The sequence below is a fragment of the Eutrigla gurnardus genome, assembly GCF_963514095.1.
Source record: "Eutrigla gurnardus genome assembly, chromosome: 17".
Taxonomy (NCBI): domain Eukaryota; kingdom Metazoa; phylum Chordata; class Actinopteri; order Perciformes; family Triglidae; genus Eutrigla; species Eutrigla gurnardus.
The window spans coordinates 20787464-20917110 of NC_139928.1; the positions used below are offsets into that span (position 1 = coordinate 20787464).

Below are 129647 nucleotides of genomic sequence, written 5' to 3' on the forward strand. Positions count from 1 at the left end.
CAGACTCCTTGCTGTGCCACCTGACTTGATCCAACTGCACCAATACACCATCCAAAGCGTCTCATCTGTTTAGGGTTTTTTCGGTGGGAATCACCGGGCCTGAAAAAAATTCTAGGGGAAACACTGCTGCTGTGCTATTTATTAATTTTTTATCATCTTTGAGGGAAATTCCTATTTATTCATGTATTTATGTGGGCAAATGGCTGTTTGTCCTCAATGCGTATTGCAGGACCATTTGCCACCAGGGGCGTCACCAAACAAGCCCTTTGATGCAGGATAAGACAATGACCCTTTGATCAAAGACAACATCCTGGGGACACATGGAGAGGGGGGGCTGCAGGACGTCAGACCTATATGTAGATTCAACTGCATTATAAGTGCCAACAGAAAGAGTGACTCTTCAGTCATTCCTGCGTCGCACTGGGGATGGCTCATGCTGCAGCATTAAAAGATCTTCAGATTCGGATATTATGTCTACTGGTATTTCATTGCCAACTCTCACCTGCACTAGACTAAACTGGTATTTCAGTTGCAACGACACATCATACATAATATGATAACCACAACAAAAGGAGAAATATTAAATATCTATTTCCACCTAGAATGTATGTAAGTGTAATTATAGAAACAGTTACTTAATTTTAATATATTACTTAAAAATAGATTTGATTAGGATTATTTTAAAATAACATTTTAATGCGTATTTGCAATATAGACCAGGACAAATGCTGAAAACCCTTGGCGTTTTCTAAATAACATTTGACAAATTATGTATAAACTGTTAAAAAAATATGGTAGTACATTCCAATAGAGGATTACATCTTATTCCCCCATTCAGATTCGGATATTATGTCTACTGGTATTTCATTGCCAACTCTCACCTGCACTAGACTAAACTGGTATTTCAGTTGCAACAACATATGGGGGCTCGTCCGGGATTGCTGGCTTCGAGGATTTCCTGAGACACACCGACAGGTCAACTGCGCAGCCGGACCCAAAGACTGGGTTCCGGAGCCCAAAGCTTCTTCCCAACAGAGGATCGTAACCGACCAAAGGGGTTAGAAAGGAGGGCGCCTGAATCGGTTGTGCTTCACGGAATCCTTGACACAGCAATCCAAAGTGAAAAGAACTTAAAAGGTGAGGACATAATATCTGATAATATTCAATAGTAGAGGCCTAATGGGTATAACTCGCGTACGGGCCGACGGGTCTATCACCGATGTCTGGGACACGCTGATCGAGTAAGGAAATAACTCGCATTTAAGGGCCGAAAGGGTCTATTATCGGCGTCTGCAGGCGCGTTAATCGAGTTAAGCTAACGAGAGGTTAGCGACCAATCTCAGGAGTACTGATCTGACTGGGGTCGGCACCAAGTCCAGACGGGCTGACCGGATTGGACGTAGGGGCCAATCACCCTTTCAATGAATATCTGGAAAATGATATCTCATTGAAAGGTCCCAACTGACTGAGCGCAGTTAAACTTTTATTCTATTTTATCCAGAATCTACTTAACGGCAGACGTGAACGCGTTAATAGAGCTAACGAGGCAGTAGCACCCGATCTCAAGAGTACTGATCTGACAATAGAGGTACCAGGGGTCGGCACCAAGTCCAGACGGGCTGACCAGATTGGACGTAGGGGCCAATCACCCTTTCAATGAATATCTGGAAAATTTATATTTCATTGAAAGGTCCCGACTGACTGAGCGCAGTTGAAAGTTTCTATTTTTTATTATTATTATTTTTTTTTTGTTTGTTTGTTTGCTTTGTTTGCTTTGTTTGTTGTTTTTTGTTTTTGTTTATTAGGATCCGGATCGGGCTACAGCTATTTTTACGGCTGTGGTCCACATTAGAAATTGTGTGTGGTATCACAGAATCTCTGGGTTCTTTCTGGTAAGACTTGTTGAAATGATTCATCATGGGTAAGACTCAAAGTAAACTATGGGGTCCAAAATTTTATATGAGGGGTGTGCAAAGACCATGTGTGACAAGCATGGAGACGGAACATGTGAGTATCTGGAGGTTTGGGAGCAGTATTGCACAGGGACATACAAAAGAATTAACATAGCGGGGGGTGGGGAACTAAAACCCAGTGTGCTAATTTTCCCACAGGCAGAGTACACCAGGACCTGGACTGTTTCTCTGGCGAAGCACGGCCTCCTCCTCCCTACACACCTCCTGAAGCTGCACCACAACAACTATTACCTGCGACAGCCGGACACGAGTCATCGGACCTGCTGCACCTTTGCCTGATCTGAACACTCCAGCTATGCCAAATATGTGAGCAAGAACTGAGGAGAAAGCTGACAAGAAGAAGGCAAAGCTGGAAAATAGACTGCAAATGGCTCAACTGCAGGCCTATGAACGGAAACTACAGCATCAGGGCAGAGGAAGACCAGGCAGACGGGGCAGGGCTCATGTATGGACATTTCAAAAACACCGCTCACCACGCCTGTCACCACTGTGGGAGTTCACTGGATTAAAGACTGTCCAGACCAAAGCAAAAAAAAAAAAACTCAGAAGAATGGCAATTCTGACCAGAGGACAGGAGTTATAGTAACAAATCCAGGAACAGCATGGAGAAGGACACATGGGAGAGGAGGTTGGTGACTAAGCAGAGAGACGGAACAGGGACTGGACATGGGTGAGCAAAACACACATACAACACACACCAGAGAAAATAGGCATTTTCAGGGTGTCACTTTTGACCCAACTCCTCCTTTTGTATGAATACACATGGGATTTGAAGTGTGATCATCCTCACTCTGTTGGTCAACAGCTAACAACCTTTGCAATGCAAATCGTAAAGGGGGGGGGAGGGTACACACAGATACATTGACAATTAACATTGCACTGAATGCATCACACTCACAGCTGATGAAGATTTTGAGACACAATGGCTTAGAGGATATGAGTCAGATTTGTTAACATGGTGATCATTTATTTTGGGGTAGCTCCAGTATTTGGATTGCTCATGGAGCATGGAGTTGTCGCATGTCCAGATTCACCTTGTTGCACACCTATCTTTCCAGTGAAAAGGCACCTCAAGAAAAACAACCGGCGGTCTTGCAATTTGTTTGGGATATGAGAGCAGAGAACAACGCGGTTTATGCCAGAGCTCCATTGGTTTCTGATCCACACACAGTTATGTCACAGGTCGTTTTTGGACACATACCAGAGCCGCGATGGGCTACTGAGACGGTCTTAAAACATCCTTGCAAGAGTAAAATTATGTAGTAGGTCGACAATTCACTTTGGTTTTCAGAAAGTGAACAGGCATGCCAGGCTGACACAGTGGCACTGCTAAAGTTTTTAGCAGCACAAGGCCACAAAGTCAGCCTCTCAAAATTGTAGTGGGTAAAACAGGAAGTAAACTTCCTAGGCCACATTATTTCCCATAAGGTTTTAAAAAACTAACTAACCGATAATCGGATCCAAGCCATCTTTAAAATGATGCTGAGATGGCACAGCCTCTGCAGAGCATGACACATGATCATGGACATCGACTGACAAACACACGGACTTGGACAACGTCGGACATGCCAGCTTTGTTTAGCTTGTACAAACCCTGACTGCCGCCCCGACCTTGGGCTGACCCGACTCAGAGCAACCTTTTGACACAGACTGTTGTAAAAAGAAAGAATGAATGTCATCGCTAAATCATTTTGTTCCTCAGGTAGTTGCATCCATTCTCCTGGAGTGGAGAATGAGCCACCTCACTCCAGCACAGATGATGCATTACCATAATGTTTTGCTCTCACTCCCTAATGTCACTATAACCTGATGCATTGTACTTAACCAGCAAGCCTTTTGTCTGCAGCAGTGGATGGTGAGCCACACGACTGCATGGTGGCAATTGTGGAAACCTGCTCACCACGACCCATTCAGATAACAATGTAAAATGTGAAAATGCCTAACCTTTCTTCCCAAATAACACCTTCTCTCTCCTCCAAAGGACAACCTGGGTTTGCAAAGATGTTTGTATCAGTGCCTGGCTAGAGATGGTAGAAACAGCTGACAGTTCCTAGTGTACACGGGACTTCTCTAACCACTCACAAACATTTTGTTCTAAAGTTTTCTTTTCCCAAAGTGCTTAGTGTGCCTCAGACCCATGTCGGGAGAAGACAAGGAATCCAGCCAACTTATGCTATGCTTGACTACTGCATTAACCTCTCCAACTCTCAAGTCTGTCCACACACAGGTCAGAGCAGCCCTACCAACCCTCTTGCAAGGACCACTACAGCCTGGAGACTGGGTGGTGATAAAAGACTGCAGGAGACGTCATTGGAGAAAACCACGCTGGACAGGACCATTTCTGATACTCCTGATAACCAACACGACTGTGAAGATAGCAGAGAGAGCCACGTGGATCCACGCCAGCCACTGCAGGAAGGAGCCACCACTCAAGGCAGAGATCCGGACGGGGGGAACAGACCCGTAACCCTACGAGGACGAGAAGAAGAAGACCCAGCAAAAAACCACAGGAGCGACTGCTGTGATGCCGACGGACAACAATGGCTGTGTGACCAATTTGGTCCGTGGGGAACAGTGGTGGTCCAGTTTTCCACCCGTCTTGATGGTGCTCTATACACTTCTGTGGACCGGCATTTGTGCTCCGACGTGCATAACAACACCGACGAAGCAGGAAAGATAGTTGAGCAGTATGTTCAGCTCTGCACCACGGCTTGGGATAAGAAGGAACACTCTTGAAGAGGAAGAAAACAGGATCCCGATCATTGAGCAATCGTATCACCTGACCGAAAGAAATAAAATTGTATAACACTTAATACAAATCCAGCAACTTATATAAGAAACGATATAGATTTCTGTAATCCCAATGTGATCCTTTTATGACAGTACCCATTGATTGTTGATTTAATTGTTTGATTTACAAATTAATCAAAAGGGGGGAATGTGAGGGAAATTCCTATTTATTCATGTATTTATGTGGGCAAATGGCTGTTTGTCCTCAATGCGTATTGCAGGACCATTTGCCACCAGGGGCGTCACCAAACAAGCCCTTTGATGCAGGATAAGACAATGACCCTTTGATCAAAGACAACATCCTGGGGACACATGGAACGGGGGCTGCAGGATGTCAGACCTATATGTAGATTCAACTGCATTATAAGTGCCAACAGAAAGAGTGACTCTTCAGTCATTCCTGCGTCGCACTGGGGATGGCTCATGCTGCAGCATTAAAAGATCTTCAGATTCGGATATTATGTCTACTGGTATTTCATTGCCAACTCTCACCTGCACTAGACTAAACTGGTATTTCAGTTGCAACGACACATCATACATAATATGATAACCACAACAAAAGGAGAAATATTAAATATCTATTTCCACCTAGAATGTATGTAAGTGTAATTATAGAAACAGTTACTTAATTTTAATATATTACTTAAAAATAGATTTGATTAGGATTATTTTAAAATAACATTTTAATGCGTATTTGCAATATAGACCAGGACAAATGCTGAAAACCCTTGGCGTTTTCTAAATAACATTTGACAAATTATGTATAAACTGTTAAAAAAATATGGTAGTACATTCCAATAGAGGATTACATCTTATTCCCCCATGAATTTTCCTTTTAAATTGTATCTTTTTATGAAAAATACTGGTTAAGCCAATTGACAAAACCAGTTACACCACCTGACCATGTTTTACAGAAGAAACTGGCACTACAAATCAAGCATGACAGTCAACAAGGTCAATTGAACTTGTGCTTTTTATTATTTTCAATGAAGAAATAACAACAACAATAAGAATTGGGTGTTTTCTTTAGGAAATTTCCATGTGAACTCATGTTCTATTATGAATTAATTTAGAAACAAACATCCAAAAATCATGTGAACTCATGTTCTTATGAGTTAATTTAAGAAACAAACATCTAAAAATCATGTGAACTCATGTTCTTTTAAGAATTAATTTAAGAAACAAACATCCAAAAATCATGTGAACGCTGAACTGAACTCTGAATCTGACTGCAATGAATTTGTGTTAAACATGTCAAAAGTTGTAGAATTGGGTGTTTATGGCTGTGTCTGTGTGGTTTGAAATGTTTTATGTCCTATTCCTGTCCAGTCTGTCAGTGTGACAGAACACCTGCATGTAAAGGCTGTGTGTGCATGGAATTGTTTCCAGTTGCCTGTTATGAGTTTTGAATGACGTGAGTTCATAGGTTCTGGCTCAGAGATTTGGTGCAGCACATCAGACTCATAATAGAATACGATGTCAGGTGGATGAGGCCAGGTGAAGACATTCTTCTCACCCAGTTGTTGCATGCAGCTCACTTCCACTTCTTCACCCACCACCTAGATGACCTGTCCCACGAAACATCAGCAAGCATTCTTTTCTGTTCTCTGTGGTCTCGCTGATACTTTCTCTACTTTTGCCTCAACTTCTCCTGCTTTGATTTGGAAAGCTCAGCTATTGGAGTATCTTTAGTCTTTCCCTCTCTTTTTCTCCTTTGATAACTAAATAGTAAAATAGAAAAATGAAAGCAATTATTCTAAATAACTACATTACTCTGACTTTCAGTAGACAGTATTTCACTGGAAAAGTCTGTATGTGAGTGTGTGAGTGTGTGTGTGTGTATGTCTCTGTCTGTCTGTGTCAGTATGTGTGTGTGTGTGTGTGTTTGTGTACAACCACCTTTCTTGCCTTTTGGCAAGGTAAATGGCCCTTGCTGCAGGATCTGCATTGACTCATGCTCTGTGATGAGCCACTTTTTCTTTGCTTGATAATGGCATCTATTGGGGGGAAAGAGGCTCTATTATATTACAATAACTATGAAACAATAGAAAGTTAATAAATGTAATTTTACAGATCTAAATTTTAATCTTTGACAAACATTTATCATATTGTTATCAAGTCTGTTTAAAGCTGCTGTTGATTTTCAACATTGTCACTGTTCACCCACTGCTGCTTCATTATGAAATTACATATATTATATACAGCTTAAAGTTGAAAGTGAATATGTATTAATTATGTATTTAAAGCTAAACATTTCAAAAATATTAAAGCCATGCAAAATAATAACTTTATCCTAACCTTCCATAGCTTTGATAATAAAGTTGTGGATAAATTGCCACTTTTTTCTAAGAAATATAACACTAACACTTAAAAATACTTCCACATAATAAGTTAGTTCACATGACATCTTTAATCAGCATCAAAAACTTCTGATATTTGACAAAATCAGCCTCTAACCAAAAGGAATGTAATAACGACTTTTCAATTCAAATTCAAATTTAACAGGCATTATGATGGACACCCATGTAATCACATGGCCTTGATGTGAAGATTTCAAACATTTTTTTAAATAAATACTTATTTTTACAGTTATAATGAATTATAAATGATTTCCTAGGGTTGACCCTAGGAAAACATGTATACATGTTTTTCACTGTATTAAGTATTAAAAAAATCACAATAAAAATAATTTCTCTATTGTTTAATTTTTGACTGTTTTCTTTTAATCTTTTTATACCATCACTGTTAGTTTGTCTTTATATTTCTGTTTTTGTGTAATGCCAACCAACACCCATTACCGGATATTTGCTGATGCATATACCGAGATAATAGCAAGTTACTAATGAGCAACGGCATTTTGAGTCTATGTCTCACCCGCAATATTTAATCTCAGTAAAAAGTTAATTTTGAAAAACATTTCATTACCTTAGTAGGCTATAAATAATTGTAATAGGCCTACATTTTTCAGTTCATTGACAAAATAATGTTTTTTTTTTAATGGTTGCCAGATTTGTGTTTACTGTATATAACATTTTTGAGAAAGAGACGGCAGGAGATACAAAGCCCTATTGTTATTCTAATGTTTGCAATTATTAACTCTAGTTGACACAAAATTCGCCACACATGTGCAGGCAAGTGTGCTCTACAAAAAAAGCCTCTTGGAGCACCAAAGTCCGCCTGAAAAAAATTTCCGCCATTTCGAATTTTGTGAAAAACACGTTTTTGCTAATTTCTCCTAACCCGTAGATCCGATTCTCACCAAAATTGCTGTGTCATCACTAGACTGAGCTCAATTGCTATAAAAGGATTGCGTTCAGAAGTTATGAGCCAATGAACATTAGAGGGGCGGGGCTCTAGAAATCAATACACATAAGTCCACAATATTTAACCCAATCGTCACGAAACTTGCAGGATATGTTGACATATCGCCCTGGAACATATCCTGAAAGTTTTATTAAAATTGACCACTCGGGGGCGCTACAGTAAATCAGCCATTTTTCACGTTTTTTCAATTGTAGGGTTCGTATTTTAACTAACTACACCGTTGATCCGATTCCTACCAAACTTTGTGAACCTGTTCTAAAGGTCTCGATGATTAAAAACCATCAAACGGTCTTACATAAGTCCTACAGGAGCGCAATTACGGCGCCCTAAGTATGGACGAATTTCATGCTTCGCCACAATACTATAAACTGTTATAACTTCAGTGTCCATCGTCCGATCTGGTTCAAACTTCTCACGTTTGATGAGAGTCCCACCCTGAACACGTCTGCACTGCAATATTGACTCACAATCAGAGCGCCACCTATTGGCGACATAAAATGTCATTTTTACACCCGCATAAGGTCCCAGTGTCGTGGAACTTTGCACCCCAGTCGAGCACGACGACTTCACTCGTCTGATACAATGATCAACACGACGATTCAGGCAAGAGAGGATTCAAGGCAAGGGACGACCGGCAATGTGGCGGTGGCCAGGGACCACCCGCCCCGTGGCGGTGGCCGGGGATGACCCGCGGCGTGGCGGTGGCCGACAGGCGCTAGCCGTGGCGGTGGCCGGGGACAACAGGCTCCAGCCGTGGCGGTGGCCGGGGACGACCCGCCCCGTGGCGGTGGCCAGGCCAGGCGGTCCGACACATCAGGCGGTCGTAGCACTAACCTAGTTACGTGCCGTGCAAGGGCCCGTTCATCACTGCTCGCAGTTTTAATTTTTCTTCTTCCGCAACTTGTGCTGCCTTTTTGGAGGCCTTAGGATTAAAATTAGCTAAAAAAAGCTTGTTAAAAAACCTGCAACATTTTCCGGCATTTTGAATTTTGTGAAAAACACGTTTTTGCTAATTTCTCCTAAACCGTACACCTGATTCTCACCAAAATTGCTGTGTATCATCACGAGACTGAGCCGATCAATCACTATCATGGGCATTGTAAAATATTGTTGTGTTCAGAAGTTATAAGCCAATGAACATCAGAGGGGCGGGGCTTTAGAAATCAATAAACATAACTCCACAATATTTAACCCAATCATCACGAAACTTGCAGGATATGTTGACATATCTCCCTAAAACATATCCTGAAGGTTTTATTAAAATTGACCACTCGGGGGCGCTACAGTAAATCAGCCATTTTGGGCAGTTTTAGGCCATTTTAGCCAATTATAGGGTTTGTATTTTAACGAACTCCTCCTACAGCGTTGATCCGATTCCTGCCAAACTCGCTGAGACTGTTCTACAGGCCTCAGTGATGCAAAATCATCGAAAGGTCTTACATAAGTCAAAGGGCATGGCCGGGACGGCGCCCTGAACATGGACGAATTTCATGCTTCGACCACAAAAATCTAAACTGTTATAACTTCAGAGCGCCACCTACTGGCGATAGAAAGTGTTAAAGGGGCCCTATTATGAAAAATCGACTTTTCCATGTTTTTCAAACCTAAAATGGGTCCCTGGGGTGTCAAAAAAATCCCCACAGTATCAGAAAAGACCACCATCTCCCTGTTTCACTTTCTCAGTTTGAAACAAATCCTCCTGATAAACGAACGGTTCGCTGTCCACTAAATGACGTCAGCAGCAAATTTTGCTGTGCCTTATATGGGTCATCTCGGCCCATTAGAATCGCTCCACCTGTGTGGTCCCGCCCACATAATCCCCATACCTGTTGGCCGTCAGTGTGATGTACATACAAACCAGTGAACCAAAATGCCAAAATCAACAGAAAGCGAGTTGGCAGTCCAACTGCTGATATTTACTGGCATCGTCAGAGCATCTACGATGGAAATGTGCGCACACGTGTCCGTAAATGTGTGTTTGTGTGTGCAACGCACTTCACCGACAGGAGCTTTGACAACATGGGTCGCTACAGCTCAGGATATACCTCTAACCTGAGGCCACAGTTTGGATCCATACCGACAGTCCGAGAGCCAACCACAGACACAGAAGCGTTAAGTTTCAAAATATTGTGTAATATGCCGTGTTACAGTTACCGTTGCTTTCTTAGCATTGGTGTGTTAGCATTGGCGTGTTGCGCTCAAGTTAGCATTGGCGTGTTGCGTTAAAAGCTTCCATTGTATTGATATTGAGGACTGTTAACGATACGTAGTACTGCGGGGGCTTTTCCAACGTGAAACACCTCAAACCGGTTAAATAACGCCTTGACATCAGTTTGCTTGGGAACGTTTTGTAGCTTGAATGCAGCAGCAAGAGCAGCTGATCTGTTTGTTTACACAGCGATGCATAGACGACATCAACAAACGTTTCTTTTTGCACTGCTAACGAAGGTATTTTACGAGCTATTGGAGCGTCACGACATCAGTTATAGTGAAATAGTTATGTGTTCCACATTTAAGATGTAGTTGTAAACTCTGACTGTCTGTCTGGCTGACTGTCTGCTTACAGAGCAGCAGCTCACATCAGCGTCCCACAGCAACCCACCACAGCTACTGTTGGCAGTTACCTGTCTAGGAGGACTACAGGCTCCTTACCCAAGTAAAGGTGTGTAGCTTGACATGTAGCCTACTTTAGATCAGGTTTAACAGCAACTACTAGTAGTCGTGCAGATGTGTATTTCTACTATGTTATATGATGGGTTTCATTCCTCCATATAACTCTGTTACAGCTACCCAGGCTACTGTGTCCTGCAAGGGCTTCGGTGTTGGCACAGCCATGGTTCCAGACCTGTTTGACATCCACTCCAATAAGGAGACCATCAAAGAGAGCTAGCCTGGACCCGGTAGAGGAGGAGGATACTTTGGAGGGCAGCTCTTCCTTGACTTCAGAAGAGCTTGATATGACCCTGCAGAGTCGGCCACAAATGTGCAGCCTCAACAGACAGTTTGCAAGTTACGAAAATATATTTTATTGCCATACTACCTGTTAATTTTTTTTTGTTTTGTATTGTATAATCAACCTGGAGGAAAAACATTTTAGGAATGCTTCAATAAACTGCTGCAGATTTATGATGTTACTATGACAGATGTTTCTGTTGTTTAGTCCAATCCACTGAGGGGATGCAAAAATAAAGGCCTATCTCTGTAAAACAGTTCAGAAACACTACAAACAAAGACAGAACTAACTAAGATTTCTGCCTAACAGTCCGTTTTTTCTCCCCACTGTCACACTGCAATGCTACCTCCTGGGTGATGTTGGGATTTTGAAAATGTATTGCCTCTGAAAATCATGAGCATGTTCTCGTCCTGCGCAATGTGTGAAGTGTCCTGAGATAACTGGGAACTTCAACTGCTGATTAATTTGACCATCAAGTCTTTACAGTAATTGTAAAATGTGTCATGGTTAATATTACTGAAGTAACGGTCAGGAAGACTACATAATATGTTGCATAGAGGGATTTATTTTTATAAAACACAATTGATAAACAAACAACAGACTGCTGTATTCCTCTTACGTGTAAAGCATTTCATGCGTTTTGGAGAGAGAACATTCAGACAGACAGTTCCAACCAGGATGTCCCACCATGCAAGCCTCTTCCTCCTCCAGCTGCTGCATCCGTCTTCTTACCTAGTGTGAATCATGATAATCGTCATGTTATGTGAATAATAATCTCAACAGACAACTTGGTGTAACAAAGTAACATTACCTGTGGTGTCTCCATGCAGCAGACATGTTCGGTGTCTGAAGGCCCACATGGTCACCTAGATGAATATAGTACAGAATTTGAGCATTTCAACAACAAATCTTGTTAATATGGTAACCTGACGGACTTTGCTGACAAGCTGAGGTGTAAACCTCATGTTTGAATTTTGTAACAGTAAGTTTAGCATGTAATGTTGAGATGGAGCACAATCACGTTTATAAAACACAGCACACAGCCTATAATTCAAAATTCAGCACATAATTCTGGAGGACGACATGATACTGACCAAATCCCGTTCCTTGTATATCTTTATGTGTAGAGGATCAGGTTTTTAATCCCGTTAATGTGATGTAAACAAACTGCCCGCATACAGGACGCTGTTTTCATCGGGTTTTCATCAGTTTAAATATAATGTTCCCCATTTGGAAAACATGCAACTGTGAACTGTCAACAACAAAGCACTACTAACGATATTAATTGTTGCTGAAATAGCTCACAGATACGTTACTTATAGAGCGAAGAATGCAGCATTAGCGTCATTGTGGCTAGCGCTAACTACGCTAACACACATCGAGTTACCGTCCAAAACGTTACACAGACAGGTTAACTAACCATCCAGAAACATCCTGCTGCATCCACGGCGTAGAACTTCAACAGGAGCTGGTCCTGGTTCTGGGTCGGAGTCCGGTTCGAAGCGGTACGGCTGGACAGCTGTTTGCTTGTAGCGTAGAACCATAACCATGGCAACAAGCTGGACGCGGACAGCACGGGGCGAAGAGACAAAACCACTTCCTCAGTAGGAGAGTCTGTCACTGCTATAGGGCTAAGTTTTATCAAAAGTTTAACTGTCCAATGTCACTGTTTAACCTTACAATGACGACGGTAAAGCAAGACATTGATTTTCTTTTAATTACAAATTGTATGCAAAAAAGGCACAATTAAATACAATGTACACATCAAAATGCTATTAGTCTTCATTTCAAAATGTTTAAGAGGAAGCCAGAATTGTACTTCTGTGAGCACAAAATGGCATTCTTTACCACATTTGCTTCAGTCTTGAGAACATCATGAACTCTTTAGCTCGACAAACATGAAACATTCAATATTGCAAAATGAAAAGGGACCTTATTTGAAACTACACAAGACCAAATCCGGAACTGATGGCCATCATCATTTCATGGTGAAAGATCGGGTAGGTCTGGTAGTGGCCGGGAAGCTTCCAATTTGTAGAAGCAGGTGAAAGCCTTCGGGTAGGTCCAGGTTGCAACGTCAACAAATAGTTTTTTTGCTGGCAGCTCCCAGCCAACCCAGAACCTCATGAGGTCACGCAGCACCTCTGGTGACGCTATGGAAGAGAACATTTAATGTACATGAAATTTGACCATATGCAACTTGCCAAAATATTACACCGTACATAGATTTACAACTCCACTTCCCCAAATTGTGCACTGATTATTTTCATCAGAACTGGCATCTCTTCAGCTGCATCTTCGCAAACTCAGGCGAGTCATAGGGGAGGGGTTCAGTTGAGAGCTGCTCCTGTAGGGGAACTATGAACACCATATTCTTCCCATTGTTGGAACTGGATTTAAGCAACCTCATGGAGTACCCCTCGGACTCGGTTGGAATGATGCTCAATTTACGAAGTCCGCTACCACCTATTTTGAAATGTAAAGATGAACAACACAAGTGTCCTTTAAAACCTTGTTAATATGCATACATTGATTTCAGGAAAACTTGAATATGTTGTTTACCACTTGGAGTGATATTAATGGTATTTCAAAGTAGGATGGCACCTAACACATCCCTGGGGCTTTGAGTGTGAAAAACATTTAATGCTATATTTTCCCCATCATTGGATATTGAGAACATTTTTACCTGTAGCCTTATAGAACATCCAGCCTCCTTTTAGGGTTTTAAGTCTGGGAAATTCCCCCTCAAGTAGAGCAACAATCTTTAAAACAAAGTGAAATAAGATTCACAATATAGAAAGTTATTACATGTTTAATCATTGAGCAATCTACAATGTTGTATATACGATTACCTCACTGTGTATGAAGTTGTCCGGTAAACTGAGCATCCTCTTTCCCAGGCCAGCATGCGCATGTTCTAGCTCTTCAGAGCCCTTTGGAGTGAACTGGCTGGGCCCCGAAAGGACGTATATATTAAAATCTGTCCTTTTAATCATGCAGGGGGCAGGAGCAGGAGAAGTGAATCTTTTTTTCCCCTCTTGGCTGCTCACCAAACATACTTGGAAATTGCCTGATGTGGAAAATAACAAAAACATTTGTGATGAAAACCAGTATAAATCTAACATTACTGGTCCATAATAAAAATGTATGGCTTCAGTTGATGGTTTTTTATGCCATGTTTTCAAATATCAGAAGCACAAACATCAACAGGACACAAAACATGAACTACTGAACTGTGAAATATAGAGATAGTAGATTAATGTCTTCACCTTCTCATGGCCTGCCTCACCCTATCATTATTGGTCACAGAATGGGCACTGTCTCCAGCCCTGACTGGTGTGCTCACTGCCCTGACTGGTGGTTGGTTTTCTATGTACGAGGAGGTAGAAGCAGCAGGCGCGGACAGCTCCCTTGCTAACAATTGCATAAAAGCCCGTGCTGCTACCTCGGCTTGAGGCGATAGATCCTGTCACACAGCCAAGTTATTTTCACTCATGTTTATTTCATATTAAGATGTAGTTGCGGAAGAACACAATAAGCATGAGGAAACTAAGACATAAGCAATGCTAGCTAGTGCTAGCTTATGGAGGTACAACAGGCTACAATAAGAAAGTTCCAAATAATTCTCAAACTAACTAACTTAGCAAGACGATTAATTGATGGTCCAAAAACATTTCACGACTGAAGACAAGAGGGTAACTAGCTTAATTAGTAAAGTTTCACTTACACTTGAATCGGGATTGCCATGACCAGACGCTATGTTGAGGCTGTTCTTTTTTCTTTTACCGAAAAGCAAAGCAAAATGCGCAGAGAAAAAGCTGTGCTCTGGTCATGGTCAGGTACCCCTCGTGGGAATGCAGTCATATGATTGGCTGAAAACGAGGGAGGCATCTGATTGGCTACAGAGAGTTCCTTGTTGAAAAAAAAGCATTTGTGAATCCAGCCACATCAGGAGAGTCTCAAAAATCCACAAATAAATGCAGACCAGTTCACGAATAAATGCAAACAAGTTCACAAATGAAAAGCATCTTGTAAATTAAAGTTAAACAGTTTGTATATAAATGTAACAACATTCAAATACATTTTTGATGAAAATTACAAATATTTTTTTAATTCATATATTTATAAATTTATGTTACATTTATTTAAAACGAAATGTATTTGTGAGAAGAGTCATTTATATATAAATCACAAAATATATTTGTGAAACCTTCTCTGTGTATTCATTATTAATGAGACTGAACTGACCCCATATGTCTGTGCCCCCTCCCGCTCAAATCATGTTACTGAACATTTGTATCAGTACCAGCAGTTTGTAAGAAATTGGTCAGTAATTGATATGTCATATTTTGTTTCTCAGAATTCACCAAATTGATGCATTAAAATGAAATTATTCAAAATGTTCTCCTGTGGGAAACACTACAAACCCATTTGTGATTGGGACAAAATACTTAAAGTTAGAGGCAATTAAGGACCAAAAGTCCTAAAAAGAACACTTGCACACGCTCAAATGTGTATTCTGTACAAGTTCAAGAACCATTCTTATGCATTTTCTGAGTCGGTCACCTTTATTTTAGGCACAAACTATTTGGGCTGGTAAACCTAACCTGGGTTTATATATATATATATATATATATATATATATATATACACACACAGGTAAAAGCCAGTAAATTAGAATATTTTGAAAAACTTGATTTATTTCAGTAATTGCATTCAAAAGGTGTAACTTGTACATTATATTTATTCATTGCACACAGACTGATGCATTCAAATGTTTATTTCATTTAATTTTGATGATTTGAAGTGGCAACAAATGAAAATCCAAAATTCCGTGTGTCACAAAATTAGAATATTGTGTTAGGGTTAAATTTTGAAGATACCTGGTGCCACAAACTAATCAGCTGATTAACTCAAAACACCTGCAAAGGGCTTTAAATGGTCTCTCAGTCCAGTCCTGAAGCCTACACAAACATGGGGAAGACTTCAGATTTGACAGCTGTCCAAAAGGCGACCATCGACACATTGCACAAGGAGGGAAAGACACAAAAGGTTATTGCTGAAGAGGCTGGCTGTTCTCAGAGCTCTGTGTCCAAACACATTAATGGAGAGGCAAAGGGAAGGGAAAACTGTGGTCAGAAAAAATGTACAAGCAATAGGGATCACCGCGCCCATTCAAAAATGTGGGGGAGGTTCACAAGGAGTGGACAGCTGCTGGAGTCAGTGCTTCAAGATCCACCACCAAGAGACGCTTGAAAGACATGGGTTTCAACTGCCGCATACCTCGTGTCAAGCCACTGTTGACCAAGAAACAGCGCGAAAAGCGTCTCACCTGGGCTAAGGAAAAAAAGAGCTGGACTGCTGCTGAGTGGTCCAAAGTCATGTTTTCTGACGAAAGCAAATTTTGCATTTCCTTTGGAAATCGAGGTCCCAGAGTCTGGAGGAGGACAGGAGAGGCACATGATCCACGTTGCCTGAAGTCTAGTGTAAAGTTTCCACCATCAGTGATGGTTTGGGGTGCCATGTCATCTGCTGGTGTCGGTCCACTCTGTTTCCTGAGATCCAGGGTCAACGCAGCCGTATACCAGCAAGTTTTAGAGCACTTCATGCTTCCTGCTGCTGACCTGCTCTATGGAGATGGAGATTTCAAGTTCCAACAGGACTTGGCGCCTGCACACAGCGCAAAATCTACCCGTGCCTGGTTTACGGACCATGGTATTTCTGTTCTAAATTGGCCAGCCAACTCCCCTGACCTTAGCCCCATAGAAAATCTGTGGGGTATTGTGAAAAGGAAGATGCAGAATGCCAGACCCAAAAACGCAGAAGAGTTGAAGGCCACTATCAGAGCAACCTGGGCTCTCATAACACCTGAGCAGTGCCAGAAACTCATCGACTCCATGCCACGCCGCATTAACGCAGTAATTGAGGCAAAAGGAGCTCCAACCAAGTATTGAGTATTGTACATGCTCATATTTTTCATTTTCATACTTTTCAGTTGGCCAACATTTCTAAAAATCCCTTTTTTGTATTAGCCTTAAGTAATATTCTAATTTTGTGACACACGGAATTTTGGATTTTCATTTGTTGCCACTTCAAATCATCAAAATTAAATGAAATAAACATTTGAATGCATCAGTCTGTGTGCAATGAATAAATATAATGTACAAGTTACACCTTTTGAATGCAATTACTGAAATAAATCAAGTTTTTCCAAATATTCTAATTTACTGGCTTTTACCTGTGTGTATATATATATATATATATATATATATATACACCTGCGGAAATCTCAACCCCCCCAATGTTCAAAGTTACGCCCTTGCCTCCTGTCACACGTTAACGCAACGTAGAACACTGCCATACCTAACGTATAAAAAGTAAGCACCAACCTGCTCTGTGTAACCGGACTTCAGGCAGGAAAACAGCGTCCAGTAGCTTCCGCTGTCGCTCGTTCTCCTCTTTAGAACGAGAAAGTTCCTCCTCGTATTCTGCTACCGTTCTTTCAAACAGCCAAAATATCTCTTCAACAGCCGCACTTAGTCGCTGCTCCACCAAAGCTCTCATCACTTGGACTTTACTCATTTTCCCGCGACGAGAGAGACGTTTTGACTCCACACAAACTCCATCTATCTGTTTCCAGCTAGCATGCTAAGCTAACTAGCTTAGCTTCGTAGGCTCCCGGGCGATGATTAAGAGTTAAAACATTCAGAATAAAAGGTGAAGAGTACAAAGTCCATCCAGACGGGTTTATCCAGACACACAGAGACTCTGATGGATCAGTACTGGTGAAGCTAACAGACACTTTCTCAACACCACGAAGGAACTCTTCTACTGAAACCAGGCGCCATTGTTGAAAAGAGAACATCCGGGTGCGCGGCGATTTCTTCTTCTTCGATTGTTCTTTTCTATGGTTTGGCAAACAACGTTGTGGTGCATCACCGCCACCAACGGAGGAAAACCTCCACACAGAAGAACCTGGACCCCCATGCAGCTGATGATTCCGATTACTATTCCCTAATTCTAATAATAAAGAAAATGATAAACAAGCTATCGATCCGATTCGTCCTATACGTCACTGAGACAGAAATTAATAACACCATATCTCATGGATTATTTCTCAACTTAACTTCCCTGAGACTCAGTGTCTATAGTATTTATCAGAAGCCTTCAAGGTTATACTTAAGATTGACTGCAGATGTCTTATAGATGAGATCAAATATATTTCCTGTATTTAACAATAGGGCGTGGAAAGAGACGACTCAAAGGATTATTTCTCTGGATTTATTTCTGTGTATCAGAAGAGGTGATGCACAGCAACATGATTTCCATAAGAAACGTAAACAAAACAACATTAAATATTTAAGTTGTGCTGTAATGATGGGGCAGACACAGACCTGGCATTCATCCACTTTATTTGTATCAATGCAGATGTACACTTACAATATATTGACAGGACCGTGTTCACAGAGATCAAAAAAGCATAAGTATGCATTTCTACCAGACAACAATTATGTGATCATATAATAGCACAAATACAAACATCAGAAGTAGAAAATATTTAAGAAATCAAACAAATCATCCAAAATATATCATGAAAACTAATAATTATAAAAATACATAGAAAAAGTAGGAATCAGTCAAAAATACTGGCCTAACATTTTAGGAATCCAGCCTGGTTTATGTGTATATTAACCACAATCATGAGCGTGGTGCTGCACGGTGGATTAGTTAATTGATGACTCTAAATTGCCCGTAGGTGTGAATGTGAGCATGAATGGTTGTTTGTCTCTACATGTTGGCCCTGCGATAGACTGGCGACCTTTGCCCAATGACAGCTGGGATCGGCTCCAGCCCCTCCGCGACAAGGTAGAAAATAACAGAGCGTGTTCTAGTCCTGCTCTGTGTTAAGTGTCCACAGATAACTTCTGTTGTAATATGACACAATGAATAAAATGTTATTGAGTGAAACCTGTCACTTCCATCTTGTTCTCCTGCAAATCTAGATAGCACAGTGCAAACTTCACTTCATTGCTTCATTTGTTAAAAAGCCAGCGGCCGGACTCTTTTGTAACTGAAAGGTTTTTTCTCCTGTATGAGTTCTCATGTGTGACTTCAGATGACCATTTACAGTGAAACGTTTACCACACACTGAGCAGCTGAAAGGTTTTTCTCCTGTATGAGTTCTCATGTGTGACTTCAGATGTCCATTTTCAATGAAACGTTTACCACACACTGAGCAGCTGAAAGGTTTTTCTCCTGTATGAGCTCTCATGTGAGTCTTCAGATTTCCATTCTTATTGAAACCTTTACCACACACTGAGCAGCTGAAAGGTTTTTCTCCTGTATGAGTTCTCATGTGTGGCTTCAGATGTCCATTTTCAATGAAACGTTTACCACACACTGAGCAGCTAAAAGGTTTTTCTCCTGTATGATTCATCATGTGTCTCTTTAGAGTTCCACGGATGCTGAATTGTTTCCGACACTGAGAGCAGTTAAATGAGGACTGAGGTTTCTCTTCATCGTGGTCTTCTTCACTCTTAACAGGGACAACAGTCAATGGGAACTTGATATCAACGTCCTCCAGGCCTCGATGCTTCTCTCCTTGCTGACTGGTCCAGAGTTCTTCCTGTTCTTCTTTAATGTGTAGGGGGTCTGGGTCCTCCTGGTCCAGACTGGAGCTCCAGTCCTGCTGCTCAAAGGGAACCTCTTCTTTAGTCACCAACAGCTGCTGGACGTCTGCAGGAAAACAATAAACACACATACAGAATATAGAGACGTTTCAAACAGCTGAACAATCAGTCACCAGTACACTGTTTTTTTTTCTGAAACCAAACAGGTAGACAGACAAACTGCAAAAATAAAATGCACCAGCAGTAATGCAGTCATCAGTAGCTTGAGATGAATACATCTGTTACAGTTTTTCATAATTGTTAATAACTTGAACCCTTCCAACCTTTCATCTAAACTGTAAACACAAAACCCAGTTTTCAAACTACATTCACAAAACCTCTGATTCTTCTGGATAAATCAAACCATCACATACTGACTGTAATTGTGTTTAACTTCTGCAGCCTGTGGTCAGCATAATGCATCAGAAGTAAACGTTTTGGTCCTATGCGTGTTGCATGTTACCTCCTGTCACACGTTAACGCAACTCATATTAGAACACTGCCATACCTAACGTATAAAAAGTAAGCACCAACCTGCTCTGTGTAACCGGACTTCAGGCAGGAAAACAGCGTCCAGTAGCTTCCGCTGTCGCTCGTTCTCCTCTTTAGAACGAGAAAGTTCCTCCTCGTATTCTGCTACCGTTCTTTCAAACAGCCCAAATATCTCTTCAGCAGCCGCACTTAGTCGCTGCTCCACCAAAGCTCTCGTCACTTGGACTTTACTCATTTTCTCGCGACGAGAGAGACGTTTTGACTCCACACAAACTCCGTCAAACTCTGTTTCCAGCTAGCATGCTAAGCCAACTAGCTTAGCTTCGTAGGCTCTCGGGAGATGATTCAGAGTTAAAACATTCAGAATAAAAGGTGAAGAGTACAAAGTCCATCCAGACAGGTTTATCCAGAGACACAGAGACTCTGATGGACCAGTACTGGTGAAGCTAACAGACACTTTCTCAACACCACGAAGGAACTCTTCTACTGAAACCAGGCGCCATTGTTGAAGATGGAACATCCGGGTACGCCGCGACTTCTTCTTCTTCTGTGGCGTTTAATGGCAGTCGGCATCCTTAATGTTGCATATACCGCCATCTGCTGGACTTTACTTCTTTCTTATTTCCTCTTTTGTTATATTCTTTTAATTAGACCAGATGAGATAAGAAATCTCATAATGATTCTTCTCCCTTCCTTAGATTTTCCACATTCTACTAGACCCTTGAAATTATTTCCCACTTTTCCAACCTTTCGCAACCCTGTCTTCATCATTTCCCTCTCTCTTTCATATCTAGGACAAGCTACAATTACATGCTCCACTGTCTCCCTCTCCCCACAGCTACACTGACCCGTTGGATGTTTTCCTATTATATTAAGTGTGTTATTCAGTTTACTGTGCCCTATTCTTATTCTGCTCATGATTACTTGTTTTGTTCTATTGTCTCCATAACATCCTACCTTGTAATTTATGTAAATGTCTCCCTTTTTCCTGACTCTTCCAATACTGATTCCATTGATTGATTATTTCCTTCCATATTAAACTTTTCCCCTCTGCTTTTGATGAAGCCACGATTTCTTCTTTGTTTGGTCTTTTTTATGGCGTTTGGCAAACAACGTTGTGGTGCATCACCGCCACCAACCGGAGGAAAAACTCCACACAGAAGAACCTGAACCCCCATGCAGTTGATTATTCTGATTACTATTCCCTAATTCTAATAATAAAGAAAAAAATATACAAGCCATCATTCCAATTAGTCCTATACGTCACTGAGACAGAAATGAATAACACCATATCTCATGGATTATTTCTCAATTTAACTTCCCTGAGACTCAGTGTCTATAGTATTTATCAAAAGCCTTTAAGCTTATAGTTAAGATATAGATATCTCATCAATGAGATCAAATATATTTCCTGTATTTAAAGGTAGGGCGTGGAAAGAGACGACTCAAAGGATTATTTCTCTGGATTTATTTCTGTGTATCAGAAGAGGTGATGCACAGCAAGATCATTTCCATAAGAAACGCAAATAAAAACATTAAAGAATAAGTTGTGCTGTAATGATGGGGCAGACACAGACCTGACATTCATCCACTTTATTTGTATCAATGCAGATGTACACTTACAATATATTGATAGGACCGTGTTCACCGAGATCCAAAAAGCATAAGTATGCATTTCTACCAGACAACAATTATGTGATCATATAATAGCACAAATACAAACATCAGAAGTAGAAAATATTTAAGAAATCAAACAAATCATCCAAAATAAATCATGAAAACTAATAATTATAAAAATACATATAAAAGTAGGAATCAGTAAAAAATACTGGCCTAACATTTTAGGAATCCAGCCTGGTTTATCTGTATATTACCCACAATCATGAGCGTGTTGCTGCACGGTGGTGTGGTGGGTAGCACTCTCGCCTCACAGCGAGAGCATCGCGGGTTTGACTCCCAGGTCTTCTGTGTGGAGTTTGCATGTTCTCTCCGTGCACGCGTGGGTTCTCTCCGGGTTCTCCCTGGGGATAGGTTAATTGATGACTCTTAATTGCCCAAAGGTGTGAATGTGAGCATGAATGGTTGTTTGTCTCTACATGTTGGCCCTGCGATAGACTGGCGTCCTTCGCCCAATGACAGCTGGGATCGGCTCCAGCCCCCCCGCAAGAAGGTAGAAAATGGATGGATGAGCGTGTTCTAGTCCTGCTCTGTGTTAAGTATCCACAGATAACTTCTGTTGTGTTATGACACAATGAATAAAATGTTATTGAGTGAAACGGTGTCTGTCCCCCGACCAACCAAATTAATTTGGTCAAACAGAAGAGAGATTTCACATGAAAACCTAATAAAAATGAGCACATCTGATGTAGTTATGTATTAGAGCTCTCTCATCTAAAGCAGTATTAGTCAATGACTTAATATCAGATAATCATATTGATTTATTCTGCCTGACTGAAACCTGGCTGTGTGAGGAAGACTGTTTACTTAAACGAAGCTAGTCCTCCCAGCCATATTAATACTCATATATCTCGAGGCAGCAGACGTGGAGGAGATTTGCTGCCATTTTTGATTCAAGCCTGTCAATCAATCCGAAACCAAAACTAAATTATAACTCATTTGAGAGTCTGATTCTCAGCCTTTCGCACCCAAACTGGAAAACAATGCAGCCAATTCTGTTTGTTATTGTGTATCGTGCTCCTGGTCCATACTCTGAATTCCTATCTGAATTCTCTGAGTTGCTATCAAATTTAGTCCTTAAATCAGATAAAGTTATTATTGTGGGGGATTTTAATGTCCATGTGGACGTTGTAAATGACTGCCTTAAGTGTAGCATTTACTTCCTTAATAGATTCTATTGGCTTCAGTCAGAGTGTACAGAAACCAACTCACTGTCATAGCCACACTCTCGACCTCGTCTTATCTTATGGCGTAGAAATCGAATACTTAATAATCTTTCCTCAAAATTCTTCTTTATCTGACCATTACTTGATAACCTTTGACTTATTGCTGCTGGACTTCGCTCCTCTAGGAAAAAGCTACTACTCTCGGTGTCTAGATAGAGCAGTAGCTAAGTTTAAGGAAGTAATTCCGCCAGTCTTGAGTTCACTTCCATGTCTTAATGAAACGGAGGACTTTTATGTTAATCTTAGTCCCTCCCAGATCGATGCTCTTATAGATGAATCTGGAAGCCTACTGCGAACGACTCTCGACTCTGTTGCTCCGCTAAAACAGAAAACTATAAAGCATAGGAAGTTAGCTCCCTGGTATAACTCCCACACTCGTGAATTAAAACAAAAATTGCGTAAACTTGAAACCATCTGGCGCTCCACCAAACTGGAAGAATCCCGCCTAGTTTGTCAGGACTGTCTTAAAACGTATAAGAAGGCTCTCCGTAATGCCAGAGCAGCCTACTACTCATCTTTAATAGAGGAAAATAAAAACAACCCTAGATTTATTTTCAGTACTGTAGCCAGGCTGACAAAGAGTCACAGCTCTACTGAGCCATGCATTCCCAGAGATCTTAGTAGAAACGACTTTATGAACTTTTTTAATGATAAAATTCTAGCAATCAGTGACAAAATTACTTGCATCTTGCCTTCAATTGGAACCGCGTTCCCCTCAAACTCAGGAGTTTAAGAACTAGCATTAAGACCTGATATATATTTAGACTGCTTTTCTCCAATCAACCTAAACCAACTAACGTCAATGATCTCTTCTTCTAAACCTTCAACCTGTCTCCTAGACCAGATACCAACCAGGCTACTGAAAGAAGTCTTACCCTTAGTTAGCCTGTCCCTATTAGATATGATCAATGTGGCTTTATTAACAGGCTATGTGCCACAGTCATTTAAAGTAGCTGTAATTAAACCTCTTCTTAAGAAGCCTACTCTAGATCCAGGGGTTTTATCAAACTACAGACCAATATCAAATCTTCCTTTTCTCTCTAAGATCCTTGAGAAAGTAGTCGCCAATCAGCTGTGTGACTTTCTCAACAATAACAGTCTACTTGAGGACTTCCAGTCAGGATTTAGAGTACATCATAGTACAGAGACAGCTCTGGTGAAAATTACAAATGACCTTCTTATTGCTTCTGACAAAGGACTGGTTTCTGTACTTGTTCTGCTAGATCTTAGTGCTGCATTTGACACCATTAACCATGAGATTCTAATATGTAAACTGGAAAAATGAATTGGCATCAAAGGAACCGCATTAAGCTGGTTTAAGTCCTATTTATCCAATCGATCTCAGTTTGTGCATGTCAATGAAAAATCCTCCAGGCACACTGAAGTTAAATACGGTGTTCCTCAAGGTTCTGTGCTCGGACCAATTCTTTTCAACCTATATGCTTCCTTAGGCAACATTATTAGAGGTAGGGTTGTCCCGATGACGTTTTTTTACTCCCGATCCGATCCCGATCGTTTGAGTATCTGCCGATCCCGATATTTCCCGATCCGATCACTTTTTTTTTTAAGAATAATAATAATAGAGCCGTTTCATGACTGAACATACTGTCGATGACTGTGTAGGACACAGCAGGATTCTGGGTCGGGCTTGGGCTTCACACTCGCGGTGTGAGCGGACCGGAGCGGAACTGGACCGGTATTTCGCTCCGCTCTCTGCAAAATCCGCTGCCCGCTCGTGACCACTTGCTCATTCAGCTACATCACCGTACTTTAATAATAAAAATGCCGCCGTGTGCTTCCACTACCCGCTCGCTCAGCTCCACTCGGGTGGCTGTAATTAAGCTGACGAACGGCGACGTTCTTGCATGTGATGTTGATACTTCACCTGCGCGGCTCGAACTCTGATCAACAGACACGGGACGAGCCGACTGTGCGCACGAGGGTGGCTGATAAAAGCCCACCAGACATCACTAGCGTTGTTTACACTGGAACTTTGACAGGCCACCGGAGACGAAATTCCCACCCTGCGTCAGGCGCAGAAAAACAGTCTCGGGTAATAAAAATATATAAATATGCGTCGGCTTTTCTGATCGGCACTTTGACCGATCGCCGATCAACCTTTTTAGGGTCCATATCGGCCGATAACGATCGGCGGCCGATCGATCGGAGCATCCCTAATTAGAGGACACTCTATAAACTTCCATTGTTATGCTGATGATGGTCAGTTATATCTATCGATCAAGCCTGAAGAAACCAATCAGCTAGTTAAACTCCATGTGTTGATGACATAAAATCCTGGATGACCTGTAATTTCCTGATGTTAAACTCCGATAAAACGGAAGTTATTGTACTTGGGCCTAAACCTCTCCGAAGCTCGCTGTCTAAAGATATAGCGACTATTGATGGGATTGCCATCGCCTCAAATGCTACTGTAAGAAACCTTGGAGTTATCTTTGATCAGGACCTGTCATATTAAACAAACCACGAGGACAGCCTACTTTCACCTGCGTAACATTACTAAAATTAGGCCAATGCTGTCTCAAAAAGATGCAGAAAAACTCGTCCATGCATTTGTTACCTCAAGGCTGGACTATTGTAATTCTTTATTATCAGGCTGCTCTAATAAATCTCTTAAATCTCTCCAGCTGGTCCAGAATGCTGCAGCTCGTGTTCTGACTAAAACCAGAAGAAGGGATCACATTTCTCCTGTATCAGCTTCTCTGCACTGGCTCCCAGTAAAATCCAGAATAGAATTTCAAATCCTTCTCCTCACTTACAAGGCTCTTAATGGACAGGCACCATCATATCTTAAAGAGCTCATTAAACCCTACTGTCCTCCTAGAGCACTACGCTCTCAGAATAAAGGGTTACTTGTAGTTCGTAAAGTCTCCAAAATTAGAACAGGGGCCAGAGCTTTCAGCCATCAAGCTCCTCTTCTGTGGAACCGTCTTCCGGTTCGTGAGGCAGACACTGTTCCCACATTTAAGAGTAGGCTTAAAACATTTCTCTTTGACACCGCTTATAGCTAGGGCTGGCTCAGGTTTGCCCTGGACTACTACTGTTGATACTATTGCTTCTGTTAATACCACCACTAATACCACCACTAAAGTTAATGCTACTACTACCATACTACCAACACCAAATGCAGTTGGAACCCAAGGGCCTGGGCTGCACGAGAGTTCTGCCTAAAAGCCTATTAAGGCAGTTTTTTCTCGCCACTGTCCCTGTAACACTTGCCCCTGGGTGTTGTTGGAACTTTAAAATTGTGTTGACTCTTGAAATTTTGAGCGTATTCTAGTCCTGCTCAATGTGTTAAGTGTCCTGAGATGACTTCTGTTGGGATTTGACACTATAAATAAAATTGAATTGAAATTGAATTGAATTGAAACGTGTCACTTTCATATTGTTCTCCTGCAAATCTACATACCACAGTGCACACTTCACTTCATTGCTCCATTTGTTAAACAGTCAGCGGCCGGACTTTTTTGTAACTGAAAGGTTTTTCTCCTGTATGAGTTCTCATGTGTTTCTTCAGATCTCCATTTTCAATGAAACATTTACCACACACTGAGCAGCTGAAAGGTTTTTCTCCTGTATGAGTCATCATGTGTCTCTTCAGATGTCCATTTAGAGTGAAACCTTTACCACACACTGAGCAGCTGAAAGGTTTTTCTCCTGTATGAGTTCTCATGTGTGTCTTTAAGTCATACATTTTAATAAAACCTTTACTACACACGGAACAGCTGAAAGGTTTTTCTCCTGTATGAGTTCTCATGTGTTTCTTCAGATCTCCATTTTCAATGAAACCTTTACCACACACTGAGCAGCTGAAAGGTTTTTCTCCTGTATGAGCTCTCATGTGTGTCTTCAAACGTCCATTTACAGTGAAACCTTTACCACACACTGAGCAGCTGAAAGGTTTTTCTCCTGTATGAGTTTTCATGTGTGTCTTCAGATTTCCATTCTCACTGAAACGTTTACCACACACTGAGCAGCTGAAAGGTTTTTCTCCTGTATGAGTTCTCATGTGTCTCTTTAGATTTCCACGGATGTTGAATTGTTTCCAACACTGAGAGCAGTTAAATGGTTTCTTACCAGTTCTACATCTAAAATCACTGTCAGGATCATTTTTCAAAGCCTTTAAAACTGACCGAGGTTCTCTGGTCTCCTGCCAATCAGCACTGTCATCAGTCTCAGGTTCAGAAGAGTATCCAGTCTTGTCATCAGTATCTGTTTGTAAATGTGAATCGGAGTTCCTGGCTGGTTCTGGTCCCCCACAGTCCTCTTCATCAGCTTCTGTTTCCATCTGTTCTGTTGAGCCTCTGGCTGCAGCTGAAACCAGCCCTGAGGACTGAGGTTTCTCTTCATCGTTGTCTTCATCTTCTTCACTCTTAACAGGGACAACAGTCAATTGGAACTTGATACCAACCTCCTCCAGGCCTCGATGCTTCTCTCCTTGCTGACTGGTCCAGAGTTCTTCCTGTTCTTCTTTAATGTGTGGGGGGGCTGGGTCCTCCTGGTCCAGACTGGAGCTCCAGTCCTGCTGCTCAAAGGGAACCACTTCTTTAGTCACCAATAACTGCTGGATGCCTGTAGGAAAACAATTAACACACATACAGAATATAGAGACGTTTCAAATAGGGCTGAACGATATATCTTTATCGTATCTATATCTAGATATGAACATTCAAGATATTAATATCGAAAAAGCGACGATATAAACGATATAGATTTCCCCCGCACTCGCCCTGCATGTACAGCTCTGGCAGTCACAATAAACTTCATTTTTACGATTGCCCTTGAATGCACCGCTATGGCCAGCCAACCACAAAACTTATTTCATGCTTGCTGTGGATCGACAGCTGAAGCCAACCAATGACGAACATACGAGGGCGGGACTTCCGCCGCGGGAGTGAGGGAGACGGAGACTGAGACACAACATACGCAGCGGGGAAATCAAAAGAAAGAAAAGTGAGACGAGTGTGGAAGATAATGCGGCCGGTGGCGGTGCCGAATCTGATTTGGTGCCAAAACATTAATCATCCTCCATTATTTGGAGGTATTTTGGATTTAATAACGATGATGTCAACCAGAGCGAGGTGTTGTGCAGGTCGTGTTTGGCGAAAATTGAGTGTATTGCAATGCGTTCAGTAGCGTTAAGGCGGGTCCACACCGGACCGAAAATCGGCGTCTTTGAGAGAGTCGGCGTCCGTGACATGAGTCTCCTTGGTGTGGTCGCTCGAATCGGCCCACGTCGGCGTTCATTTCAGCCGATTCAAATGTGTAATCCGCCATTCGAGTCGGTCATTCTTTTACCATTCTGATTGGTGGAGGCTAGCAGCTTGACTAGCGAATCAGTGAAGCCTGGAAGTGACGATGGTAAACATACCAGATAACCAGTGGAATCGAAGAAGGTGGTCTAGAGAGGACCGGCTACTTCCGGTTTTCGTGTTTTTTTGACCCACAATACAGATAAGCGCCGCCTGTTGTTTTGGAGACATTACATCTCGCGCAAGCGCGGAACGTATGGCGTCGGCTGTAATTCCGTAGGTGTGAACCGCCCATGTCGTTGTTCGAGTCGGCCATATTAAGTAGCCCGACTTCATTTACCGACGCGAGTCGGGCAGTTCTTCCGGTGTGTACACACCTTTACACCGTACGAGTCGGCGTCCACCAGACATAAAGACATTACAGACGCTATAACATACCACATTGCAAAAGACATGGTACCCGTGTAGACGGTCTTAAATGTTGGATTTTTTATTTATTGATTGGTGACTTTATGTTAATGTTGATGACTGGCAGTGAGGTATCATCAATAAAACTGCAGTTTCCACATCCTTTTGTATTATGAAGTTTTTATTTTTCTGAAAAATATTTGGTTTTCACCGAACCCGTAGTCATATCGTATCGATATCGAGATATCTGGCATGAATATCGAGATATAAAATTTTGTCCATATCGTTCAGCCTTAGCTTCAAACAGCTGAACAATCAGTCACCATTGGTGCAGTCGAATAGTCTTTTTTGCTTAGGAAGGTTCCTAACTGAAGAAGTGACCCGGAAGTAAACAAGTGACCGCCATGATAAGAGCCGTTCGAATTCTCTAAATGCAAAGGAAAGGAGCTCCAATGCTTTTTGTAGTCCATTATTGTAGTTTATCCAGCGCAGACGCACGTCAATCGCCGGTGCCGATCATCAGCTGTCAATCATCAGCGGCCGCGTTTTAATGACGTAGCCTAGTGAAAGTCCGGTCGGATTCTCTGAGCACCGCGGTCGACCATTCCTAAGTCCTTTTGCGTTCTCCTATCGCCTTTCCTTAACCCCGTGACGTTTTCCCCAGAGGTCAAGGAATAGGAGATAGGAATAGGAGTTAGGACCTTATTTTTTGACTATTCGACTGCACCCCAGTACACTGCTTTTTTTCTGAAACAAAACAGGCAGACAGACGACCTGCAAAAATACAATGCACCAGCAGTAATGCAGTCATCAGTAGCTTGAGATGAATACATTTGTTACAGTTTTTCATAATTGTTAATAACTTGAAACCTTCCAACCTTTCATCTAAACTGTAAACACAAAACCCAGTTTTCAAACTACATTCACAAAACCTCTGATTCTTCTGGATAAATCAAACCATCACATACTGACTGTAATTGTGTTTAACTTCTGCAGCCTGTGGTCAGCATAATGCATCAAAAGTACATCACAGAGAAACATGTGTTTTTGTAAGTGAGAATGTGTTTAGCTTCAATTAAAAACATGCGTTTAGGCCACCGACCTTTAGGTTCAGAGATTAGGATTTAGTCTTTCAGCAAATGTGAACAACTGTAATACGGATGCAGAAGTAAACGTTTTGGTCCTATGCGTGTTGCATGTTAACTCCTGTCACACGTTAACGCAACTCATATTAGAACACTGCCATACCTGATGTATAAAAAGTAAGCACCAACCTGCTCTGTGTAACCGGACTTCAGGCAGGAAAACAGCGTCCAGTAGCTTCCGCTGTCGCTCGTTCTCCTCTTTAGAACGAGAAAGTTCCTCCTCGTATTCTGCTACCGTTCTTTCAAACAGCCCAAATATCTCTTCAGCAGCCGCACTTAGTCGCTGCTCCACCAAAGCTCTCATCACTTGGACTTTACTCATTTTCCCACGACGAGAGAGACGTTTTTATTCCACACAAACTCCGTCAACATCTGTTTCCAGCTAGCATGCTAAGCTAACTAGCTAAGCTTCGTAGGCTCTCGGGAGATGATTCAGAGTTAAAACATTCAGAATAAAAGGTGAAGAGTACAAAGTCCATCCAGACAGGTTTATCCAGACATACAGAGACTCTGATGGATCAGTACTGGTGAAGCTAACAGACACTTTCTCAACACCACGAAGGAACTCTTCTACTGAAACCAGGCGCCATTGTTGAAGATGAAACATCCGGGTACGCCGCGACTTCTTCTTCTTCTTCTTCTTTGGCGTTTAATGATAGTCGGCATCCTTAATGTTGCATATACCGTCGGCATCCTTAATGTTGCATATACCGCCATCTGCTGGACTTTACTTCTTTCTTATTTCCTCTTTTGTTATATTCTTTTAATTAGACCAGATGAGATAAGAAATCTCATAATGATTCTTCTCCCTTCCTTAGATTTTCCACATTCTACTGGACCCTTGAAGTCATTTCCCACTTTTCCAACCTTTCGCAACCCTGTCTTCATCATTTCCCTCTCTCTTTCATATCTAGGACAAGCTACAATTACATGCTCCACTGTCTCCCTCTCCCCACAGCTACACTGACCCGTTGGATGTTTTCCTATTATATTAAGTGTGTTATTCAGTTTACTGTGCCCTATTCTTATTCTGCTTATGATTACGTGTTTTGTTCTATTGTCTCCATAACATCCTACCTCTCCTACTACTTCTTGTAATTTATGTAAATGTCTCCCTTTTTCCTGACTCTTCCAATACTGATTCCATTGATTGATTATTTCCTTCCATATTAAACTTTTCCCCTCTGCTTTTGATAAAGCCACGATTTCTTCTTCGTTTGGTCTTTTCTATGGCGGTTGGCAAACAATGTTGTGGTGCATAACCGCCACCAACCGGAGGAAAAACTCCACACAGAAGAACCTGAACCCCCATGCACCTGATGATTCTGATTACTATTCCCTAATTCTAATAATAAAGAAAATGATAAAAAAGCTATCCATCAAATTCGTCCTATTCATCACTGAGACAGAAATTAATAACACCATATCTCATGGATTATTTCTCAACTTAACTTCCCTGAGACTCGGTGTCTATAGTATTTATCAAAAGCCTTTAAACTTATAGTTAAGATATAGATATCTCATCAATGAGATCAAATATATTTCCTGTATTTAACGGTAGGGCGTGGATAGAGACGACTCAAAGGATTATTTCTCTGGATTTATTTCTGTGTATCAGAAGAGGTGATGCACAGCAAGATCATTTCCATAAGAAACGTAAATAAAAACATTAAAGAATAAGTTGTGCTGTAATGATGGGGCAGACACAGTCCTGGCATTCATCCACTTTATTTGTATCAATTCAGATGTACACTTACAATATATTGACAGGACCGTGTTCACAGAGATCCAAAAAGCATAAGTATGCATTTCTACCAGACAACAATTATGTGATCATATTATAGCACAAATACGAACATCAGAAGTCAAAAATATTTAAGAAATCAAATAAATCATCCAAAATACGTCATGAAAACTAAAAATTATAAAAATACATATAAAAAGTAGGAATCAGTCAAAAATACTGGCCTAACATTTTAGGAATCCAGCCTGGTTTATCTGTATATTACCCACAATCATGAGCGTGTTGCTGCACGGTGGTGTAGCACTCTCGCCTCACAGCGAGAGCATCGCGGGTTTGACTCCCAGGTCTTCTGTGTGGAGTTTGCATGTTCTCTCCGTGCACGCGTGGGTTTTCTCCGGGTTGTCCCTGGGGATAGGTTAATTGATGACTCTAAATTGCCCGTAGGTGTGAATGTTAGCATGAATGGTTGTTTGTCTCTACATGTTGGCCCTGCGATAGACTGGCGTCCTTCGCCCAATGACAGCTGAGATCGGCTCCAGCCCCCCCGCAAGAAGGTAGAAAATGACAGAGCGTGTTCTAGTCCTGCTCTGTGTTAAGTGTCCACATATAACTTCTGTTGTAATATGACACAATGAATAAAATGTTATTGAGTGAAACCTGTCACTTCCATACTGTTCTCCTGCAAATCTAGCTAGCACAGTGCAAACTTCACTTCATTGCTCCATTTGTTAAACAGTCAGTGGCAGGACTCTTTTGTAACTGAAAGGTTTTTCTCCTGTATGAGTTCTCATGTGTTTCTTCAGATCTCGATTTTCAATGAAACCTTTACCACACACTGAGCAGCTGAAAGGTTTTTCTCCTGTATGAATTCTCATGTGTTTCTTCAAATTGCCACTTTCACTGAAAGCTTTACCACACACTGAGCAGCTGAAAGGTTTTTCTCCTGTATGAGTTCTCATGTGTTTCTTCAGATCTCCATTTTCAATGAAACGTTTACCACACACTGAGCAGCTGAAAGGTTTGTCTCCTGTATGAGTTCTCATGTGTGTCTTCAGACGTCGATTTACAGTGAAACCTTTACCACACACTGAGCAGCTGAAAGGTTTTTCCCCCGTATGAGTCATCATGTGTCTCTTCAGATGTCCATTTACAGTGAAACCATTACCACACACTGAGCAGCTGAAAGGTTTTTCTCCTGTATGATTCATCATGTGTATCTTTAAATCGTACGTGCTATTGAAGCCTTTACCACACACTGAGCAGTCGAAAGGTTTTTCTCTTGTATGAGTTCTCATGTGTTTCTTCAGATCTCCATTTTCAATGAAACGTTTACCACACACTGAGCAGCTGAAAGGTTTTTCTCCTGTATGAGTTCTCATGTGTGTCTTCAGATGTCCATTTACAGTGAAAGCTTTACCACACACTGAGCAGCTGAAAGGTTTTTCTCCTGTATGAGTTCTCATGTGTTTCTTCAGATCTCCATTTTCAATGAAATGTTTACCACACACTGAGCAGCTGAAAGGTTTTTCTCCTGTATGCGTTCTCATGTGTCTCTTCAGAGTACCATTTTCAGTGAAACATTTACCACACAATGAGCAGCTGAAAGGTTTTTCTCCTGTATGAGTTCTCATGTGTTTCTTCAGATTTCCAAAGAAATTGAATTGTTTCCAACACTGAGAGCAGTTAAATGGTTTCTTACCAGTTCTACATCTAAAATCACTGTCGGGATCATTTTTCAAAGCCTTTAAAACTGACCGAGGTTCTCTGGTCTCCTGCCAATCAGCACTGTCATCAGGCTCAGGTTCAGAAGAGTCTCCAGTCGTGTCATCAGTATCTGTTTGTAAATGTGAATCGGAGTTCCTGGCTGGTTCTGGTCCCCCACAGTCCTCTTCATCAGCTTCTGTTTTCATCTGTTCAGGTGAGTCTCTGGCTACAGCTGAAACCAGCCCTGAGGACTGAGGTTTCTCTTCATCGTTGTCTTCTTCACTCTTGATATCAACCTCCTCCAGGCCTCGATGCTTCTCTCCTTGCTGACTGGTCAAGAGTTCTTCCTGTTCTTCTTTAATGTGTGGGGGGTCTGGGTCCTCCTGGTCCAGACTGGAGCTCCAGTCCTGCTGCTCAAATTGAACCTCTTCTTTAGTCACCAACAGCTGCTGGACGTCTGCAGGAAAACAATAAACACACATACAGAATATAGAGACGTTTCAAATAGGGCTGAACGATATATCGTTATCGTATCTATATCTAGATATGAACATTCAAGATATTAATATCGAAAAAGCAACGATATAAACGATATAGATTTCCCCCGCGCTCGCCCTGCATGTACAGCTCTGGCAGTCACAATAAACTTCATTTTTACGATTGCCCTTGAATGCATCGCTATGGCCAGCCAACCACAAACCTTATTTAATGCTTGCTGTGGATCGACAGCTGAAGCCAACCAATGACGAACATACGAGGGCGGGACTCCCGCCGCGGGAGTGAGGGAGCCGGAGACTGAGACACAACATATGCAGCGGGGAAATCAAAAGAAAGAAAATTGAGACGAGTGTGGAAGATAATGCGGCCGGTGGCGGTGCCGAATCTGATTTGGTGCCAAAACATAAATCATCCTCCATTATTTAAAGGTATTTTGGTTTAATAACGATGATGTCAACCAGAGCGAGGTGTTGTGCAGGTCGTGTTTGGCGAAAATTTAGTGTATTGCAACGTGTTCAGTAGCGTTACACCGTATGAGTCGGCATCCACCAGACATAAAGACATTACAGACGCTATAACATACCACATTGCAAAAGACATGGTACCCGTGTAGACGGTCTTAAATGTTTTTTTATTTATTGATTGGTGACTTTATGTTAATGTCGATGACTGGCAGTGAGTTATCAATAAAACTGCAGTTTCCACATCCTTTTGTATTATGATGTTTTTATTTTTCTGAAAAATATTTGGTTTTCACCGAACCCGTAGTCATATCGTATCGATATTAAGATATCTGGCATGAATATCGAGATATGAAATTTTGTCCATATCGTTCAGCCTTAGCTTCAAACAGCTGAACAATCAGTCACCAGTAACACTGTTTTTTTTCCTGAAACAAAACAGGCAGACAGACAACCTGCAAAAATACAATGCACCAGCAGTAATGCAGTCATCAGTATATATAAATCTTTATTATGGACTCAGATGGGTCATTCCGTGTCATTTCATCAAATTTCTGAAAATCTTCCCACCTGACCATCTCACAATGTCCTGAAAAAATTTGAGTACAAAGATACACTTGTTACTAGGAAAAATCCAAAATATTAAGTCTCTACTCTCAATAGTTTTCTCATGAAACATCATTGAATGAAGGGTAGTTTAGACGGTTTTTGGCATCATGCTCTGAAAAGCCATTTTTAAACAGCAATATCTGGAAAACTATCTCACCTGTGGCCTTCAAAATTTCTACAGTGTATATCTGTTACTGATAGCCTCCAGACATCGAATATCAGGGGTGTAGCTCAATGATAACCTAGTATGGTAGGTACTTAAAATGTGGCTTGTTGAAATAAAGTAGTACATTTGAAGAGTGTCTGAGCTCCCATTTTTGCAGATAAAAGACTTCTATCACTTCTGCCTCTATCTCTGGTGTTAGCTTAAACATTCTACAAAATATGGTTTCTCTCAGATGATTAGTTTCACAGATATTAAGGCTCAAAAATGGAAGTTAACACATCTTTGCCCAACTTCAGAGTCATATTCCAAAAAACTGACAACACGTATCAGGTCCAAACTTACTTTTTTTGAAAGATCATATTCTTGTTAAAATCATATTAAAAAATCAGGAGGGTGTTTTGCCTCAATTTGTCGCAGTGATTTTTTAAAATCCTGATATTGGTGGGGTTTTTGTGGCCGTTTTTGGTACTGCATGTCTTAATATCCTACAAGTAAACATCACAGCAGGGCATTTCAATTGTGTTTTTTTTTACCATTTACCAAAGACTTATATGTGACTAAATACTACTGATAAATTTTGCCTTATGAAAACATTAAATTGTAGCACAGTTGTAGTTATAGAGGCAATAAGTCCTTGGATGTGAGTTGAACATGCTGAAAGCAGCTTTTAATGTCTTAAACCATGAACAAATGAATTGAAGACTGTACATTTTGTCATACTTTAAGTATATAAATTACACAACCAAATCAAATAATAATCTTAATTTGAGCATAACGATTTTACATTACAGTAGAAAAGTCTCCAAAGTTTGATATTGAATAACAGTTTGTCTCTGTGCTCACTATGAGACAATATGTGAGTTGTGTGTATGATCAGAAATGGTGGATAGGAAGTATCAGAGATGTTTCAGATGAAGATGTACTGGTTCAGTTCATGCACCCACATGGCCCTGCCAAGAGTTTCTACTGGCCAAGAATAGAAGACATGTGCAATGTCCCACTGCAGCATAGAATTGCAAGGATAGACGTTCCCTCTACAGAAACTGGGTGCATGTATGCCATCAAAAAAGATGAGCACAATAGAGCAGAGATGTACATTAGACTATTTGTAAAGTCACTGCCAAATTAATGAATGTGACTAAGGAATTGGATCTAAAAGATGAAAAATGTGTGATCCCTCATAGTGAGCATAGAGACAAACTGTTATTCAATATCGCACTTTGGAGACTTTTGTACTGTAATGTAAAATATTTATGCCCAAATTAAGATTATTATTTGATTTGGTTGTGTAATGTATGTACTTAAAGTATGACAAAATGTACAGTCTTCATTATTTTGCTATGTTTGTTCATGGTTTAAGACCTTAAAAGCTGCTTTCACCATGTTTAACTCACATTCAAGGACGTATTGCCTCTGTAACTACAACTGTGATCCATTTTAATGTTTTCGTGAGGCAAAATTTATCAGTGGCATTTAGTCACATGTAAGTCTTTGGTAAATGATAAAAAGCACAATTGAATTGCCCTCCTGTGATGTTTACAAGTAGGCCGTTAGGACATGCAGTACCAAAACGAGCCACAAAAACCCCACCAATATCAGGATTTCTAAAAAATCACTGCGACAAATTGAGGCAAAACACCCTCCCGATTTTTTAATATGATTTTAACAAGAATATGATCTTTAAAAAAAAGTAAGTTTGGACCTGATACGTGTTGTCAGTTTTTTGGAATATGACTCTGAAGTTGGGCAAAGATGTGTTTACTTCCATTTTTGAGCCTTAATATCTGTGAAACTAATCATCTGAGAGAACCCATATTTTGTAGAATGTTTAAGCTAACACCAGAGATCAAGGCAGAAGTGATAGAAGTCTTTTATCTGTAAAAATGGGAGCTCAGTCATCCTTCAAATGTACTACTTTATTTCAACAAGCCCCTTTTTAAGTACCTACCATACTAGGTTATCATTGAGCTACACCCCTGATATTCCATGTCTGGAGGCGTTTAGTAACAGATATACACTGTAGAAATTTTGAAGGCCACAGGTGAGATAGTTTTCTAGATATTGCCGTTTAAAAAATGGCTTTTCAGAGCATGATGCCAAAAACCGTCTAAACTACCCTTCATTGAATGATGTTTCATGAGAAAACTATTGAAAGTAGAGACCTAATATTTTGGATTTGTCCTATTAACAAGTGTGTCTTTGTACTTGAATTTTTTCAGGACATTCTGAGATGGTCAGGTGGGAGGCATTTGATGAAATGACACGGAATGACCCAGATGGTCCACTCACATCCAACATACACACACACATATGACACATTAAAATACATACTCAAAAATACTATACTAAAATAGGTGCAAGCTATCATGCCAATGCTTTCGAAGCCTGGATGTGAACCGATAGCCCATCATAGGGTTGGTTAAGGCTATAATGATGCTATTTTCTGATAAATCCAATCGACACATGAAATTGAACATTAGCTTTCGTAACAATGCCTGACATGTAGGTACATTAGAGGACACAAATAGCTGGCTAGCACTGTGCCACCTAGGAACACAGAGCAACAACCTCATGGCATCATTATATGCCACTCTAAGCCTCTGCATAGTTCTCACTCTGTAAGAGGACCAGAGATGAGCTGTATACAGCGGCGTGACATAAGCCCTCAACAAAGCACACTTAACATCTGTGGAACACATGGAAAATTTCCTCAACATCACGTTGGCCTGTGCATATATTTTACACCACGACGAATGTCACCGTCATCCATGAGATCATCTGAGAAGACATGTCCTAGATATTTTAATTCCCTGCATATTTCTAAGAGGCCATCTGCGAGGTGGAAAGCAGGAAAAGAGGATTTTTTTGTCCTCTCTAGATCTCACAACAACAACCTTACTCTTTTTGGAATTATAGTTGATGTCAAATTCTCTTCCATATTGTGTGCATATCCTCAACAGCTCTTGTAACCCAGCAGAATATGGACAATGTAAAACCAGGTCATCAGCATACATGAGATGATTCACAACTTGATCTCCCACAATACATCCTGTTGTACATTCATTTAGCTGTCTTGAAAGGTCATCAATATATACATTAAAAAGAATAGGGGATAATATTCCTCCTTGACGGACCCCATTCGCCACATGAAAAGGATCAGAAACAGTATTATCCCATTTGACCTGGAATGTTTGCTGAGCATACCAATACATTAGAATTCTGACAATATATTTAGGAACATCTCTCATGAGTAGTTTTTCAAATAGTTTTGCATGGTTGATTCTATCGAATGCCTTAGAGGCATCAATAAAACAGAGAAACATAGAGGTGTTTTGGCGTTGATATTTAGCGACAATCTCCTTTAAAGCATAAATGCATAAGTCAGTACTATGTTTTGTCTTGAACCCAAATTGATTGTCTGTAGTTAATACATACATTTCGATCCTATTTAAAATATTTTTTTCCAGCACCTTAGACAGGGTACTGGCAAAGGCAATTGGCCTATAATTGTCCATGCTGTTTAATTTGCCAGCCTTCTCCTTAAGCACAGGAACCAGCAAAACAGACAAGATGGAATCAGGGAGAACACCATGCACCATGATACCAGAGAAACACATGGCTAACAGTGGAGAGAGCCTATAGCTGGCATGCTTAAGATGCTCTGCAGCAATACCATCTGTACCACATGTTTTGTTGTTATCAAGCATCTCAATAGCATGTGCCACCTCCGCTGGCCTTACTGTAACATTAGTGTCCAAATCAACATTATTAACAGCAACAACAGTAGCTTGAGATGAATACATTTGTTACAGTTTTTCATAATTGTTAATAACTTGAACCCTTCCAACCTTTCATCTTAACTGTAAACACAAAACCCAGTTTTCAAACTACATTCACAAAACCTCTGATTCTTCTGGATAAATCAAACCATCACATACTGACTGTAATTGTGTTTAACTTCTGCAGCCTGTGGTCAGCATAATGCATCAAAAGTACATCACAGAGAAACATGTGTTTTTGTAAGTGAGAATGTGTTTAGCTTCAATTAAAAACATGCGTTTAGGACACCGACCTTTAGGTTCAGAGATTAGGATTTAGTCTTTCAGCAAATGTGAACAACTGTAATACGGATGCAGAAGTAAACGTTTTGGTCCTATGCGTGTTGCATGTTACCTCCTGTCACACGTTAACGCAACTCATATTAGAACACTGCCATACCTAACGTATAAAAAGTAAGCACCAACCTGCTCTGTGTAACCGGACTTCAGGCAGGAAAACAGCGTCCAGTAGCTTCCGCTGTCGCTCGTTCTCCTCTTTAGAACGAGAAAGTTCCTCCTCGTATTCTGCTACCGTTCTTTCAAACAGCCCAAATATCTCTTCAGCAGCCGCACTTAGTCGCTGCTCCACCAAAGCTCTCATAACTTGGACTTTACTCATTTTCCCACGACGAGAGAGACGTTTTTACTCCACACAAACTCCGTCAAAATCTGTTTCCAGCTAGCATGCTAAGCTAACTAGCTTAGCTTCGTAGGCTCCCGGGAGATGATTCAGAGTTAAAACATTCAGAATAAAAGGTGAAGAGTACAAAGTCCATCCAGACAGGTTTATCCAGACACACAGAGACTCTGATGGATCAGTACTGGTGAAGCTAACAGACACTTTCTCAACACCACGAAAAAAAACTTTTCTACTGAAACCAGGCGCCATTGTTGAAGATGGAACATCCGGGTACGCCGCGACTTCTTCTTCTTCTTCTTTGGCGTTCAATGGCAGTCGGCATCCTTAATGTTGCATATACCGCCATCTGCTGGACTTTACTTCTTTCTTCTTTCCTCTTTTGTTATATTCTTTTAATTAGACCAGATGAGATAAGAAATCTCATAATGATTCTTCTCCCTTCCTTAGATTTTCCACATTCTACTAGACCCTTGAAGTTATTTCCCACTTTTCCAACCTTTCACAACCCTGTCTTCATCATTTCCCTCTCTCTTTCATATCTAGGACAAGCTACAATTACATGCTCCACTGTCTCCCTCTCCCCACAGCTACACTGACCCGTTGGATGTTTTCCTATTATATTAAGTGTGTTATTCAGTTTACTGTGCCCTATTCTTATTCTGCTCATGATTACGTGTTTTGTTCTATTGTCTCCATAACATCCTACCTCTCCTACTACTCCTTGTAATTTATGTAAATGTCTCCCTTTTTCCTGACTCTTCCAATACTGATTCCATTGATTGATTATTTCCTTCCATATTAAACTTTTCCCCTCTGCTTTTGATAAAGCCATGATTTCTTCTTCGTTTGGTCTTTTCTATGGCGGTTGGCAAACAATGTTGTGGTGCATCACCGCCACCAACCGGAGGAAAAACTCCACACAGAAGAACCTGAACCCCCATGCAGCTGATGATTCTGATTACTATTCCCTAATTCTAATAATAAAGAAAATGATAAAAAAAAGCTATCCATCAAATTCGTCCTATTCATCACTGAGACAGAAATTAATAACACCATATCTCATGGATTATTTCTCAACTTAACTTCCCTGAGACTCGGTGTCTATAGTATTTATCAAAAGCCTTTAAGCTTATAGTTAAGATATAGATATCTCATCAATGAGATCAAATATATTTCCTGTATTTAACGATAGGGCGTGGAAAGAGACGACTCAAAGGATTATTTCTCTGGATTTATTTCTGTGTATCAGAAGAGGTGATGCACAGCAAGATCATTTCCATAAGAAACGTAAATAAAAACATTAAAGAATAAGTTGTGCTGTAATGATGGGGCAGACACAGACCTGACATTCATCCACTTTATTTGTATCAATGCAGATGTACACTTACAAGATCTTGACAGGACCGTGCTCACAGAGATCCAAAAAGCATAAGTATGCATTTCTATCAGACAACAATTATGTGATCATATAATAGCACAAATACAAACATCAGAAGTCAAAAATATTTAAGAAATCAAATAAATCATCCAAAACACGACATGAAAACTAATAATTATAAAAATAAATACATATAAAAAGTAGGAATCAGTCAAAAATACTGGCCTAACATTTTAGGAATCCAGCCTGGTTTATCTGTATATTACCCACAATCATGAGCGTGTTGCTGCACGGTGGTGTAGCACTCTCGCCTCACAGCGAGAGCATCGCGGGTTTGACTCCCAGGTCTTCTGTGTGGAGTTTGCATGTTCTCTCCGTGCACGCGTGGGTTTTCTCCGGGTTGTCCCTGGGGATAGGTTAATTGATGACTCTAAATTGCCCGTAGGTGTGAATGTTAGCATGAATGGTTGTTTGTCTCTACATGTTGGCCCTGCGATAGACTGGCGTCCTTCGCCCAATGACAGCTGAGATCGGCTCCAGCCCCCCCGCAAGAAGGTAGAAAATGACAGAGCGTGTTCTAGTCCTGCTCTGTGTTAAGTGTCCACATATAACTTCTGTTGTAATATGACACAATGAATAAAATGTTATTGAGTGAAACCTGTCACTTCCATACTGTTCTCCTGCAAATCTAGCTAGCACAGTGCAAACTTCACTTCATTGCTCCATTTGTTAAACAGTCAGTGGCAGGACTCTTTTGTAACTGAAAGGTTTTTCTCCTGTATGAGTTCTCATGTGTTTCTTCAGATCTCGATTTTCAATGAAACCTTTACCACACACTGAGCAGCTGAAAGGTTTTTCTCCTGTATGAGTTCTCATGTGTTTCTTCAGATCTCGATTTTCAATGAAACCTTTACCACACACTGAGCAGCTGAAAGGTTTTTCTCCTGTATGAATTCTCATGTGTTTCTTCAAATTGCCACTTTCACTGAAAGCTTTACCACACACTGAGCAGCTGAAAGGTTTTTCTCCTGTATGAGTTCTCATGTGTTTCTTCAGATCTCCATTTTCAATGAAACGTTTACCACACACTGAGCAGCTGAAAGGTTTGTCTCCTGTATGAGTTCTCATGTGTGTCTTCAGACGTCGATTTACAGTGAAACCTTTACCACACACTGAGCAGCTGAAAGGTTTTTCCCCCGTATGAGTCATCATGTGTCTCTTCAGATGTCCATTTACAGTGAAACCATTACCACACACTGAGCAGCTGAAAGGTTTTTCTCCTGTATGATTCATCATGTGTATCTTTAAATCGTACGTGCTATTGAAGCCTTTACCACACACTGAGCAGTCGAAAGGTTTTTCTCTTGTATGAGTTCTCATGTGTTTCTTCAGATCTCCATTTTCAATGAAACGTTTACCACACACTGAGCAGCTGAAAGGTTTTTCTCCTGTATGAGTTCTCATGTGTGTCTTCAGATGTCCATTTACAGTGAAAGCTTTACCACACACTGAGCAGCTGAAAGGTTTTTCTCCTGTATGAGTTCTCATGTGTTTCTTCAGATCTCCATTTTCAATGAAATGTTTACCACACACTGAGCAGCTGAAAGGTTTTTCTCCTGTATGCGTTCTCATGTGTCTCTTCAGAGTACCATTTTCAGTGAAACATTTACCACACAATGAGCAGCTGAAAGGTTTTTCTCCTGTATGAGTTCTCATGTGTTTCTTCAGATTTCCACAGAAATTGAATTGTTTCCAACACTGAGAGCAGTTAAATGGTTTCTTACCAGTTCTACATCTAAAATCACTGTCGGGATCATTTTTCAAAGCCTTTAAAACTGACCGAGGTTCTCTGGTCTCCTGCCAATCAGCACTGTCATCAGGCTCAGGTTCAGAAGAGTCTCCAGTCGTGTCATCAGTATCTGTTTGTAAATGTGAATCGGAGTTCCTGGCTGGTTCTGGTCCCCCACAGTCCTCTTCATCAGCTTCTGTTTTCATCTGTTCAGGTGAGTCTCTGGCTACAGCTGAAACCAGCCCTGAGGACTGAGGTTTCTCTTCATCGTTGTCTTCTTCACTCTTGATATCAACCTCCTCCAGGCCTCGATGCTTCTCTCCTTGCTGACTGGTCAAGAGTTCTTCCTGTTCTTCTTTAATGTGTGGGGGGTCTGGGTCCTCCTGGTCCAGACTGGAGCTCCAGTCCTGCTGCTCAAATTGAACCTCTTCTTTAGTCACCAACAGCTGCTGGACGTCTGCAGGAAAACAATAAACACACATACAGAATATAGAGACGTTTCAAATAGGGCTGAACGATATATCGTTATCGTATCTATATCTAGATATGAACATTCAAGATATTAATATCGAAAAAGCAACGATATAAACGATATAGATTTCCCCCGCGCTCGCCCTGCATGTACAGCTCTGGCAGTCACAATAAACTTCATTTTTACGATTGCCCTTGAATGCATCGCTATGGCCAGCCAACCACAAACCTTATTTAATGCTTGCTGTGGATCGACAGCTGAAGCCAACCAATGACGAACATACGAGGGCGGGACTCCCGCCGCGGGAGTGAGGGAGCCGGAGACTGAGACACAACATATGCAGCGGGGAAATCAAAAGAAAGAAAATTGAGACGAGTGTGGAAGATAATGCGGCCGGTGGCGGTGCCGAATCTGATTTGGTGCCAAAACATAAATCATCCTCCATTATTTAAAGGTATTTTGGTTTAATAACGATGATGTCAACCAGAGCGAGGTGTTGTGCAGGTCGTGTTTGGCGAAAATTTAGTGTATTGCAACGTGTTCAGTAGCGTTACACCGTATGAGTCGGCATCCACCAGACATAAAGACATTACAGACGCTATAACATATCACATTGCAAAAGACATGGTACCCGTGTAGACGGTCTTAAATGTTTTTTTATTTATTGATTGGTGACTTTATGTTAATGTCGATGACTGGCAGTGAGTTATCAATAAAACTGCAGTTTCCACATCCTTTTGTATTATGATGTTTTTATTTTTCTGAAAAATATTTGGTTTTCACCGAACCCGTAGTCATATCGTATCGATATTAAGATATCTGGCATGAATATCGAGATATGAAATTTTGTCCATATCGTTCAGCCTTAGCTTCAAACAGCTGAACAATCAGTCACCAGTAACACTGTTTTTTTTCCTGAAACAAAACAGGCAGACAGACAACCTGCAAAAATACAATGCACCAGCAGTAATGCAGTCATCAGTATATATAAATCTTTATTATGGACTCAGATGGGTCATTCCGTGTCATTTCATCAAATTTCTGAAAATCTTCCCACCTGACCATCTCACAATGTCCTGAAAAAATTTGAGTACAAAGATACACTTGTTACTAGGAAAAATCCAAAATATTAAGTCTCTACTCTCAATAGTTTTCTCATGAAACATCATTGAATGAAGGGTAGTTTAGACGGTTTTTGGCATCATGCTCTGAAAAGCCATTTTTAAACAGCAATATCTGGAAAACTATCTCACCTGTGGCCTTCAAAATTTCTACAGTGTATATCTGTTACTGATAGCCTCCAGACATCGAATATCAGGGGTGTAGCTCAATGATAACCTAGTATGGTAGGTACGTAAAATGTGGCTTGTTGAAATAAAGTAGTACATTTGAAGAGTGTCTGAGCTCCCATTTTTGCAGATAAAAGACTTCTATCACTTCTGCCTCTATCTCTGGTGTTAGCTTAAACATTCTACAAAATATGGTTTCTCTCAGATGATTAGTTTCACAGATATTAAGGCTCAAAAATGGAAGTTAACACATCTTTGCCCAACTTCAGAGTCATATTCCAAAAAACTGACAACACGTATCAGGTCCAAACGTACTTTTTTTGAAAGATCATATTCTTGTTAAAATCATATTAAAAAATCAGGAGGGTGTTTTGCCTCAATTTGTCGCAGTGATTTTTTAAAATCCTGATATTGGTGGGGTTTTTGTGGCCGTTTTTGGTACTGCATGTCTTAATATCCTACAAGTAAACATCACAGCAGGGCATTTCAATTGTGTTTTTTTTTACCATTTACCAAAGACTTATATGTGACTAAATACTACTGATAAATTTTGCCTTATGAAAACATTAAATTGTAGCACAGTTGTAGTTATAGAGGCAATAAGTCCTTGGATGTGAGTTGAACATGCTGAAAGCAGCTTTTAATGTCTTAAACCATGAACAAATGAATTGAAGACTGTACATTTTGTCATACTTTAAGTATATAAATTACACAACCAAATCAAATAATAATCTTAATTTGAGCATAACGATTTTACATTACAGTAGAAAAGTCTCCAAAGTTTGATATTGAATAACAGTTTGTCTCTGTGCTCACTATGAGACAATATGTGAGTTGTGTGTATGATCAGAAATGGTGGATAGGAAGTATCAGAGATGTTTCAGATGAAGATGTACTGGTTCAGTTCATGCACCCACATGGCCCTGCCAAGAGTTTCTACTGGCCAAGAATAGAAGACATGTGCAATGTCCCACTGCAGCATAGAATTGCAAGGATAGACGTTCCCTCTACAGAAACTGGGTGCATGTATGCCATCAAAAAAGATGAGCACAATAGAGCAGAGATGTACATTAGACTATTTGTAAAGTCACTGCCAAATTAATGAATGTGACTAAGGAATTGGATCTAAAAGATGAAAAATGTGTGATCCCTCATAGTGAGCATAGAGACAAACTGTTATTCAATATCGCACTTTGGAGACTTTTGTACTGTAATGTAAAATATTTATGCCCAAATTAAGATTATTATTTGATTTGGTTGTGTAATGTATGTACTTAAAGTATGACAAAATGTACAGTCTTCATTATTTTGCTATGTTTGTTCATGGTTTAAGACCTTAAAAGCTGCTTTCACCATGTTTAACTCACATTCAAGGACGTATTGCCTCTGTAACTACAACTGTGATCCATTTTAATGTTTTCGTGAGGCAAAATTTATCAGTAGCATTTAGTCACATGTAAGTCTTTGGTAAATGATAAAAAGCACAATTGAATTGCCCTCCTGTGATGTTTACAAGTAGGCCGTTAGGACATGCAGTACCAAAACGAGCCACAAAAACCCCACCAATATCAGGATTTTTAAAAAATCACTGCGACAAATTGAGGCAAAACACCCTCCCGATTTTTTAATATGATTTTAACAAGAATATGATCTTTAAAAAAAAGTAAGTTTGGACCTGATACGTGTTGTCAGTTTTTTGGAATATGACTCTGAAGTTGGGCAAAGATGTGTTTACTTCCATTTTTGAGCCTTAATATCTGTGAAACTAATCATCTGAGAGAACCCATATTTTGTAGAATGTTTAAGCTAACACCAGAGATCAAGGCAGAAGTGATAGAAGTCTTTTATCTGTAAAAATGGGAGCTCAGTCATCCTTCAAATGTACTACTTTATTTCAACAAGCCCCTTTTTAAGTACCTACCATACTAGGTTATCATTGAGCTACACCCCTGATATTCCATGTCTGGAGGCTTTTAGTAACAGATATACACTGTAGAAATTTTGAAGGCCACAGGTGAGATAGTTTTCTAGATATTGCCGTTTAAAAAATGGCTTTTCAGAGCATGATGCCAAAAACCGTCTAAACTACCCTTCATTGAATGACGTTTCATGAGAAAACTATTGAAAGTAGAGACCTAATATTTTGGATTTGTCCTATTAACAAGTGTGTCTTTGTACTTGAATTTTTTCAGGACATTCTGAGATGGTCAGGTGGGAGGCATTTGATGAAATGACACGGAATGACCCAGATGGTCCACTCACATCCAACATACACACACACATATGACACATTAAAATACATACTCAAAAATACTATACTAAAATAGGTGCAAGCTATCATGCCAATGCTTTCGAAGCCTGGATGTGAACCGATAGCCCATCATAGGGTTGGTTAAGGGTATAATGATGCTATTTTCTGATAAATCCAATCGACACATGAAATTGAACATTAGCTTTCGTAACAGTGCCTGACATGTAGGTACATTAGAGGACACAAATAGCTGGCTAGCACTGTGCCACCTAGGAACACAGAGCAACAACCTCATGGCATCATTATATGCCACTCTAAGCCTCTGCATAGTTCTCACTCTGTAAGAGGACCAGAGATGAGCTGTATACAGCGGCGTGACATAAGCCCTCAACAAAGCACACTTAACATCTGTGGAACACATGGAAAATTTCCTCAACATCACGTTGGCCTGTGCATATATTTTACACCACGACGAATGTCACCGTCATCCATGAGATCATCTGAGAAGACATGTCCTAGATATTTTAATTCCCTGCATATTTCTAAGAGGCCATCTGCGAGGTGGAAAGCAGGAAAAGAGGATTTTTTTGTCCTCTCTAGATCTCACAACAACAACCTTACTCTTTTTGGAATTATAGTTGATGTCAAATTCTCTTCCATATTGTGTGCATATCCTCAACAGCTCTTGTAACCCAGCAGAATATGGACAATGTAAAACCAGGTCATCAGCATACATGAGATGATTCACAACTTGATCTCCCACAATACATCCTGTTGTACATTCATTTAGCTGTCTTGAAAGGTCATCAATATATACATTAAAAAGAATAGGGGATAATATTCCTCCTTGACGGACCCCATTCGCCACATGAAAAGGATCAGAAACAGTATTATCCCATTTGACCTGGAATGTTTGCTGAGCATACCAATACATTAGAATTCTGACAATATATTTAGGAACATCTCTCATGAGTAGTTTTTCAAATAGTTTTGCATGGTTGATTCTATCGAATGCCTTAGAGGCATCAATAAAACAGAGAAACATAGAGGTGTTTTGGCGTTGATATTTAGCGACAATCTCCTTTAAAGCATAAATGCATAAGTCAGTACTATGTTTTGTCTTGAACCCAAATTGATTGTCTGTAGTTAATACATACATTTCGATCCTATTTAAAATATTTTTTTCCAGCACCTTAGACAGGGTACTGGCAAAGGCAATTGGCCTATAATTGTCCATGCTGTTTAATTTGCCAGCCTTCTCCTTAAGCACAGGAACCAGCAAAACAGACAAGATGGAATCAGGGAGAACACCATGCACCATGATACCAGAGAAACACATGGCTAACAGTGGAGAGAGCCTATAGCTGGCATGCTTAAGATGCTCTGCAGCAATACCATCTGTACCACATGTTTTGTTGTTATCAAGCATCTCAATAGCATGTGCCACCTCCGCTGGCCTTACTGTAACATTAGTGTCCAAATCAACATTATTAACAGCAACAACAGTAGCTTGAGATGAATACATTTGTTACAGTTTTTCATAATTGTTAATAACTTGAACCCTTCCAACCTTTCATCTTAACTGTAAACACAAAACCCAGTTTTCAAACTACATTCACAAAACCTCTGATTCTTCTGGATAAATCAAACCATCACATACTGACTGTAATTGTGTTTAACTTCTGCAGCCTGTGGTCAGCATAATGCATCAAAAGTACATCACAGAGAAACATGTGTTTTTGTAAGTGAGAATGTGTTTAGCTTCAATTAAAAACATGCGTTTAGGACACCGACCTTTAGGTTCAGAGATTAGGATTTAGTCTTTCAGCAAATGTGAACAACTGTAATACGGATGCAGAAGTAAACGTTTTGGTCCTATGCGTGTTGCATGTTACCTCCTGTCACACGTTAACGCAACTCATATTAGAACACTGCCATACCTAACGTATAAAAAGTAAGCACCAACCTGCTCTGTGTAACCGGACTTCAGGCAGGAAAACAGCGTCCAGTAGCTTCCGCTGTCGCTCGTTCTCCTCTTTAGAACGAGAAAGTTCCTCCTCGTATTCTGCTACCGTTCTTTCAAACAGCCCAAATATCTCTTCAGCAGCCGCACTTAGTCGCTGCTCCACCAAAGCTCTCATAACTTGGACTTTACTCATTTTCCCACGACGAGAGAGACGTTTTTACTCCACACAAACTCCGTCAAAATCTGTTTCCAGCTAGCATGCTAAGCTAACTAGCTTAGCTTCGTAGGCTCCCGGGAGATGATTCAGAGTTAAAACATTCAGAATAAAAGGTGAAGAGTACAAAGTCCATCCAGACAGGTTTATCCAGACACACAGAGACTCTGATGGATCAGTACTGGTGAAGCTAACAGACACTTTCTCAACACCACGAAAAAAAACTTTTCTACTGAAACCAGGCGCCATTGTTGAAGATGGAACATCCGGGTACGCCGCGACTTCTTCTTCTTCTTCTTTGGCGTTCAATGGCAGTCGGCATCCTTAATGTTGCATATATCGCCATCTGCTGGACTTTACTTCTTTCTTATTTCCTCTTTTGTTATATTCTTTTAATGAGACCAGATGAGATAAGAAATCTCATAATGATTCTTCTCCCTTCCTTAGATTTTCCACATTCTACTAGACCCTTGAAGTTATTTCCCACTTTTCCAACCTTTCACAACCCTGTCTTCATCATTTCCCTCTCTCTTTCATATCTAGGACAAGCTACAATTACATGCTCCACTGTCTCCCTCTCCCCACAGCTACACTGACCCGTTGGATGTTTTCCTATTATATTAAGTGTGTTATTCAGTTTACTGTGCCCTATTCTTATTCTGCTCATGATTACGTGTTTTGTTCTATTGTCTCCATAACATCCTACCTCTCCTACTACTCCTTGTAATTTATGTAAATGTCTCCCTTTTTCCTGACTCTTCCAATACTGATTCCATTGATTGATTATTTCCTTCCATATTAAACTTTTCCCCTCTGCTTTTGATAAAGCCATGATTTCTTCTTCGTTTGGTCTTTTCTATGGCGGTTGGCAAACAATGTTGTGGTGCATCACCGCCACCAACCGGAGGAAAAACTCCACACAGAAGAACCTGAACCCCCATGCACCTGATGATTCTGATTACTATTCCCTAATTCTAATAATAAAGAAAATGATAAAAAAAAGCTATCCATCAAATTCGTCCTATTCATCACTGAGACAGAAATTAATAACACCATATCTCATGGATTATTTCTCAACTTAACTTCCCTGAGACTCGGTGTCTATAGTATTTATCAAAAGCCTTTAAGCTTATAGTTAAGATATAGATATCTCATCAATGAGATCAAATATATTTCCTGTATTTAACGATAGGGCGTGGAAAGAGACGACTCAAAGGATTATTTCCCTGGATTTATTTCTGTGTATCAGAAGAGGTGATGCACAGCAAGATCATTTCCATAAGAAACGTAAATAAAAACATTAAAGAATAAGTTGTGCTGTAATGATGGGGCAGACACAGACCTGACATTCATCCACTTTATTTGTATCAATGCAGATGTACACTTACAAGATCTTGACAGGACCGTGCTCACAGAGATCCAAAAAGCATAAGTATGCATTTCTATCAGACAACAATTATGTGATCATATAATAGCACAAATACAAACATCAGAAGTCAAAAATATTTAAGAAATCAAATAAATCATCCAAAACACGTCATGAAAACTAATAATTATAAAAATAAATACATATAAAAAGTAGGAATCAGTCAAAAATACTGGCCTAACATTTTAGGAATCCAGCCTGGTTTATCTGTATATTACCCACAATCATGAGCGTGTTGCTGCACGGTGGTGTGGTGGGTAGCACTCTCGCCTCACAGCGAGAGCATCGCGGGTTTCACTCCCAGGCCTTCTGTGTGGAGTTTGCATGTTCTCTCCGTGCACGCGTGGGTTCTCCCTGGGGATAGGTTAATTGATGACTCTAAATTGCCCCTAGGTGTGAATGTGAGCATGAATGGTTGTTTGTCTCTACATGTTGGCCCTGCGATAGACTGGCATCCTTCGCCCAATGACAGCTGAGATCAGCTCCCAGCCCCGATTTCGAGAAGGTAGAAAATGACAGAGCGTGTTCTAGTCCTGCTGTTTGTTAAGTGTCCACAGATAACTTCTGTTGTAATATGACACAATGAATAAAATGTTATTGAGTGAAACCTGTCACTTCCATATTGTTCTCCTGCAAATCTAGATAGCACAGTGCAAACTTCACTTCATTGCTCCATTTGTTAAACAGTCAGTGGCCGGACTCTTTTGTAACTGAAAGGTTTTCTCCTGTATGAGTTCTCATGTGTTTCTTCAAATTGCCACTATCACTGAAAGCTTTACCACACACTGAGCAGCTGAAAGGTTTTTCTCCTGTATGAGTTCTCATGTGTTTCTTCAGATATCCATTTACAGTGAAACGTTTACCACACACTGAGCAGCTGAAAGGTTTTTCTCCTGTATGAGTTCTCATGTGTGTCTTCAGACGTCGATTTACAGGGAAACCTTTACCACACACTGAGCAGCTGAAAGGTTTTTCCCCTGTATGAGTCATCATGTGTCTCTTCAGAATACCATTTTCAGTGAAACCTTTACCACACACTGAGCAGCTGAAAGGTTTTTCTCCTGTATGATTTATCATGTGTATCTTTAAACCGTACGTGCTATTGAAGCCTTTACCACACACTGAGCAGCCGAAAGGTTTTTCTCCTGTATGAGTTCTCATGTGTTTCTTCAGATCTCCATTTACAGTGAAACCTTTACCACACACTGAGCAGCTGAAAGGTTTTTCTCCTGTATGCGTTCTCATGTGTGTCTTCAGAGTACCATTTACAGTGAAACCTTTACCACACACGGAGCAGCTGAAAGGTTTTTCTCCTGTATGAGTTCTCACGTGTCTCTTTGGATTTCCACGAATGCTGAATTGTTTCCAACCCTGAGAGCAGTTAAATGGTTTCTTACCAGTTCTACATCTAAAATCACTGTCAGGATCATTTTTCAAAGCCTTTAAAACTGACCGAGGTGCTCTGGTCTCCTGCCAATCAGCACTGTCATCAGTCTCAGGTTCAGAAGAGTTTCCAGTCGTGTTATCAGTATCTGCTTGTAAATGTGAATCGGAGTTCCTGGCTGGTTCTGGTCCCCCACAGTCCTCTTCATCAGCTTCTGTTTCCATCTGTTTTGTTGAGCCTCTGGCTGCAGCTGAAACCAGCTCTGAGGACTGAGGTTTCTCTTCATCGTCGTCTTCTTCACTCTTAACAGGGACAACAGTCAATGGGAACTTGATACCAACCTCCTCCAGGCCTCGATGCTTCTCTCCTTGCTGACTGGTCAAGAGTTCTTCCTGTTCTTCTTTAATGTGTGGGGGGTCTGGGTCCTCCTGGTCCAGACTGGGGCTCCAGTCCTCCTGGTCCAGACTGGGGCTCCAGTCCTGCTGCTCAAATTGAACCTCTTCTTTAGTCACCAACAGCTGCTGGACGTCTGCAGGAAAACAATAAACACACATACAGAATATAGAGACGTTTCAAATATCGTATCTATATCTAGATATGAACATTCAAGATATTAATATCGAAAAAGCAACGATATAAACGATATAGATTTCCCCAGCGCTCGCCCTGCATGTACAGCTCTGGCAGTCACAATAAACTTCATTTTTACGATTGCCCTTGTTATTTCATGCTTGCTGTGGATCTGAAGCCAACCAATGACGAACATACGAGGGCGGGACTCCCGCCGCGGGAGTGAGGGAGCCGGAGACTGAGACGCAACATACGCAGCGGGGAAATCAAAAGAAAGAAAAGTGAGACGAGTGTGGAAGATAATGCGGCCGGTGGCGGTGCCGAATCTGATTTGGTGCCAAAACATGAATCATCCTCCATAATTTGGAGGTATTTTGGATTTAATAATGATGATGTCAACCAGAGCGAGGTGTTGTGCAGGTCGTGTTTGGCGAAAATTGAGTGTATTGCAATGCGTTCAATAGCGTTACACCGTATGAGTCGGCGTCCACCAGACATAAAGACATTACAGACGCTATAACATACCACATTGCAAAAGACATGGTACCCGTGTAGACGGTCTTAAATGTTTTTTTATTTATTGATTGGTGACTTTATGTTAATGTCGATGACTGGCAGTGAGTTATCAATAAAACTGCAGTTTCCACATCCTTTTGTATTATGATGTTTTTATTTTTCTGAAAAATATTTGGTTTTCACCGAACCCGTAGTCATATCGTATCGATATTAAGATATCTGGCATGAATATCGAGATATGAAATTTTGTCCATATCGTTCAGCCTTAGCTTCAAACAGCTGAACAATCAGTCACCAGTACACTGTTTTTTTTCTGAAACAAAACAGGCAGACAGACAACCTGCAAAAATACAATGCACCAGCAGTAATGCAGTCATCAGTAGCTTGAGATGAATACATTTGTTACAGTTTTTCATAATTGTTAATAACTTGAAACCTTCCAACCTTTCATCTAAACTGTAAACACAAAACCCAGTTTTCAAACTACATTCACAAAACCTCTGATTCTTCTGGATAAATCAAACCATCACATACTGACTGTAATAGTGTTTAACTTCTGCAGCCTGTGGTCAGCATAATGCATCAAAAGTACATCACAGAGAAACACGTGTTTTTGTAAGTGAGAATGTGTTTAGCTTCAATTAAAAACATGCGTTTAGGCCACCGACCTTTAGGTTCAGAGATTAGGATTTAGTCTTTCAGCAAATGTGAACAACTGTAATACGGATGCAGAAGTAAACGTTTTGGTCCTATGCGTGTTGCATGTTACCTCCTGTCACACGTTAACGCAACTCATATTAGAACACTGCCATACCTAACGTATAAAAAGTAAGCACCAACCTGCTCTGTGTAACCGGACTTCAGGCAGGAAAACAGCGTCCAGTAGCTTCCGCTGTCGCTCGTTCTCCTCTTTAGAACGAGAAAGTTCCTCCTCGTATTCTGCTACCGTTCTTTCAAACAGCCCAAATATCTCTTCAACAGCCGCACTTAGTCGCTGCTCCACCAAAGCTCTCATCACTTGGACTTTACTCATTTTCCCGCGACGAGAGAGACGTTTTGACTCCACACAAACTCCTTCAACATCTATTACCAGCTAGCATGCTAAGCTAACTAGCTTAGCTTCGTAGGCTCTCGGGAGATGATTGAGAGTAGTGATGTAACTTCCGAAACGGGCGTGTCGGCGCGTCTCTGAAGTCCCGGATCGAAACGTTTCGAAACGATGTGCCGAACAGCGCTTCTGAGACGCCCATGTCACGTGACTGTAGTTCAGTGATTGAAGGAACGCCTCTATGGTTCGAAACGGCTATCGCCGAGTTTCGACAGGTGCCATGGTTTGCAGTGCTATTAGTTCAATTAACAATCTCAAAAGCTTAAAAACCATGCAGAAGTTCTTTGAGGGTTTTCGTGGTTGGAGTTTGAGACATAGTTTGAGAGATAGTTTGAGTTTGAGAGAGAGTTTGATAGTTTGGGAGAGAGAATTAGAGATTTTGTGAGAGTGACTTAGTGAGTATATAATGTTAGATATTAGTATTATTATTAGATATTGTAATTAGTAATATAGCCTTAGGTATTAGTATTAGTATTATTATATTAGTAATATAGCCTATTGTTAGATATTAGTATTATATATACTTTATTGTTAGATAAGATTAGAGGCTTAGGTATGGAAGTCCCACCCAAGAGAACACTACCTGTGGTGTGGGAGCATTTCACACTGGAAACCCCAAATAAGGTGAGGTGTATGATTTGTAATAGGCAGCTTGCCTATTGCAATAATACATCCTCAATGATGCGCCACCTGAGATGCACTCATCCTGGAGTTCTAACCCCCGAGATGCAGACACGTATGGGCAGGCCTGCCCTTAAACTCATTCAAGATGTTGAAACAAGATGGAATAGTACATATGACATGCTACAACGTTTATATGACGAAAGAAAGACGGTGGCTGCTTCCCTGTCCTGTCTGACTACAGACCAAGCACCTCTGAACAACTATGAATGTGAGGTCATTTCTGAGTGCTTGGATCTTCTTCGACCATTCAAATTGGCAACTGTGGAGCTGTCTGAGGAGGAAAGAGTCCCTACATCAAAGCTTATTCCACTCTACCGAATGATCCAACATAAAGTCAACGACAAAATGAGGGGCTCAACACACAATCCGACTCTTGAAATGGGTAGGCTATGTTGAAATAACATCAATGCCAGATGTGACCATGCATATCATTATGTTAAATGTTATAATTAATGCTTGTGTTTCTTTGGTACATTAGGCACACACTCTGCTAAGAGATGGGATCCAAACCAGATGTGGCACCTATGAAACGTCCACCTTGTTAACCTTTGCCACATTGCTGGACCCACGTTTTAAATCCATTGCATTTGGAAACCCAAAGAAGGCCCATGAAGCAGAACAGAAACTTATTTGTGAGTGTGCTTCGTTGATACGTGCTGCTACATTAACACCTGGTGAGTACTGTTTTTATTTCCGTGTACTGCATGATGTAGCATAATGGAAAGAGTAATATGTAAGATATGTACTGTAAAGTAATTGCTGTTTTGCATTCAAAATAGACCCACAAGCTTCATCCTCAGGCTCACAAACATCACCTACACCATCGGCATCAACATCAGCAGCATCAACATCCCCATCAGCAGAGAGTTTGTGGGATCTGTTTGACAGTCGAGTGAACCAAACTCATATTGTGCAAAGTGCAACTTCGGATGCAACTGTGGAAGTGAAAAATTATTTAAGAGATCCTTTTATTCCAAGACGGGCAGATCCTTTGAAATACTGGCAAGAGCGACGTGCTGTCTTCCCTAATTTGTACCAGCTGACTAAGAAATGTTTAAGGGTCCCTGCAACAAGTGTACCCTGTGAAAGGATTTTTTCTAAAGCAGGTGTTATCGAAAAAAAGAAACAGACTCAGCTCAAAAAGAGCTGAACAAATATTATTTTTGAATAAAAATCTTTGATTATTGTATTGCATATAACAATGTGTCATTTATTTGTTTTTAATAATGTTTCTTTAATTCAACCTGTATTCTACTTAAATTAAGGAAACCACCAGCTCATTTCATAGTGGCACATAATTAGGAGTTTTCTTTGGCCAGAGCATGTAGTTCACAGAAGTGGCCACTAGATGCCACTGTAGAGTTAGGTTTCATATTCGTTTCAAGGCTTCAACACATACTGAAACATCGCTTCGAACTGTTTCGAAGCTTCCCTTTGCCCATCACTAATTGAGAGTTAAAACATTCAGAATAAAAGGTGAAGAGTACAAAGTCCATCCAGACAGGTTTATCCAGACACACAGAGACTCTGATGGATCAGTACTGGTGAAGCTAACAGACACTTTCTCAACACCACGAAGGAACACTTCTACTGAAACCAGGCGCCATTGTTGAAGATGGAACATCCGGGTACGCCGCGACTTCTTCTTCTTCTGTGGCGTTTAATGGCAGCCGGCATCCTTAATGTTGCATATACCGCCATCTGCTGGACTTTACTTCTTTCCTCTTTTGTTATATTCTTTTAATTAGACCAGATGAGATAAGAAATCTCATAATGATTCTTCTCCCTTCCTTAGATTTTCCACATTCTACTAGACCCTTGAAGTTATTTCCCACTTTTCCAACCTTTCGCAACCCTGTCTTCATCATTTCCCTCTCTCTTTCATATCTAGGACAAGCTACAATTACATGCTCCACTGTCTCCCTCTCCCCACAGCTACACTGACCCGTTGGATGTTTTCCTATTATATTAAGTGTGTTATTCAGTTTACTGTGCCCTATACTTATTCTGCTCATGATTACTTGTTTTGTTCTATTGTCTCCATAACATCCTACCTCTCCTACTACTCCTTGTAATTTATGTAAATGTCTCCCTTTTTCCTGGCTCTTCCAATACTGAGTCCATTGATTGATTATTTCCTTCCATATTATACTTTTCCCCTCTGCTTTTGATAAAGCCACGATTTCTTCTTCGTTTGGTCTTTTTTATGGCGTTTGGCAAACAATGTTGTGGTGCATCACTGCCACCAACCGGAGGAAAAACTCCACACAGAAGAACCTGAACCACCATGCAGCTGATGATTCTGATTACTATTCCCTAATTCTAATAATAAAGAAAATAATAAACAAGCTATCAATCCAAGTCATCCTTAACGTCACTGAGATAGAAATTAATAACACCATATCCCATGGATTATTTCCCAACTTAACTTCCCTGAGACTCAGTGTCTATAGCATTTATCAAAAGCCTTTAAGCTTATAGTTAAGATATACTGTAGATATCTCATCAATGAGATCAAATATATTTCCTGTATTTAACGATAGGGCGTGGAAAGAGACGACTCAAAGGATTATTTCTCTGGATTTATTTCTGTGTATCAGAAGAGGTGAAGCACAGCAAGATCATTTCCATAAGAAACGTAAATAAAAACATTAAAGAATAAGTTGTGCTGTAATGATGGGGCAGACACAGTCCTGACATTCATCCAATTTATTTGTATCAATGCAGATGTACACTTACAATATATTGACAGGACCGTGCTCACAGAGATCCAAAAAGCATAAGTATGCATTTCTACCAGACAACAATTATGTGATCATATAGCACAAATAAGAACATCAGAAGTAGAATATATTTAAGAAATCAAACAAATCATCCAAAATATATCATGAAAACTAAGAATTATAAAAATACATATAAAAGTAGGAATCAGTCAAAAATACTGGCCTTACATTTTCGGAATCCAGGCTGGTTATCTGTATATTAACCACAATCATGTGGTTAAATGATTAAAGACTTCTCTGACGGTAAGCGCTTTGCGTCATTTCCTGTTTCTCCGTGATAGACGCGACAGGCTGTGTTTTTCTCTCTAGCCTAACTCTGTTAATTTAACGTAGTTTCCCTGTTCAGCGGCTTACTACCGCCAAGTTTAAACTAAGCACATGCTATCCCTGCTTCAGCAGACACATCGCTCACTCTCTGAGTTGCCTCGCTAAATTTGCTGTTGTTTACGCGCCATCTCTGCTAGCTACTTTAGCGCAACAGCTAGCCTAGCGGCTACGATGGCTTCTCTCTTTCCCTGTCCTCCTCCTCTTCTCTCCTGTCCGGTGTGTCTGATGTTCAGCTACTACTCTGCCTCCTTTACTGATAACGGTACATGTAATAAATGTAGTTCACTTTTTGCTTTGGAGGCGAGGATAAATGATTTGGAAGCGCGGTTCCGCACCAACAATCCTCCGTCGGCTGCCGCTGTAACCGGCCAGCTGACGCTAGCTGTACACGGTGCGGACCGACATAGCGTAGCAGCTAGCCGTCCCTCGGCAAACCCCGAGCAGCCGGGAGGCTGGGTGAATGTCCGAAGGAGGCATCGTTCTAAACCGAAGCCCACGGTTAACCACCATGTTCACGTGTCCAATCGATTTTCCCCACTCAGCGACACACCCGCTGAGAAGCCAACTCTGGTCATTGGTAGCTCCATAGTGAGACACGTGAAAATAGCGACACCAGCGACCATAGTCAAATGTGTCCCAGGGGCCAGAGCGGGCGACATCGAAGCTCAATTGAAACGTTTGGCTAAGGATAAACGTAAATACAGTAAGATTGTTATTCACGTCGGCGTTAATGACACCCGATTACGCCAATCGGAGGTCACTAAAATTAATGTTGGCTCGGTGTGCGAATATGCAAAAACGATGTTGGACTCCGTAGTTTTCTCTGGTCCCCTGCCAAAGTTTACTAGTGATGACATGTATAGCCGCATGTCATCTTTCCACCGCTGGCTGTCGAGGTGGTGTCCAGATAACGATGTGGGCTTCGTTAATAATTGGCAGCCTTTCTGGGGAAAACCTGGTCTGATCAGGAGAGATGGCATCCACCCCACTTTGGATGGAGCTGCTCTCCTTTCTAGAAACATCGCTGATCTCATTGGTAGTCCTAAAACATGACAAACCAGTGTTGAGACCAGGAAGCAGAGTTGCAGTCCTACACACTTCTCTGCACCTCCTTTAGAGCAGTCACCCACCCAAAACCAAAACCACATAAGAACGTGTCTGTCCCCCGACCTACCAAATTAATCAGGTCAAACAGAAGAGAGTTTTCACATGAAAACCTAATAAAAATTAGCACTTCCGATGTAGTAAAACAAAATAAGAGAATTAAATGTGGACTCTTAAACATTAGATCTCTCTCATCCAAAGCAGTATTAGTCAATGACTTAATATCAGATAATCATATTGATTTATTCTGCCTGACTGAAACATGGCTGCGTGATGAAGACTATGTTTGCTTAAACGAAGCTAGTCCTCCCAGCCATATTAATACTCATATATCTCGAGGCAGCAGACGTGGAGGAGGAGTTGCAGCCATTTTTGATTCAAGCCTGTCAATCAATCCTAAGCCAAAACTAAATTACAACTCATTTGAGAGTCTGATTCTCAGCCTTTCGCACTCAAACTGGAAAACAATGCAGCCAATTCTGTTTGTTATTGTGTATCGTGCTCCTGGTCCATACTCTGAATTCCTATCTGAATTCTCTGAATTGCTATCAAGTTAAGTCCTTAAATCAGATAAAGTTATTATTGTGGGGGATTTTAATGTCCATGTGGACGTTGTAAATGACAGCCTTAGTGTAGCATTTACTTCCTCAATAGATTCTATTGGCTTCAGTCAGAGTGTACAGAAACCAACTCACTGTCATAGCCACACTCTCGACCTCGTCTTATCTTATGGCGTAGAAATCGAATACTTAATAATCTTTCCTCAAAATTCTTCTTTATCTGACCATTACTTGATAACCTTTGACTTATTGCTGCTGGACTTCGCTCCTCTAGGAAAAAGCTACTACTCTCGGTGTCTATCAGATAGAGCAGTAGCTAAGTTTAAGGAAGTAATTCCGCCAGTCTTGAGTTCACTTCCATGTCTTAATGAAACGGAGGACTTTTATGTTAATCTTAGTCCCTCCCAGATCGATGCTCTTATAGATGAATCTGGAAGCCTACTGCGAACGACTCTCGACTCTGTTGCTCCGCTAAAACAGAAAACTACAAAGCATAGGAAGTTAGCTCCCTGGTATAATTCCCACACTCGTGAATTAAAACAAAAATTGCACAAACTTGAAACCATCTGGCGCTCCACCAAACTGGAAGAATCCCGCCTAGTTTGTCAGGACTGTCTTAAAACGTATAAGAAGGCTCTCCGTAATGCCAGAGCAGCCTACTACTCATCTTTAATAGAGGAAAATAAAAACAACCCTAGATTTCTTTTCAGTACTGTAGCCAGGCTGACAAAGAGTCACAGCTCTACTGAGCCATGCATTCCCAGAGATCTTAGTAGAAACGACTTTATGAACTTTTCTAATGATAAAATTCTAGCAATCAGTGACAAAATTACTTGCATCTTGCCTTCAATTGGAACCACGTTACCCTCAAACTCAGGAGTTTAAGAACTAGCATTAAGACCTGATATATATTTAGACTGCTTTTCTCCAATCAACCTAAACCAACTAACGTCAATGATCTCTTCTTCTAAACCTTCAACCTGTCTCCTAGACCAGATACCAACCAGGCTACTGAAAGAAGTCTTACCCTTAGTTAAGCCTGTCCCTATTAGATATGATCAATGTGGCTTTATTAACAGGCTATGTGCCACAGTCATTTAAAGTAGCTGTAATTAAACCTCTTCTTAAGAAGCCTACTCTAGATCCAGGGGTTTTATCAAACTACAGACCAATATCAAATCTTCCTTTTCTCTCTCTAAGATCCTTGAGAAAGTAGTCGCCAATCAGCTGTGTGACTTTCTCAACAATAACAGTCTACTTGAGGACTTCCAGTCAGGATTTAGAGTACATCATAGTACAGAGACAGCTCTGGTGAAAATTACAAATGACCTTCTTATTGCTTCTGACAAAGGACTGGTTTCTGTACTTGTTCTGCTAGATCTTAGTGCTGCATTTGACACCATTAACCATGAGATTCTAATATGTAAACTGGAAAAATGAAATGGCATCAAAGGAACCGCATTAAGCTGGTTTAAGTCCTATTTATCCAATCGATCTCAGTTTGTGCATGTCAATGAAAAATCCTCCAGGCACACTGAAGTTAAATACGGTGTTCCTCAAGGTTCTGTGCTCGGACCAATTCTTTTCAACCTATATATGCTTCCTTTAGGCAACATTATTAGAGGTAGGGTTGTCCCGATGACATTTTTTTGCTCCCGATCCGATCCCGATCGTTTCAGTATCTGCCGATCCCGATATTTCCCGATCCGATCACTTTTTTTTTTAAGAATAATAATAATAGAGCCGTTTTATGACTGAACATACTGTCGATGACTGTGTAGGACACAGCAGGATTCTGGGTCGGGCTTGGGCTTCACACTCGCGGTGTGAGCGGACCGGAGCGGAACTGGACCGGTATTTCGCTCCGCTCTCTGCAAAATCCGCTGCCCGCTCGTGGCCACTTGCTCATTCAGCTACATCACCGTACTTTAATAATAAAAATGCCGCCGTGTGCTTCCACTACCCGCTCGCTCAGCTCCACTCGGGTGGCTGTAATTAAGCTGACGAACGGCGACGTTCTTGCATGTGATGTTGATACTTCACCTGCGCGGCTCGCGAAATTGCGCACGTTGTATTTTGGAAAAATCCCAGCGGAGCAGCACTCTGATCAACAGACACGGGACGAGCCGACTGTGCGCACGAGGGTGGCTGATAAAAGCCCACCAGACATCACTAGCGTTGTTTACACTGGAACTTTGACAGGCCACCGGAGACGAAATTCCCACCCTGCGTCAGGCGCAGAAAAACAGTCTCGGGTAATAAAAATATATAAATATGCGTCGGCTTTTCTGATCGGCACTTTGACCGATCGCCGATCAACCTTTTTAGGGTCCATATCGGCCGATAACGATCGGCGGCCGATCGATCGGAGCATCCCTAATTAGAGGACACTCTATAAACTTCCATTGTTATGCTGATGATACTCAGTTATATCTATCGATCAAGCCTGAAGAAACAATCAGCTAGTTAAACTCCAGGCTTGTGTTGATGACATAAAATCCTGGATGACCTGTAATTTCCTGATGTTAAACTCCGATAAAACGGAAGTTATTGTACTTGGGCCTAAACCTCTCCGAAGCTCGCTGTCTAAAGATATAGCGACTATTGATGGGATTGCCATCGCCTCAAATGCTACTGTAAGAAACCTTGGAGTTATCTTTGATCAGGACCTGTCCTTTGACTCGCATATTAAACAAACCACGAGGACAGCCTACTTTCACCTGCGTAACATTACTAAAATTAGGCCAATGCTGTCTCAAAAAGATGCAGAAAAACTCGTCCATGCATTTGTTACCTCAAGGCTGGACTATTGTAATTCGTTATTATCAGGCTGCTCTAATAAATCTCTTAAATCTCTCCAGCTGGTCCAGAATGCTGCAGCTCGTGTTCTGACTAAAACCAGAAGAAGGGATCACATTTCTCCTGTATCAGCTTCTCTGCACTGGCTCCCAGTAAAATCCAGAATAGAATTTCAAATCCTTCTCCTCACTTACAAGGCTCTTAATGGACAGGCACCATCATATCTTAAAGAGCTCATTAAACCCTACTGTCCTCCTAGAGCACTACGCTCTCAGAATAAAGGGTTACTTGTAGTTCGTAAAGTCTCCAAAATTAGAACAGGGGCCAGAGCTTTCAGCCATCAAGCTCCTCTTCTGTGGACCGTCTTCCGGTTCTGGTTCGTGAGGCAGACACTGTTCCCACATTTAAGAGTAGGCTTAAAACATTTCTCTTTGACACCGCTTATAGATAGGGCTGGCTCAGGTTTGCCCTGAGCCAGCTCTTGGTTAAGCTGCTATAGGCCTAGACTGCTGGGGGATTATAGTGACACACTGAGCCTCTCTCTCTCTCTCTCTCTCTCTCTCTCTCTCTCTCTCTCTCTCTCTCTCTCTCTCTCTCGCGCTCTCTCTCTGTGTATGTTCCCCCGGAGTCCCTGTGCTCTCTTGCCTAGCAGGTCTCCGTGGACCGTGGTGGAACCTGATCCGGACTGCACCGATGCTGTGGTCTTGTTTGCCTCTTACCGCCAATATTTTTAATTAAAGTAATTGACTAAAATCGGCATCTCTACTGTCACTAACTTGACTACTCCCGGGATCACTCCCGGGAGTCTGGCTATGCTTTCTGGTCCAGCAGAGTCCACTGAGGTCCTGACTGATGCAAACTACTCACTGGCCTGATGCTGGAAACACCACATTGTAGCTCCACCTGCACGCTGTGTGACTGCTCAACTACTCCTGCTTTTTGGTCTACGGCGACGTGGTTGGGATGGATCCATCTCGGCATGGCTGTGCCTGCTGCCATGGACTACTACTGTTGATACTATTGCTTCTGTTAATACCACCACTAAAGTTAATGCTACTACTACCATACTACCAACACCAAATGCAGTTGGAACCCAAGGGCCTGGGCTGCACGAGAGTTCTGCCTAAAAGCCTATTAAGGCAGTTTTTTCTCGCCACTGTCGCTGTAACACTTGCCCCTGGGTGTTGTTGGAACTTTAAAATTGTGTTGACTCTTGAAATTTTGAGCGTATTCTAGTCCTGCTCAATGTGTTAAGTGTCCTGAGATTACTTCTGTTGGGATTTGACACTATAAATAAAATTGAATTGAAATTGAATTGAATTGAAACGTGTCACTTTCATATTGTTCTCCTGCAAATCTACATAGCACAGTGCACACTTCACTTCATTGCTCCATTTGTTAAACAGTCAGCGGCCGGACTTTTTTGTAACTGAAAGGTTTTTCTCCTGTATGAGTTCTCATGTGTTTCTTCAGATCTCCATTTTCAATGAAACATTTACCACACACTGAGCAGCTGAAAGGTTTTTCTCCTGTATGAGTCATCATGTGTCTCTTCAGATGTCCATTTACAGTGAAACCTTTACCACACACTGAGCAGCTGAAAGGTTTTTCTCCTGTATGAGTTCTCATGTGTTTCTTCAGATCTCCATTTTCAATGAAACCTTTACCACACACTGAGCAGCTGAAAGGTTTTTCTCCTGTATGAGCTCTCATGTGTGTCTTCAAACGTCCATTTACAGTGAAACCTTTACCACACACTGAGCAGCTGAAAGGTTTTTCTCCTGTATGAGTTTTCATGTGTGTCTTCAGATTTCCATTCTCACTGAAACGTTTACCACACACTGAGCAGCTGAAAGGTTTTTCTCCTGTATGAGTTCTCATGTGTCTCTTTAGATTTCCACGGATGTTGAATTGTTTCCAACACTGAGAGCAGTTAAATGGTTTCTTACCAGTTCTACATCTAAAATCACTGTCAGGATCATTTTTCAAAGCCTTTAAAACTGACCGAGGTTCTCTGGTCTCCTGCCAATCAGCACTGTCATCAGTCTCAGGTTCAGAAGAGTATCCAGTCATGTCATCAGTATCTGTTTGTAAATGTGAATCGGAGTTCCTGGCTGGTTCTGGTCCCCCACAGTCCTCTTCATCAGCTTCTGTTTCCATCTGTTCTGTTGAGCCTCTGGCTGCAGCTGAAACCAGCCCTGAGGACTGAGGTTTCTCTTCATCGTTGTCTTCATCTTCTTCACTCTTAACAGGGACAACAGTCAATTGGAACTTGATACCAACCTCCTCCAGGCCTCGATGCTTCTCTCCTTGCTGACTGGTCCAGAGTTCTTCCTGTTCTTCTTTAATGTGTGGGGGGTCTGAGTCCTCCTGGTCCAGACTGGAGCTCCAGTCCTGCTGCTCAAAGGGAACCACTTCTTTAGTCACCAATAACTGCTGGACGCCTGTAGGAAAACAATTAAAACACATACAGAATATAGAGACGTTTCAAATAGGGCTGAACGATATATCTTTATCGTATCTATATCTAGATATGAACATTCAAGATATTAATATCGAAAAAGCGACGATATAAACGATATAGATTTCCCCCGCACTCGCCCTGCATGTACAGCTCTGGCAGTCACAATAAACTTCATTTTTACGATTGCCCTTGAATGCACCGCTATGGCCAGCCAACCACAAAACTTATTTCATGCTTGCTGTGGATCGACAGCTGAAGCCAACCAATGACGAACATACGAGGGCGGGACTTCCGCCGCGGGAGTGAGGGAGACGGACACTGAGACACAACATACGCAGCGGGGAAATCAAAAGATAGAAAAGTGAGACGAGTGTGGAAGATAATGCGGCCGGTGGCGGTGCCGAATCTGATTTGGTGCCAAAACATTAATCATCCTCCATTATTTGGAGGTATTTTGGATTTAATAACGATGATGTCAACCAGAGCGAGGTGTTGTGCAGGTCGTGTTTGGCGAAAAAATATCCACCAGACATAAAGACATTACAGACGCTATAACATACCACATTGCAAAAGACATGGTACCCGTGTAGACGGTCTTAAATGTTGGATTTTTTATTTATTGATTGGTGACTTTATGTTAATGTTGATGACTGGCAGTGAGTTATCAATAAAACTGCAGTTTCCACATCCTTTTGTATTATGATGTTTTTATTTTTCTGAAAAATATTTGGTTTTCACCTAACCCGTAGTCATATCGTATCGATATCAAGGTATCTGGCATGAATATCGAGATATGAAATTGTGTCCATATCGTTCAGCCTTAGCTTCAAACAATCAGTCACCAGTACACTGTTTTTTTTTCTGAAACAAAACAGGCAGACAGACAACCTGCAAAAATAAAATGCACCAGCAGTAATGCAGTCATCAGTAGCTTGAGATGAATACATTTGTTATAGTTTTTCATAATTGTTAATAACTTGAAACCTTCCAACCTTTCATCTAAACTGTAAACACAAAACCCAGTTTTCAAACTACATTCACAAAACCTCTGATTCTTCTGGATAAATCAAACCATCACATACTGACTGTAATTGTGTTTAACTTCTGCAGCCTGTGGTCAGCATAATGCATCAGAAGTAAACGTTTTGGTCCTATGCGTGTTGCATGTTACCTCCTGTCACACGTTAACGCAACTCATATTAGAACACTGCCATACCTAACGTATAAAAAGTAAGCACCAACCTGCTCTGTGTAACCGGACTTCAGGCAGGAAAACAGCGTCCAGTAGCTTCCGCTGTCGCTCGTTCTCCTCTTTAGAACGAGAAAGTTCCTCCTCGTATTCTGCTACCGTTCTTTCAAACAGCCCAAATATCTCTTCAGCAGCCGCACTTAGTCGCTGCTCCACCAAAGCTCTCATCACTTGGACTTTACTCATTTTCCCACGACGAGAGAGACGTTTTGACTCCACACAAACTCAGTCAACATCTATTACCAGCTAGCATGCTAAGCTAGCTAGCTTAGTTTCGTAGGCTCCCGGGACATGATTGAGAGTTAAAATATTCCGAAAAAAAGGTGAAGAGAACAAAATCCATCCAGACAGGTTTATCCAGACATACAGAAACTCTGATGGATCAGTACTGGTGAAGCTAACAGACACTTTCTCAACACCACGAAGGAACTCTTCTACTGAAACCAGGCGCCATTGTTGAAAAGAGAACATCCGGGTACGCCGCGACTTATTCTTCTTCTTTGGCGTTTAATGGCAGTCGGCATCCTTAATGTTGCATATACCGCCATCTGCTGGACTTTACTTCTTTCTTATTTCCTCTTTTGTTATATTCTTTTAATTAGACCAGATGAGATAAGAAATCTCATAATGATTCTTCTCCCTTCCTTAGATTTTCCACATTCTACTACACCCTTGAAGTTATTTTCCCCTTTTCCAACCTTTCGCAACCCTGTCTTCATCATTTCCCTCTCTCTTTCATATCTAGGACAAGCTACAATTACATGCTCCACTGTCTCCCTCTCCCCACAGCTACACTGACCCGTTGGATGTTTTCCTATTATATTAAGTGTGTTATTCAGTTTACTGTGCCCTATTCTTATTCTGCTCATGATTACTTGTTTTGTTCTATTGTCTCCATAACATCCTACCTCTCCTACTACTCCTTGTAATTTATGTAAATGTATCCCTTTTTCCTGGCTCTTCCAATACTGAGTCCATTGATTGATTATTTCCTTCCATATTAAACTTTTCCCCTCTGCTTTTGATAAAGCCACGATTTCTTCTTCATTTGGTCTTTTTTATGGCGGTTGGCAAACAATGTTGTGGTGTATCACCGCCACCAACCGGAGGAAAAACTCCACACAGAAGAACCTGAACCCCCATGCAGCTGATGAAACTAAACTCCTTCAACATTATTCAACCGATTCACTTCATTCAAACTTCAAAACGTTCATCTCATTCAGGACATTCCCGCTACTACTTTTCTCATTCATAACATTCATAAATTCAGAAATATTCAACGTTTTACGTCATTTTTTAAACATTGAAGTCAATGAGCCGAACATTCAAATTTGACAAAATTCTGTGCATTTTCAGGCACATTCAACTGCTCACCATTCATTCATACATTCACGTAGAAACTCCATTTAAACTTTAAAATGTAGACACAAGTCTTGTGTATTGGTGTGTCAATCCACGTTTCAATAGGTCACATAGTTTCTGAGCAATCACTGTTCAATGACCATGATCGTTTTGGGAGAGATCATGAGATTATAATGGGTGTGTATTGCATGGAACTCTCCCTGCTAGAGTGGGTGACATCATCGCTTAGAGTGTGAGAGCAGCCCAAAGAACTTCACATTTTTTTCCTTTCCAAACTCCTCCCGGCCACAATCTTCACTCTACAGACGTGATATTTTCCAATTTTGTAGACAAACTTGTCCTGTCTCTCACAATGTGCTCAAAAACTCTGTGAGATTTACAGAATTTGAACTAGCAACCTCTAAGCGTGACCTAAGTCGGTTTTTCTCCCAATCCGATCCAATGCAAATCAAGAAGCAGATTTTCAAAGAAACCTGAAATTAGCAGCATTTCTAACTCGCCCTAGCGTCCAGATTTCTGACACTAGGAAAAAATAAAAGTCATCAGTGTCTTCATCAGAGTCTTGTGGCGCTAACGGTGCGAACATCTTGGCGATAGGAGTTTCGATGTGAGCGTGGCAAGCTTTTGTTCGGAGCGTCCACAAAGCCGGAATGGAGCGATAGAGAGAGGCAGCGAGAGGCTCCAACGCAGTTATACACACGCGCCAAGGGCCGTTGCTATGGTGACAGCACTCTGGGGCTCTGATCTTGATAACTGACAGCAGGTGTGCTCTGATTGGTGGACAGGAAGGAGCAGTCAGTGGGATATGTAGTTTTTTTAGTCAAACATCTTCAGCTCAGCCATACTTTCACCTAGAAACTCCATTTGAACTTTAAAATGGAGACACGAGTGGTGTGCTCTGATTGGTGGACAGGAAGGAGCAGTCAGTGGGAAATGTAGTTTTTTGAGTCAAACGTCTTCAGCTCAGGCATACTTTCACCTAGAAATTCCGTTTAAACTTTAAACTTTTACAGACACACCCCCGGGCGGCGGCCCACTGCCTCCCTCTCAAAATTTCCTGGCGGGAAATACTGACAGCAGGTGTGCTCTGATTGGTGGACAGGAGCAGTGGACAGGAGCAGCCAGTGGGATTTGTAGTTTTTTTGTCAAACATCTTCTGCTCAGGCATACATTCACCTAGAAAGTCTATTCCCACTTTTCCAACTATTCATCCTACTTTACCTTCTTCATACACACATTCAGACTAATTCAAACTATTCTCACTTTTCCAACTATTCATACTACTTTACCTTCTTCATACTCATTCAAGTCATCATACCAGTGTAGCGTCAGCTATTATTCATAACTTAAAATATTCCACATCTCTCATACATTCATGGTATTATTCAACTCTTCAAAGACATTCATACTAATTCAAACTTCCCACTTTTCCAACTATTCATCCTAATTTCACTTCTTCATACACATCCAAGTCATCATACCAGCGTAGCGTCAGCTATTCAGCAGTCATCATTCACACCGCAATTTCGTAGTAATTGCATTCTCTAGTTCTGATTACTATTCCCTAATTCTAATAATAAAGAAAATAATAAACAAGCTATCAATCCAAGTCATCCTATATGTCACTGAGACAGAAATTAATAACACCATATCTCATGGATTATTTCTCAACTTAACTTCCCTGAGACTCAGTGTCTATAGCATTTATCAAAAGCCTTTAAGCTTATAGTTAAGATATAGATATCTCATCAATGAGATCAAATATATTTCCTGTATTTAACGATAGGGCGTGGAAAGAGACGACTCAAAGGATTATTTCTCTGGATTTATTTCTGTGTATCAGAAGAGGTGATGCACAGCAAGATCATTTCCATAAGAAACGTAAATAAAAACATTAAAGAATAAGTTGTACTGTAATGATGGGGCAGACACAGACCTGACATCCATCCACATTATTTGTATCAATGCAGATGTAAACTTACAAGAACTTGACAGGACCGTGTTCACAGAGGTCCAAAAAGCATAAGTATGCATTTCTACCACACAACAATTATGTGATCATATAATAGCACAAATACAAACATCAGAAGTCGGAAATATTTAAGAAATCAAATAAATCATCCAAAATACGTCATGAAAACTAATAATTATAAAAATACATAAAAAGTAGGAATCAGTCAAAAATACTGGCCTAACATTTTAGGAATCCAGCCTGGTTTATCTGTATATTACCCACAATCATGAGCATGTTGCTGCACGGTGGTGTAGTGGGTAGCACTCTCGCCTCACAGCGAGAGCATCGCGGGTTTGATTCCCAGGTCTTCTGTGTGGAGTTTGCATGTTCTCCCCGTGCACGCGTCGGTTCTCTCCGGGTTCTCCCTGGGGATAGGTTAATTGATGACTCTAAATTGCCCCTAGGTGTGAATGTGAGCATGAATGGTTGTTTGTCTCTACATGTTGGCCCTGCGATAGACTGGCGTCCTTCGCCCAATGACAGCTGGGATCGGCTCCAGCCCCCCCGCGAGATGGTAGAAAATGGATGGATGAGCGTGTTCTAGTCCTGCTCTGTGTTAAGTGTCCACAGACAACTTCTGTTGTAATATAATAATAATAACTTGGACTTATATAGCTTCTTTAATAGTACTCAAGGTCGCTTCACAAAAAGTGTGTGTGTGTGTGTGTGGGGGGGGTTAAGGATCAAAGGACTTAGCGCAAAGAAATGTTCTGAGGTGCTTTTTGAACATGGGCAGGGATGAGGCAGAGCGGATGTGGATTGGGAGACTATTCCAGTTTGTAGGGGCATGGGTAGAGAAAGCCCTGTCCCCAAATGTTCGCAACCTTGTGCGGGGTATTGCCAGCAGGTCCTTGTCAGAGGACCGCAGGGAGCGTGACTGAGTGTAGGGGTGGAGGAGATCCTTGAGGTATTGTGGTGAGAGTCCATGGAGAGCTTTGTAGGTGAGCAGGAGGATCTTGTAGGTGATGCGTGACTTGACTGGCAACCAGTGGAGCTGTTGGAGGATGGGAGTGATATTCTGCCAGGGCTTGGTGTTGGTTAGAACCCTGGCAGCTGAGTTCTGGACACGCTGGAGCCTGCTAAGGTCCTTGGCGGGCAGTCCAGGCAAGACACCGTTGCAGTAGTCCAGGCGGGAGGTGATGAAGGCGTGGATGAGTGTTTCTGTGACTGAGTGCGTGAGTGAGGGCCGGAGTCGTGAGATGTTTCTGTTGCTGATGTGAGACCGGAAGGAGAGAGGGGAGTCCAGGACGACGCCCAGGTTGCGCACCTCAGGAGAGGGGGAAATGCAGCAGCCATCCACAACCAGGGCCAGGTCTCCAACCTTTTTGAGCAGTGGTGCAGGGCCCACCACCATGAGCTCTGTCTTATTACTGTTAAGTTTGAGTAGGTTTGTGGTCATCCATGATTTGAGTTCCTGCAGGCAGTTGACAAGTTGTGTGGGTGGGAGCTGGGAGGAGGGGTTTGTGCTGAAGTAGAGTTGAGTATCATCGGCATAGCAGTGGAAGTTGAGGCCATGTTTACGGATGATATGGCCTAGAGGTAGCATGTAGATGGTGAATAACAGTGGACCAAGTACTGAGCCCTGGGGCACACCATAGTTGACAGATGCTGTATGGGAGTTGGAGCCATTTAGGGTGATGAATTGTTTCCGGTCTGTGAGGTAGGACCGGAACCAGGACAGTGCTGACCCACTGAGGCCGATGAGCTCAGAGAGGCGGTGGAGGAGGATGATATGAGAGACTGTACCAAAAGCTGCAGAGAGGTCAAGGAGGATGAGGATGGAGATGAGGCCATTGTCGGCAGCAAGCAGGAAGTCATTTGTGATTTTGATAAGGGCGGTCTCAGTGCTGTGGTGGGTTCTGAAACCAGATTGGAGGGGTTCGAAGAGCTCATGGTGGGACATGTGGCGTTGTAGCTGGGCAGCCACTGCTCTTTCCATGATTTTGTTGAGGAAAGGGAGGTTGGAGATTGGACGGTAGTTGTTGGGGTCATCCGGGTCTGAACCTGGCTTTTTGAGAGTGGGAATTACTGCTGCCATTATTAAGCTGGATGGCACAATAAATGAATAAAATGTTATTGAGTGAAACCTGTCACTTTCATATTGTTCTCCTGCAGATCTAGATAGCACAGTGCAAACTTCACTTCATTGCTCTATTTGTTAAACAGTCAGTGGCCGGACTCTTTTGTAACTGAAAGGTTTTTCTCCTGTATGAGTTCTCATGTGTCTCTTCAGATCTCGATTTTCAATGAAACCTTTACCACACACTGAGCAGCTGAAAGGTTTTTCTCCTGTATGAATTCTCATGTGTTTCTTCAAATTGCCACTTTCACTGAAAGCTTTACCACACACTGAGCAGCTGAAAGGTTTTTCTCCTGTATGAGTTCTCATGTGTGTCTTCAGACGTCGATTTACAGTGAAACCTTTACCACACACTGAGCAGCTGAAAGGTTTTTCCCCTGTATGAGTCATCATGTGTCTCTTCAGATGTCCATTTACAGTGAAACCATTACCACACACTGAGCAGCTGAAAGGTTTTTCTCCTGTATGATTCATCATGTGTATCTTTAAATCGTACGTGCTATTGAAGCCTTTACCACACACTGAGCAGCTGAAAGGTTTTTCTCCTGTATGCGTTCTCATGTGTCTCTTCAGAGTACCATTTTCAGTGAAACCTTTACCACACACTGAGCAGCTGAAAGGTTTTTCTCCTGTATGCGTTCTCATGTGTCTCTTCAGAGTACCATTTTCAGTGAAACCTTTACCACACACTGAGCAGCTGAAAGGTTTTTCTCCTGTATGAGTTATCATGTGTTTCTTCAGATCTCCATTTTCAATGAAACCTTTACCACACACTGAGCAGCTGAAAGGTTTTTCTCCTGTATGAGTTCTCATGTGTCTCTTTAGATTTCCACGGATGCTGAATTGTTTCCAACCCTGAGAGCAGTTAAATGGTTTCTTACCAGTTCTACATCTAAAATCACTGTCAGGATCATTTTTCAAAGCCTTTAAAACTGACCGAGGTTCTCTGGTCTCCTGCCAATCAGCACTGTCATCATTCTCAGGTTCAGAAGAGTCTCCAGTATTGTCATCAGTCTCAGGTTCAGAAGAGTCTCCAGTCATGTCATCAGTATCTGTTTGTAAATGTGAATCTGAGTTCCTGGCTGGTTCTGGTCCCTCACAGTCCTCTTCATCAGCTTCTGTTTCCATCTGTTCAGTTGAGTCTCTGGCTGCAGCTGAAACCAGCCCTGAGGACGGAGGTTTCTCTTCATCGTCATCTTCTTCACTCTTAACAGGGACAAGAGTCAATGGGAACTTGATACCAACCTCCTCCAGGCCTCGATGCTTCTCTCCTTGCTGACTGGTCCAGAGTTCTTCCTGTTCTTCTTTAATGTGTGGGGGGTCTGGGTCCTCCTGGTCCAGACTGGGGCTCCAGTCCTGCTGCTCAAAGGGAACCTCTTCTTTAGTCACCAACAGCTGCTGGACGTCTGCAGGAAAACAATAAACACACATAAAGAATATAGAGATGTTTCAAACAGCTGAACAATCAGTCACCAGTGCACTGTTTTTTTTTCTGAAACAAAACAGGCAGACAGACACAAACTGCAAAAATACAATGCACCAGCAGTAATGCAGTCATCAGTAGCTTGATATAAATACATTTGTTACAGTTTTTCATAATTGTAAAAAACTTGTGTTTACAACCCTGGCTCTCAGGTTGAAACAAAGGCAAGGCAACTTTATTTGTATAGCACTTTTCATACACAAGGCAGACTCAAAGTGCTTCACATAAAAAAAAATAGAAGAATTAAAAGAAAAAAAAAAAATGTAAAATGCATTACAGAAAGAAAGGAGAATAAAAACATATTTGCAATAATTAAAAACAGTGCAGACATTAAAAGATTTAGCAGAAAGCTATGGTGAACATAAAAGTTTTCAGTCTAGTTTTAAAAGTGGTCAGAGTTGGGGCAAGTCTTACATCTTCAGGAAGTTTATTCCAGCCATTTGTTGCATAGTGACTAAATGATGCTCTCCCGTGATTGTTGTTTACTCTGGGAATCACTAACAGATTGGTCTCAGAAGATCTTAGTGGTCTAGAAGGCTTATGTAGTGGGAGCATATCAGTGATATACTTCGGTCCTAGACCATGTAGTGATTTATATGTGAGCAGGAGGATTTTGAAATCAATCCTCTGACATACAGGGAGCCAAAACCACAAAGGAGAGGGCACACACAGAGCTCTGAGAATTTATCAGTGTTTATTAAACTAAACAACCCAAAAGGAACATAACGTGGCTGTGTGTTGCATCAAATGTAGTGTGTGTGGGTGTGCGGGTGTGTGCGTGGGCATGTGTGTATGTATATAAGAAAACAAACTATAGCAGGTTGTAGGCCATAGCAGCAGTCAGCTGCTCAACCACCAGAGAGAGAGAGAGAGCAGACTGACTGAGGCAGCATTTGATCAATAACACCACGCCCTAAGGTGTGGTCTGCTTAGGATGGCCCACTGCTTCCTGGTTCTCCTGGAAGGCACCAAGAAGCAGACAGAACAGGGACGTCACACTTGAAACCTTCCAACCTTTCATCTAAACTGTAAACACAAAACCCAGTTTTCAATCTACATTCACAAAACCTCTGATTCTTCTGGATAAATCAAACCATCACATACTGACTGTAATTGTGTTTAACTTCTGCAACCTGTGGTCAGCATAATGCATCAAAAGTGCATCACAGAGAAACGTGTTTTTGTAAGTGAGAATGTGTTTAGCTTCAATTAAAAACATGCGTTTAGGCCACCGACCTTTAGGATTTAGTCTTTCAGCAAATGTGAACAACTGTAATACGGATGCAGAAGTAAACGTTTTGGTCCTATGCGTGTTGCATGTTACCTCCTGTCACACGTTAACGCAACTCATATTAGAACACTGCCATACCTGACGTATAAAAAGTAAGCACCAACCTGCTCTGTGTAACCGGACTTCAGGCAGGAAAACAGCGTCCAGTAGCTTCCGCTGTCGCTCGTTCTCCTCTTTAGAACGAGAAAGTTCCTCCTCGTATTCTACTACCGTTCTTTCAAACAGCCCAAATATCTCTTCAGCAGCCGCACTTAGTCGCTGCTCCACCAAAGCTCTCATCACTTGGACTTTACTCATTTTCCCACGACGAGAGAGACGTTTTGACTCCACACAAACTCCGTCAAAATCTGTTTTCAGCTAGCATGCTAAGCTAACTAGCGTAGCTTCGTAGGCTCTCGGGAGATGATTCAGAGTTAAAACATTCAGAATAAAAGGTGAAGAGTACAAAGTCCATCCAGACAGGTTTATCCCGACACACAGAGACTCTGATGGATCAGTACTGGTGAAGCTAACAGACACTTTCTCAACACCACGAAGGAACTCTTCTACTAAAACCAGGCGCCATTGTTGAAGATGGAACATCCGGGTACGCCGCGACTTCTTCTTCTTCCGTGGCGTTTAATGGCAGTCGGCATCCTTAATGTTGCATATACCGCCATCTGCTGGACTTTACTTCTTTCTTATTTCCTCTTTTGTTATATTCTTTTAATTAGACCAGATGAGATAAGAAATCTCATAATGATTCTTCTCCCTTCCTTAGATTTTCCACATTCTACTAGACCCTTGAAGTTATTTCCCACTTTTCCAACCTTTCGCAACCCTGTCTTCATCATTTCCCTCTCTCTTTCATATCTAGGACAAGCTACAATTACGTGCTCCACTGTCTCCCTCTCCCCACAGCTACACTGACCCGTTGGATGTTTTCCTATTATATTAAGTGTGTTATTCAGTTTACTGTGCCCTATTCTTATTCTGCTCATGATTACTTGTTTTGTTCTATTGTCTCCATAACATCCTACCTCTCCTACTACTCCTTGTAATTTATGTAAATGTATCCCTTTTTCCTGGCTCTTCCAATACTGATTCCATTGATTGATTATTTCCTTCCATATTAAACTATTCCCCTCTGCTTTTGATAAAGCCACGATTTCTTCTTCGTTTGGTCTTTTTTATGGCGTTTGGCAAACAATGTTGTGGTGCATCACTGCCACCAACCGGAGGAAAGACTCCACACAGAAAAACCTGAACCACCATGCAGCTGATGATTCTGATTACTATTCCCTAATTCTAATAATAAAGAAAATGATAAAAAAGCTATCCATCAAATTCGTCCTATTCATCACTGAGACAGAAATTTATAACACCATATCTCATGGATTATTTCTCAACTTAACTTCCCTGAGACTCGGTGTCTATAGTATTCATCAAAGGCCTTTAAGCTTATAGTTAAGATATAGATATCTCATCAATTAGATCAAATATATTTCCTGTATTTAACGATAGGGCGTGGAAAGAGACGACTCAAAGGATTATTTCTCTGGATTTATTTCTGTGTATCAGAAGAGGTGATGCACAGCAAGATCATTTCCATAAGAAACGTAAATAAAAACATTAAAGAATAAGTTGTGCTGTAATGATGGGGCAGACACAGACCTGACATTCATCCACTTTATTTGTATCAATGCAGATGTACACTTACAATATATTGACAGGACCGTGTTCACAGAGGTCCAAAAAGCATAAGTATGCATTTCTACCAGACAACAATTATTGTGATCATATAATAGCACAAACACAAACATCAGAAGTCAAAAATATTTAAGACATCAAATAAATCATCCAAAATACGTCATGAAAACTAATAATTATAAAAATACATATAAAAAGTAGGAATCAGTCAAAAATACTGGCCTAACATTTTAGGAATCCAGCCTGGTTTATCTGTATATTACCCACAATCATGAGCGTGTTCTAGTCCTGCTCTGTGTTAAGTGTCCACAGATAACTTCTGTTGTAATATGACACAATGAATAAAATGTTATTGAGTGAAACCTGTCACTTCCATGTTGTTCTCCTGCAAATCTAGATAGCACAGTGCAAACTTCACTTCATTGCTCCATTTGTTAAACAGTCAGTGGCCGGACTCTTTTGTAACTGAAAGGTTTTCTCCTGTATGAGTTCTCATGTGTTTCTTCAGATCTCGATTTTCAATGAAACCTTTACCACACACTGAGCAGCTGAAAGGTTTTTCTACTGTATGATTCATCATGTGTATCTTTAAACCGTACGTGCTATTGAAACCTTTACCACACACTGAGCAGCTGAAAGGTTTTTCCCCTGTATGAGTCATCATGTGTCTCTTCAGAATACCATTTTCAGTGAAACCTTTACCACACACTGAGCAGCTGAAAGGTTTTTCCCCTGTATGAGTCATCATGTGTCTCTTCATAATACCATTTTCAGTGAAACCTTTACCACACACTGAGCAGCTGAAAGGTTTTTCTCCTGTATGATTCCTCATGTGTATCTTTAAACCGTACGTGCTATTGAAGCCTTTACCACACACTGAGCAGCTGAAAGGTTTTTCTCCTGTATGAGTTCTCATGTGTTTCTTCAGATCTCCATTTTCAATGAAACGTTTACCACACACTGAGCAGCTGAAAGGTTTTTCCTCCGTATGAGTCATCATGTGTCTCTTCAGATGTGCATTTACAGTGAAACCTTTACCACACACTGAGCAGCTGAAAGGTTTTTCCTCCGTATGAGTCATCATGTGTCTCTTCAGATGTGCATTTACAGTGAAACCTTTACCACACACTGAGCAGCTGAAAGGTTTTTTTCCTGTATGAGTTCTCACGTGTCTCTTTAGATTTCCACGGATGTTGAATTGTTTCCAACCCTGAGAGCAGTTAAATGGTTTCTTACCAGTTCTACATCTAAAATCACTGTCAGGATCATTTTTCAAAGCCTTTAAACCTGACCGAGGTTCTCTGGTCTCCTGCCAATCAGCACTGTCATCAGTCTCAGGTTCAGAAGAGTCTCCAGTCATGTCATCAGTATCTGTTTGTAAATGTGAATCGGAGTTCCTGGCTGGTTCTGGTCCCCCACAGTCCTCTTCATCAGCTTCTGTTTCCATCTGTTCTGTTGAGCCTCTGGCTGCAGCTGAAACCAGCCCTGAGGACTGAGGTTTCTCTTCATCGTCATCTTCTTCACTCTTAACAGGGACAACAGTCAATGGGAAATTGATACCAACCTCCTCCAGGCCTCGATGCTTCTCTCCTTGCTGACTGGTCAGGAGTTCTTCCTGTTCTTCTTTAATGTGTGGGGGGTCTGGGTCCTCCTGGTCCAGACTGGGGCTCCAGTCCTGTTGCTCAAATTGAACCTCTTCTTTAGTCACCAACAGCCGCTGGATGTCTGCAGGAAAACAAACACACATACAGAATATAGAGACGTTTCAAATAGGGCTGAACGATATATCGTTATCGTATCTATATCTAGATATGAACATTCAAGATATTAATATCGAAAAAGCAACGATATAAACGATATAGATTTCCCCCGCGCTCGCCCTGCATGTACAGCTCTGGCAGTCACAATAAACTTCATTTTTACGATTGCCCTTGAATGCATCGCTATGGCCAGCCAACCACAAACCTTATTTCATGCTTGTTGTGGATCGACAGCTGAAGCCAACCAATGACGAACATACGAGGGCGGGACTTCCGCCGCGGGAGTGAGGGAGACGGAGACTGAGACACAACATACGCAGCGGGGAAATCAAAAGAAAGAAAAGTGAGACGAGTGTGGAAGATAATGCGGCCGGTGGCGGTGCCGAATCTGATTTGGTGCCAAAACATGAATCATCCTCCATTATTTGGAGGTATTTTGGATTTAATAACGATGATGTCAACCAGAGCGAGGTGTTGTGCAGGTCGTGTTTGGCGAAAATTGAGTGTATTGCAATGCGTTCAGTAGCGTTACACCGTATGAGTCGGCGTCCACCAGACATAAAGACATTACAGACGCTATAACATACCACATTGCAAAAGACATGGTACCCGTGTAGACGGTCTTAAATGTTTTTTTATTTATTGATTGGTGACTTTATGTTAATGTCGATGACTGGCAGTGAGTTATCAATAAAACTGCAGTTTCCACATCCTTTTGTATTATGATGTTTTTATTTTCTGAAAAATATTTGGTTTTCACCGAACCCGTAGTCATATCGTATCGATATTAAGATATCTGGCATGAATATCGAGATATGAAATTTTGTCCATATCGTTCAGCCTTAGCTTCAAACAGCTGAACAATCAGTCACCAGTACACTGCTTTTTTTCTGAAACAAAACAGGCAGACAGATAACCTGCAAAAATACAATGCACCAGCAGTAATGCAGTCATCAGTATATATAAATCTTTATTATGGACTCAGATGGTCCACTCACATCCAACATACACACACACATATGACACATTAAAATACATACTCAAAAATACTGTACTAAAATAGGTGCAAGCTATCATGCCAATGGTTTCGAAGCCTGGATGTGAACCGATAGCCCATCATAGGGTTGGTTAAGGCTATAATGATGCTATTTTCTGATAAATCCAATCGACACATGAAATTGAACATTAGCTTTCGTAACAGTGCCTGACATGTAGGTACATTAGAGGACACAAATAGCTGGCTAGCACTGTGCCACCTAGGAACACGGAGCAACAACCTCATGGCATCATTATATGCCACTCCAAGCCTCTGACTAGTTCTCACTCTGTAAGAGGACCAGAGATGAGCTGTATACAGCGGCGTGACATAAGCCCTAAACAAAGCACACTTAACATCTGTGGAACACATGGAAAATTTCCTCAACATCACGTTGGCCTGTGCATATATTTTACACCACGACGAATGTCACCGTCATCCATGAGATCATCTGAGAAGACATGTCCTAGATATTTTAATTCCCTGCATATTTCTAAGAGGCCATCTGCGAGGTGGAAAGCAGGAAAAGAGGATTTTTTGTCCTCTCTAGATCTCACAACAACAACCTTACTCTTTTTGGAATTATATATATTCTCTTCCATATTGTGTGCATTTCCTCAACAGCTCTTGTAACCCAGCAGAATATGGACAATGTAAAACCAGGTCATCAGCATACATGAGATGATTCACAACTTGATCTCCCACAATACATCCTGTTGTACATTCATTTAGCTGTCTTGAAAGGTCATCAATATATACATTAAAAAGAATAGGGGATAATATTCCTCCTTGACGGACCCCATTCGCCACATGAAAAGGATCAGAAACAGTATTATCCCATTTGACCTGGAATGTTTGCTGAGCATACCAATACATTAGAATTCTGACAATATATTTAGGAACATCTCTCATGAGTAGTTTTTCAAATAGTTTTGCATGGTTGATTCTATCGAATGCCTTAGAGGCATCAATAAAACAGAGAAACATAGAGGTGTTTTGGCGTTGATATTTAGCGACAATCTCCTTTAAAGCATAAATGCATAAGTCAGTACTATGTTTTGTCTTGAACCCAAATTGATTGTCTGTAGTTAATACATACATTTCGATCCTATTTAAAATAATTTAATAATAATTTATTTACTTAGACAGGGTACTGGCAAGGGCAATTGGCCTATAATTGTCCATGCTGTTTAATTTGCCAGCCTTCTCCTTAAGCACAGGAACCAGCAAAACAGACAAGATGGAATCAGGGAGAACACCATGCACCATGATACCAGAGAAACACATGGCTAACAGTGGAGAGAGCCTATAGCTGGCATGCTTAAGATGCTCTGCAGCAATACCATCTGTACCACATGTTTTGTTGTTATCAAGCATCTCAATAGCATGTGCCACCTCCGCTGGCCTTACTGTAACATTAGTGTCCAAATCAACATTATTAACAGCAACAACAGTAGCTTGAGATGAATACATTTGTTACAGTTTTTCATAATTGTTAATAACTTGAAACCTTCCAACCTTTCATCTAAACTGTAAACACAAAACCCAGTTTTCAAACTACATTCACAAAACCTCTGATTCTTCTGGATAAATCAAACCATCACATACTGACTGTAATTGTGTTTAACTTCTGCAGCCTGTGGTCAGCATAATGCATCAAAAGTACATCACAGAGAAACATGTGTTTTTGTAAGTGAGAATGTGTTTAGCTTCAATTAAAAACATGCGTTTAGGACACCGACCTTTAGGTTCAGAGATTAGGATTTAGTCTTTCAGCAAATGTGAACAACTGTAATACGGATGCAGAAGTAAACGTTTTGGTCCTATGCGTGTTGCATGTTACCTCCTGTCACACGTTAACGCAACTCATATTAGAACACTGCCATACCTGATGTATAAAAAGTAAGCACCAACCTGCTCTGTGTAACCGGACTTCAGGCAGGAAAACAGCGTCCAGTAGCTTCCGCTGTCGCTCGTTCTCCTCTTTAGAACGAGAAAGTTCCTCCTCGTATTCTGCTACCGTTCTTTCAAACAGCCCAAATATCTCTTCAGCAGCCGCACTTAGTCGCTGCTCCACCAAAGCTCTCGTCACTTGGACTTTACTCATTTTCCCACGACGAGAGAGACGTTTTGACTCCACACAAACTCCGTCAAAATCTGTTTCCAGCTAGCATGCTAAGCTAACTAGCTTAGCTTCGTAGGCTCCCGGGAGATGATTGAGAGTTAAAACATTCAAAATAAAAGGTGAAGAGTACAAAGTCCATCCAGACAGGTTTATCCAGACACACAGAGACTCTGATGGATCAGTACTGGTGAAGCTAACAGACACTTTCTCAACACCACGAAGGAACTCTTCTACTGAAACCAGGCGCCATTGTTGAAGATGGAACATCCGGGTACGCCGCGACTTCTTCTTCTTCTTTGGCGTTTAATGGCAGTCGGCATCCTTAATGTTGCATATACCGCCATCTGCTGGACTTTAGTTCTTTCTTATTTCCTCTTTTGTTATATTCTTTTAATTAAACTAGATGAGATAAGAAATCTCATAGTGATTCTTCTCCCTTCCTTAGATTTTCCACATTCTACTAGACCCTTGAAGTTATTTCCCACTTTTCCAACCTTTCGCAACCCTGTCTTCATCATTTCCCTCTCTCTTTCATATCTAGGACAAGCTACAATTACATGATTAGATTAGATTAGAAAACTTTATTGATCCCCAAGGGGAAACTGCTTTGCCACGCAATAAAAACACAAACATCCACATAACAAACAATACAAACATTACCATACCATTGCACAAAACTTATCAACATGATTGGATACTTCATACAACAGAGTAGGCTGCTCAAAGCAAGTGATTTAAATTGATATTAATATAGGCAAGGATAAATAAATAAATATAAGAAAAATATACACCTCCAGAAGATTAAAAAACAACAACAACAACAACAACAATAGACAGCCGCTATTTGTGGTTAAAATACCTGACTGCTGCAGGAACAAAGGAGCGTCTGAGTCGTTCAGTAGAACACCGAGGCATTACTAAACGCTTACTGAAGGAGCTTTTAAGATCCCTAAATATATTGTGGAGTGGGTGGTTATCATAGAGGAGGACTGTTTTCAACTTGGTCCTTGTTCTCTTCTCCACTATTACCTCAAGCTTATCTGGGTTAAAACCAATCACTGAGCCAGCCCTCTTGATTATTTTATTAATCCTGTTCTTGTCGTCAATAGGTATACTGCCTCCCCAGCACAGGACAGCATAAAATAAGACACTAGCCAGGATGCCGTGGTAGAAGATGCCTAGCAGCCTTGGGCTAATGTCAAAGGATCTAAGTTTCCTTAGAAAGAAAAGCCTGGACTGAGCCTTCTTTACAAGGACCCCAGTGTTTTCCTTCCAGTTGAGCTTATTGTCCAAATGGACACCAAGATATTTGTAGGACTCCACAATTTCTATTTTCTGATTATTAATTGTCACTGGGACAGCCTCCTCTTTTTTCTTTCTAAAATCGATAATTAGCTCTTTTGTTTTACCCACATTCAGCTGTAAAAAATTTGTATCGCACCATTTGGCAAAAGAGTGTGCCTCTTTTTTATAGGCCACGTCATTGCCATGGTTTAGCAGACCCACAAGTGCAGTGTCGTCTGAAAACTTTTGTATTAGACAGGATGGCTGACTATGCCTGTAATCAGCTGTATAAAGCGAAAATAAAAAAGGAGATAAAACTGTCCCCTGTGGGGCTCCTGTATTGGTTAAAATGATGTCTGAGGCTTTATCAAGCCTGACATACTGGGGACGGGCTAAAAGATAATCTAAAAGCCAGGCAATGGTTTTGTTATGCAATTTAAAATTACTTAATTTATCGGCTAAAATGTGTGGCTGTATTGTATTAAAAGCACTAGAAAAATCAAAAAACAGGATCCTGACAGAACTGGCTGTGGTTTCAAGGTGACTGTAAATGTTATGCAACATAAAAATTAAAGCATCATCTACTCCCACACCCCTTCTATAAGCAAACTGTAGAGGATCCAAAAAAACAGACACCTGCCTAGTGAGATGATGCAGGACCACTCTCTCAAAACACTTCATGATATGAGACGTAAGGGCTATTGGTCTCAGGTTAGCAAGGTCACACGACACATTGGCTTTTTTAGGAATGGGAACAATACAAGAAGTTTTCCACATAGCCGGAATCTTAGTAGATGACAGTGACAAGGAAAACATTGAGGTAAGGACAGAACACAGCTGATCAGCACAAACTTTTAGGGTGCGGGGATGAATACCATCAGGGCCAGCAGCCTTGTTGGCCCTGGTACGCTTTAATTGCTGGCGCACCTCCTCAGTATTTAAAACAATACATGGACTACAGTCCTCAGGAGTAGAAGTACTCTGCATAAGGGAAGAGAAAATGTTTTTGTGTGTCTCAGAATGGTCAAGATTATCAAATCTGGCAAAGAATGCATTAGCATCATTTGCTGTTATGCCTGAGCCACAGCGACTTTGATTGCTGGTCCCATAACCAGTGATGGACTTCATACCGTTCCAGAGCCCTCTTGTGTTGCTTCCTGACATGAGCCCTTCAACTTTATTCTTATATTCACGTTTCCCCTGTCTGATTACTGCTTTCAATGTTCTTTGTGCATCTCTGATTCTATCTTTGTCACCACTGTTAAAAGCTGCTTTTTTCATGTTGATAGCAGCTTTCACCTCGCTTGTCACCCATGGTTTGTTATTAGGGAATATTCTAATTTTCTTACAAGGAATGACCAAATCGACACAATAGTTAATATAACAAGTCACTTTGTCGGATATACTGTTCACGTCACTGTCACCATCAAAAAATATGCTCCAGTCAGTGCATTCAAAACATCCTCTTAGAGCGTCACATGCGTCATCCGACCAGACGCGCACAGTCTTGGATGTAGTAGGAAGTTTCCGTATCACCGGTGAATATTTCGGCATCAAGTATATTAAGTTGTGATCCGAGTTGCCCAGCGGCGGAAGCAACTTGGCCACAAAACTCTCCTTAATGTTCGTATAGAACAAATCAAGAATTTTGTTGCCCCTCGTGGGGAAAGATACAATTTGTTTAAAAGACGGGAGAACGGAGGAGAGAGAGCAGTGGTTAAAATCCCCATTTATTATAACCAGTACGTGCTCCACTGTCTCCCTCTCCCCACAGCTACACTGACCCGTTGGATGTTTTCCTATTATATTAAGTGTTTTATTCAGTTTACTGTGCCCTATTCTTATTCTGCTCATGATTACTTGTTTTGTTCTATTGTCTCCATAACATCCTACCTCTCCTACTACTCCTTGTAATTTATGTAAATGTCTCCCTTTTTCCTGACTCTTCCAATACTGATTCCATTGATTGATTATTTCCTTCCATATTAAACTTTTCCCCTCTGCTTTTGATAAAGCCACGATTTCTTCTTCGTTTGGTCTTTTTTATGGCGTTTGGCAAACAATGTTGTGGTGCATCACCGCCACCAACCGGAGGAAAAACTCCACACAGAAGAACCTGAACCACCATGCAGCTGATGATTCTGATTACTATTCCCTAATTCTAATAATAAAGTAAATGATAAAAAAGCTATCCATCAAATTCGTCCTATTCATCACTGAGACAGAAATTAATAACACCATATCTCATGGATTATTTCTCAACTTAACTTCCCTGAGACTCAGTGTCTAGTATTTATCAAAGGCCTTTAAGCTTATAGTTAAGATATAGATATCTCATCAATGAGATCAAATATATTTCCTGTATTTAACGATAGGGCGTGGAAAGAGACGACTCAAAGGATTATTTCTCTGGATTTATTTCTGTGTATCAGAAGAGGTGATGCACAGCAAGATCATTCCCATAAGAAACGTAAATAAAAACATTAAAGAATAAGTTGTGCTGTAATGATGGGGCAGACACAGTCCTGACATTCATCCACTTTATTTGTATCAATGCAGATGTACACTTACAAGATCTTGACAGGAACGTGTTCACAGAGATCCAAAAAGCATAAGTATGCATTTCTACCACACAACAATTATGTGATCATATAATAGCACAAATACGAACATCAGAAGTAAAAAATATTTAAGAAATCAAATAAATCATCCAAAATACGTCATGAAAACTAATAATTATAAAAATACATATAAAAAGTAGGAATCAGTCAAAAATACTCGCCTAACATTTTAGGAATCCAGCCTGGTTTATCTGTATATTACCCACAATCATGAGCGTGTTGCTGCACGGTGGTGTAGTGGGTAGCACTCTCGCCTCACAGCGAGAGCATCGCGGGTTTGACTCCCAGGTCTTCTGTGTGGAGTTTGCATGTTCTCTCCGTGCACGCGTGGGTTTTCTCCGGGTTCTCCCTGGGGATAGGTTAATTGATGACTCTAAATTGCCCGTAGGTGTGAATGTGAGCATGAATGGTTGTTTGTCTCTACATGTTGGCCCTGCGATAGACTGGCATCCTTCGCCCAATGACAGCTGGGATCGGCTCCAGCCCCCCCGCGAGTAGGGTTGGGTACCGACACTCGGTACAAGTACGTACTCGGGGCGAAAATCAACGGTAGTAACCACCCCGAAATACAATGTGAATTTCGGTGCCTCATTTCGGTATTACCAAATATGCAGCTGCGTAATCGCGCCCTCTGGTGTTCGCAGTTAAAAAGGCAGCGGCAGTGCACACACCACTGATACCCCTTTTCCACCAACGCGAACCTAGTTCAAGAGCCGGGCCGGTGCCGTGCTGGTTCGCAATTGGTTCAACTAGCGAACCGTTCGAGAACCTGTTTGCGTTTCCACCGGCTAGAGAGCCCAGAGAGCCCAGAGAGCCACGTCATTACGTCACTGTATACGTCTGAGGTTTCCCCGCAGCGCTAATTTCAAGCATAGCAGACATGTCTCTTCAGAAAAAGTGTTTATTTTGGTAAATAATACAATAACAATAAAATACACAAAACACTAAAATCACAAACATTTTTAAAGTGTAGAACAGTGTGTGATCAATAGATCAGAGTGTTTGATGTTTAGTCTGCAGGTTGGACCTCCGTTCAATATCGCCGATGTCCGACAGCTCTACAAACACAGAGAACAGCGGTTTAATCACAAACGTGTCCACGACGCTGTGAACACAGATGTTATGTTACGTTGGTAGTTGGTAACGTTTAGTTAAGGGCAGTCAGAAAGTGGCATGTTAACGTTGTTATTAGCAATACCACGCTAGCTGGCTAGCTAGCCGGTCAGCTTACATTACCCGAGGAAGCAAAGCCACTAGTTGCTGCTGTTACGAACGTAATCACTAGCTTGGTAAACTAAACAGAAATGTGTCGTTGGTTAGCAACGAGGTTAAACATTTTAAAAGTGAAACTTACCGGGAACAGTAACGTTAGTAAAACTCCGCAGCGGCGTATTTTCCCCCGTTGCCTCGAGCGTCAACCCCGCCCCCAGCCCCTAACGTAAGCCGGGCCCAGTTCCAGCCCAGCAAAGAGTTGGGGCCGATCGCGAACCAGTTTTTCTGGCCCAGAGCCGGCTCTTTGTCTGTGGAAACAGGAAGAGCTGGTTCGCGATTGGGCACCGGCTCCGAACCGGCCCTCAAAATGCCTCGGTGGAAAAGGGGTATGAGAGGTCAGCTCAGGAATCAGGCCAGAGAGCCTAAGATGTCGAAACAAAAACGCTCTAAAGTGTGGCTATATTTTACCGTAACTTACGGAACATTTAAGTTAATATGTTGTTGTTGGTCAATTTGACCTAGGCCTTTGCCTCAGAAATAATGTGTTTTTTTGTTTTGTTTTATATTTGTATATGAAAGCTTTTAGATTAAAATATTGTTGGTCAATTTGTTCTTGACCTTTGCCTCAAAAATAAAAATAAAAAAAGGAATTTCATCATAAAAACTTGTTTTCTTTTCTTTTAAAGTACCGATTTAAATACCGTTTAGGAACCGGCACCGTTTTGAAAGTATCGATTTGGCACCGGTATCGAAATATACCCTTTCAATACCCAACCCTACCCGCGAGAAGGTAGAAAATGGATGGATGAGCGTGTTCTAGTCCTGCTCTGTGTTAAGTGTCCACAGATAACTTCTGTTGTAATATAATAATAATAACTTGGACTTATATAGTGCCATTCATAGTACTCAAGGTCGCTTCAAAAAAAGTGTGCGTGTGTGTGTGTGTGTGTGGTTAGGGATCAAAGGACTTAGCGCAAAGAAATGTTCTGAGGTGCTTTTTGAACATGGGCAGGGATGAGGCAGAGCGGATGTGGAGTGGGAGACTATTCCAGTTTGTAGGGGCATGGGTAGAGAAAGCCCTGTCCCCAAATGTACGCAACCTTGTGCGGGTTATTGCCAGCAGGTCCTTGTCAGAGGACCGCAGGGAGCGTGACTGAGTGTAGGGGTGGAGGAGATCCTTGAGGTATTGTGGTGAGAGTCCATGGAGAGCTTTGTAGGTGAGCAGGAGGATCTTGTAGGTGATGCGTGACTTGACTGGCAACCAGTGGAGCTGTTGGAGGATGGGAGTGATATTCTGCCAGGGCTTGGTGTTGGTTAGAACCCTGGCAGCTGAGTTCTGGACACGCTGGAGCCTGCTAAGGTCCTTGGCGGGCAGTCCAGGCAAGACACCGTTGCAGTAGTCCAGGCGGGAGGTGATGAAGGCATGGATGAGTGTTTCTGTGACTGAGTGCGTGAGTGAGGGCCGGAGTCGTGAGATGTTTCTGAGGTGATAGAAGGCAGACTTGGTGGTGTTGCTGATGTGAGACCGGAAGGAGAGAGTGGAGTCCAGGACGACGCCCAGGTTGCGCACCTCAGGAGAGGGGGAAATGCAGCAGCCATCCACAACCAGGGCCAGGTCTCCAACCTTTTTGAGCAGTGGTGCAGGGCCCACCACCATGAGCTCTGTCTTATTACTGTTAAGTTTGAGTAGGTTTGTGGTCATCCATGATTTGATTTCCTGCAGGCAGTTGACAAGTTGTGTGGGTGGGAGCTGGGAGGAGGGGTTTGTGCTGAAGTAGAGTTGAGCATCATCGGCATAGCAGTGGAAGTTGAGGCCATGTTTACGGATGATATGGCCTAGAGGTAGCATGTAGATGGTGAATAACAGTGGACCAAGTACTGAGCCCTGGGGCACACCATAGTTGACAGATGCTGTATGGGAGTTGGAGCCATTTAGGGTGATGAATTGTTTCCGGTCTGTGAGGTAGGACTGGAACCAGGACAGTGCTGACCCACTGAGGCCGATGAGCTATGAGAGGCGGTGGAGGAGGATGATATGAGAGACTGTATCAAAAGCTGCAGAGAGGTCAAGGAGGATGAGGATGGAGATGAGGCCATTGTCGGCAGCAAGCAGGAAGTCATTTGTGATTTTGATAAGGGCGGTCTCAGTGCTGTGGTGGGTTCTGAAACCAGATTGGAGGGGTTCGAAGAGCTCATGGTGGGACATGTGGCGTTGTAGCTGGGCAGCCACTGCTCTTTCCATGATTTTGTTGAGGAAAGGGAGGTTGGAGATTGGACGGTAGTTGTTGGGGTCATCCGGGTCTGAACCTGGCTTTTTGAGAGTGGGAATGACTGCTGCCATTTTTAAGCTGGATGGTAATATGACACAATGAATAAAATGTTATTGAGTGAAACCTGTCACTTTCATGTTGTTCTCCTGCAAATCTAGATAGCACAGTGCAAACTTCACTTCATTACTCCATTTGTTAAACAGTCAGTGGCCGGACTCTTTTGTAACTGAAAGGTTTTTCTCCTGTATGAGTTCTCATGTGTTTCTTCAGATCTCGATTTTCAATGAAACCTTTACCACACACTGAGCAGCTGAAAGGTTTTTCTCCTGTATGAATTCTCATGTGTTTCTTCAAATTGCCACTTTCACTGAAAGCTTTACCACACACTGAGCAGCTGAAAGGTTTTTCTCCTGTATGAGTTCTCATGTGTGTCTTCAGACGTCGATTTACAGTGAAACCTTTACCACACACTGAGCAGCTGAAAGGTTTTTCCCCTGTATGAGTCATCATGTGTCTCTTCAGATGTCCATTTACAGTGAAACCATTACCACACACTGAGCAGCTGAAAGGTTTTTCTCCTGTATGATTCATCATGTGTATCTTTAAATCGTACGTGCTATTGAAGCCTTTACCACACACTGAGCAGCTGAAAGGTTTTTCTCCTGTATGCGTTCTCATGTGTCTCTTCAGAGTACCATTTTCAGTGAAACCTTTACCACACACTGAGCAGCTGAAAGGTTTTTCTCCTGTATGAGTCATCATGTGTCTCTTCAGATGTGCATTTACAGTGAAACCTTTACCACACACTGAGCAGCTGAAAGGTTTTTCTCCTGTATGAGTTCTCATGTGTCTCTTTAGATTTCCACGGATGCTGAATTGTTTCCAACCCTGAGAGCAGTTAAATGGTTTCTTACCAGTTCTACATCTAAAATCACTGACAGGATAATTTTTCAAAGCCTTTAAAACGGACCGAGGTTCTCTGGTCTCCTGCCAATCAGCACTGTCATCAGTCTCAGGTACAGAAGAGTCTCCAGTCTTGTCATCAGTATCTGTTTGTAAATGTGAATCTGAGTTCCTGGCTGGTTCTGGTCCCCCAGAGTCCTCTTCATCAGCTTCTGTTTCCATCTGTTCAGTTGAGCCTCTGGCTGCAGCTGAAACCAGCCCTGAGGACTGAGGTTTCTCTTCATCGTCATCTTCTTCACACTTAACACGGACAAGAGTCAATGGGAACTTGATACCAACCTCCTCCAGGCCTCGATGCTTCTCTCCTTGCTGACTGGTCCAGAGTTCTTCCTGTTCTTCTTTAATGTGTAGGGAGTCTGGGTCCTCCTGGTCCAGACTGGAACTCCAGTCCTGCTGCTCAAAGGGAACCTCTTCTTTAGTCACCAACAGCTGCTGGACGTCTGCAGGAAAACAATAAACACACATACAGAATATAGAGACGTTTCAAACAGCTGAACAATCAGTCACCAGTACACTGTTTTTTTTTCAGGCAGACGGACAACCTGCAAAAATACAATGCACCAGCAGTAATGCAGTCATCAGTAGCTTGATATGAATACATTTGTTACAGTTTTTTATAATTGTAAAAAACTTGTGTTTACAACCCTGGCTCTCAGGTTGAAACAAAGGCAAGGCAACTTTATTTGTATAGCACTTTTCATACACAAGGCAGACTCAAAGTGCTTAACATAAAAAAAAATAGAAGAATTAAAAGAAAATAATAAAAAAATGTAAAATGCATTACAGAAAGAAAGGAGAATAAAAACATATTTGCAATAATTAAAAACAGTGCAGACATTAAAAGATTTAGCAGAAATCTATGGTGAACATAAAAGTTTTCAGTCTAGTTTTAAAAGTGGTCAGAGTTGGGGCAAGTCTTACATCTTCAGGAAGTTTATTCCAGCCATTTGTTGCATAGTGACTAAATGATGCTCTCCCGTGATTGTTGTTTACTCTGGGAATCACTAACAGATTGGTCTCAGAAGATCTTAGTGGTCTAGAAGGCTTATGTAGTGGGAGCATATCAGTGATATACTTCGGTCCTAGACCATGTAGTGATTTATATGTGAGCAGGAGGATTTTGAAATCAATCCTCTGACATACAGGGAGCCAAAACCACAAAGGAGAGGGCACACACAGAGCTCTGAGAATTTATCAGTGTTTATTAAACTAAACAACCCAAAAGGAACATAACGTGGCTGTGTGTTGCATCAAATGTAGTGTGTGTGTGGGTGTGCGGGTGTGTGCGTGGGCATGTGTGTATGTATATAAGAAAACAAACTATAGCAGGTTGTAGGCCATAGCAGCAGTCAGCTGCTCAACCACCAGAGAGAGAGAGAGCAGACTGACTGAGGCAGCATTTGATCAATAACACAACGCCCTAAGGTGGGTCATTCCGTGTCATTTCATCAAATACCTCCCACCTGACCATCTCAGAATGTCCTGAAAAAAATCAAGTACAAAGACACACTTGTTAATAGGACAAATCCAAAATATTAGGTCTCTACTGTCAATAGTTTTCTCATGAAACATAATTGAATGAAGGGTAGTTTAGATGGTTTTTGGCATCATGCTCTGAAAAGCCATTTTTAAACAGCAATATCTAGAAAACTATCTCACCTGTGGCCTTCAAAATTCTACAGTGTATATCTGTTACTAAACGCCTCGAGACATGGAATATCAGGGGTGTAGCTCAATGATAACCTAGTATGGTAGGTACTTAAAAAGGGGCTTGTTGAAATAAAGTAGTACATTTGAAGGATGACTGAGCTCCCATTTTTACAGATAAAAGACTTCTATCACTTCTGCCTTGATCTCTGGTGTTAGCTTAAACATTCTACAAAATATGGTTTCTCTCAGATGATTAGTTTCACAGATATTAAGACTCAAAAATGGAAGTAAACTAACGCATCTTTGCCCAACTTCAGAGTCATATTCCAAAAAACTGACAACACGTATCAGGTCCAAACTTACTTTTTTTTAAAGATCATATTCTTGTTAAAATCATATTAAAAAATCGGGAGGGTGTTTTGCCTCAATTTGTCGCAGTGATTTTTTAAAATCCTGATATTGGTGGGGGTTTTGTGGCTGGTTTTGGTACTGTATGTCCTAACAGCCTACTTGTAAACATCACAGGAGGGCAATTCAATTGTGCTTTTTATCATTTACCAAAGACTTACATGTGACTAAATGCTACTGATAAATTTAGCCTTACGAAAACATTAAAATGGATCACAGTTGTAGTTACAGAGGCAATACGTCCTTGAATGTGAGTTAAACATGGTGAAAGCAGCTTTTAAGGTCTTAAACCATGAACAAACATAGCAAAATATTGAAGACTGTACATTTTGTCATACTTTAAGTATATAAATTACACAACCACATCAAATAATAATCTTAATTTGAGCATAAATATTTTACATTACAGTACAAAAGTCTCCAAAGTTTGATATTGAATAACAGTTTGTCTCTATGCTCACTATGAGGGATCACAAATTTTTCATCTTTTAGATCCAATTCCTTCGTCACATTCATTAATTTGGCAGTGACTTTACAAATAGTCTAATGTACATCTCTGCTCTGTTGTGCTCATCTTCTTTGATGGCATACATGCACCCAGTTTCTGTAGAGGGAACGTCAATCCTTGCAATTCTATGCTGCAGTGGGACATTGCACATGTCTTCTCTTCTTGGCCAGTAGAAACTGTCATGTGGGTGCATGAACTGAACCAGTACATCTTCATCTTGATCTGAAACATCTCTGATACTTCCTATCCACCATTTCTGATCATAACTCACATATTGTCTCATAGTGAGCACAGAGACAAACTGTTATTCAATATCAAACTTTGGAGACTTTTCTACTGTAATGTAAAATCTTTATGCTCAAATTAAGATTATTATTTGATTTGGTTGTGTAATTTATATACTTAAAGTATGACAAAAATGTACAGTCTTCAATTCATTTGTTCATGGTTTAAGACATTAAAAGCTGCTTTCAGCATGTTCAACTCACATCCAAGGACTTATTGCCTCTGTAACTACAACTGTGCTATATTTCAATGTTTTCGTAAGGCTAAATTTATCAGTAGTATTTAGTCACATATAAGTCTTTGGTAAATGGTAAAAAACACAATTGAAATGCCCTGCTGTGATGTTTACTTGTAGGATATTAAGACATGCAGTACCAAAAACGGCCACCAATATCAGGATTTTAAAAAATCACTGCGACAAATTGAGGCAAAAAACCCTCCTGATTTTTTAATTTGATTTTAACAAGAATATGATCTTTCAAAAAAAGTAAGTTTGGACCTGATATGTGTTGTCAGTTTTTTGGAATATGACTCTGAAGTTGGGCAAAGATGTGTTAACTTCCATTTTTTAGCCTTAATATCTGTGAAACTAATCATCTGAGAGAAACCATATTTTGTAGAATGTTTAAGCTAACACCAGAGATCAAGGCAGAAGTGATAGAAGTCTTTTATCTGCAAAAATGGGAGCTCAGTCACTCTTCAAATGTACTACTTTATTTCAACAAGCCACATTTTAAGTACCTACCATACTAGGTTATCATTGAGCTACACCCCTGATATTCCATGTCTGGAGGCTATTAGTAACAGATATACACTGTAGAAGTTTTGAAGGCCACAGGTGAGATAGTTTTCCAGATATTGCTGTTTAAAAATGGCTTTTCAGAGCATGATGCCAAAAACCGTCTAAACTACCCTTCATTCAATGATGTTTCATGAGAAAACTAAGACAGTAGAGACTTAATATTTTGGATTTTTCCTATTAACAAGTGTACCTTTGTACTCAAATTTTTTCAGGACATTGTGAGATGGTCAGGTGGGAAGATTTTCAGAAATTTGATGAAATGACACGGAATGACCCAGGTGTGGTCTGCTTAGGATGGCCCACTGCTTCCTGGTTCTCCTGGAAGGCACCAAGAAGCAGACAGAACAGGGACGTCACACTTAAAACCTTCCAACCTTTCATCTAAACTGTAAACACAAAACCCAGTTCTCAATCTACATTCACAAAACCTCTGATTCTTCTGGATAAATCAAACCATCACATACTGACTGTAATTGTGTTTAACTTCTGCAGCCTGTGGTCAGCATAATGCATCAAAAGTACATCACAGAGAAACACGTGTTTTTGTAAGTGAGAATGTGTTTAGCTTCAATTAAAAACATGCGTTTAGGCCACCGACCTTTAGGTTCAGAGATTAGGATTTAGTCTTTCAGCAAATGTGAACAACTGTAATACGGATGCAGAAGTAAACGTTTTGGTCCTATGCGTGTTGCATGTTACCTCCTGTCACACGTTAACGCAACTCATATTAGAACACTGCCATACCTAACGTATAAAAAGTAAGCACCAACCTGCTCTGTGTAACCGGACTTCAGGCAGGAAAACAGCGTCCAGTAGCTTCCGCTGTCGCTCGTTCTCCTCTTTAGAACGAGAAAGTTCCTCCTCGTATTCTGCTACCGTTCTTTCAAACAGCCCAAATATCTCTTCAACAGCCGCACTTAGTCGCTGCTCCACCAAAGCTCTCATCACTTGGACTTTACTCATTTTCCCGCGACGAGAGAGACGTTTTTACTCCACACAGACTCCGTCAACATCTATTACCAGCTAGCATGCTAAGCTAACTAGCTTAGTTTCGTAGGCTCCCGGGAGATGATTGAGAGTTAAAATATTCAGAATAAAAGGTGAAGAGTACAAAGTCCATCCAGACAGGTTTATCCAGACATACAGAAACTCTGATGGATCAGTACTGGTGAAGCTAACAGACACTTTCTCAACACCACGAAGGAACTCTTCTACTGAAACCAGACGCCATTGTTGAAGATGGAACATCCGGGTACGCCGCGACTTCTTCTTCTTCTTTGGCGTTTAATGGCAGTCGGCATCCTTAATGTTGCATATACCGCCATCTGCTGGACTTTACTTCTTTCTTATTTCCTCTTTTGTTATATTCTTTTAATTAGACCAGATGAGATAATAAATCTCATAATGATTCTTCTCCCTTCCTTAGATTTTCCACATTCTACTAGACCCTTGAAGTTATTTTCCCCTTTTCCAACCTTTCGCAACCCTGTCTTCATCATTTCCCTCTCTCTTTCATATCTAGGACAAGCTACAATTACATGCTCCACTGTCTCCCTCTCCCCACAGCTACACTGACCCGTTGGATGTTTTCCTATTATATTAAGTGTGTTATTCAGTTTACTGTGCCCTATTCTTATTCTGCTCATGATTACTTGTTTTGTTCTATTGTCTCCATATCATCCTACCTCTCCTACTACTCCTTGTAATTTATGTAAATGTCTCCCTTTTTCCTGACTCTTCCAATACTGAGTCCATTGATTGATTATTTCCTTCCATATTAAACTTTTCCCCTCTGCTTTTGATAAAGCCACGATTTCTTCTTTGTTTGGTCTTTTTTATGGCGTTTGGCAAACAATGTTGTGGTGCATCACCGCCACCAACCGGAGGAAAAACTCCACACAGAAGAACCTGAACCACCATGCAGCTGATGATTCTGATTACTATTCCCTAATTCTAATAATAAAGAAAATAATAAACAAGCTATCAATCCAAGTCATCCTTAACGTCACTGAGACAGAAATTAGTAACACCATATCCCATGGATTATTTCCCAACTTAACTTCCCTGAGACTCAGTGTCTATAGCATTTATCAAAAGCCTTTAAGCTTATAGTTAAGATATACTGTAGATATCTCATCAATGAGATCAAATATATTTCCTGTATTTAACGGTAGGGCGTGGAAAGAGACGACTCAAAGGATTATTTCTCTGGATTTATTTCTGTGTATCAGAAGAGGTGATGCACAGCAAGATCATTTCCATAAGAAACGTAAATAAAAACATTAAAGAATAAGTTGTGCTGTAATGATGGGGCAGACACAGTCCTGACATTCATCCAATTTATTTGTATCAATGCAGATGTACACTTACAATATATTGACAGGACCGTGCTCACAGACGTCCAAAAAGCATAAGTATGCATTTCTACCAGACAACAATTATGTGATCATATAATAGCACAAATACAAACATCAGAAGTAGAATATATTTAAGAAATCAAACAAATCATCCAAAATATATCATGAAAACTAAGAATTATAAAAATACATATAAAAGTAGGAATCAGTCAAAAATACTGGCCTTACATTTTCGGAATCCAGGCTGGTTATCTGTATATTAACCACAATCATGTGGTTAAATGATTAAAGACTTCTCTGACGGTAAGCGCTTTGCGTCATTTCCTGTTTCTCCGTGATAGTCGCTACAGGCTGTGTTTTTCTCTCTAGCCTAACTCTGTTAATTTAACGTAGTTTCCCTGTTCAGCGGCTTACTACCGCCAAGTTTAAACTAAGCACACGCTATCCCTGCTTCAGCAGACACATCGCTCACTCTCTGAGTTGCCTCGCTAAATTTGCTGTTGTTTACGCGCCATCTCTGCTAGCTACTTTAGCGCAACAGCTAGCCTAGCGGCTACGATGGCTTCTCTCTTTCCCTGTCCTCCTCTTCTCTCCTGTCCGGTGTGTCTGATGTTCAGCTACTACTCTGCCTCCTTTACTGATAACGGTACATGTAATAAATGTAGTTCACTTTTTGCTTTGGAGGCGAGGATAAATGATTTGGAAGCGCGGTTCCGCACCAACAATCCTCCGTCGGCTGCCGCTGTAACCGGCCAGCTGACGCTAGCTGTACACGGTGCGGACCGACATAGCGTAGCAGCTAGCCGTCCCTCGGCAAACCCCGAGCAGCCGGGAGGCTGGGTGACTGTCCGAAGGAGGCATCGTTCTAAACCGAAGCCCACGGTTAACCACCATGTTCACGTGTCCAATCGATTTTCCCCACTCAGCGACACACCCGCTGAGAAGCCAACTCTGGTCATTGGTAGCTCCATAGTGAGACACGTGAAAATAGCGACACCAGCGACCATAGTCAAATGTGTCCCAGGGGCCAGAGCGGGCGACATCGAAGCTCAATTGAAACGTTTGGCTAAGGATAAACGTAAATACAGTAAGATTGTTATTCACGTCGGCGTTAATGACACCCGATTACGCCAATCGGAGGTCACTAAAATTAATGTTGGCTCGGTGTGCGAATATGCAAAAACGATGTTGGACTCCGTAGTTTTCTCTGGTCCCCTGCCAAAGTTTACTAGTGATGACATGTATAGCCGCATGTCATCTTTCCACCGCTGGCTGTCGAGCTGGTGTCCAGATAACGATGTGGGCTTCGTTAATAATTGGCAGCCTTTCTGGGGAAAACCTGGTCTGATCAGGAGAGATGGCATCCACCCCACTTTGGATGGAGCTGCTCTCCTATCTAGAAACATCGCTGATCTCATTGGTAGTCCTAGAACATGACAAACCAGTGTTGAGACCAGGAAGCAGAGTTGCAGTCCTACACACTTCTCTGCACCTCCTTTAGAGCAGTCACCCACCCAAAACCAAAACCACATAAGAACGTGTCTGTCCCCAGACCAACCAAATTAATCAGGTCAAACAGAAGAGAGTTTTCACATGAAAACCTAATAAAAATTAGCACTTCCGATGTAGTAAAACAAAATAAGAGAATTAAATATGGACTCTTAAACATTAGATCTCTCTCATCCCAAGCAGTATTAGTCAACGACTTAATATCAGATAATCATATTGATTTATTCTGCCTGACTGAAACCTGGCTGCGTGATGAAGACTATGTTTGCTTAAACGAAGCTAGTCCTCCCAGCCATATTAATACTCATATATCTCGAGGCAGCAGACGTGGAGGAGGAGTTGCAGCCATTTTTGATTCAAGCCTGTCAATCAATCCTAAGCCAAAACTAAATTATAACTCATTTGAGAGTCTGATTCTCAGCCTTTCGCACCCAAACTGGAAAACAATGCAGCCAATTCTGTTTGTTAATGTGTATCGTGCTCCTGGTCCATACTCTGAATTCCTATCTGAATTCTCTGAATTGCTATCAAGTTAAGTCCTTAAATCAGATAAAGTTATTATTGTGGGGGATTTTAATGTCCATGTGGACGTTGTAAATGACAGCCTTAGTGTAGCATTTACTTCCTCAATAGATTCTATTGGCTTCAGTCAGAGTGTACAGAAACCAACTCACTGTCATAGCCACACTCTCGACCTCGTCTTATCTTATGGCGTAGAAATCGAATACTTAATAATCTTTCCTCAAAATTCTTCTTTATCTGACCATTACTTGATAATCTTTGACTTATTGCTGCTGGACTTCGCTCCTCTAGGAAAAAGCTACTACTCTCGGTGTCTATAGGCAGGAACACACCGGCCCAACCGTTGGACGTCTGAAGCGTTTGGAGAGGCTCGGACGAGGTCGGGAACACATATGTTTGGTGTGTACAGCTGCGTCGGAAGCTTTCGGAGCCGCGCGGACGTTGTCTGATCAGACTGAGCATGCGAAGTCTGAGGAGGTGGGCCGTTGGACGTCTGAGCCATTGGATACTCTGATTGGCGGTGTGCTAGCGAATCAGAGTATCCAATGGCGGTGTGTGGGCGGGGCGGAAGTGACGATGGTAAACTCTGTATTACTCGTTCCCTACTGAGACGACGTCTTCGTAAAATAATGAGCCCGAGAGCACACAACGCGAGTGTCACCCTAGCCAGAGTCATCTTTCCAGAAATGCCAAGTATTTAGTCCACAAAGGTCTTCTCGAGTCGAACGAATACTGAACCAAGACGTGTGTGCATTGTTTTTATCTGCACTTCGTTCTGTCATTTCCTGTTTTCCTGTTTTGGAGTACTGGCACGAGACTAGCGCCACCCGCTGTTAAGGAGGCTTATTGCATCTCGCGCAAGCGCAGAACGTACACGCTGCTGTGTTGTCGGAAGCACGTCGAAGCGGTGTGTACAACGCAACTTTTCTGCCGAACGGGTCAGACGAGAGGCAACAGAGTGGGCGGAGAGTGGTCGGATAAGGCAGTTGGACGTCTGGGCGGTGTGTAGGGGCCTTATCAGATAGAGCAGTAGCTAAGTTTAAGGAAGTAATTCCGCCAGTCTTGAGTTCACTTCCATGTCTTAATGAAACGGAGGACTTTTATGTTAATCTTAGTCCCTCCCAGATCGATGCTCTTATAGATGAATCTGGAAGCCTACTGCGAACGACTCTCGACTCTGTTGCTCCGCTAAAACAGAAAACTATAAAGCATAGGAAGTTAGCTCCCTGACCAACTAACGTCAATGATCTCTTCTTCTAAACCTTCAACCTGTCTCCTAGACCAGATACCAACCAGGCTACTGAAAGAAGTCTTACCCTTAGTTAGCCTGTCCCTATTAGATATGATCAATGTGGCTTTATTAACAGGCTATGTGCCACAGTCATTTAAAGTAGCTGTAATTAAACCTCTTCTTAAGAAGCCTACTCTAGATCCAGGGGTTTTATCAAACTACAGACCAATATCAAATCTTCCTTTTCTCTCTAAGATCCTTGAGAAAGTAGTCGCCAATCAGCTGTGTGACTTTCTCAACAATAACAGTCTACTTGAGGACTTCCAGTCAGGATTTAGAGTACATCATAGTACAGAGACAGCTCTGGTGAAAATTACAAATGACCTTCTTATTGCTTCTGACAAAGGACTGGTTTCTGTACTTGTTCTGCTAGATCTTAGTGCTGCATTTGACACCATTAACCATGAGATTCTAATATGTAAACTGGAAAAATGAAATGGCATCAAAGGAACCGCATTAAGCTGGTTTAAGTCCTATTTATCCAATCGATCTCAGTTTGTGCATGTCAATGAAAAATCCTCCAGGCACACTGAAGTTAAATACGGTGTTCCTCAAGGTTCTGTGCTCGGACCAATTCTTTTCAACCTATATATGCTTCCTTTAGGCAACATTATTAGAGGTAGGGTTGTCCCGATGACGTTTTTTTGCTCCCGATCCGATCCCGATCGTTTGAGTATCTGCCGATCCCGATATTTCCCGATCCGATCACTTTTTTTTTTAAGAATAATAATAATAGAGCCGTTTTATGACTGAACATACTGTCGATGACTGTGTAGGACACAGCAGGATTCTGGGTCGGGCTTGGGCTTCACACTCGCGGTGTGAGCGGACCGGAGCGGAACTGGACCGGTATTTCGCTCCGCTCTCTGCAAAATCCGCTGCCCGCTCGTGGCCACTTGCTCATTCAGCTACATCAGCGTACTTTAATAATAAAAATGCCGCCGTGTGCTTCCACTACCCGCTCGCTCAGCTCCACTCGGGTGGCTGTAATTAAGCTGACGGCGACGTTCTTGCATGTGATGTTGATACTTCACCTGCGCGGCTCGCGAAATAGCGCACGTTGTATTTTGGAAAAATCCCAGCGGAGCAGCACTCTGATCAACAGACACGGGACGAGCCGACTGTGCGCACGAGGGTGGCTGATAAAAGCCCACCAGACATCACTAGCGTTGTTTACACTGGAACTTTGACAGGCCACCGGAGACGAAATTCCCACCCTGCGTCAGGCGCAGAAAAACAGTCTCGGGTAATAAAAATATATAAATATGCGTCGGCTTTTCTGATCGGCACTTTGACCGATCGCCGATCAACCTTTTTAGGGTCCATATCGGCCGATAACGATCGGCGGTCGATCGATCGGAGCATCCCTAATTAGAGGACACTCTATAAACTTCCATTGTTATGCTGATGATGGTCAGTTATATCTATCGATCAAGCCTGAAGAAACCAATCAGCTAGTTAAACTCCATGTGTTGATGACATAAAATCCTGGATGACCTGTAATTTCCTGATGTTAAACTCCGATAAAACGGAAGTTATTGTACTTGGGCCTAAACCTCTCCGAAGCTCGCTGTCTAAAGATATAGCGACTATTGATGGGATTGCCATCGCCTCAAATGCTACTGTAAGAAACCTTGGAGTTATCTTTGATCAGGACCTGTCCTTTGACTCTCATATTAAACAAACCACGAGGACAGCCTACTTTCACCTGCGTAACATTACTAAAATTAGGCCAATGCTGTCTCAAAAAGATGCAGAAAAACTCGTCCATGCATTTGTTACCTCAAGGCTGGACTATTGTAATTCGTTATTATCAGGCTGCTCTAATAAATCTCTTAAATCTCTCCAGCTGGTCCAGAATGCTGCATCTCGTGTTCTGACTAAAACCAGAAGAAGGGATCACATTTCTCCTGTATCAGCTTCTCTGCACTGGCTCCCAGTAAAATCCAGAATAGAATTTCAAATCCTTCTCCTCACTTACAAGGCTCTTAATGGACAGGCACCATCATATCTTAAAGAGCTCATTAAACCTACTGTCCTCCTAGAGCACTACGCTCTCAGAATAAAGGGTTACTTGTAGTTCGTAAAGTCTCCAAAATTAGAACAGGGGCCAGAGCTTTCAGCCATCAAGCTCCTCTTCTGTGGAACCGTCTTCCGGTTCTGGTTGGTGAGGCAGACACTGTTCCCACATTTAAGAGTAGGCTTAAAACATTTCTCTTTGACACCGCTTATAGCTAGAGCTGGCTCAGGTTTGCTCTTGATTAAGCTGCTATAGGCCTAGACTGCGGAGGGATTATAGAGACACACTGAGCCTCTCTCTCTCTCTCTCTCGCTCTCTCTGTGTATGTTCCCCCAGAGTCCCTGTGCTCTCTTGCCTAGCAGGTCTCCCTGGACCGTGGTGGAACTTGGTCCAGACTGCACCGATGTTGTGGTCTTGTTTGCCTCTTACCGCCAGTATTTTTAATTAAAGTAATTGACTAAAATCGGCATCTCTACTGTCACTAACTTGACTACTCCCGAGATAACTCCCGGGAGTCTGGCTATGCTTTCTGGTCCAGCAGAGTCCACTGAGGTCCTGACTGATGCAGACTACTCACTGGCCTGATGCTGGAGACACCACATTGTAGCTCCACCTGCCCGCTGTGTGACTGCTCAACTACTCCTGCTTTTTGGTCTACGGCGACGTGCTTGGGATGGATCCATCTCGGCGTGGCTGTGCCTGCTGCCATGGACTACTACTGTTGATACTATTGCTTCTGTTAATACCACCACTAAAGTTAATGCTACTACTACCATACTACCAACACCAAATGCAGTTGGAACCAAAGGGCCTGGGCTGCACGAGATTTCTGCCTAAAAGCCTATTAAGGCAGTTTTTTCTCGCCACTGTCGCTGTAACACTTGCCCCTGGGTGTTGTTGGAACTTTGAAATTGTGTTGACTCTTGAAATTTTGAGCGTATTCTAGTCCTGCTCAATGTGTTAAATGTCCTGAGATGACTTCTGTTGGGATTTGACACTATAAATAAAATTGAATTGAATTGAAACGTGTCACTTCCATATTGTTCTCATGCAAATCTACATAGCACAGTGCACACTTCACTTCATTGCTCCATTTGTCAGCGGCCGGACTCTTTTGTAACTGAAAGGTTTTCTCCTGTATGTGTTCTCATGTGTTTCTTCAGATCTCGATTTTCAATGAAACCTTTACCACACACTGAGCAGCTGAAAGGTTTTTCTCCTGTATGAGTTCTCATGTGTTTCTTCAAATTGCCACTTTCACTGAAAGCTTTACCACACACTGAGCAGCTGAAAGGTTTTTCTCCTGTATGAGTTCTCATGTGTTTCTTCAGATCTCCATTTACAGTGAAACGTTTACCACACACTGAGCAGCTGAAAGGTTTTTCTCCTGTATGAGTTATCATGTGTGTCTTCAGACGTCGATTTACAGTGAAACCTTTACCACACACTGAGCAGCTGAAAGGTTTTTCCCCCGTATGAGTCATCATGTGTCTCTTCAGAATACCATTTTCAGTGAAACCTTTACCACACACCGAGCAGCTGAAAGGTTTTTCTCCTGTATGATTCATCATGTGTATCTTTAAACCGTACGTGCTATTGAAGCCTTTACCACACACTGAGCAGCCGAAAGGTTTTTCTCCTGTATGAGTTCTCATGTGTTTCTTCAGATCTCCATTTACAGTGAAACGTTTACCACACACTGAGCAGCTGAAAGGTTTTTCTCCTGTATGCGTTCTCATGTGTCTCTTCAGAGTACCATTTTCAGTGAAACCTTTACCACACACTGAGCAGCTGAAAGGTTTTTCTCCTGTATGAGTTCTCATGTGTGTCTTCAGAGTACCATTTACAGTGAAACCTTTACCACACACTGAGCAGCTGAAAGGTTTTTTTCCTGTATGAGTTCTCACGTGTCTCTTTAGATTTCCACGGATGCTGAATTGTTTCCAACCCTGAGAGCAGTTAAATGGTTTCTTACCAGTTCTACATCTAAAATCACTGTCAGGATCAAAAGCCTTTAAAACTGACCGAGGTGCTCTGGTCTCCTGCCAATCAGCACTGTCATCAGTCTCAGGTTCAGAAGACTCTCCAGTCTTGTCATCAGTCTCAGCTTCAGAAGAGTCTCCAGTCGTGTTATCAGTATCTGCTTGTAAATGTGAATCGGAGTTCCTGGCTGGTTCTGGTCCCCCACAGTCCTCTTCATCAGCTTCTGTTTCCATCTGTTTTGTTGAGCCTCTGGCTGCAGCTGAAACCAGCCCTGAGGACTGAGGTTTCTCTTCATCGTCATCTTCTTCACTCTTAACAGGGACAACAGTCAATGGGAACTTGATATCAACCTCCTCCAGGCCTCGATGCTTCTCTCCTTGCTGACTGGTCAAGAGTTCTTCCTGTTCTTCTTTAATGTGTGGGGGGTCTGGGTCCTCCTGGTCCAGACTGGGGCTCCAGTCCTCCTGGTCCAGACTGGGGCTCCAGTCCTGCTGCTCAAATTGAACCTCTTCTTTAGTCACCAACAGCTGCTGGACGTCTGCAGGAAAACAATAAACACACATACAGAATATAGAGACGTTTCAAATATCGTATCTATATCTAGATATGAACATTCAAGATATTAATATCGAAAAAGCAACGATATAAACGATATAGATTTCCCCCGCGCTCGCCCTGCATGTACAGTTCTAGCAGTCACAATAAACTTCATTTTTACGATTGCCCTTGAATGCATCGCTATGGCCAGCCAACCACAAACCTTATTTCATGCTTGCTGTGGATCGACAGCTGAAGCCAACCAATGACGAACATACGAGGTCGGGACTTCCGCCGCGGGAGTGAGGGAGCCGGAGGCTGAGACATCGAATCTGATTTGGTGCCAAAACATTAATCATCCTCCATTATTTGGAGGTATTTTGGATCTAATAACGATGATGTCAACCAGAGCGTGGTGTTGTGCAGGTCGTGTTTGGCGAAAATTGAGTGTATTGCAATGCGTTCAGAAGCGTTACACCGTATGAGTCGGCGTCCACCAGACATAAAGACATTACAGACGCTATAACATACCACATTGCAAAAGACATGGTACCCGTGTAGACGGTCTTAAATGTTTTTTTATTTATTGATTGGTGACTTTATGTTAATGTCGATGACTGGCAGTGAGTTATCAATAAAACTTTCCACATCCTTTTGTATTATGATGTTTTTATTTTTCTGAAAAATATTTGGTTTTCTCCGAACCCGTAGTCATATCGTATCGATATTAAGATATCTGGCATGAATATCGAGATATGAAATTTTGTCCATATCGTTCAGCCTTAGCTTCAAACAGCTGAACAATCAGTCACCAGTACACTGTTTTTTTTCTGAAACAAAACAGGCAGACAGACAACCTGCAAAAATACAATGCACCAGCAGTAATGCAGTCATCAGTATATATTAGGGGTGTCACGATTTCGATTTTTCATCGAAATCGATCGAAATGACGTCACGATCTCGAGCATCGAAGTCAAAGAGAGGATCGACGATCCCCCTTCCCCCCGTGTGCAAAGCTACGCACACTACGCAAAGTGACGCAAATGACGCAGCACATTGTAGCCGACGCCGCTAGTTACCTATCCTGCAGGTTATGACACGATGGCGAGTGCAGATGAAAGAGGAGACGCGGCACCGGAGCTTGAAGCAGCTCCTGCTTCTCTTAAATCACATGTATGGAAATACTTTGCGTTCCCGGTGAGTTATGTCGACGACGTTCGCGTTGTTGACAAGAAGACCACAGTGTGTAAGATATGCTATGCGCGTGTACCATACCCGGCCACGGGAAACACTACGAACATGGCAGGACACATTCGCCGGCATCACAAAGATGTAGATTTGACAGCTGGGAAAGCACCATCACTGGTCCAGCCAACTATTCAATCCTCGTTTGCAATAAAACTTCCACAGACCTCAGCTCGCGCAAAAGCTATAACTAGCGCTATAGGGCTATTTATAGCAGCAGACCTGCAGCCTTACTCGGTGGTGGAAAACACGGGATTTAAACATTTAATTAGCGTACTTGAGCCACGCTACAGTATGCCCAGCAGGTCGCATCTTACAACAAAAGTGGTTCCCTCCATGTATGAAGACGTTAAAGAAAAAGTTGTGAGGGGTCTGAGCAATGCAGAGTTAGTTGCCTTAACAACAGATGGCTGGACCTCAAGAGCAACTGAGAGTTACATCACCGTCACAGCGCACTACGTCAATAAAGATTGGGAGATTGAAAGTCCAGTCCTTCAAACTCGCCCCATCTATGAAGCACACACAAGTGATAATCTGGCAGAAGTGCTAAAGGAAGCGGTACTAGAATGGAAACTGGACAGACAAAATACAACCATCCCTGTGACCACAGATAATGCCAGAAACATTGTCAATGCCTCAAATGCAGCTGGATTGTCACCACATATAGGATGTTTTGCGCACACAGTGAACCTGGCATCCCAGAAGGGGTTGGGAGTAAACCAGATTTCTCGTCTTTTGGGCAAAGTCAGGAGGGTGGTCACCTTCTTTCACAAGAGCACGACTGCAGCAGCTGCCTTAAAGGCAAAACAAGTGATGCTCCAGCTTCCTCCTCACAAGCTGGTTCAAGATGTGACTACAAGGTGGAACTCCAGCTATGACATGCTCACACGCTACTTAGAGCAACAAGCTGCTGTTTATTCTGCACTCACAGAGAAAGATGTTAAAAAAAGTGCCAAAGATCTCATCACACTCTCTGATCAAGATGTGACTGTTCTGGAAGATGTGGTTCAGGTTCTGAAGACCATGAAAACAGTCACAACTCTATTGAGCTCAGAACAGCAGCCAACTGTGTCTATGGTCCTGCCACTCAAACACACCATTCTCACGTCAATGAAACACAGTGACACGGATTCACAGATTGTGAAGGATGTTAAATCTGCTATAGCAACCAACATTGGAGGGAGGTATTCAGATCCCAGACTTCAACAGTTCCTGAATGAGGGCACTGCCTTGGATCCTCGGTTCAAGTCTTTACCTCATCTGGATGACCCCTCTCGGAATGAGATCTTCAACAGTCTGGCAGAGAAAATCCTGCAAAAGCATCCCACACAGGTATGTGGCCAATTGAAATATACATGATGAAATGTCAACTATTAATAATGATGCAAATTAATCTTATAGTTAAAGCACAATGATAAATTCATATTCTGACAAGTAGTTATCTTTTATTAAATATATTCACATTTTGCATTTTAATATTTCATTAATTATAACATTCTGTTTGTTGTTGTTGTTGTCACACCTAAGTGTCACATGTGCCTTTTCATTACCTAAAACAGCTGTTTTGTGTGACCTTGTCTTTTATAGACTCAGGCCTCAGGACAAGGGACCAGCCAAAACCCTGCAGAGGACCCACAAACTGCAGCAACCAGTGAAGGCAGCCCCCCAGCAAAGAGAACAACATTCAGTGAACTGTTTGGTGACTTTTTCAGTGCAGCCCACACTACACCATCAACAACAACACCATGGCCTGATGTTGTCAAAGAGGAGATAGAGCTATACAAGATGGCTAAAGTCATTTCTGTGGATGCAAATCCACTGAAATGGTGGAAACACAATGAGCATCAGTACCCAAATTTGTCCAAGCTCTCCAAACATTATCTTGCTGTGCAAGCAACAAGTGTGGCAAGTGAGAGAGTGTTCTCCACAGCAGGGGACATTGTGACTGCTCAAAGAGCAGCCCTTTCTCCAGAGAATGTGGACATTCTCATCTTCTTAAAGAAAAACTTGAAAATGTAAAAAATAACAGTTGTCTTGTCTGGCCATAGCCTTTGATGACTCAAAGAGCATCTCTCTCTCCAGATAAAGATAACAACATATCTTTGTTAAAGAAAGAAACTTGAAACAAGAATGTAAAAATGACAGTTGTCATTCTCAGGGGACAAAACAGTCCAAACTACTTATTTTTTATGTTCAACTGTTAGGATAAAGTTTGTTAAGGCTCTAATTGTCCATGACTTTGGACATGACTGTTATATTTTTTATTTATTTTGTTTTATTGCACCTTTATCATTTTAAAAGTAGTTTGCTGTAACCAAAAAAGAGTCACTAGATGGCAGCCAGGCACCTCTGTGACCTCTCATTGTTGTTTGTTTTTGTTGTTGAAAACAAGATTGTTACTTTTATATTGCAAATAAATAATTTAAATTTGACCATTAGTGCCTAATGTGATACATTATGGAAATTGCATCACTTATATGTAGCCCAACTTTTGAAATAAGATTTGTAGTAACCTGAGTGGTTGCTCTCTTAGCAATAATACACGCAGACGCCGGTTACCGTGTTTGCTTTGTTTACTCACACTCCGAGCAGCATACATACATCGGCCAGTAGGCGGAACATTACATGTGCAACACAACAGGTGTGCCTACTTTTTCCGGGCGGGGTTACACGAGCCCGCTGACAAAAGGTTCCGGGGCGCAGCCCTCTAATGCAGCAGTGATATGCATTCACTCTGCAACACTTCTCCCCCTTTAAGTGCAAACCTTAAGAGCACAACTTAGAACATAGACTTGTTAACTCAGTGGTTATAAAGTATTAAAGCATATGTTATCATTTAACTGCATTACTTTTCCTTTTGTTACAATAAACATTTTCATTTGCAGCAGATAGAAACTCCTTTTCTTAACCAACAACAAAACCACTGTATCTTGTTTTAATAAACATTTTTGAACCCTTTTCTTTTTCTTTGCATATTTTTAACAGTTCAACACGTCAGTCTATCTGGAGGCTTGTGTTCCCTCTTTGATCTCCTTAGTTCTGGAGTGAGGTCTCCAGACCTGGGAACAGGGGCAGGTGGGGCAGCCTGCACAGACAGTCCATCAGGTGCCACATTGGTGAGCTCTGACAGTCCCTCATGTGACAACTCAGTGTGCTCTGGTGTCACTGGCACCACAACATAGTCTCCAGAGCTGCTCACACTGTCCTTGTGCGAAACACACTGAGGACCTTTCCCTCCCCCATCATGACGGATACGCAGGTGATCCTGGTGCCTGCGAACCTGCCGACCATCAGACAAGTCCACCACAAAAGACACTGGACCCGTCCGGCGGTGAATGACTCCTGGCAACCAGGGCGAACCTGTGGCAAAGTTTTTGACATACACACAGTCCCCTGGGTGAAAAAGTCTCTCTTTAGCATGTTGGTCCCGTCGCGCTTTTTGCACATCCTGCGACCTGACGACTCTTGCTCCGACGTCTGGGCGGAGGAGATCCAGATGTGATTTTGGTCTCCGTCCCAGCAACATCTCCGCTGGGGGCACTCCCGTCACAGTGTGAGGCGTAATCCTGTACTGGAACAGGAAACGGGAAAGCTTGGTTTCCAGAGAGTGTCCCGACATTTTCTTTAGTCCCTCTTTCAAAGTCCCAACAGCTCTTTCTGCTAAGCCGTTAGAGGCGGGGTGGTAGGGAGCAGAACAGACATGACGGATCCCGTTTTTCACCATAAACTCTTTGAAAACCTCACTGGTGAATGTGGGCCCATTGTCTGTCACAATCATGTCTGGCAGTCCATGTGTTGCAAATATGCCTCTAAGTGTCTCTGTAGTAACTGGGGCAGTAATACTTGACATGACATGGGCTTCGAGCCACTTAGAATAAGCGTCCACTAGCACCAAGAACATCCGACCCATAAATGGACCAGCAAAATCCAGATGAAGCCTGGACCATGGACGGCCTGGCCACTGCCATGGGTGGAGCGGCGCTGACGCTGGCATCTTTTGGTTCTGCTGACATTGTGAACACGCTTTTACCTTTTCTTCCAAGGCACAGTCCATCCCAGGCCACCACAGAAACGACCTGGCGAGGCTCTTCATACGCGATATCCCAGGGTGGGCATCATGTAGCTCCTCCATCACTTGTGCTCGCCCTGGAGGAGGAACAACCACTCTGGAGCCCCAGAGCAGACAACCATCAAGCACACTCAACTCCAGTTTGCGCTTGACAAAAGGTTTGTGTTCCTCCTGCTGTACAGTCACAGGCCATCCTTGCATTATCCATCTCTTAACCTGTGATAACACTGGGTCTCTCTCAGTCCATAGTTTGATCTGTTTTGCTGTCACTGGGGAATTTGACAGTCTGTCCATCAGAAAAACAGTCTCTGGGGGCAGGCCAGTGTGGCTTGGCGTGTCAGGGAGAGGCAGGCGGCTGAAGGCGTCAGCATTTGCATTTTCACTACCTGCCTTGTACTCTATACGATACTGATATGCTGACAGGGTTAACGCCCAGCGTTGTATTCTTGCTGATGCCATGGCAGGAATGCCTTTTAACTCACTAAACAGACCCATCAGGGGCTTATGGTCTGTAAAGATGGTAAAGGGGCGACCAAACAGGTAGTGGTGGAAGCGTTTTACAGCAAAAACTATAGCTAGCCCTTCTTTTTCTAACTGTGAGTACCCTTTTTCTGCTGCAGTGAGAGTACGTGACACGTAGCTGATGGGCTTCTCACTTCCGTCCTCCATACGGTGAGAAAGCACCGCCCCCACGCCGTACGGGGAGGCGTCACAAGACAGGATAACATCCTTGCTGGGGTCAAAGTGCACCAGCAGTCGTGCTGAATGTAACAGTCCTTTAACATGCTGAAAAGCTTCCTCCTGAGCCTGCTGCCACTTCCATGAACTGTCTTTATGCAGGAGCTGGTAGAGTGGGGCGAGCACAGTAGAGAGGTCAGGTAAGAACTTTCCGTAGTAGTTCACTAAGCCCAGGAACGACCTAAGCTCTGCTACGTTCTTTGGACTTGGAGCCTCCTTTATCGCCCTCACTTTCTCCTCCACAGGTGACAGACCCTGAGCTGAAATCCGGTGGCCCAGGTATGTGACACTTGGCGCTTGAAAAACACACTTACTGCTCTTCAGACGCAGTCCAGCGTCTGACATCCTCTTCAGCACCTGGTCGAGGTTTCGCATGTGCTCCTCTTCTGTCCTGCCAGTGACCAGGATATCGTCCAGGTAGACAGCGACATGGGGAATGTTTTGAAGCAAATTGTCCATGGTACGCTGGAAAATCGCTGGACTGGATGCGACACCGAAAACCAAGCGGTTGTACTTGAATAGACCCTTGTGTGTATTGATAGTCACATATTGTTTTGATTCTTCGTCCAGCAGCAGTTGCTGGTACGCGTGACTCATATCCAGCTTTGTGAATGTTTTTCCGCCTGCTAGCATGGTAAACAGGTCCTCCACACGAGGCAGGGGGTAGGTGTCGAGTTGTGAGGCCTGATTAATTGTCAACTTGTAGTCTCCACATATGCGTATTCCACCATCTTCTTTTACAACTGGCACAATTGGGGCTGCCCAGTCAGAGAACTCAACAGGTTCAATCACCCCCGCTTGCTGCAGCCTCTCTAACTCAGCCTCCACTTTAGCTCTCATGGCATATGGCACAGTGCGTGGTTTGAAAAAGCGTGGCTGTGCTTCGGGGTCCACACACAACTTCACTAATGTGCCCTTGAGGGTGCCAAGTTCATCTTTAAAAAACATCTGCATATTTAGCTAGAATGTCTTGTACTACTGTGATGTTTTTGACTTCCCCCCAAATGTCCCCCCAATTTAGGCGAACTTTCTGCAGGAGATCACGACCCAACAAACTAGGCCCCTCCCCCTCAACTACTAGCAGTGTAGCCTTAGCTTTTTGTCCATGATACTCAATGTCCACATCTATAGCGCCCACAAGTGGAATGCACTCACCCGTATATGTTTTCAGTCTTATATTAGTCTCTTTTAGTGCAGGTGCACCATCTGAGTTCCACAACTTGTGGAAAGTGCCTTGACTAATCACTGAAACTGAGGCACCAGTGTCCACTTCCATTTTCAGTTTACTGCCGTTTACCTGAAGTGCTGTATAGATGGGCTCAGCCCGGGGCTGACCAGTGACATTGAACATGTTGAATGAACACTGCTCCTCGTGCTCTTCACTCTGCAGGTGATGTGTGTTTATCTTGTGCTTTGGTTTTCCCCATTCTTTCCTTTGTTTATTTTTAGCTCCCCTGCACTTTTTAGCAATGTGTCCTTTTTTCTGACAGTTATGGCAAACCGAATCCTTAAAACCACAGTCATTTGCGAAGTGAGCTCCCCCACAACGATAACACTCCACGGACTTTAATGGCTTGCCTCTTTTTTCTTTTGACACCAGATGAACGGCGCATGGCTGCGCACCGCCGTTAGCATTTTTAATGTCTTTAGTGTTGTTAGCTGCTGTTTCCATAGCTTGGGCGATCTCAAGCGCTCTTCTGAAAGTTAGCGTGGCTTCTCCCAACAAACGGCGCTGCATGCCGTCGTCATTAATCCCACAGACTAACCTGTCCCGCAGCATGTCCTCCAGCACAGCACCGAACTCACAGTGCTCCGACAACTGTCTCATCTCCGCGACAAACGCAGCCACTGTCACTCCCGGCTTGCGTGAATGAGTGTGAAACTTGAAGCGCTGAACAATTACAGATGGCTTTGGGTTGTGGTGATTCTGCACCATGGTCACCAGTTCTTTGAAGCCGATGTCTCCCGGTCTCCGCGGCGTGGCAAGATTGCGGATGAGCTTGTACGTCTTGGCCCCGCACACACTGAGGAGAATCGACCGCTGTTTTCCTTCGTCTTCGATGTCGTTGGCGAGGAAAAAGTGCTCCAGTCTCTCGACATACTCCACCCAGTCGCCGTCCTCCTCGACAAACTCGGTGAGCGAACCAACGGTAGCCATTACTGTTAACTGCGCGCCAACTTCTTCTTCGACTCATACGGTAACTTTACCTACTCGGCATAAATCCTCGGCTTGACTTGCGTTTTTAATCCTCGTCGCCAGTGTAGTAACCTGAGTGGTTGCTCTCTTAGCAATAATACACGCAGACGCCGGTTACCGTGTTTGCTTTGTTTACTCACACTCCGAGCAGCATACATACATCGGCCAGTAGGCGGAACATTACATGTGCAACACAACAGGTGTGCCTACTTTTTCCGGGCGGGGTTACAGAGCCCGCTGACAAAAGGTTCCGGGGCGCAGCCCTCTAATGCAGCAGTGATATGCATTCACTCTGCAACAAGATTTACTGTACAAATTTGATGAATAAAACCAATGATCGTAGACTAGACTAGTCTGAAAATGGCATAGGCATCTGTGCTGTAAGAAAAAGAAAAAAATCGAGAATCGAATCGAATCGTGACCCTAAAATCGAAAATCAAATCGAATCGAGTATTTGGAGATTCGTGACACCCCTAGTATATATAAATCTTTATTATGGACTCAGATGGTCCACTCACATCCAACATACACACACACATATGACACATTAAAATACATACTCAAAAATACTGTACTAAAATAGGTGCAAGCTATCATGCCAATGGTTTCGAAGCCTGGATGTGAACCGATAGCCCATCATTGGGTTGGTTAAGGCTATAATGATGCTATTTTCTGATAAATCCAATCGACACATGAAATTGAACATTAGCTTTCGTAACAGTGCCTGACATGTAGGTACATTAGAGGACACAAATAGCTGGCTAGCACTGTGCCACCTAGGAGCACGGAGCAACAACCTCATGGCATCATTATATGCCACTCTAAGCCTCTGCATAGTTCTCACTCTGTAAGAGGACCAGAGATGAGCTGCTGCTGTATACAGCGGCGTGACATAAGCCCTAAACAAAGCACACTTAACATCTGTGGAACACATGGAAAATTTCCTCAACATCACGTTGGCCTGTGCATATATTTTACACCACGACGAATGTCACCGTCATCCACGAGATCATCTGAGAAGACATGTCCTAGATATTTGAATTCCCTGCATATTTCTAAGAGGCCATCTGCGAGGTGGAAAGCAGGAAAAGAGGATTTTTTGTCCTCTCTAGATCTCACAACAACAACCTTACTCTTTTTGGAATTATAGTTGATGTCAAATTCTCTTCCATATTGTGTGCATATCCTCAACAGCTCTTGTAACCCAGCAGAATATGGACAATGTAAAACCAGGTCATCAGCATACATGAGATGATTCACAACTTGATCTCCCACAATACATCCTGTTGTACATTCATTTAGCTGTCTTGAAAGGTCATCAATATATACATTAAAAAGAATAGGGGATAATATTCCTCCTTGACGGACCCCATTCGCCACATGAAAAGGATCAGAAACAGTATTATCTCATTTGACCTGGAATGTTTGCTGAGCATACCAATACATTAGAATTCTGACAATATATTTAGGAACATCTCTCATGAGTAGTTTTTCAAATAGTTTTGCATGGTTGATTCTATCGAATGCCTTAGAGGCATCAATAAAACAGAGAAACATAGAGGTGTTTTGGCGTTGATATTTAGCGACAATCTCCTTTAAAGCATAAATGCATAAGTCAGTACTATGTTTTGTCTTGAACCCAAATTGATTGTCTGTAGTTAATACATACATTTCGATCCTATTTAAAATATTTTTTTCCAGCACCTTAGACAGGGTACTGGCAAAGGCAATTGGCCTATAATTGTCCATGCTGTTTAATTTGCCAGCCTTCTCCTTAAGCACAGGAACCAGCAAAACAGAGAAGATGGAATCAGGGAGAACACCATGCACCATGATACCAGAGAAACACATGGCTAACAGTGGAGAGAGCCTATAGCTGGCATGCTTAAGATGCTCTGCAGCAATACCATCTGTACCACATGTTTTGTTGTTATCAAGCATCTCAATAGCATGTGCCACCTCCGCTGGCCTTACTGTAACATTAGTGTCCAAATCAACATTATTAACAGCAACAACAGTAGCTTGAGATGAATACATTTGTTACAGTTTTTCATAATTGTTAATAACTTGAACCCTTCCAACCTTTCATCTAAACTGTAAATACAAAACCCAGTTTTCAAACTACATTCACAAAACCTCTGATTCTTCTGGACAAATCAAACCATCACATACTGACTGTAATTGTGTTTAACTTCTGCAGCCTGTGGTCAGCATAATGCATCAAAAGTACATCACAGAGAAACATGTGTTTTTGTAAGTGAGAATGTGTTTAGCTTCAATTAAAAACATGCGTTTAGGCCACCGACCTTTGGGTTCAGAGATTAGGATTTAGTCTTTCAGCAAATGTGAACAACTGTAATACGGATGCAGAAGTAAACGTTTTGGTCCTGTGCGTGTTGCATGTTACCTCCTGTCACACGTTAACGCAACTCATATTAGAACACTGCCATACCTAACGTATAAAAAGTAAGCACCAACCTGCTCTGTGTAACCGGACTTCAGGCAGGAAAACAGTGTCCAGTAGCTTCCGCTGTCGCTCGTTCTCCTCTTTAGAACGAGAAAGTTCCTCCTCGTATTCTGCTACCGTTCTTTCAAACAGCCCAAATATCTCTTCAACAGCCGCACTTAGTCGCTGCTCCACCAAAGCTCTCATCACTTGGACTTTACTCATTTTCCCGCGACGAGAGAAACGTTTTTACTCCACACAAACTCCGTCAAAATCTGTTTCCAGCTAGCATGCTAAGCTAACTAGCTTAGCTTCGTAGGCTCCCGGGAGATGATTCAGGGTTAAAACATTCAGAATAAAAGGTGAAGAGTACAAAGTCCATCCAGACAGGTTTATCCAGACACACAGAGACTCTGATGGATCAGTACTGGTGAAGCTAACAGACACTTTCTCAACACCACGAAGTAACTCTTCTACTGAAACCAGGCGCCATTGTTGAAGATGGAACATCCGGGTACGCCGCGACTTCTTCTTCTTCTTCTGTTGGATTTGATTGGCGGCTGGCATCCAGTTTACAGGTACATTACCGCCAACTACCGGACTGGAGTGTGGTACATTCGATGTGCAGTTAGGATAGACGCCGCGACTTCTTCTTCTTCTTTGGCGTTTAATGGCAGTCGGCATCCTTAATGTTGCATATACCGCCATCTGCTGGACTTTACTTCTTTCTTCTTTCCTCTTTTGTTATATTCTTTTAATTAGACCAGATGAGATAAGAAATCTCATAATGATTCTTCTCCCTTCCTTAGATTTTCCACATTCTACTAGACCCTTGAAGTTATTTCCCACTTTTCCAACCTTTCGCAACCCTGTCTTCATCATTTCCCTCTCTCTTTCATATCTAGGACAAGCTACAATTACATGCTGCACTGTCTCCCTCTCCCCACAGCTACACTGACCCGTTGGATGTTTTCCTATTATATTAAGTGTGTTATTCAGTTTACTGTGCCCTATTCTTATTCTGCTCATGATTACTTGTTTTGTTCTATTGTCTCCATAACATCCTACCTCTCCTACTACTCCTTGTAATTTATGTAAATGTCTCCCTTTTTCCTGGCTCTTCCAATACTGATTCCATTGATTGATTATTTCCTTCCATATTAAACTTTTCCCCTCTGCTTTTGATAAAGCCACGATTTCTTCTTTGTTTGGTCTTTTTTATGGCGTTTGGCAAACAATGTTGTGGTGCATCACCGCCACCAACCGGAGGAAAAACTCCACACAGAAGAACCTGAACCCCCATGCAGCTGATGATTCTGATTACTATTCCCTAATTCTAATAATAAAGAAAATGATAAAAAAGCTATCCATCAAATTCGTCCTATTCATCACGGAGACAGAAATTAATAACACCATATCTCATGGATTATTTCTCAACTTAACTTCCCTGAGACTCGGTGTCTATAGTATTTATCAAAAGCCTTTAAGCTTATAGTTAAGATATAGATATCTCATCAATGAGATCAAATATATTTCCTGTATTTAACGATAGGGCGCGGAAAGAGACGACTCAAAGGATTATTTCCCTGGATTTATTTCTGTGTATCAGAAGAGGTGATGCACAGCAAGATCATTTCCATAAGAAACGTAAATAAAAACATTAAAGAATAAGTTGTGCTGTAATGATGGGGCAGACACAGACCTGACATTCATCCACTTTATTTGTATCAATGCAGATGTACACTTACAATATATTGACAGGACCGTGCTCACAGAGATCCAAAAAGCATAAGTATGCATTTCTACCAGACAACAATTATGTGATCATATTATAGCACAAATACGAACATCAGAGTCAAAAATATTTAAGAAATCAAATAAATCATCCAAAATACGTCATGAAAACTAATAATTATAAAAATACATATAAAAAGTAGGAATCAGTCAAAAATACTGGCCTAACATTTTAGGAATCCAGCCTGGTTTATCTGTATATTACCCACAATCATGAGCGTGTTGCTGCACGGTGGTGTAGTGGGTAGCACTCTCGCCTCACAGCGAGAGCATCGCAGGTTTGACTCCCAGGTCTTCTGTGTGGAGTTTGCATGTTCTCTCCGTGCACGCGTGGGTTCTCTCCGGGTTCTTCCTGGGGATAGGTTAATTGATGACTCTAAATTGCCCAAAGGTGTGAATGTGAGCATGAATGGTTGTTTGTCTCTACATGTTGGCCCTGCGATACACTGGCGTCCTTCGCCCAATGACAGCTGAGATCGGCTCCAGCCCCCCCGCAAGAAGGTAGAAAATGACAGAGCGTGTTCTAGTCCTGCTCTGTGTTAAGTGTCCACAGATAACTTCTGTTGTAATATGACACAATGAATAAAATGTTATTGAGTGAAACCTGTCACTTCCATATTGTTCTCCTGCAAATCTAGATAGCACAGTGCAAACTTCACTTCATTGCTCCATTTGTTAAACAGTCAGTGGCAGGACTCTTTTGTAACTGAAAGGTTTTTCTCCTGTATGAGTTCTCATGTGTTTCTTCAGATCTCGATTTTCAATGAAACCTTTACCACACACTGAGCAGCTGAAAGGTTTTTCTCCTGTATGAATTCTCATGTGTTTCTTCAAATTGCCACTTTCACTGAAAGCTTTACCACACACTGAGCAGCTGAAAGGTTTTTCTCCTGTATGAGTTCTCATGTGTTTCTTCAGATCTCCATTTTCAATGAAACGTTTACCACACACTGAGCAGCTGAAAGGTTTGTCTCCTGTATGAGTTCTCATGTGTGTCTTCAGACGTCGATTTACAGTGAAACCTTTACCACACACTGAGCAGCTGAAAGGTTTTTCCCCCGTATGAGTCATCATGTGTCTCTTCAGATGTCCATTTACAGTGAAACCATTACCACACACTGAGCAGCTGAAAGGTTTTTCTCCTGTATGATTCATCATGTGTATCTTTAAATCGTACGTGCTATTGAAGCCTTTACCACACACTGAGCAGTCGAAAGGTTTTTCTCTTGTATGAGTTCTCATGTGTTTCTTCAGATCTCCATTTTCAATGAAACGTTTACCACACACTGAGCAGCTGAAAGGTTTTTCTCCTGTATGCGTTCTCATGTGTCTCTTCAGAGTACCATTTTCAGTGAAACCTTTACCACACACTGAGCAGCTGAAAGGTTTTTCTCCTGTATGAGTTCTCATGTGTTTCTTCAGATTTCCACATAAATTGAATTGTTTCCAACACTGAGAGCAGTTAAATGGTTTCTTTCCAGTTCTACATCTAAAATCACTGTCGGGATCATTTTTCAAAGCCTTTAAAACTGACCGAGGTTCTCTGGTCTCCTGCCAATCAGCACTGTCATCAGGCTCAGGTTCAGAAGAGTCTCCAGTCGTGTCATCAGTATCTGTTTGTAAATGTGAATCGGAGTTCCTGGCTGGTTCTGGTCCCCCACAGTCCTCTTCATCAGCTTCTGTTTTCATCTGTTCAGGTGAGTCTCTGGCTACAGCTGAAACCAGCCCTGAGGACTGAGGTTTCTCTTCATCGTTGTCTTCTTCACCCTTGATATCAACCTCCTCCAGGCCTCGATGCTTCTCTCCTTGCTGACTGGTCAAGAGTTCTTCCTGTTCTTCTTTAATGTGTGGGGGGTCTGGGTCTTCCTGGTCCAGACTGGAGCTCCAGTCCTGCTGCTCAAATTGAACCTCTTCTTTAGTCACCAACAGCTGCTGGACGTCTGCAGGAAAACAATAAACACACATACAGAATATAGAGACGTTTCAAATAGGGCTGAACGATATATCGTTATCGTATCTATATCTAGATATGAACATTCAAGATATTAATATCGAAAAAGCAACGATATAAACGATATAGATTTCCCCCGCGCTCGCCCTGCATGTACAGCTCTGGCAGTCACAATAAACTTCATTTTTACGATTGCCCTTGAATGCATCGCTATGGCCAGCCAACCACAAACCTTATTTCATGCTTGCTGTGGATCTGAAGCCAACCAATGACGAACATACGAGGGCGGGACTCCCGCCGCGGGAGTGAGGGAGCCGGAGACTGAGACACAACATACGCAGCGGGGAAATCAAAAGAAAGAAAATTGAGACGAGTGTGGAAGATAATGCGGCCGGTGGCGGTGCCGAATCTGATTTGGTGCCAAAACATAAATCATCGGGGACTTCCGGTTGGGGATCGGAATGTAGTGGCCGCATTAGCTTTGCTCTCCCATTACTTTTTCAAAAACAATAGCTTTAACTACCCCAAACCTCTTCAAATACGAACCAACGAACAATTAACGTGGTATCTATGTAAAACTGGCAAAATGTCATCGAAACCAGGCAAACAATCCAAGAAAGACGACGCCAAAAAGGTAGAAGCCCATGGCACGTGTGGTGGCTCCTGTGTTGCTAACATAGCTGAACTGCTAGAGGAGCACAGAGAAGCCATCTCATCTGAGTTTAAAATGGCATTTTCATCTCTGGAAGAGAAACTGATTCAAACCCAAGCCACAGTAGAAGATCACGACCAGCGCATCCTCTCGGTGGAGTCAAACGCTAACCTGCTGGAAGAGCGTATGTGTTTACTCGAGGAGAAGTGCACCACGCTAGCTGATAGCAACGCTAAGCTAGCAGCTAAAACAGCGGACCTGGAGGGTCGGAGCCGGAGGAACAATATCAGGATAATCGGGCTGCCAGAGTCGATTGAGGGGCCCCGGCCGACTTGCTTGTGGAACTACTCGGCAGCCAAATACTACCAACTCCCCCCGAACTTGACCGGGCACATCGAGCCCTCATCGCCAAACCACCCCCGGGGGGTAAGCCACGGGTTGTTATTATTCGCTTCCACCGCTACCAAGTGCGAGAATTGGTCGTCAGAGAGGCCCGCAAACAGAGAGGTAAACTGCAATACAGGGGGAAACCGGTACTGATTTTCGAGGATTATACACCAGAAGTCCTGGAGCAGCGAACCAGATATCGAGAAGTCATGGCTGAGCTGTACAACTTGGGTCTGAGGCCATCTCTGCTCTTCCCGGCAAGGCTATCGATTGTGCTGAAAGATGGGGCCAGGAGAGGTTTCTCCTCGCCCGACGAAGCCCGGGTGTTTGCCGCAGCCCACCACCAGCAGCCTGCGGCCCGATCGGGAGTGCCGTGAACGAAACAAAAGGGACAAACAACTCATCTGGTAACAACGTAGATCTTTATTTACTTTTTAAATAATTGCCATTGCAGAGCGGAATGAATCTTTACCCACTCAGGGTACTAGACTTCACTCACGCTGCGGGCTATTTCAACAAACAGGTGAGCCGATCCCAGCTGTCATGTTAACTTAGCTTACGTCCTCTCGGCAATACTGTTGGGCTGCGTTACTATTGATGAAAATGTTGTGCTCTTAGGAGCTATGATTGTGCTGTTACTCTTGTTATTAGCCATAACTGAGCTGTTACTCGTGTTATTGCTCCTGCCTCGTTAGTTTGCGTTACTGAGAAGGTATGTTTCGCTTATGTTGTGCTGTGAGGCCGAATATAGCCTAATGTAAATTGGACACTTGCTGCTTGATATCCTCTGCACTGAAATTTGCTCCATAGATTTGTACCACTATGTGATATGTTCCAGGTGGACTTAACTGATCTGCTGCTTAATCTTATCTTTCATTTTATTCCAAAATATATATGTGTGGGTGTGTGTGTGTGTGTGTGTGGGGGGGGGGGGGGGTGTTTATATATATATATTTTTTTTATATACCGGTGTATGTATATATATATATATATATTTTTTTTTTTTACCATTATTTTGTTTTGATCCTCATGTTATTTATGTGTGTGTGTATCTAAGATATACACTTTATTTTTTTACTATTATTATTATTTCATATACATATATTATACTACTGCACCATCCCCCCCTCCTTCCTTTTTTTTTTTTTTTTTTCATGTGTGGACAAGCAAGCACTAGAAGCTCATAATTCACTCACCTTCTCAAAGCCTGTTGCTGTTAAAGAGGATGGAGTATTATTAATCACACGTATAGCTAATTATACTACGGACCAAGTTCTTTGGAATATTTCTGTGTTCTATTGTTCGTTTGACCTTAATAATGGGGATACTGTTACATATTTTGGGAAGAGAAGCTAAGCATTCGAGTGAAGGTTAGTAAAGGTTGAATAGTGTGCGCCAATGCAATTGGCGAAGAGGTATGATAACCAAAGGGTTAGGGAAGTTATGGGGTTCGGGGAGGTGGGGAGGGGCATGGCTGGGGTAAGTAAGCCAACTTCCTTTTTTGTGTATTTTGTTAGTTTGTTTTTTTGTCCCATCGGTCTCATTGTGTCTTTCAATGTTGCATTTATTTACCTTTTCTTTTTCTCATTTGCTCTGGAACAATCCACAGACTGCAGTGCTGGTATGTTACACTTCATATCGATCTTTGTGCTATGGCCGATGTAGCCCATTCACAGAAGGGTGGTGGACAGGTGGTAAGAATACTCTCATTAAATGTAGGTGGACTCAATGCCACAGTCAAGCGTGCTAGGATATTCTCACACATTCAAAACCTTAAAGCTGACATAATGTTTCTCCAAGAGACACACTTACTTAATATTGATCACCAGAAATTGTCTAGACCTTGGATAGGACAAATCTTTCATTCTAAATTTAACCTGAAAACGAGAGGTGTGGCCATACTTGTTAGGAAAAACGTGCATTTCACTCCAGACAAAATTATTGCAGACCCAAATGGTCGCTATGTGATTGTCCCCGGTACATTGTACCAGAAACCGGTTGTCCTCGTATCTGTCTATGCTCCTAATTGGGATGACTATAACTTCATGAAAAACCTATTGTCTTCTCTTCCTAACTTAAATTCCCATGTGCTAATTGCGGGAGGTGATATGAACTGTGTCATTAACCCTCTACTGGATAGGTCTAGCTCCAGAACTTCAACACCATCTAAAATGTCTCAGACCCTCTCTGCCTTTATGGAACAATATGGCTATGTTGATCCCTACAGACTTCTACATCCCACTATTAAGCAGTACTCTTTCTTTTCACACGTACATCGTACTTTTTCACGCATAGATTACTTTCTCATTGACAAAACACTAATTCCCTCGGTAATATCCACACAATACTCACCTATAGTCGTATCTGACCACTCCGCAGTAACCCTTGACCTTCGCTTTGACCATAGGCCTAAAGATTATAGGACATGGCGCTTAGATCCTCTGTTGCTGGCTGATGGGAATTTCTGTAAACAAATCTCCGAAGCCATTGACCTCTTTTTGGAAACCAATAACACAGAAGGCATCTGCCCTATGCTATTATGGGAAACCCTAAAGGCCTTTATTAGGGGTAAAATTATTTCATATACGTCCTTTATTAATAAAAATCGTAGAGCGCGCCAAAAAGAACTGGAAGAATCCATTGCCACTGTAGACCATCGCTACTCAATTGATCAATCACCTGACCTTTACAAGGAAAGGTTGAAACTTAAGACTGAACTTGATCTTTTGACAACAAGAGAGGCTGAACAACTTCTGCTCCGCTCCAGAGGCACTCAGTATGAATTTGGAGATAAGGCAAGTCGGCTTTTAGCCCATCAGCTGAAAACTAAAACTGCTTCCAACCAGATTACTCAGATCCGTACTAATACCGGTGCGCTTACGTCTGACCCCGTAGAAATAAATAACATTTTTAAAACATTCTATTCTCAGCTCTATACGTCGGAGTCCTCCAATAATGAAGCTCATATGTCTGAATTTTTCACAGCACTAGACGTACCCGTGATTTCAGAGGATAACAGACAGATGCTGGACAGCCCTTTGCAACTTAACGAGATTACCGAAGCAATAAAACTGATGAATAATAATAAATCACCCGGACCGGATGGTTTTCCGGTGGAATTTTTTAAAAAATTTATAGAAAAATTAGCTCCATTACTACTAAGGATGTTTACGCAGTCGCTCCGGCAGGGCTGCTTGCCACCCACCCTCACCCAGGCCTCAATTTCCCTTATATTAAAGAAGGACAAAGATCCCTTAAACTGTGCGTCTTTTCGTCCAATATCGTTACTGTCGGTTGATGTTAAAATACTTGCGAAGGCAATTTCACGTCGGTTGGAGACTGTTATGACCTCCATTGTGTCAGAAGACCAGACGGGGTTCATTAGACAACGACACTCATTCACCAACATTAGAAGGCTTCTCGGCATCATCCACACCCCACCTTCCCCTTCTGACCCAGAAGTAATCGTGTCCCTTGATGCCGAGAAGGCCTTCGATAGGGTGGAGTGGTCCTACTTGTTCACCGCGTTGCGGCATTTTGGCTTTGGAGGCAATTTTATATCCTGGATTCAATTGCTTTACACCTCTCCTCAAGCATCGGTATGCACAAATACTTCTTGTTCTAAGACTTTTCCCCTTTCCCGTGGAACGCGCCAGGGGTGCCCGCTTTCCCCTCTTCTATTCGCCATCGCCATAGAGCCACTCTCGATAGCACTTAAAACGGAAAGAGGTTTTCTGGGCATCCAGCGATGGGGAACAGAACACAAAGTATCCCTCTACGCAGATGACCTGCTTTTGTACGTAAGGAACCCGTTGTCTAGTATTCCTCGGATCTTATCAATTCTTAACTTCTTCAGCACTTTTTCGGGATACAAATTAAATGTTCAAAAAAGTGAATGTTTTCCAGTTAATCAGCCAGCCTTGGACATCCCAGCACTGTCTATCCCGTTTAAGTTTTCCAGCTCAGAGTTTAAATACTTAGGTGTCGTCATTACACGATCTATAAGGTCCCTACGTGAACAAAACTTTGCAGCTCTCACCTCAAAAATCAAGTCTGACCTCCAAAGGTGGAGCCACTTACCCCTTTCACTAGCAGGGAGGGTACAAATAGTCAAGATGAACGTTTTACCTCGCTATCTATACCTCTTCCAATGCCTTCCCATCTTTTTACCCCAATCGTTTTTCAAATCTATTGACTCTGTTGTCTCTCAATTCATATGGGCGGGTAAACATCCTAGAATCTGCAAAGCTGCCATGCAGCGGAGTAGACCTTCAGGTGGACTTGGCTTGCCAAACTTCCAATCTTATTACTGGGCGGCAAACGCGCACAAACTATTACTCTGGTTTACATCCCCACAGAGCAGCTGGTGCCAATTGGAATCTGACTCATGCATATCGTCATCGCCGCAGGCTCTGGCATGCGGCACCCTGCCCTTACCTTACTCACAGTACACATCTAACCCCCTTGTCGTTGCATCACTCAAAATCTGGGCTCAAATAAGGGGACATTTTAAGTGGTCTTCCCTTCCTCAATCAACACCCATCTGCAAAAACCATCTCTTTGCACCAGCCAGAACTGATCCGCGCTTTGTGTTCCTGGGCAGAGGGGGTCTGCGTTCATTAAAAGATTTGTATGTAGAAGGGTCATTTGCAAGTTTCAACCAGCTACAAGCCATATTTGGATTAACCAGTTCGGATTTCTTTAGATATTTTCAACTACGGGATTTTGGAAGAACTCATTCACCTACATTCCCACTTATCCCAACCGTAACTGGTATGGACCACATTCTCTTAGCTAACACCACCCCTAAAGGACATGTCTCCTACCTATATGACCTACTGTTGCCAGCCAATGAATTAACTATTGAAAAAATCAAATCGAACTGGGAAGACGAACTGCAAGTGACCCTTTCTGATCGGTTCTGGAGTAAAGCCCTTACAAATATCAAACTTTCCTCTTCATGTATGCGGCTTAGCCTCATTCAATTTAAAGTGCTGCACAGGATTCATTATAGCATGTCCAGGCTCTCTAGAATCTACCCAGATACAGTTGAAGATAAATGTAATAGATGCTCGCTCTCACCGTGTGACCTTACACATATGTTTTGGACATGCCCTAAGTTGTTTACTTTCTGGGATTCATTCTTTAAGGTTATTTCTGAAATAACGCAGATCCATATCCCACCATCTCCTCATGTAGCTATTTTTGGAAGACTTCCAGATGAAAATGTTGCAACAAATACTCAATCCAATGTAATTGCTTTCTCCTCTCTGATCGCTCGAAGGAGCATTTTGCTCTTATGGAAATCCCGCCTCCCTCCATCACTCAAATCTTGGCTTCGTGACATCATGTCCTTTCTAAAATTGGAAAAAATTTAATTTGCTTTGAGAGGCCGCTCGGATAAATTCCATTGTCACTGGCAACCGTTGATTAACTATTTCGACCGTCTGCCTGCGAGTGAAATTGCACAGTAGAATCCAAAACATACTTTACATTAAACTACACTACTTTGCATTAATTTATTATCTGTGCGCTGCTGCCTGTCCACCACCCTGCCCTCTTCTGTAGGAGTGACGTATATATGAACACTGTGGTTTTAAAACATGTTTAAAAAACAACTCTGCCTTCTATAGCTGGTGGTATAAGTACTGCAACAATTCCATTATTTGCATAACACAATATTGAGACATTTTTTTTTTAATTTTTTTTTATTTTTTATTTTTAGATATATTTATATATCTATACATATGAAGATACTTTAATATTATAATTCATCTTTGTATCTTTTTTATTAAAGGTTTTGTTTTATATCATATTCATTTACTTGCTTAATTATTTGCATACATGTCTTTTGTCCTAGCCTGTCCATGTTTGCTCTTGTCTGTCTTTATCTTTTATATATAATTTTTCTTTTTTAGTTTTTCTTATGTTGAGGAAGCTGGGGGTGGGTATGGGAGGGGTTAAGAAGAAATAATAATTTGAAAAAACTGAAAATGCCTTTGTAACTGTCTCTGAATGTACATCATACTTTGTCATCATTTTCTTTAATAAAATGTTTAAACAAAAAAAACATAAATCATCCTCCATTATTTGGAGGTATTTTGGATTTAATAACGATGATGTCAACCAGAGCGAGGTGTTGTGCAGGTCGTGTTTGGCGAAAATTGAGTGTATTGCAATGCGTTCAGAAGCGTTACACTGTATGAGTCGGCATCCACCAGACATAAAGACATTACAGACGCTATAACATACCACATTGCAAAAGACATGGTACCCGTGTAGACGGTCTTAAATGTTTTTTTATTTATTGATTGGTGACTTTATGTTAATGTCGATGACTGGCAGTGAGTTATCAATAAAACTGCAGTTTCTACATCCTTTTGTATTATGATGTTTTTATTTTTCTGAAAAATATTTGGTTTTCACCGAACCCGTAGTCATATCGTATCGATATTAAGATATCTGGCATGAATATCGAGATATGAAATTTTGTCCATATCGTTCAGCCTTAGCTTCAAACAGCTGAACAATCAGTCACCAGTACACTGTTTTTTTTCTGAAACAAAACAGGCAGACAGACAACCTGCAAAAATACAATGCACCAGCAGTAATGCAGTCATCAGTATATATAAATCTTTATTATGGACTCAGATGGTCCACTCACATCCAACATACACACACACATATGACACATTAAAATACATACTCAAAAATACTATACTAAAATAGGTGCAAGCTATCATGCCAATGGTTTCGAAGCCTGGATGTGAACCGATAGCCCATCATAGGGTTGGTTAAGGCTATAATGATGCTATTTTCTGATAAATCCAATCGACACATGAAATTGAACATTAGCTTTCGTAACAGTGCCTGACATGTAGGTACATTAGAGGACACAAATAGCTGGCTAGCACTGTGCCACCTAGGAACACGGAGCAACAACCTCATGGCATCATTATATGCCACTCCAAGCCTCTGACTAGTTCTCACTCTGTAAGAGGACCAGAGATGAGCTGTATACAGCGGTGTGACATAAGCCCTAAGCAAAGCACACTTAACATCTGTGGAACACATGGAAAATTTCCTCAACATCACGTTGGCCTGTGCATATATTTTACACCATTGACGACGAATGTCACCGTCATCCATGAGATCATCTGAGAAGACATGTCCTAGATATTTTAATTCCCTGCATATTTCTAAGAGGCCATCTGCGAGGTGGAAAGCAGGAAAAGAGGATTTTTTGTCCTCTCTAGATCTCACAACAACAACCTTACTCTTTTTGGAATTATATATATTCTCTTCCATATTGTGTGCATATCCTCAACAGCTCTTGTAACCCAGCAGAATATGGACAATGTAAAACCAGGTCATCAGCATACATGAGATGATTCACAACTTGATCTCCCACAATACATCCTGTTGTACATTCATTTAGCTGTCTTGAAAGGTCATCAATATATACATTAAAAAGAATAGGGGATAATATTCCTCCTTGACGGACCCCATTCGCCACATGAAAAGGATCAGAAACAGTATTATCCCATTTGACCTGGAATGTTTGCTGAGCATACCAATACATTAGAATTCTGACAATATATTTAGGAACATCTCTCATGAGTAGTTTTTCAAATAGTTTTGCATGGTTGATTCTATCGAATGCCTTAGAGGCATCAATAAAACAGAGAAACATAGAGGTGTTTTGGCGTTGATATTTAGCGACAATCTCCTTTAAAGCATAAATGCATAAGTCAGTACTATGTTTTGTCTTGAACCCAAATTGATTGTCTGTAGTTAATACATACATTTCGATCCTATTTAAAATAATTTAATAATAATTTATTTACTTAGACAGGGTACTGGCAAGGGCAATTGGCCTATAATTGTCCATGCTGTTTAATTTGCCAGCCTTCTCCTTAAGCACAGGAACCAGCAAAACAGACAAGATGGAATCAGGGAGAACACCATGCACCATGATACCAGAGAAACACATGGCTAACAGTGGAGAGAGCCTATAGCTGGCATGCTTAAGATGCTCTGCAGCAATACCATCTGTACCACATGTTTTGTTGTTATCAAGCATCTCAATAGCATGTGCCATCTCCGCTGGCCTTACTGTAACATTAGTGTCCAAATCAACATTATTAACAGCAACAACAGTAGCTTGAGATGAATACATTTGTTACAGTTTTTCATAATTGTTAATAACTTGAAACCTTCCAACCTTTCATCTAAACTGTAAACACAAAACCCAGTTTTCAAACTACATTCACAAAACCTCTGATTCTTCTGGATAAATCAAACCATCACATACTGACTGTAATTGTGTTTAACTTCTGCAGCCTGTGGTCAGCATAATGCATCAGAAGTACATCACAGAGAAACATGTGTTTTTGTAAGTGAGAATGTGTTTAGCTTCAATTAAAAACATGCGTTTAGGCCACCGACCTTTAGGTTCAGAGATTAGGATTTAGTCTTTCAGCAAATGTGAACAACTGTAATACGGATGCAGAAGTAAACGTTTTGGTCCTATGCGTGTTGCATGTTACCTCCTGTCACACGTTAACGCAACTCATATTAGAACACTGCCATACCTGATGTATAAAAAGTAAGCACCAACCTGCTCTGTGTAACCGGACTTCAGGCAGGAAAACAGCGTCCAGTAGCTTCCGCTGTCGCTCGTTCTCCTCTTTAGAACGAGAAAGTTCCTCCTCGTATTCTGCTACCGTTCTTTCAAACAGCCCAAATATCTCTTCAGCAGCCGCACTTAGTCGCTGCTCCACCAAAGCTCTCGTCACTTGGACTTTACTCATTTTCCCACGACGAGAGAGACGTTTTGACTCCACACAAACTCCGTCAAAATCTGTTTCCAGCTAGCATGCTAAGCTAACTAGCTTAGCTTCGTAGGCTCCCGGGAGATGATTGAGAGTTAAAACATTCAAAATAAAAGGTGAAGAGTACAAAGTCCATCCAGACAGGTTTATCCAGACACACAGAGACTCTGATGGATCAGTACTGGTGAAGCTAACAGACACTTTCTCAACACCACGAAGGAACTCTTCTACTGAAACCAGGCGCCATTGTTGAAGATGGAACATCCGGGTACGCCGCGACTTCTTCTTCTTCTTTGGCGTTTAATGGCAGTCGGCATCCTTAATGTTGCATATACCGCCATCTGCTGGACTTTAGTTCTTTCTTATTTCCTCTTTTGTTATATTCTTTTAATTAAACTAGATGAGATAAGAAATCTCATAATGATTCTTCTCCCTTCCTTAGATTTTCCACATTCTACTAGACCCTTGAAGTTATTTCCCACTTTTCCAACCTTTCGCAACCCTGTCTTCATCATTTCCCTCTCTCTTTCATATCTAGGACAAGCTACAATTACATGATTAGATTAGATTAGAAAACTTTATTGATCCCCAAGGGGAAACTGCTTTGCCACGCAATAAAAACACAAACATCCACATAACAAACGATACAAACATTACCATACCATTGCACAAAACTTATCAACATGATTGGATACTTCATACAACAGAGTAGGCTGCTCAAAGCAAGTGATTTAAATTGATATTAATATAGGCAAGGATAAATAAATAAATATAAGAAAAATATACACCTCCAGAAGATTAAAAAACAACAACAACAACAACAACAATAGACAGCCGCTATTTGTGGTTAAAATACCTGACTGCTGCAGGAACAAAGGAGCGTCTGAGTCGTTCAGTAGAACACCGAGGCATTACTAAACGCTTACTGAAGGAGCTTTTAAGATCCCTAAATATATTGTGGAGTGGGTGGTTATCATAGAGGAGGACTGTTTTCAACTTGGTCCTTGTTCTCTTCTCCACTATTACCTCAAGCTTATCTGGGTTAAAACCAATCACTGAGCCAGCCCTCTTGATTATTTTATTAATCCTGTTCTTGTCGTCAATAGGTATACTGCCTCCCCAGCACAGGACAGCATAAAATAAGACACTAGCCAGGATGCCGTGGTAGAAGATGCCTAGCAGCCTTGGGCTAATGTCAAAGGATCTAAGTTTCCTTAGAAAGAAAAGCCTGGACTGAGCCTTCTTTACAAGGACCCCAGTGTTTTCCTTCCAGTTGAGCTTATTGTCCAAATGGACACCAAGATATTTGTAGGACTCCACAATTTCTATTTTCTGATTATTAATTGTCACTGGGACAGCCTCCTCTTTTTTCTTTCTAAAATCGATAATTAGCTCTTTTGTTTTACCCACATTCAGCTGTAAAAAATTTGTATCGCACCATTTGGCAAAAGAGTGTGCCTCTTTTTTATAGGCCACGTCATTGCCATGGTTTAGCAGACCCACAAGTGCAGTGTCGTCTGAAAACTTTTGTATTAGACAGGATGGCTGACTATGCCTGTAATCAGCTGTATAAAGCGAAAATAAAAAAGGAGATAAAACTGTCCCCTGTGGGGCTCCTGTATTGGTTAAAATGATGTCTGAGGCTTTATCAAGCCTGACATACTGGGGACGGGCTAAAAGATAATCTAAAAGCCAGGCAATGGTTTTGTTATGCAATTTAAAATTACTTAATTTATCGGCTAAAATGTGTGGCTGTATTGTATTAAAAGCACTAGAAAAATCAAAAAACAGGAACCTGACAGAACTGGTCCTCAGTCCTCAGGAGTAGAAGTACTCTGCATAAGGGAAGAGAAAATGTTTTTGTGTGTCTCAGAATGGTCAAGATTATCAAATCTGGCAAAGAATGCATTAGCATCATTTGCTGTTATGCCTGAGCCACAGCGACTTTGATTGCTGGTCCCATAACCAGTGATGGACTTCATACCGTTCCATAGCCCTCTTGTGTTGCTTCCTGACATGAGCCCTTCAACTTTATTCTTATATTCACGTTTCCCCTGTCTGATTACTGCTTTCAATGTTCTTTGTGCATCTCTGATTCTATCTTTGTCACCACTGTTAAAAGCTGCTTTTTTCATGTTGATAGCAGCTTTCACCTCGCTTGTCACCCATGGTTTGTTATTAGGGAATATTCTAATTTTCTTACAAGGAATGACCAAATCGACACAATAGTTAATATAACAAGTCACTTTGTCGGATATACTGTTCACGTCACTGTCACCATCAAAAAATATGCTCCAGTCAGTGCATTCAAAACATCCTCTTAGAGCGTCACATGCGTCATCCGACCAGACGCGCACAGTCTTGGATGTAGT

General features: G+C 41.7%; 7 protein-coding genes and 3 long non-coding RNA genes across 10 annotated transcripts; 1 reads left to right on the plus strand and 9 right to left on the minus strand.

The window, feature by feature from the left end:
* Positions 1-11058: 11058 nt before the first annotated feature.
* On the minus strand, positions 11059-17511 carry LOC311028088. Its single transcript, XR_014598690.1, has 3 exons — positions 17430-17511; positions 11852-11906; positions 11059-11772 (listed from the first exon to the last, which is right to left on the minus strand). It is a non-coding gene; the product is annotated as an uncharacterized lncRNA (long non-coding RNA).
* Positions 12790-15054, minus strand: LOC311028081. Its single transcript, XR_014598684.1, has 4 exons — positions 14768-15054; positions 13893-14110; positions 13727-13802; positions 12790-13506 (listed from the first exon to the last, which is right to left on the minus strand). It is a non-coding gene; the product is annotated as an uncharacterized lncRNA (long non-coding RNA).
* A 4334-nt stretch (positions 17512-21845) lies between the features above and the next one.
* Positions 21846-28793, minus strand: LOC311027492 (uncharacterized protein; the record flags this gene model as incomplete). The annotated part of the gene is made up of 2 exons (XM_084031514.1): positions 21846-27272; positions 28752-28793. The coding sequence occupies 2 exons, from the start codon at positions 28791-28793 to the stop codon at positions 26565-26567; spliced, it is 750 nt and encodes a 249-aa protein (XP_083887640.1). The 3' UTR covers positions 21846-26564.
* A 2999-nt stretch (positions 28794-31792) lies between these two features.
* LOC311028065 (uncharacterized protein) lies at positions 31793-44605 on the minus strand. The gene is made up of 2 exons (XM_084032335.1): positions 42190-44605; positions 31793-32914 (listed from the first exon to the last, which is right to left on the minus strand). Exons 1-2 carry the CDS (start codon positions 43214-43216, stop codon positions 32400-32402), a joined length of 1542 nt encoding a protein of 513 aa, XP_083888461.1. The 5' UTR covers positions 43217-44605; the 3' UTR covers positions 31793-32399.
* A 6008-nt stretch (positions 44606-50613) lies between these two features.
* Positions 50614-51842, minus strand: LOC311027428 (uncharacterized protein; the record flags this gene model as incomplete). The annotated part of the gene is made up of 2 exons (XM_084031455.1): positions 50614-51665; positions 51806-51842. 2 exons carry the CDS (start codon positions 51840-51842, stop codon positions 51040-51042), a joined length of 663 nt encoding a protein of 220 aa, XP_083887581.1. The 3' UTR covers positions 50614-51039.
* A 2134-nt stretch (positions 51843-53976) lies between these two features.
* LOC311028084 lies at positions 53977-55652 on the plus strand. The gene is made up of 3 exons (XR_014598687.1): positions 53977-54996; positions 55093-55288; positions 55394-55652. It is a non-coding gene; the product is annotated as an uncharacterized lncRNA (long non-coding RNA).
* Positions 55653-61774: 6122 nt separating this feature from the next.
* LOC311027429 (uncharacterized protein) lies at positions 61775-66086 on the minus strand (the record flags this gene model as incomplete). Its single annotated transcript, XM_084031456.1, has 3 exons — positions 61775-64305; positions 65823-65825; positions 65949-66086. 3 exons carry the CDS (start codon positions 66084-66086, stop codon positions 63586-63588), a joined length of 861 nt encoding a protein of 286 aa, XP_083887582.1. The 3' UTR covers positions 61775-63585.
* Positions 66087-71426: 5340 nt separating this feature from the next.
* Positions 71427-88198, minus strand: LOC311027430 (uncharacterized protein; the record flags this gene model as incomplete). Its single annotated transcript, XM_084031457.1, has 3 exons — positions 71427-72762; positions 86953-87865; positions 88088-88198. The coding sequence occupies 3 exons, from the start codon at positions 88196-88198 to the stop codon at positions 71435-71437; spliced, it is 2352 nt and encodes a 783-aa protein (XP_083887583.1). The 3' UTR covers positions 71427-71434.
* A 7008-nt stretch (positions 88199-95206) lies between these two features.
* Positions 95207-102710, minus strand: LOC311028068 (uncharacterized protein). The gene has a single exon (XM_084032338.1). The coding sequence runs from the start codon at positions 102656-102658 to the stop codon at positions 101540-101542; it is 1119 nt and encodes a 372-aa protein (XP_083888464.1). The 5' UTR covers positions 102659-102710; the 3' UTR covers positions 95207-101539.
* Positions 102711-115555: 12845 nt separating this feature from the next.
* Positions 115556-119305, minus strand: LOC311027814 (uncharacterized protein). Its single transcript, XM_084031984.1, has one exon. It carries the CDS (start codon positions 117414-117416, stop codon positions 116127-116129), a length of 1290 nt encoding a protein of 429 aa, XP_083888110.1. The 5' UTR covers positions 117417-119305; the 3' UTR covers positions 115556-116126.
* Between the last annotated feature and the right edge of the window lie 10342 nt (positions 119306-129647).

Coding starts and splice junctions, on each gene's coding strand:
- LOC311027814 (XM_084031984.1), bottom strand. CDS start 117,416: ATGTGTGTTTATTGTTTTCCTGCAGACGTCCAGCAGCTGTTGGTGACT.
- LOC311028065 (XM_084032335.1), bottom strand. CDS start 43,216: ATGTGTGTTTATTGTTTTCCTGCAGACGTCCAGCAGCTGTTGGTGACT. Junction 32,915..42,189: donor CTGCTCAGTGTGTGGTAATG/GTTTCACTGTAA, acceptor TGTGTGGTAAAG/GCTTCAATAGCACGTACGAT.
- LOC311028068 (XM_084032338.1), bottom strand. CDS start 102,658: ATGGAAACAGAAGCTGATGAAGAGGACTGTGGGGGACCAGAACCAGCC.